This window comes from Megalobrama amblycephala, linkage group LG7, assembly GCF_018812025.1.
Source record: "Megalobrama amblycephala isolate DHTTF-2021 linkage group LG7, ASM1881202v1, whole genome shotgun sequence".
In the NCBI taxonomy this organism is placed as follows: Eukaryota; Metazoa; Chordata; class Actinopteri; order Cypriniformes; family Xenocyprididae; genus Megalobrama; species Megalobrama amblycephala.
In genome coordinates this window covers 56,779,617-56,923,795 of record NC_063050.1, presented here as the reverse complement: position 1 = coordinate 56,923,795, position 144,179 = coordinate 56,779,617, and the positions used below count along the sequence as shown (strand labels likewise).

The following is a 144,179-nucleotide window of genomic DNA, read 5'->3' as shown; positions in this document are numbered from 1 at the left end:
AGATGATGCACAAAAACAGTTTGCTGAAGACAAGCAGACTAAGGAAATGAATTACTGGAACCTCCAAGACGAACCACTGCCTTACTAAAGATGCTGAGGTTAAAGGTGATGGACTGGCCAAGCATGTCTCCAGACCTAAACCCTATTGAGCATCTGTGGGGCATCCTCAAACAGAAGGTGGAGGAGCGCAAGGTCTCTAACATCCACCGGCTCCGTGATGTCGTCATGGAGAAGTGGAAGAGGACTCCAGTGGCAACCTGTGAAGCTCTGGTGAACTCATTGCCCAAGAGGGTTAAGGCAGTGCTGGAAAATAATGGTGGCCACACAAAATATTGACACTTTGGGCCCAATTTGGACTTTTTCACTTAGGGGTGAACTCACTTTTGTGGCCAGTGGTTTAGACATTAATGGCTGTGTGTTGAGTTATTTTGAGTGGATTTACACTGTTATACAAGCTTTACACTAACTACTTTACATTGTAGCAAAGTGTCAATTTCTTCAGTGTTTTCACATGAAAAGATATAATAAAATACTTAGAAAAATGTGAGGGGTGTACTCAATGTATACTGTATATATATGTATATATATAGTTTACATTTAGTTAATTTTGTGTTGGTCTACGTTTTTGTGCGCTGTACAGCTTTATCCTCAGGCTGGGAAGGTCGTAGAGCTCGTTCAGGTGAAAGTGTTTCTCAAAAGTGTCCACGAAAGCTGTTCTCTGGGTCCAGACGGAACCTCATGGCCCATAAGATGATGGTGTCATCTGAACTCAGGTGCATGAAGGTCTCCATGAGCTCGTGCAGGAACGGGTGTGAGTACACCACATCTGCGGCCATGATGTAATCGAAGTGGCAGGTCGCGCGCGGGAATCGCTCCTCCAGCTCTTTCCCCCAGCTGAGCTCTGTCACGTGCGGCTCATGCCTGCAGCGCCCTCTGGTGTTGCGCATCACGTTGTGCCTCAGGTTCCCCAGGATATCCGGCAGGTCTGTGGACGTTACCTTCGCTCCTGAAAACATTATTCATTTAGTTTTAAATGTCATGTTCATAAATGTAAACAACACTCTAAAAAATGCTGGGTTAAAAATGGACAAACCCAGTGATTGGGCTGTTTTCACCCAGCCATTTTTTTCAACCAATTTTGGATTTATTTTTTAGCCAGCAATATAGTAATATAGTGAAAAGCATGTTTTTGCTCACCCTCAAATAGGGGCAAATTTGTGGGTATTTTAAACTGAAACTTGACCAGACCAGAGACTTATATTACATCTTGTGAAAGAGGGCATAATAGGTGTCTTTTAACCCAACCTGCTGGGTTTGTCCATATTTAACCCAGCTTAGGTTGTTTTTAACCCAGCAGTTTTTAGAGTGAAAGTAAAACCAAACCAAAAAGAGATTAAAATGTGTATCAAGACTATTTTCCATATAACAAGAAAGCTATTAAAGGGTATGCTGATTCATAACGCTCTGAAGCTTCCTGAAGCAGTGTTTTGAAATCGGTCATCACTATATAAGTCGTTATTTTGTTTTTTTGGCGCACCAAAAATATTCTCGTGGCTTTATAATATTAATATTGAACCACTGTACTCACATGAACTGATTTAAATATGTTTTTAGTACATTAATGGATCTTGAGAGAGGAAATGTCATTGCTGGCTATGCAGGCCTCACTGAGCCATCGGATTTCATCAAAAATATCTTAATTTGCATACTGAAGATTAACGAAGGTCTTACGGGTGTGGAACGGCATGAGGGTGAGTAATAAATGACAGAATTTTCATTTTTGTGTGAACTAACCCTTTAAGATGCATTGTATATTATGCAAATCTTTAAATTATTAAAGATAACCTATATAGCGTATATATAGCAATTAATGTATTCATATAGCGCTTAGCGAATATAGCAATTAGCGCATTTATATAGCGATTTGTGCATTTATGTAGTGGTTAGCGGATTTATATAGCGATTAGCGAATTTATATAGCGATTCATGTATTTATGTAGCAATTAGCGAATATAACAATTAGCACATATATCGATTAGAGCATTTATATAGCGATTAGCAAATATAATGATTAGAGTATTTACATAGCGAATAGTGTATTTATATAGCGATTAGTGCATTTATATAGCGATTTGCGTATTTATATAGTGATTAGCGCATTTATATAGCGGTTAGCACATTTCTATAGCGATTAGCAAATATTTCGATTAATGTATTTCTATAGCAGTTAGCGAATTTATATAGCGATTAGCAAATTTATATAGCGATTTGTGTATTTATATAGCGATTAGCACAATTATAAAAAAATTAGCAAATTTATATGTCGATTTGCGTATTTAAATAGTGATCACTGAATTAGTATAACGATCAGCGAATTTATATACTGATTAGCATATTTATATAACGATTATTGAATTCATGTAGCGATTAACACATTTATAGTGAGTAGTTTTATATAGTGATTAGCAAATATAGTGAATTACAGCATTTATATGCCGATTAGCAAATATAGCAATTTGCATATTTATATAGTGATCACCAAATTTATATAACAATTACTGAATTTATATAGCGATTTGTGTATTTATATAACGATTAGCATATTTATATGGCAATAGCAATTAGCTTTTTGTGTTGTACTTTATTGGAATTCAATTTAAAAAAACAATACTGTAATATTGCTGTGATTTTTTTTTTTTTGACACAACCTCGATTTTAATACCAAGGTATCTGAAGTATTATTATATTTCACATGGTATCTGGTCTCTCTCACCGAGGAGGCTGGTCACTATGGTAACAAGGCCCGTTCCGGCTCCCAGCTCGATGATGTTCTTGTCCATGAGGTTGTATTCCTCACGGTGAGTGTCGAGGAAATGACACAAGACCATGGCCTTGAAAGAGAAGGTCACAATCAGATAACAGTTAACACTAGTTCTGCTCCTCAGTATGAAGTGTGTGAGAGAGAGTGATGCGTACCGAGGGCCACAGAACGGCCCCGTAGCAGTCCATCGACTCTTTGATCTTAATCTCAATGTCTGCAAACCCGTAGCCTTCCCACGCTTCCGTTCGGATCAATGACGGACGAAAGTGTCGTTTCATAATCGCTGCTGCCAGTTCAGCATCTGGAGCGACACCTGCAGTCACACACACACACACACACACACACACACACACACATCTAAAGCAGCGTTTCTGAAGCTTTTCCATTCAAAGGCCCCATATACTATAATTTAAGCATTTATTAATACATTATTACAGTCAAAACTCACATCTTTTAATGTTATTTAATGGACCTGAACTTAAATGAACAATGAGCTGTACTCAGTACAGGTGCTGCCAGCAAGTAACTTTACCAAAGATTAATAAATACTGTAACAAATGTATTGCACATTGTTAGTTAACGCATTATCTAATGGATCTTATTGTAAAATGTAACCAGTTATTTTAAGAAGAACAGTTTTTTGGTGTCAAACTCACTATCTGCTACTGAGTTTAATTAAATATATTAATTCTGCAACACTGTTACCAATTTTATTACATTTTGTTTAATGTAGCGTTCATAATTTTTTGTGTTAATATTTATTGCTAGAAAATAAATCAGGGGTTTATATGTTAGACATCTCTGATTTTTTAGATATGTTGCAAAAAAATGGCAAACCTCATTAAAATAAACAGAAAATCTTCACACTGTTTAACTATTACCTTTATTATTTTAAAATAAAACCAGCAACATTTAGATCAAAAAAGATCTTTATCGAACCTCATATTAAACAACTAAAATAAAACAGCTCATACAATGTTTAGTTTGACTTTCTGAAGGTTCAGCAACATCTAATTTTTTTAATATATTTTGGAAATAAGTATTCTGATCACTGCAATTATATGTTAAAAAAAATACAGTAAAAATAGTAAAATATTATTAAAATGTAAAACAGATATTTTCTATGTGAATATATAGTAAAGTGTAATTTATATCCAATGATCAAAGCTGAATTTTCATTATCTTCAGTGTCACATGATCCTTCAGAAATCATTCTAATATGATGACTTGCTGCTCAAGAAACATTTATGATTATTATCAATGTTGAAAACATTGCATATATTTGTGGAAACCGTCATATATTTTGATTTTCAGGTTCTTTGATGAATAGAAAATTCAAAAGAACAGCATTTATTTGAAATAGAATCTTTTGTGACATTATAAATGATCAATTTAATGTGTCCTTGCTGAATAAGACTCTTGATCTCTTTCATCTTACTTTTCAATGGTAAAAAAATGACTTATGTACTTATCATTCATGGAAAGTGTCATAAACGCAGATCTGATACAGTAACTACACAAGAGTTTGGTGTCAGTATGGAGCTGTAGATGCTGTACAGTGAGTGTCTCTCGCTCCAGATCTTCTTGATGTGTGTTACACTGTTACATAAGAGACACTGACGGCACTGTGTGATTGATGACAGATGACAGATCAATAATGAGCTCATACACACAACACCGATGCAGTCATTCATTCAAAAATATTCCCTATACACACCAATGCACATTTATCCAAGAGAAAAGGCATTAAGAGAGTCATCTGACTCATTTCACCTGTCGCTCTGGAAGTGTTTGAGTTATTCCAGTGCCGCAGGAACCACATTTCACTTTACTCAGAGTTTGTATTTTTCTATAGCTGTTAAAATTACATATAGAAGACAATATATTCACACCCACCCTCATTGTTTTCATCCTGCTCCATTTGGATCTGACAGCCGAAGGTCCTTATAAGTGCAAATTCACACAAGTGTCTTCAACTTTCCCTCATTGGTCTCTGTGCATGTCTCTGTCCAACATCGGGTTTCAGGTGATTGACAGCAGCAGCTGCAGCTGAATGGAGGTCAGCCAGAGAAAGGGAAGCCTAGAGCACTAGAGAGTAAACAGATCCTCTCTCTCTCTCCGGACTCATTCTGTGGCTCCGGTTCTGGAAGCAGGAATGTAGATGTTGTTTGGCTACGATCACAATAACACTTAAATCAAACGCGATTAGCAGCTGAGCTCATCTGACCTTCATCAAACGCTCCGCTCTCTGACCAGGATTTACCTCAGGCTCATATTGTGACAGTATTGGTTGTGACTCGATTACAAACGCTAGACTAAGACACTCTTCTCCGCTCGTCAAATACATAAAACATTAAATAATTCTCTTCTGCTCACTGCATTTATATGATCAAAAATACAGTAAAAATAGTGAAATATTATTAAAATGTAAATCAGCAGTTTTCTATGTGAATATATAGTAAAGTGTAATTTATATCCAATGATCAAAGCTGAATTTTCAGCATCATTACTCCAGTCTTCAGTGTCACATGATCCTTCAGAAATCATTATAATATGATGATTTGCTGCTCAATAAACATTTATGATTATTATCAATGTTGAAATCAGTGCATATATTTGTGGAAACCGTTGTACAGATATTTAAATAACTTTATATGTAGTGTTTTTGAGTAAAGAAAATGCTGTACTTAATCAAAGAATCAGTTCTTTCTTTACCATTGCATTGCAAACAAGCAGAGATGTTCTTAAAGGATTAGTTCACTTTCAAATGAAAATTAGCCCAAACTTTACTCACCCTCAAGCCATCCTAGGTGTATATGACTCTCTTCTTTCTGATGAACATTATCTGAGATATATTAATAAATATCCTGACGCATCTGAGCTTTATAATGGCAGTGAGTGATACCTCTTCCTACCTGAAGAGTATGAGCTGAAGAAAGTATCTCCATCCATCATAATCATACTCCACACGGCTCTGAGGGGTTAATAAAGGCCTTCTGAAGCGAAGCGATGCATTTGTGTAAGAAAAATATCCATATTTAACAAATTATGAAGTAAAATATCTAGCTTCTGTTCAGACCGCCTTCCATATTCAACTTAGGAAGAAAGTGTAAACTGGCGTCGCATAAGTTTTCCGTAAGTTGAATAGGGAAGGTGTAGATTTTTGAACTGCGAGAGTTTTACACTTTCTGCATACGTAGAATATGGAAGCTAGATATTTTACTAGATATTTAGAAGCTAGAAGCTTACATAACTTGTTAAATATGGATATTTTTCTTACACAAATGCATCGCTTTGCTTCAGAAGGCCTTTATTGACCCTCCGGAGCCGTGTGGAGTATGATTATGATGGATGGATGTGGATGGAAGCACTTTCTTCAGCTAAACTCTTTGATCCTGTTCACTCACATTATAAAGCTTGGATGCGTCAGGATATTTATTAATATATCTCCGATTGTGTTCATCAGAAAGAAGAAAGTCATATACACCTAGAATAGCTTGAGGGTGAGTAAAGCTTGGGCTAATTTTCATTTGAAAGTGAACTAATCCTTAAACTGTGTGCGGCACTTCATTCATGATAGAGGCGGGGTGGAGTTAGAGGTTTGACTGACAGTTTGAGGATCCAATGGAGTTACGAGGTTTATTCACAAGCTCTTTTCATTGGTTAAATATTTGCAAAACCCACAGACAGACGTAAAGAGGGACCGATAGTAATGATTTATGAAAAAAAAGTTAAAATTGACGAAATATCGAGATACAAACTTCTGCCCAATATCAACATTATACTTTTTAAAAACAATTTATAAAGTAATTATCATACAGTTTTAGCAATAGAATGAAATAATAATAATGAAAAAAGCATTATTTCTCCTCATTGTAATTGCCTTTTCTAAATTGTGATTACAGGGTTTTCCACATTGAACGTTGTCCCATTCATAGTAATATAAGAGCAATCCCCTTGGTTTATCTTTCTAAAGTCTTTGTTAATAGCAAAGTCCCTTTAAGACAAGTCATTTCACTCGGCGGCCATCTTAGAAATGCCTCTGGGACATGCAAGTGCAACTCCTATCTCTTTGAATAGGGAAACATCAAATTCTCCAAAGCTGTTCACCAAGCTTTCGATTAAATTTCATATTTGTAATCCTCAATGAAATCTGACAACAACTGTCTCATAAATGTTTTTTTCCAGACGCTGGAATCATGACAAAAAAACTATTTTTCAGGCTGAATCAAGCTAATGCGCATGCGCGTCACTTCGGAGGCGCGCATCTGACTGTTTCTATAGAAACCGGTGCTTCTAACGGCCGCTGCAGTGACGCGATGACTTTACCAGTCGGCGATTGGCTCTTATTTAGAAGGCGGGACTTATTCCGCCATATTGCGCGGTGCGCTTTCTCCCATTCAAAACAATACGAGTGACACGTCTTGTGTACAGCCAATCACCATCGACCACGTCACTGCCTGATGGCTGGCCACACACTTGAAGATTTTAAGCGCGATTTACATCGTCGTCGATTGTCCTCCATTTGTTTTCTTCTCCAGTCACATTGGTCTCGCAGTCCGGTCAATCATCTCGTGTGTGCCTTCAGAGGATTATAAGTCTGGAACTTCGTCGAAACGGTGTCTTTTAAAACCAGTTAAGATTTGAAAATTGTCGAGCGTGTCTCAAGCCAATCACCGTCGGCTATTTCACTTCGTCAGGGCAAGAAGCCATTAAAAATTACTTCACAATCACAGAGAACTGCTTATGTAGCAATAACCTAATTAAAGATAACCTAATTAATCAATATTTGATTTTGCTATTATTATAACAGCGCTACACATTAAGGAAGACGGTTAAGTTGCAAATAGCTGCAGCAATCATATTTATTATTAGAATACTACTGTTTTAACACAGATATTTCAATAGAACATGATGGATTTCTTCATGAAAGGTGAGTGAAATTAATTTATCATTTATCATTGTCTTGCTGTGAAACGGTTAGCTTGATTTGTTGCCTAGCTGGTGTTTAAAAAGTGGTCAAATTCCAATAGACAAGCTGTCCAGGATGGAAGATCTTGTCCTTCACATTGGGGTCAGTGTGTGTTGTTCAGTGAGGTTTGGCAGCCACTAGATGGCGCCCTTTCTTCTTATTATTTCTGAAGCAGTGAGAACATAATAGTGAATATGGATCTGTGTTCTCAAGTTTTGAAATGATAATGGAAACAAGTATATAAAGTGGTCTACAGATTGTTAACTGTTCTAACAGACCAATATTATTATGATGATGTGTATTATGTTTGACTTTTTTTGTTATGTTTTACCTTCACTTTTAACAAACCATGCATTAACATTCATGGCCTGAAAAATTAAGACACTCCCTGATATCACACGTACATCTCAGAGACGTCCATTCACATCTGCGATACGTCTCCTCCTGTCAGATGTCATATAGACATTTAGAAAATGTCTTTAAGTTTATGTTTTAGAATGTATGTATGTAACTGCTTCTTCTAAGACATTTAGCAGATGTTTTCCTAGATCTTTAGAGAAGTGCCTGTGCATTTGTGCATCAAATGATGAAATGACTGGTGGCTTCATCAGCCAGTTTTTGCCTCCAGAAGACACAGCGCTTTATCTCCCCCTTGTGTCTGAACTAACAACAACAAAAACCTGTTCATATGCAAATGTATATTTATTTATATTTTGTGAAACAGTGAGCAACTGAGTCAGTTCTGCACACGAGAGGACAGACATGATTCATGATGGATGACATTATCTTACATGAACATTTATTCATTTAACAAATGCTTTAATACGAATGAGAACAATACAAACAGTACATTTGACATAATGCAATATACAGGGTTCCCACTCTTTCATTTACACCTGATTCAAGGGCTTTTTAAAGCACCTTTTATATTATATCAAGCACAGTAAAGGTGGGTTTGTTACTGCCAATCTGGACAGCATCAAACACATACAGTACCTGTGTCTATTATTACTACAGCAATGTTAAGGCATATACTGACAACAAAAATCAAATTTAAGGAGCATATGTCCTTTTTAAAATCCATGAGAGGGTTGGTACAGTGTGTGTGTGAGAGAGATGGGTTTGAACCAGAGATTTCTTATTCCTGCTTTTAATATTTATTTCACATTAGTTTTTGTCTTTTTATATGAATCATTAGCTTGATTTAAAACATTAAAATATAGAGCGAATATTACATACATGAATTTTGCAATTAAATTAAATATGGATAAGGTAATTGTTGGCATTAAAAATATTGTTACCCACCTGTACAGGATATCTGCAATTTTAAGGCTTTTAAGACTTTAACACCTGCACAAATAATTAGTGTTTATTGTAACATCCTAACCATAAAATGACGATTTCAACAACAGTTCAAATAATGTTTTGAGCAAAAAGATTTTTATACAAATGTATATTAAAGTAATTTATAAAAATTACATTTCAGCCTTTAAACTATTTTTAAGAAAATGGATGAGTCAAAATGATAAATGATTATACATATTCATTTAAAATATGATTATATATAATATTCTAGCTATCTTACTATTTCTACGTTAGCTTCTTATCAACCATTGATTAACATTTACAAAGCAGCGTGTAATCTGTGTGAAAATATGATATTGATCTGCGCATTGGTCTGACGCTCTGAATGAAAATGCAATTTTAATCTCTAACAGTAGATGGCGCTTATGGAACAGCAGGAATATATAGGTTTCCCCTGTTACTTCTGTAAACAAAGCAGTGCTGCACTTATTAAAGGCACAATATGTATGATTTTTGGATTAAAATATCACAAACCACTAGAACGGTGTTATATATTTTGTTGACTTATGTGCTTACATTATCTAAATGTTTCCAAGAATGTTAAAATCTAGAGAAATAAGCAATTTTTAACAAGGACACGGGCTGCCACGGGGAAGCCATTCACACCAAAAGTGGACCGAGCCAAATAATCTCAACAGCGCTGACCAGTTAAAACAGTGCAGCGCGAATCACATTACTACTCTGTAGAAGTTCAGCGGTTTTTCCCTTTACACAAAATAATGAAGATAAAATAATCAAGAATTTCATTCTGGCTTTCACAGCAGATAAAGGCCAATTTTTAAAGGCCAATAGCACCGTGCTGCTCTAACAAAATTGAGTTCAAGTTTAATTCAAGCACTTTCAAAGACCTGTGTTTGTCTTCACAGACTTTCCAGGCCTTTGAGTCTGAAATTCAAGTATTTTCAAGAAGGTGGAGAACCTTGAATATATAAAAGCACATTACTGTAAGTACTACTTAAATACATTCGATCAAAAATAATTCAATTCAGATTTCGGATAACATCATCCCAATCCAATAATAGGCAGTTGCTGATATGAGACTAAAAAAGTGCCAAAATATGCCATAAAATAATCTCTTGTGGAGAGTGGCATATTTTCCAAAATCTCTGAAGGCAAGAAACAAAACATTTTTTCTTTGATTAAAAACTCTGAAATATTAAATAGTGCAAAACAAATGCATTTCTGCTTATAATCAGCACTGGTTGTTGATGATGTCAGAGTGATTGACACTAATGGGCGTGTCTTATCAAACTGAAGTCATCTCCTGCTGCACATTCACCCCATCAGGAACTTCTTCATTCAACAGTGGCATCACTATAGTTGTTGATTCATTCAGTCAGTTTCCAGTGGAATCTGAAAAACAGAGACAATTAGAGAAATAATAATAAAAAAGATCTCAGACATCAAAATTAATGTCTACAATTTTCTGTTAAATTACCAACCACCAGGTTCAGTCTTGTCAGATCATGTCTTACATTTGTGAACTCAGTCACGCACCTTCCAGAACATGTAAACTCAGTTATTAAAGAGGTCATGTAATACCACTTTTACAAGGTGTAAAATAAGTCTCTAATGTTCCCAGAATATGTACAGATCATTTTTATAGCATTTTAAATTTGTCACTTTTTGAGGGTGAACAAACTGTTTTTGTGTGTGTCCCTTTAAATGCAAATGAGCTGCAGCTCCTACGAAATGATGAAAAATGAGCACAGTCCAAATATTTAATCCATCTGGTCGAAGATTGGACTCATCACGCCGGTATGGAGACGGTTTTGCTGAGGATCCGTGCCACTGGCTGTCAAGTCGACGAGGACTTCTTCAGAAATTGTCTAGATCAGCGTTTCCCAACCCTGTTCCTGGAGGCACACAACACATTTTCCAACTCTCCTAATTAAACACACCTGATTCAACTCCAACACCAGAAATGCATGGGTCAGATAAGTGATCTAACATCTAAAATGTGTACTGTTGGTGTGCCTCCAGGAACAGATTTGGGAAACACTTGTCTAGATGACATGATCTCTGCTAGTAAAGATGATATTGTTCTGGAGAGTGGCTGACTTGCTGTAAAATGGCCTGCTTGAGGTCTTCATAGGCCAAGAGTTAATCTGTCATTAATATCAACCATTATTATTTTCCACAACATTTATTGGTTAATATTAATTTATATATTTTTAACATTTGTTCGGGTAGCCATAATTCTATAGATATGACAAGAATTACCATTGAAAAACATATATATTGTTTTAAACAAAGGAACTGACCTCTTTCATATAAATAATAATAAACAAAACTAAATGAATGAATCTGATGTAACTAATTAACAAGGCTACGTTTACACGTGGGCGGCTATTTTCAAAAACGGACATTTCAACCAAAAATAACATCGTGCACACATGTCAGTTTTCAGAAAAGTGTTCATTTACACGTACCCGTGTATATATGCCGTCAAGAGCATGCGAAACCTGTAGGTGGCGGTGTAACGAGAAGCTCAAGCCCACGTAAGCCAATCAGAATCCCGAAAATAGCAACAAATAATACACGAGAAGAGTTTGCACCAACATAAATGCATAAATAGCAATGAATAACAACATAAATAGCAACGAATAACACACGAGAAGACTCGCACCAACATAAATGCGACTGCTACTCTGAACGCTTCCATGATCACATGTAAACATATTTTGACATAGGTGCGAGCTCTGGCGCATACTGTGACGTTGGCTGCCTAAAGACCCGTTTGTCTCAGTTTACATACAAACTTGCAAATGAAGATTTTCAAAATCTCCACTCTGGTCGAAGTTTTTAGAAAGACTCGTTTTCAGAGGCAAATTCTCCGTTTGCGTGTAAACGAAGGGCACAAACGAAGGGAAATGTCTCCGTTTTTCAAAATAACCATGTACGTGTAAATGGGGCCTAAATCAGTCATTATATATCACTAAACATAACATTTTGACTTGTACTGTACTGTCTGTTCTTCTAGACACATAAGGCTTGAGGTTTCTTTCATCTCCATCTTCATTGTTCCATCCAGTGGCAGATTATTATGACCATGTTTATGAAAATCAGAAACTCTCATTAAAAACAGCAGAAAAGTTGTGCGCTAATAAGTATTTCTTCTGAACTCATACTAAAGCTTTATATGAAATTTAAGTAGTTATTTGCTGCAACTCTCAAATCTAAAAATTTTATACTCAAACTCATGAATCATGTCTGGCTGTTAAATTAATTAAACTAATTGATAACTGCGAATCTGGTTATGTGTTTGTAGCTCAAATACCTTTTGGCCCCTATCAAACACCCGGCTCAATGCAACGCCATACACGACACAAGTGTTTTTTGCTAGTTTCAGCCCAACGCAGTTATCATTTTCACGTCCAGCACCACGTTGTTTAAATAGCAAATGCATTTGCACCCATCTGTTCACCCATGGGTGTGCTGGTTTTAAAACGAGGTGTGTTCAGGTGCATTGTTGGCGTGTTGCTATTTTGAGGAACTGAAAACGACTGCGCCATTGACCAACAAAAACCACAGTATTTTTTTTGTTATTTAAAGAGCGCGAACGGAGTCTTTCCGTTTGCAAATTCTGCCATGTAAATATCAATCTGCCATGGCACAAGCCCAACTGGTCTTTTAAAGGGAATCGGAGATGAGACTCTGATTGGTTTAATGCATGTTGCAATAAAATAAATACTAATACACCCATGACTCATTAAGAAACTACCTTACAACCCTTTTAGATCATTTTTCCCATTATTAAACTAGCAAAAGTGTGCTTCAGGCCATGAGCTTAGATTGTTAAACTAGGGCCCAATGTGTTCTTTCAGATCTTCAGTGATCAGTGAATATTGACTCCCTTTTCTCTCTGAACTGTTAAATGCATCTGCATTTTAAACAGAGAAATTCATTAATCAGTATAATAATGTCATGCAGCTCAATAGTGAATAATCACACATTTAATTGTTGTACTCAAACAATCACGAGCAGAACTTGTGAGAAAAAAGTAGAAATCCTGAGTATGAAAAATCATATTAAAATCATATTTTTACACTATATCAGCTGTAATACTCACGGTGTTGCCTTTCTTGTTTAAAGATCTTATGACGATAGTAAAAAACACAGCCAAGAGCAACAGCAAGAGCAACAACAGCAAACACCAGCAGAACGGCAAGAACTATTCCTGTTACAGCACATGGAGACAGACCTGGAACTGTAACAGATGATTCTGTAACACATGATCCTATAAGAATAAAGACAGACAGTCATTAGTATTCACAGACATCTGATAAACAATCATTACATAACTAAAAAGATCTCGGCCACCATTGACTACTATAGTATTTATTTTTCCTACTATGGTACTATGGTAGTCAATGGGGGCTGAGATCTGTTTGGTTACTAACATCATTCCAAATATCTTCCTTTGTGTTCAGCAGAACAAAGAAATTAATTCGGGTTTGGAACAATGAATAAATGATGACAGAATTTACATTTTTGCGTGAACCCTTTAAAATACTTGAGTTACCCACCAATTACAGTAGCAATGAATATCTATCATAAACTACTTTGATTGGCCACGAGGATCTTATTTCATATAACAGCACAGGAACGTTTATCATAAACCTGTCTATGTTCAGTTTCATTTCCTTATTCTACAGAACGACTGATCCTGCTTTCACTTGTTTTGGAGTTATAACTACTGGTGGCATGAAACTAAAAATATCTGCTCATAATGTGTGTGAAATCAAATGTAAGTCAATCACTGTTCATTTTTATAGTACTGTGGTATAAAATCAAAATGGGTTGTTCTGAATATGAGTCATGTGATCACCTGCGGCCCAATCACAGTTGTGATTATATACAGAACAACAGCATGACTGTGATATTGAGAAACTACAACACTGTAAGACTGATGAACACATTATAACTGTATTTGCTGCACTTTAAAACTCAGTTTAATTCAGTTTAAAAACACATGTAAAACTATTTATTCTGAAAAGTAAAAAAATATCCTCACCACAGACAGTAACATTGAATCTCACAGTTGCAGTCCCATCGTTGTGATCGATCCGTAGATGATAAACTCCAGAGTCTGTGATCCTCGTGTTGTTGATGATCAGAGATCCAGTCTGATTGTTCATCTTCAGTCTGTCTTTGAATCTCTCGGTGTCATTGAGGGGATATGAGATCTTATTACTATCAGTTTCAGCAATGATTGAGCCTGAATCCTCCAAACCTCCACTTTATTAGATTAAATCGTTCTCTCTTAAACCAGTGTCCTAGGAGTGACAGAATCTCCCTCCATCACTGACTCTCTCTTCACTCCATCTCCATCAGCTCCAAACACTGCAGAACAAACACAAACATCAATCAGAGATTAAACTCATAAACACTGCTGCTGATGTAACTGTACAGATATTACTCTGATAAACTCAATTTGACTTGATAAAGTAATATGAGATCTGATATGATCTTGTGTTAGTCGAAATCAATTTATTTTTATAGTGATTTATACAATATAAATGATTAAAAGCAGCTTTACTGTGATGAATTCAGAATTCTTAGTTCGGTTCAATAATTGTGTAAAGATCATCAATTATTAATTTCAGTTAATTTCATCTATAAAGCAGCTCTGGAGAAAACAATCAGATCAATAATATTGCTGAATATTCACAATTATTCATTTAACATACAGATTTCGCACAAAGATATTTTCAGATAGGAAATATTTAAATGAGTGAAACTGATTGTTTTTGTTTAATTTCACTAATTTTGGATGAAAAACAACAGAACAGAATTGATTTACTCACTAAAATAAAAGCATCTGTTTCTCTTTGGGTCATTTTGTCTCTTAATTTTATGTGTTTATTTTCATGTGTTATAGATTTACAGTTGAACACGAGCCTGAAATCAAGCTATCATCATCTGGACCTGTTTGATGTGTGAATTTATACACAGATTAATCTCTGAATATCAGTCATGTGATCACCTGCGGCCCAATCACAGCTGAGATGATTTTGAGAACAGCAGGACTGTGATATTGAGAAACTAAAACTGTTGGAGGCTTTTAACAGACTGTGATCATGTTTATTAACATTGTAAATCTAATTTTTCATTTTTTTAATCATTTATTGCACATTTATAACAGGTTGTTTTCTAATCTTGGCATTGCTCTTCATGAAACTGGGTAACGCTGCTGTGAGTGTTTCAGAAAGTCTTTATAATCAAGCTCTCAATGTGTTTTTCCTCTTTGGAAAGTCATCAAAACTTTCACAGAAGCTCAAGATTTTGTTATTTTGCTATTGGAGCAAATGGGAACGCAATATATTATCCATTCACCACTATAGAAGTTTACCAAACTACTTCTGAAAAATGAGGAAAGGCTCCATAAATAATGATTATTTGCTTGTTGAACATTGAATCTGCTTTAATTCCTAAAACAAAACAAATATGAAAATATCTACATTTCTCTAATGAAAAAGCATTCTCACCATAGACAGTAACACTGAATGTCACAGTTGAGGTCCCATTGATCTCATAGATTTATAAACTCCAGAGTCTGTGACTTCTCGTGTTGTTGATGGTCAGAGATCCAGTCTGATGATTCATATTCAGTCTGTCCTTCAAATCTTCTCATTAGGATATATGAGATATTATTTCTATCAGATTTCAGCAATGATTGAGTACTGAATCTACCAAGCCTCCAACCATTATTAGATTAAATCTGCCCCCAAACTAGTTGTCTAGAAGGTGACAGAATCTCCCTCCAATCACTGACACTGTCTTCACTCCATCTCCATCAGCTCCAAACACTGCAGAACAAACACAAACAGATTAAACTCATAAACACTGCTGCTGATGTTACTGTACATATCGGAGATCAGACAAGGTAATGAAAGAAAATCTCATGTTCAGTTCATCTACAATCTACAGGTGTTCTACTATTTTACATGTATGTGTTCAGCAGATGCTTGTTATACAAGCTACTGAAATAAGAGAAATACAGTATGTGTAGAGCTGAGTGAATATGAGTGGATATATTGTCTATACAATGTGTTTTAATCATCTACACTAATCTGCTTCACAGGACACATGATTCTCACAACATATTATTAATCTATTAGTGTGTTCTTACAGAGCCCGGACATGAAATGCAGGAAAAAAATAGTAGGCTAAATCATGTGCATGATTTATAAATCGAGGGAACGAAATAGCAAATCGTGCGCACAATTTAATTTTTTTCTTGCATGTCATGTGCGGGGCTCCGTATGTTCTAACATGTTTTGTCTCATCTGACAGCTTATGAACTGAATATAATTGTGGTGAACTTAATAGAGATATTAATGTACAATCCAGGAACTGTTGCTTAAACAAGCATTGAGGAGAACATGTGCTTCTCCTCTTCTAGATCACCACACATTCACCTTCAGGTTTATGCCCTTTTGCTGTGTATTGCCAACTATTTTCAATGAAAAGCAGCTAAAGCCTGAGGAAAAATCACTAAATGTTGCTAGATGACATCATGCGCCAATTTTTGGCACTTTACATCTGTTTTCTTTTCTAATCTGTGCACACATACTGTATTTTAATATGATATGAAGTCGAATATCCAATAAAGCTGTTCTCGTTTACATATTTTTTATAAGACAACACAACAAGTATAATATTTGTGAAATATACATCCCACCCTCTACGGGAGCACCATCAACACACACCCCAGAAAGAGATTTCAACAGATGGGGACACTGAAGTCCTGCACAGGGGACTCATCTGACCAGTGTCTGCCCTGAGCAATTCTGTTACTTTCTTCTTCTCTTTTTCTACTGCACATTCAGTGTTTCCCACAGGATTTTGTGAGACTGTGGTGGGTGGACATCTGTCCCTCTAGGGGGGTCCGGGGGCATGCCCACCGGAGGAAAATTTTGTACGTTTTAAATTTAAATGCATAAATCTGGTGCATTCTTAGACCAAAATTTAAGTGATTAAGATCAATGAAGAAACTTGTTCTCTTGTAAACAATTTTGTGCTTTAAAAGTAATTTATTTATTGGTGATGGTGGGGCACATTATAAAGTAATGACTCATTCACTTTTAGATAGTTGCTATGTTGCCAAGAATGCACACATTCAACACTCAACCAAAAATGTAGAATGGCTTACTTGTAAGGAAACTGAATTTTTAAAACTATGCATTTCATATTTTTTCTGTTGGTAGAACCGAAACATGACAGTAATGCAGTTTTCATAATGCCATCAACTGTTAGTATTTTGCACTTTGATTGACAATATGTTCATGCTGGATAGAAAACTAGTGCTAGTGTTTGACAGAATGACTCTCTTTTGAATCAGGTTTGCTGTGTTTTGATAGAGTTAGTGTGTGTTGAAAAGATTTTTAGCATTTTGAAATATAGAGTTTGTGTTTATTTAACAAAATATGGTTTTGGGCAGAAAATCTACTATTTGGCTAATTGTGTGATGAAGGTGTGTTGCTGTGTTAAGAGTTTAGAAAAAGTACTTTAAGTATTGGTAAATGCTTGTTAGCAACTAACAAAAACTGTAATATCACTATTAGTAAGGATAGTATGATCACTGTATAATTTGAATGCAAGATATATGAAGTGTACCTAAAGTATACTTGCAATAGTTCCACTTTAGCATAACCAAATATACTTAAGTATATCTTTAGTTGGACCTCAACACAAAAATTCTTGTTCCAGTTTAGCAGACTTTAAAGGTACAGGTTGTAGGACCTGCCACTAGAGGGCGCACTACCAAAACAATAACAATCGCGTGGTTTGATGACGTCATGCTATATTGCAATACAATACAGCAAATATAGTTTGACAGTAAATTATCAAATTAATTGATTACTGTTTAGTCAGATGATATGAAAACGATTACCACTTGTTCAACAAATATATACACTCGTGTACATTCAAACACAATAATTGGGCATACATAGCAAACGCGAGTTCAACGATTTGCGCGAGTAGATTACATACAAAGTCACTATACAAACACGTTTTGATCAGACTATGGATCAGACGCGTCCTCGCACGGGTCTAGAGACACGATGCCCCATAATACTAATCGTGTTGATCGTTATAATGGCATACGTTTTCTGTAAAGATACGAATCAAAACAGCTCACCTGTCGAGTATTTAAACACAAGCGAGATCGGCATCTCTTTCTAGATGAAGTTTGTCGCGAAGCTCTCTCCATCTAGAAAATGCAACACTGATATTGATCCTCGCTCTTTCTCTCCTCTTGTCCCAAACTCTTCTTGGGTCGTTTGGTTGGCCCGTACGCTTACGTTTACGGGAGCTGTCCTTGTCGACAGAACCAGCGGCAGATGGTAAACAGTAATTATGTTCCATAAATAAGTAACACAATCCACCATAAAACGTGCAAGAAGTAAATAAGGAACTGCTTGAAGCAAGCTAGTGGTTTGCTGGACGCTAGACACTACTTCCGCATTTGTCCACGGCACTGTTGTCATGTGGTTTCTACGTCAGTAAAGGCGGTAACAAAGGGTAACTGACGTCAGGCGACTGCACTGCCCCATGTCACTGTTTAGAATGGGAATTTTCTCATGATTTACAAGTAGTTGAGCAACATTAGAGATATTGTTAGTAATCAGCTGGACAAAATATACAACACTAGCCTAGTGGTTTTTGGATATTTTACTGCGAATATCTTACAAATTGTACCTTTAAGTATACCAATTTACTACACTAAAAGTACAATTGCAGGGTATTTATATTAAGCACTTGCAAATGTAAATGCAAATTGTAGTACACTTAGCATTAAAATAAATGTATTTCAAATCGATTTTAGTTATTTTTCACTAGGGTACAGATAAACTTTCTGTCTGCTTCTAAATATTTGTAGTAAAGAGAGGATGTGTTCCAGTTACAGTAATCAGTACTTGTATTTTTGTAGGACACAGAGATGATGGAATGGAAGAAGCCTGACTGGACATTTCAGTTGATGCGTGCCGGGGGTGGATCAGGCACGCAAGAGGATTTTCCCCCTGCTGCCTGGACAGGGCCAGTACAGCCTGTGATGTTGACGAGATTCTCTGGCCTGTCCCAGACCAAAGATGTGATGCTGGGGCAGAATATTTTTTGTTGTTGTTTGGTGTATTGTACTGTACAGTACATTAAGGAATAAAAAAAATGTGCAAATGCACACGTGTTCATCATGTGTAAAGTTCCTTGAGGGGGAGAAACACAAGCAACACAACTTATTACTGGTTTTTGTTTTTGTAGTATTGTTTTGAATTTATCTCAGCAGTGTGTAAGACTATGTTGTAGTGTGTGTGTTTTTGAGGGCTTGTGTCTGAGAGCAAAGTTTGGTTTTTCAGCAAGAGTGAATGATTTTGGGTGTAGAGCTTCATTTCGACCTGAAAATAGGATGTTTGGGGAATTGGGTGAGACGTTATGGATTTGTGTTCACTGTTTTGAGAATATGAGGCATAGTTTCCAGAAATGTGTTAAACATTTAGTTGGTTTACTCTTAACTCAAAACAAAAATAATAATTCCTTTGGAACTTCACATTTCTTTCCCCCTTTAAGAGATAACAACATTACCCATAATACTTTTTACAAGATAACCTTTTTCCATTACATTTTTCTTTCTTTCTTTCTTTCTTTCTTTTCACAACACAAAGTATTCCAAATGTTTCGGCCTTTTAACAGTCCTTTGGAACCTACAGATTCAGGGTTTTCCTGAAAGCCCAAAACCACTGGCTCTGTCATAGTTTCTCACAAACAGAGTCAGTCCTGCTACACACTGACGTGTTCAAGGAAACATCCCCCCACACATTCATTCTTGTTTCTGAACTTTCCACATCCTGAGAAAGAATTTGATCCACACGTGCACAGTTTTGCCATCTCTGAGCATGAACCCAGGAATCCATTTGGGAACAAACTAAAGTTCTGTGTCAAAACTGCATCACCAACTTGAAAACTCATTCCTTGCCATTTGTTGTCATGATACGGCTTTTGTGTGTCTCAAACCTTCTGTTACAGATCAAGAGTGGAACGCAGTTTACATCCCAACAGCATTTCTGCAGGACTTATTCCTGTGGGATGATCCTGTAGAACAGATGGACAGTACATGTGCCACTTTGGTTGCATCACTCCCGTCTCCTGCCTTTTTCATCATAGTTTTGAATGTCTGAATGGCTCGTTGGCCGACACAGGACAAAGATGTCGTCTGAGACCGCAGAGAGCCAGTCAAGCAATGAGGTTCTTCTTACTTCTAATGCTGTGTTCACACCAAACGCGAATAGAGCGTCTGGCGCGAATGATTTCAATGTTAAGTCAATGTAAAGACGCGTTTACGCGCGTCTGGAGGTCTCGCGGCGCGAATGAGGCGTTTAGCGCGGCGCGGAAGACGCGAATTCGCCTCGTTCGCATTTACGCGAATTCGTGTCTGACGCCCGAGTTGAAAAATTTTAACTTTGCCGTAAATTCGCGCCGCGTTAACCAATCAGGAGCCTGCTTGCTGCTGTGGCGGCAGGCCCGCCCGGAGTCACTAATTCAAAATGGAGGAATGACTGATATTATCAGTGAGCAGTCACCCAGAGATTTATGACACAAGTTCATACTTCTATAGAGACAGGAATAAAAAGGACCTCGCTTGGAAGAGTGTCGGTGAGGAGATTGGGCAATCTGGTAAGTTGTAAATACACATTTCACTTTTGCGTCACGTACACGTTTATCGACCCGCGAATACAAAGCGGTAGCTCTCTCGATGAACGCACGATCAACATCAGCCATCTTGCAAACAGACAACCGCCTAGCACTTGCCCCTCCCACAAGAAGCGGATTTCGCCTCGGACGTGCGTCAATTTCGCTTCAAACGCTTGTTTTTTACGCGGGTCTATTTCGCTCTAGACGCGCGAATGCATTCAAAATGTTCAAGCGGCAAACTAGACGCGGTAGACGCGAATTTGACGCTCTATTCGCGTTTGGTGTAAACGCAGCATAACAAAGAACGGTCTCTGCTTCTAATAAACCAGACGACGACTACTACTACTAGTTCTTCTTCTTCTTCATTCGTATTCAATGTAGTGACGATGCAAGCTGCCTCTAAAAACACCAACGAAGAACCATATAGTGACGAAACGCGCTCTGTAGAGCAATTTGTCCATTTAGGGCTACTGTAGAAACATGGTGCCGCAAAATGTTGAATGAACTTCTAAGAGGACCCACGGTGTGTGAAGATAGAAATGGCTCATTCTCAGGTAATAAAAACACGGTTCATTATGTAAGATCTTTATACACCACTGAAAACATAGCTATGTATATTATATTGCATTGCTGTCAATAGATCCTCCTAAATATTACACACTGAACCTTTAAAGGGTTCGGTTAATCACAAGTAATGGTTGTGGAAGTTTCCGTTTAGAAAAACTGGAGCGAGAGAGCGATCCATATCTGGATAATTTCCACATGTGTGGTCTATGATGAACGGAGAAAACAAAATACAACATAAAGTAGCCTATATATTTATATGTTAATATAAACAGTATTATGGATAGCAGAGAGAGAATGAACATTATACAAAGTGGAAGTAACAGTAAATCAGGTTATGTAAATGTTTAATATGAGATATTATCTGTAAACTATCCACTTTATTCTTCATGTAAGATGGATGTGGTCAGTTACACACTGTAGAGGAATGTGTTTAGAATCCGGTGTGATTCACTTCCTGATGGCTTTTGATGTACAAAACTCTCGCTGTGCTGCTTGATACTGCGTTTCTCAGCATATTATTTTAATGTACTGTCTTACAGTTTTTGTCAGTTGCTAACAAGCGTTTACCAATACTTAAAGTACTTTTTCTGACTTTTTCTCAGAACTGTGAGATATAAACTAGGAATTGAGAGGAAAAAGTCAGAATTGTGAGATAAAAAGTTTTTTTTATTTTCTATGCATGGCAGAAACACGCTTTCATAGGTTCAACATGTGTAAGGGGGGAAGTCATAGAGATGCTCAATCCAGCACACATTCTTCCTCCTCTCCTCTACCTCTTCTTTTCTCTTATCCTGATCCAGCTTCTCCTCTCCTCCTTCATCTATTCCTCTCCCTTACCCAGACTTTTTTTTCTTCTCCTATGTGTTGTTCTTCATACACACTGAACAAATCCGATTCTCACCTAAAACAGCTAAGAAGAGCTAGAATTAAGAGCCAAAAAGTGCAGAATAAGAATAAAAGTACTAAATAAAAATAAGAGTTAAAGTAGCAAAGGTTAGAAGTACAGGGAATTTTGTGCTGCTGCTACTAATTATGCACTGAAAAAGAAAAGAATCATTTTTCATGTCTTCAGGTGCTGCACTAACTCTCTTATAACCAGCATTTGTTAATCATTGATGACTCGTTACTGTACTTACAGGCAAATGCATACAGTTTTTATAAACGTATTATAGTGTTTTGCTTTCTATGAGAAATAGCAGTCTGTTCTGTAACAAACAAAAGTGATCAATTCTTCATAAGCACTTTTTTCTCATTTATGTTCATGCAAACTTATTTTTTACACAGACACACAGGCACCCATGTGTTTTAATGTATATTCTGCACTAACCCCACCCCTAAACCTACAAATCACACAAAACTTTCAGCATTTTTACATTGTCAAACATCATTCTGTATTACTGGTATTACTATAGAAAACTGTGAATGTAAAATACTGAACAGAAATCACACACTTACCGCACATTATTAATGAAAACAGCACAGTCTTGACAATGTTCTTCATGTTGTTGCAAAATCTGATTTCGATGGACACTATTAATACTCTTTGAGTTTATGAAACAGCATGAATGAGTTACATCAGACAGTGAAGCTCTTCAGTGCATCTCCAGTTTTCAATGAAGTTTTTTCCGGGGCTAGCTTTTGTTTCACAGAGTCACGTGATCGACGACAAGCATAGTGCCTTCACATGCTATCGGAATTAACATAAAAACGACTTTTCTGCTAAATATTGAACGCCCGTCATGTTTGCCACCAGGAAGTTTGTGGAATAATTGATACCCAAATTCCTGATATGGGCGGGCCATAAACTTTAAACATATGGTGGAGGAAAGAACTATTGTGATAAATATGATTTATTCGTTTTCCCCAAACAACAAAGTTAGATCGTCATTGATGTAGCGCATGTTTATATATGAATAATCATTTTAAGCGTATTGTATTTGTACACCGCGAAAATAGCCTGTATTTGACCGAAATCACAGAATCATCACCAGCAGCGTGAATGTTTATATGATTGTCAGTGAATGGGACACTAAATGTAATTTTGGATTTAATAAGATTTTCAGGAATGTGATCAGCTAGAAACAAAAAGAAGGAAAACCTGACATATATATATATATATATATATATATATATATATATATACAGTACAGTCCAAAAGTTTGGAACCACTCAGATTTTTAATGTTTTTAAAAGAAGTTTCGTCTGCTCACCAAGGCTACATTTATTTAATTAAAAATACAGTAAAAAAACAGTAATATTGTGAAATATTATTACAATTTAAAATAACTGTTTTCTATTTGAATATATTTCACAAAGTAATTTATTCCTGTGATCAAAGCTGAATTTTCAGCATCATTACTCCAGTCTTCAGTGTCACATGATCCTTCAGAAATCATTCTAATATGCTGATCTGCTGCTCAAGAAACATTTATGATTATTTTCAATGTTGAAAACAGTTGTGTACTTTTTTTTTCAGGATTCCTTGATGAATAGAAAGTTCAAAAGAACAGCATTTATCTGAAATACAAAGCTTCTGTAGCATTATACACTACCGTTCAAAAGTTTGGGGTCAGTAAGAATTTTTATTTTTATTTTTTTGAGAAGAATTTAAAGAAATGAATACTTTTATTCAGCAAGGATGCATTAAATCAATCAAAAGTGGCAGTAAAGACATTTATAATGTTAATGATTTAATTTAAATCAAGTGAAGAGTTCAAACGCAAAAACCTTTAAGTCCGTCTGACATCTTTTCCTTTAAATTAGCATTTTTTTTTATCAAGCTTCTATATTTAGATTCAGTAATTTCACTTAATTGGCAATGAAAAGGTTATTAGTCAGTAATTGAAATGCATATTTTCAGTAATGTCACTTTAGTCAATTCATATTTAACAAATTCAATCTGGGGTTTTTTTTGTATTTTGCTGCATGCCTTTTTTTTTTTGCTGGACATCTTGTTCAGACACATGGTATCATGGGTTCTTTTATCTTGGGAAAACAACGTGTCAATAATTGTGGCCAACGTAAACTAGAGAAAAAAAATTATTTCATAGTAAGATTTTCCCCCAACTTTTCATTGTTGTACTTCAACGACAGGTTAGAATTTTGTGATTTTATTTAAAATAAAGATCAAAAGGATAAACAACATAGATTTATTTTCAAAGCCTCCTTTGATCATATTTCCCAGCTGACTGAATCCTGTTAAAAACCGGTTGAAACACCAATGAAATCTAACAACAACCGACTCATACATTTAGTTTCTAAACGCTCGAATCATGACAAAAAACTGTATTTTTTTCAGGCTGGATCAAGCTAATGCGCATGCGCAGACCTAAATGCGCGTCTCTTTGGAGGCGCGCGTCTGACTGTTTCTATAGAAACCGGTGATTCTAACGGCCGCTAAAGTGACGCGATGACTTTACCAGTCGGCGATTGGCTCTTGGCTTTAGAAGGCGGGACTTATTCCGCCATATTGCGCGTTACACTTTCTCCCATTCAAAACAATACGAGTGACATGTCTTGTGTTATTCTAAGATTGAATCTGCCAATGGAATTAAAACATTTTAGAAAACCGCTACGACAGGAACTATGTTGTCAAAAAGAAATAAGCTCTGTGATCAACAAAAGTTAATGATACTTGTACGTTTTGTCCATCAAGATAATGTTCACAGATGTGACACAACTTTTATGAAGCTTAAATGCAGTCGTTGGAAGCAAAGAGCTAAAGGCTATAAATGAACTACACCACATTAGCACGTCAACCAACATCACCACTACTAAACAGACATCTCTTTTATTATTTATCTACAAAACTTTTTCCCTTTAAATTTTGAATTACAATTGTTTGTAAGTGCTCATTTATAAGCATAACAAGGTTGTAAAAGTGGACTGAGCTCTGTTCCACTTGATTACATTTAATGTCAACAGCTTTTAAAAAAAAAAAAAAAAGTAGGCTAATACTTGTTTTTATGAAAGTATCTAGAGCTTGTGTTAACTACGCATCTTATTTCAGAAATTTAACCAAAATCCCATTCAAAAAACAAACATTCACTTCAGGATGATGCAACCTAATGTAGCCCCGCCCCTTTTCAGCGCCGCGGTCGTTGTCTTTTGACTTCCGGTTTGTATTTCCACAGCGATCTTACGTATAGACCACTTTGGAGCAGACGTCACAATTACGTCACTTGCAGCTGCGCGCGCATACTGGTTGCAGAATAATAGTGGTAGCAATTGAAGGAAAATGTGCAAAATCCACAGAAAAAGAGAAAAATGTTTTGTTGTGCCTCTGGATGTTGGAATCGGAATGCAAAAAATATAGTCTTCATTTTTAAAGAAAACCATCGTTAAAAACGTCCTTTGAAGATAAACAGAGACGTTTCACAGACTGGACTGATGACATCTGTAAGGATTAGTCTACTATTAAAGCAGGAATTTGATGTAAACAGTAAGTGTACATAATATTCACATATGCAGTTCAGAGGACATACATACATAGCAGTTACATGATGAAATAATTATAATTAAAATAATTTAAACCTATAGTATTTTACATAGATAACTTTTAAACATAATAATTTTTATTTCACAATTCTGACTTTTTTTTCTTGCATTTGCGTGTTTATTACTCCCAGTTCGGACTTTATAACTCGCAATTTTGAGTTTATTTCACAATTCTGAGGGGGAAAAAGTCAGAATTGCGGGATTTGCAATTGCGGAATTGCAATTCAGAAAAGACAGAATAACGAGTATATCTGACAATTCTGTTTTTCTTTGTAAGAAATGTGAGATGTAAACTCAGATTTGCGAGAAATAAAAGTCAGAATTGTGAGATATAAACTCGAAATTAACTTTTTTTATTCTTTTATTTCGTGGCTTCCATAGACTTATACTGCTCAACTGTCATTTTCTGCAACCAGCTAGGCTCCGCCCACAAAAAACGTCATCGCTGTTTGCAAACACCAAATTGGTCTATTTATGAATGAACTGCTCGTTTTAAAATCTTCACGGTCTACTGACATTTGTTAAGACGTCTGATTTAAACATTACAGTGCTCATGATAACTTTTGTTAACCCTACAATAAGTAAATGCACTTCATCAGCTAATTATCCATTGACAGCGATGACAGAAATGCTACCGCAAAACCGGAAGTTCGAAATTCTAAAGATGGATGCGCGCACGTTTCTTTGGCGCACAAAAATAGCCAATCACCACTGAGTATTTCAAATTTCTCAACAGTTAGAAGCGAATCATCGAGTATTTCACTTTCAATGACTGTAGAGGTGTATGGAGCCCCGCACATTCCTTGCAAGAAAAAAAATTAAATCGTGCACTATTTACTATTTCGTTCCCTCGATTAATAAATCATGCAGCTGATTTAACAAATTTGTGAAGGACAAGCTACAGCAGATGAAGACAGATGAAGACATATGTTGTACAACAATCTTCAAACACGCTATTTTGACACAGAGATTTAAAACGACAGTATGAATTTCTTCAGGTGAGTGAAATTCTTCATTGACACAACTTAGTCATATTAAAATAAAAAAATGTATATTTAATTAGAGTATGTAAAACAACGCTGTATCAGATTCAGTGACAACAGAATCAGTATTTGTACACTAGAACAGTCAAAAGATCAAATACACATTAATATGCACATTTATGTAAACAACTTACTAACAAATCAGAACAATACTAACAGTAGTGAATAATCCAAGGCACAACATCATGTGGTCTCATGAAACATTTAAGTGTTAACAAGCTTTTTTTTCTTTTTACTATATGTGGAATTTATCAGGCAAGTACTTAAGCATGTAAAAAAGTCCATTCAGATTACATTCACAATTTTACATTCAGATTTGATCAGAGGACATTAGCATCAATATGAACATGAGCATTAAGGTTCTGAAGATGAAGAGGTAGTTCAAGCTCATATCATGAATTACAGTATTAGGTGTTAAAGCGTGTAGCGCTGTAATTGTTACATTTTCCAAGCATCAGCATTCTCTCCTAAAAGTGATTATTCCCTAAGGGGTCCCAAAATGTTCAAAGTGGGCGGAGCCACTTTTACTAAAATGGCTATAACTCGTGAACAGAATGAGATATTTTCACCAAACTCAGCACACCTATGTAATAGATTATTCTGTGGTTGTATGCAAAAGAACGTGCAAACTGGCCACTTGGTGGTGCTATAACAGCAAAAAACATGAAAACTGCTATAACTACTTCACCGTTAGTCCAATCGACTTGAAAATTGGTATACAGTCGGTGCGTTCCAAACGGGATATATCGCCCTCCAAAGGGCACTTTGGAGAAAAAATAATCATGGCTGCCATATTGAAGGGTCGTTCCAAACCGAAGTGCTCAAACTGGCCACTTCAAAGGGCCCTTCGGAATGAAGGATTTCGAAGGGTACAACTGATGGACACTTCGGGACCCCATGATCCTTTGCACAAGGAAGTTCTTTGACATCACAGAATGGGTACAGGAGGTTAGGAGTTCGATTTTACCTATAAATGTATGTATAGTTTTTTTCTATACTAGTGTAATATTTATACAAGTTAGATTTGGTACATTATTATGGTCAAAACGACATTGTATACTCCAACAAAAATACAGCTCCCTTTATCAGTCCATTTAAATGTTTCAAATACATAGACACAATATACAATATGGTGCGATAAACCAAAAATAAATAAATATATAAACTAATGTTAAACAAAAGGCACAGCTTTGCACAATCTACTCCTCCTTGATTGTTTCGTTAAGATGACGCAGAAGTGTGTTCCAAAAAAAGAGTTTTTTTGACCCCTACACCCTTCAACTCTTCGAAGCTCTCACTCCGGTGGGTAAACCCTTTGAAGGGATTAGGGCATAGGGACGAGCCTTTCCGAATGGAACGCAGGGAGTGTCTTCACTCGAGGTGCCATGACTGTCTACAAGGACGTTGACGTATTTCAAAAAACATGTCCGCCATCGGCCACCGTCCACCGATTTCTGCGCTTTTTCATGTGCGCAAACAATTGTGTATCGTGCAATTTTTCGCACACGCCCATGAAATTCGTACTTTAGTGAACTAGTTCCTAGGTTTTTGTCTCAATCTTGATAACTGTTAAAAATACTGGGTGAACTATCCGTATTATTATATAAAACAGCATAAATGCACAGTTTGAGAAATACTGCTGTGGTTCACACAAACATATGATATTTCTGACATTCACATGTTTATTTTTCACTTTCAGTGGATGTATTTGAGAAGTGCATGTAAAACTGAACTCAGTTGTTGATGTGATTGACGCTGGTGGGCGTGTCTTATCTTATCAAACTAAACTTGTTGACTGCTGCACATTCAAACAGGATCCTCTCCATTCATCATTATAACTGTTGATTTATTCACTCTGTTTCCTGTGTAATCTGAAATACAAAGAATATGAGAGACAGACATTAAACAGGTCAAGTCTGTAGTAGGGCTGCACGATTTATCGCAATTTTATCGCACGCGATTTGGCAAAAGCTGCAATTATTTTATGCGCAGCTTGTCAGAGCTGTACGGCTCTGTGATCAGTAGTAAATGTTTCTTTATCTGAAAGCCAGAGGGTGCTCTTGTGCAGAAACTGCAAATATGCCCTGCTGCCGAAGTAGAACACGCGTCATTTCAGGAAATCCCATACTATCGCTGTAGCTGAATAAACAGAAGATTGAAATGTTTTGATTGATTAAACATGACTGAAACGTTTTGATAATGAACACACGACTGCCTTATTCTGTGAAGCCACATCATCTCACAGAAGGACGCTCAACTGTCATTATGAAGTGAGTTTGGAGTAAAAACACGTTATTAAATGTTGTCTTTTGTTGGACAAGATGTTAATAAATGCGTCTCATGTCTGGAAAGATGCTTGACGCGTGTTGTTTTTTTATTTTTTGTCACTCTCAGTGCTTTCAGATGGATTAGCATTTGGAGCTATAGTTTATTGATAAGCCGCACATAAAAAAATAATCGCTGCTTTGCGATTTCATAATCGCACTAAGCCAAATCGTTTAAGTGCAATTTCAATGTTTTTTCTAATCGTCCGATTAATCGTGCAGCCCTAGTCTGTAGTCAGACATCAAAATTAATGACAAGAATTTATCACAAATTTTTAGTGAATAATGATCTACGCCTGAGTCTGTTCCTCACAAAAACTAAAACATGATTTTAATACTCTTGAGATTTAGTACACAAGTCACTTAGTCCTTTTTGAAGACTAACACTGAATGGTAGCATCTAATTTTGTTATTTAGAAAAGAACATGAAAGTTAGGTTTGGCACAACATGACAAATGATTATATAAATGATGACATTTTTCAAAGAAATCTCAAAAAGTAAGAGTATCATATTAAAAGAGTTGATATACTCACCACTGACAGTAACGCTAAATTCCCAGCAAATGTTCTCTCCGCTTCTGCTGCAGAACTTTAGTTGATAAACTCCAGTGTCGCTGGTTCTGGTGTTTTTGATGGTGAGAGATCCCGTTTGATGGTGCAGCTCCAGTCTGTCTCTGAATCTCTCATCATCACCGTATGAAGTCTTTTTTGAGTCTCCATTCATTCCAGTTGCTAGAGTTTTGGCTCCAAAGCTCCACTGTACCCTCTCTTCTCTTTCTATGTTAAAATCAGTGATTAGAATTAAACATTCTCCCATCATCACTGACATTGTCTTCGGACCGGATTCACCTGGAGAACAAACAGAGGAAGTTACTTGTACAGAGATAAAACACTGTCAGATTCAACTTGATATAGTCTACATTTACTCTATTTAATGAATAATGTTATTTAAAGGTATCATGTTGTTTCCAAAAATATATTGGCTGAATTGATCCATGGACCCCAATTTGAAAACCCATGTTTTGTAACATATACTATATTGCCGAAAGTATTGGGACACCCCTCCAAATCATTGAATTCAGGTGTTCCAATCACTTCCATGTCCACATTTGTGAAATTTCCTCACTACTAAATATTCCACGGTCAACTGTTAGTGATACCATAAAGCGGAAGCAATTGGGAACGTGTGTTAAACTATTCATTTGTCTGAAATGCTTAAAGCATTCTTATGTTTTGTAATTTGCGAATGATCTGTACTTTGTGTAGACCAGATTAATTGATAATCAGATTCGTTGCACATTACTGATAATTTTTTGGACATATTTACATATTTTATTTTGTTGCAAGAAGGAAACAAATATTGCTAAATTCTTTTGCAATAAAAAAAAATAATAATTAAAGTTTCCTTAAAATGAATGTGAAAGACTCACAACACATGAAAACTCTGAATTTCCTAGACAAGGTCCCTCTGCTGCTGATGATCTGTAGTTTATAAGGTCCATTTGTGATGTTTCTGATGGTCAAAGATCCAGTGTTCTTGTCCAGCTGCAGTTTGTCTCTGAATCTCTCGTCAGCATCAGTGTATGTCGTCTCTTTGGTCTCTCCAGTCAGTTGAGCTATGGGATTGTTTCCAAACCTCCACAGGATCAGATTATCTCTCTGTATTTCAGCATCAGGATTAAGAGTCACACTGTTTCCCTCCTTCCCTAATATCTTCAACACTGACACAGTTGTGACAGCAGCACAAAGAACAAAAGAAATACAGAGAGAAAGTTCCCATTACACAAGCGCGTGTACATGTGAACATCTGAGTGACAGTACCACAGGACTCTGTTTGAAATTAACACTACTGGCTTTCTTCTCACACCCCATCTCGGTTTGCTGCCTCAAAGACCATTCGGACTGGAAGAATGTCACATTTTCCAGGCTTACAGAGTTCTGCTCTAATAATAACTGAATGACGTACTCATGGTGCAATGATGTGATTATACGGTTCAGCAGGAGATTTTGAAACTTTAATCTTAGGGTGTGCTCACACATGGCAGGTTTGATTCAAACTCTGGTGTTAAAGTGGTGCATTTGAAAAAGTGAATGCTGCCATGCGAACCAAACAAGCAGACAGAGGCCCACACTTTCAGGGGTTCTTGGTCTGCTTCCAAATTAACTCTGGTGCAAATGAAATATGAATGCAACATGGACCAAAGGCATCTAAACAAACCAAAGACAGGACTCGATGTCACAAGATGTGACCCTACAGAGTACAGACTGATCAAACATACCTGGTTCTTTTCATCATAGTCACAATGTGGCCCGTTACAATCCAGTATAGATGTCAGAACGCCAGAGAACCAATCTAAAACTGTGAACACACCCTTGAGCTTCTGACGACTGTCTGAATGGAATCTGTACAGTTTGACTTGAGATACTCACCTTTGACAACAACATTGCATCTTCTGACTGTTGTCGCTTTGCTGGTGACGAGCTTCAGTGTATAGACTCCAGCGTGTTCAGTTGTGATATGTCTGATTGTCAGTGATCCAGTCTTCTCATCCAAGCCCAGTCTGTCTTTGAATTTCCCATCGGCAATGTCAAATGTAGAGATCTTTCCAATCCCTCCTTTGATTTCAGCTAGGAGAGAGTTTTCATCTCCAAAGATCCACAGTAACTGATCTTTTCTATGCACTACAGTATTGGTCCTCAGAGTGACAGTGTCTTCCTCCTTAGCTGATATTTTCTTCACTTTATATCATAGAGGCACACAGAAACAGAGAAATGAGGAGGTTATGTGACGTGAGTCAGTAAAGCTCATCCGAGGCTGTGTGTGTGTACTAGTATTGGTAAGAACAAACTGCAAACATACATCTGCACTGATGAGCCAAAACATTATGAACACTCACAGGTGAGGCAACTATCAGTGAACATCACCTAACAAGGCCACGTATTAAGGTCCGGGTTGATTAGGTGGTAAGCAAATAATCAGTTCTCATAATCAACATACTGGATGCAGGAGAAATGGACAGGAATAAAGATTTGAACCAAAATGAGGATTGTCAGAAATGGTGTTCAGCCTTACATTGTTCAAACCGGAGTCGACACTGATGGAGAGACTCAGGAAGAAGTTACAACTTTTAGAATGAAACTGGATGTTTCTGAATGGTTAGTTGCTGTGGAGTTGATTCAACTCATCCACTAGCATGTGCCATCACGTTAATCTTTTGTGTTGAATTGACCCTCGTTTGTGAAGCAGTCCGGCGTAAAATGACGGCATGACAACAACACTCTACTACAACAACTCAGCAGGGCAGATCCTGGTTAGTACCTGGATGGGAGACCTCCTGGGAAAACTAGGTTGCTGCTGGAAGAGGTGTTCGTGAGGCCAGCAGGGGGTGCTCACCCTGTGGTCTGTGTGGGTCCTAACACCCCAGTATAGTGATGGGGACACTATACTGACAAAAAGCACCGTCCTTCGGATGAGACGTTAAACCGAGGTCCTGACTCTCTGTGGTCATTAAAAATCCCAGGATGTCCTTCGAAAAGAGTAGGGGTGTAACCCCGACATCCTGGCCAATCTTGCCCATTGGCCTCTGTCCAGCATGGCCTCCTAATCATCCCCATACACTGATTGGCTTCATCACTCTGTCTCCTCTCTACCAATAAGCTGGTGTGTGGTGGGCGTACTGGCGCAATATGGCTGCCGTCGCATCATCCAGGTGGATGCTGCACATTGGTGGTGGTTGAGGAGATTCCCCCTTCAATATGTAAAGCGCTTTGAGTGCCCAGAAAAGCGCTATATAAATGTAAGGAATTATTATTATTATTAACTCTTCCCCTTCTCTAAAGCAGCCCAACATGGCCCCGCCCCCTTTGTTGTGTGTTCTCGGGGGTGGGGTTTATGTACATTTTTGGGTTAGTGATGTCACCACCAACATGGGAAGCAGGTCATTGTAGTCCCTACCAGCTGTTTGTTGTAGTCCTAAAACAAAGAATTCTTTAGAAGAAAATATCTTCCTTTGCATTGAACTTTAAGCGTTGTAACTTTGCAGATGTTGTTTATACTCAAACAGCAACATTACACACTAACTAAAGTTAAAAAAGTGAAATCATAGTCAGCAACACCCTTTTAACATCCAAGAAGGGACAAACCGCAAACCGGCAACAGGGTGTTGGGTGCCCAAGGCTCTTTGATGCACAAAGGCAATGATGGGTCTATCCCATCTGGTCCAAGCAAACAGAAAGTCTACTGTGGCACAAGTAACAAAATGTTAATGATGGTTATGGGAGGACTGTGTCACAATGCACAGTGCATCACACTCTGTTCTGTATGGGGCTGTGATCACTAATCAGAGTGTCTATGATTACCCTTGTCAAAAGCGCCAACAATGGCCATACAAGTGTCATTACTGGACCTTACACACCGACTTAAAGGGGCGCGTGAGCGAGCAACTGATTCTAGGGACTACAGTCTTTAGCATCCTTGTTAGCGTGCCCGCATCCCATGTCGGTGACCCGGGTTTGAGTCCCACTTGCATTAGGACCATAAGGGGTAACACTGGTGCTGTGACCTGGAAGGGGTGAGGTTTAGGGGAGTGAGTGTAACGGAGGCCAGCCAGTAGAAAGCTGTGCATGTAAACCTTACTCCCTGACCTCAAGAGGCACATTAGTGACTGATGCTAGGGGCTGTGGTCTTTAGCGTCCTTGTTAGCGAGCCTGCCTCCCATGCTGGTGACCCGGGTTTGAGTCCCACTTGGAGTGAGGTGGTTAGGACCAGAAGGGGTAACATTGGTGCTGTGACCTGGATTGGAGTGAGATTTAGTGGAGTGAGTGTAACGGAAGCTAGCTGGTAGAAAGCTGTGTGGGTAAACCTCACTCCCAAGAGGCAGATTAGTGAAAGATTGCTCGGTCCAGTGAGTCCTGTTTTCTTTTAAAGAAACGTGGACGGCAGTGTATGTGTATGCTGTTTATCTGGGGAAGTGATGGCATCAGGATACACTGCACTGAAGGGAGTGTGATGCTTGAGTCTGGACTGTCATGTGGACGGATATTTGACACGTGCCACCTAAACATTGTTGCAGACCAGGTACCACCCCTTCTTGACAATGGTGTTCCAGGTGGAAGCAACCCCTTTCAGCAGGATAATCACCTTGCCACACTGCATGCATTATTCAGGAATGGTCTGAGAAACATGATGAAAAGCTCAAGGTGTTGCCCTGGCCTTCAAATTCCCCAGATCTCAGTGCAACTGAGCATCTTTTGGGATGAGCTAGATCAACAAGTTCGATCCAAGGCAGCTCTACCTCGCAACCTACAGGGCATGAAGGATCAGCAGGGCTCTTGTAGAGTCCATCCCTTGGTGGGTTTTGGCAGCACGCGGTGGACCAAGAGCATAATATGATGCTTTTCCACTGCATGGTACAGTTCAGTACGGCCCACTTTTTGCCGCTTTTCCACTGCATGGTACGACTCGCTTAAATAGTACAACCTCGGTGGATGTTCCAAGCGTGCCGTACCGATACTAAATGTGACAGTAAACACTGCAAATCACTGATAGGTCAGAGAGAATTGTCTCTACCAGTGTCATTGGATTTGAGACACGAGACACCAAACCCGCTAGACTAAGGGTGCATTCACACTTGTCATGTTTGGTTCGATTAAAACGAACCCTGGTGCGATTGCTCGGTTAGTGCGGTTCATTTGAACATATGTGAACGCTGCCATCCGAACCCTGGTGCGCACCAAACAAGCTGACCGAGACCGCTGAAAAGATGGGTCTCTGTCCGCTTCCAAACGAACTCTGGTGCGGTTCGAATGATATATGAACGCAACACGGACCAAAGACATGTAAACGAACCAAAAACAGGAAGACGAGACCCTAAAAAGGACAGAATCCTCACGCATGTCGGTTTTTCTTGTCATAGTCGCGAGTAAGCCTATCACATGTATCAGACGCGCGTCTCCTCACAGCAGATCGTTTGTGTGACGGATGGATCCCTGTCGCTGTTTTGACTACTTTACACATTTTATAAGCTCTTCACTAGTTCCCAGCTGGCCAAAATACCATCACATGCACCGCTACGCAGACACAATGAGCGCATTTACCTCAGCAAACAGCATTGTTTGGGATGTTTGGTAAGTTCTGTCTCAAAATAGGCAATTCGTCATAAAATCCAACCAATAAGGTTGTGAATGTATCCCCATGCCTTAAGGTTCGGTATCTTTTGGTTCGGTGATAAAATTGCTAATCTGAACGCTAATCGGACCAGGACTAAATGTTTTTTTTTCTTCTTTGGTCCGGACCAAATGAACCAAGCGAACCGAACTACAAATGTGAATGCACCCTTAAACAGTCAGTAACGGTCACCGCAGTATTATTTGTTTGCATGACTTTTTTTAAAAGACTTGCTTTAAACGACTGTTGCACGCAACTTGGAAAAATAAATGGCTGTGTTGTGGTCAGTAGACGAGGTGCAGAATCGTTGGTTGCCGAGGAGCAGATCCACGACAGTAATAGACAGTTTACAATCAGTCTATAATCCCACCTACTCTGAAGCAGTACTAAACTGCAGTGGAAAAGCAAATTGGAAGTAAAGCGAGCCAAGCCGTGCTGAAACCACACAGTGGAAAAGCGCCATTAGGCAGGTGCTCATAATGTTTTGGCTCATTGATGGATGTGTGTGCATTATTTACAGTATGAATAACTGGCCAGTGCATTTCAATGCATCATCACATAAAAATAAAGACAAATACTCACAATTCACAGCAACTTTGAATCTCTTGTTTGTGGTTCCTCTGCTGCTGCTGCTCATCTGTAGTTTATAAAGTCCAGAGTGTTCAGTTCTCGCGCTGTTGATGGTCAGTGATCCAGTCCTCTTGTCCAGCTTCAGTCTGTCTCTGAATCTCCCATCAGTACCTTCATACGTTTCTCTGGTCTTTCCAGTCATTTGAGCGATGAGAGTGTCTTCATATCCAAATGTCCACACGATCAGATCATCTTTCTGTACTTCAGTGTCAGGGTATAAAGTGACCGATTCTCCCTCCACCGCTGATCTCATCACGACTTTATTTGTGACAGAAGCACATAGAAAGAGAGAAATACAAAGAAAATGTCATTACAGCAAGTGTGCATGCTGTTTTTATCCGTGATATATAATCTTGGAGGTTATACTGTACTGTATTATGCACATATACTGTATTAACCCTGCTTAATGACACAATGAACATATACAAAAGATGTATTTTCTTTATGATCAATAATACAATTCATGGAAAGATGGCAAAACTAAAATGTATTAAACATACACATAATAACTGAGAAAATATGTCATTAATAGCCATAAAATAAGTAAATTAGCCAATTTTGTTTAAATGAAGGATTGCAGAAATGAGTACCCCCTAGATTTAATTCAACAAATGTATAATATTCTATCACTTAATATGCCCTCTATAATTTTGAATATACTGCTCTGACCCTTCTTGGCACGGAGTGTACAAGTTCATAACAAATTGTCACATTTGTCCTGTTTAACTCCTGGATGATGAGCTCCTTAAATGCCCTGATCTTTAATGGGGAGTGTTGCTCAACCCGTCTCTACAGAATCCCCCACATCCTCATTGTCATGTTAAAAAAATGACCAACAATACAGGGAATGAGGAAAGGGTAACATGTTCTGTTTCAGGTTTGTGTATTACATCACACAGCGGGGTGTGAATTCATGACAGCATTGATAAAGCACAACTCCCTCACACCTTCAGCACTCATACATCCCTATATAAGATCCCTATATAAGAACCAAGCACTTCTCGCTGTACTCCTCCTCTAGCAACACCAGAGCATTTTGGATTCTGTTAGATCCAAAATAATTGATTTGGTCTCATGAGATCAGAGTATTGATTCCCAGAATCTCTTTTTTGTAAATATGGGCTTTGGAAATGGCTAACTGACTTTATTGTGCTTTGGCTACAGTAGGTAGTTCCAGTGAGAACAACAACCATGCTTGTCATTTCTGCAGGCTGGATCTTACTCTGTGAGATAAGTCTCTCTTTTCTTAGCTTTTGCTGGCTCTGAGTCATTCTGGGACACATTTCTCCTGCTCTGTCCATTGTTTTTGAATTTCTGTGTTACTTTTGCTATATTTGCACAATTAAATGAATGATTTGGTATTCCTCTTTTACCACTGTCCTCTTTTGTGCTAAGAAATAAGTCTCCTGACAGTTTGACATGCTTCTTTGGTAACTGATTAAACAGACTTGGTGTACTCATTTATGCTGTGCACTGTATTTTAGTCACATGAGTTTGCAGAAGAACTAGGAAATGGAAACAGGATACTGTGCAAGGAGTGTGCATCCGCTTCACATAAGCAACTTTGACAAACCCTGATATTTTAAACTGAGTGACCTGAGACAGAGATTGACCGATGCATGACTAGATGATTGATAAAGAACAAGTAATTTCTTTACAATACTGAGTGAAGAGGCTGCAGCATTCTCCCCTAAAAGTGATTGGGCACACCAAACGGTAAGTCGTAGAGACTTGAACAAAACTGCCAAAACAACCGATGAGGGCAGAGCCACTTTTACTAAAATGGCTATAACTAAAGAATGAAATGAGACATTTGCACCAAGATTGGGACACGTGTGTAGGGGCTCAATCTTTGGTCATGATAAAAAAATAATTTCGATTGGACAATAGGTGGCACTATAACTCGAAAAAAAAAACATGAAAACAGCTGTAACTATGCAACCGTTTAGCTGATCGACTTGAAATTTGGCATGCAGTGTCTTGGTCCAAGGGGGCATGACGGTACATGAGGACATTGGCGTATCTCAAAAAACATGGCCGCCATCGGCCAATGAATTTTGAGCACCTATCAGACAAGGTTAATGGAGGCCAATTGGGATGAAACTGGGCGGTGGGCATGTTTGACTCATGGTCCTAGAGGTCTGTAAAAATTTTGAAAGAAATCAGCCACTAGTTGGCGCTAATGAGTTTTACGCCTCTGTAATCATGTGGTGTTTCACAGATCCACACAATATGCATATCATTTGAATTAGTCCTAGGTTTTTCATCCGATCGGAACAAAACCAGAACTTTACCCTTTGGGTCGCTATAACAGGGTCATTTAGAAAATGGGCGTGGCAAAATCTACAGAAAAAAAGCCTATAAAGCCTAAATGAAAACTCAGAACTCAATGAAGTGAGCACATGCAACATATGACTCTAAAGAAGCATGCCAATATTTATGGAGATTGGACCATAGGTGGCGCTATAACTGTTAGAAAGCTTTATAAAACATGTTTTTAATGGTTTTGGATGAAAATGTATATAACTTTGGGTGTGGTCAACTTATTTTCACATCCTTAGACTTCTGAAACCTTGCCAAATCCAATGATACCAGACTTGCCAGGTTTGGGCTCATGGTTTGTGCAACGTTGTGATTTAGTGCTAAAAAACTTTTGCGAATATCTTCAAAACCGTTGGTCTGATTGAGATGAAACCAGCATACTAAACACGGAACCCAAGCTGGTTAACTAAGTGTTTCAACACTAATGACAAATTTTGATAGGAAGTGGCATTTTTTATGCTCTCATATATATAAGTATCTATAAGTTCAAAACGAAATGAGATATTTTCACCAAAATTAACATGCATATGTATGGACACACTCTGAGGACACCCCAAAAGTGGTGGAGATTGGGCAATAGGTGGCACTATAACTGTCAAAAAACCTTTAAAAACCATATTTTTCCTCACTAAATTGCCTGTATTGCCTGTAAATGGTCTTTTCCATCTATGATCTAAGTGTTTACATGCTTGCTAAATAAAATATAATACCTTTTTATGTGCTTAAAGGCCTTAAATGCTTGAACCCTAATAAATGCTGCTTGCAGCTTTATAATACTTGAGATACTCACCTCTGACAGTCACAATGAATCTCTGGAACAAGGTTCCTCTGCCGCTGCTGATCTGTAGTTCATAGACTCCAATGTGTTCAGCTGTGATGTTTGAGATGGTGAGAAATCCAGTCGTCTTGTCCAGCCTCAGTCTGTCCCTGAATCTCCTATTAGGACCATCATATGTTGCGATCTCAGTGGTCTCACTTTTAGTTTCAGCTATTAGAGAGTCTTGAGGTCCAAACGTCCACAGGATCTGATCATCTCTCTGTATTTCAGCATCAGTCTTGAGAATGGCAGAATCTCCCTCCTTTACTGATACTGTCCTCTCTTCAACTGTCACAGCAGTGGGTAAAAATACACGATTGTAAGTGAACGAGCAAATGGACACGTCAGTAATGATGAGAAGATATAATCGATAACCATTTACAGTAATATTGTGTCTTTATATTAGTTAAACTCTTGCTATAGAAATTGAAATACTCACATGTTTTACTTGTTAGTTGTTCAGAGGCTGCCTCTTCATCTGTCACAACACCATCTACAAATTCTGATAATTAGAATAATAATCATTAATGTACATTAACAAGCAATATTTATTTCTTGTTTAAAGTTTATGTAAACATTATAAATATTCGCTTAGGCAGTAGAGAAGGATATTTCCACCATACTGTTAATACTTCTTCATTACTTAAAATAAAAAAATAATTTAGTTTACCCAAAAATGAAAATTTAATTTTTTTTTTTTGAAAATTCTTACTTGCCCTCATGTCAAAAAACCTTTTTTGTTCTGTGAAACATTGCAAAAACCAATATACTCATATATCGAGCAAATATATAAAATAGGAGGCAGGAGTGTGTGTGAGTGGCATGAACTGGACCCTGAAAATGAGCAGAACTAACGCTAAAGTCCCTGATATACTTCAAATGAAATCGAAGAGCGAACTGATGTGACGTCATTTCGAACAAATGAAACAGATGAAAGTAACATGAGGGCAAATAACTAATAAATCTATTCAACTATTCATTTAAAGCTGGAGAAAGTGATTTCTCAGAAACACTGTTGATGTTTGAAATCGACATCCAATAGCAAATATTCACAAAATTGTTTGGTCGTGTGTTGATTTCAATTTCCAACAGCATTTCTCAGAAATCACTTTACTGTACCTTTAAATATGAATACCGACAAATAAAGAAGCGATAGTCACCTCTGTCAGTAAAAAACTAAAGCATTGAAGCATAAAAGACATCTTCAGAGTTTCTGTGTTAAAGTCTGAAAAAATAAGCATACGAGCAAATTTTCTCAAGCTTACATTTAGTTCTGTGAGCTTCAATAGCAGACGAACAAACATTACTGTGGGTTAAACATGCTCGACTCCTAAAACATAAATGCAGTTGATTAGTATATTAATGCCATGCATCTCAATACTGGAATAAATGTATAATCACACACTCCATTAATTACTGCACCAAAACAATTACAAGCAGAACTTGTGGTAAAATAAAAAGTAAAAATACTAAATATGGAAACTCAACATTTTCTCTTGCTGCAGTAATACTCACCCGTTTCTGACTGTCGTTCAGAGACCTCGGCTTCTTGTCAGCACAGAAAAACAGGAGATCATTAGCAGATCATTTCATCATTATAAAAACAACCAATGCCAATTATCATCAATCATTATGATACTATTATGGTGCTTTTTTAATTTTTGACAGAAATGGTTTCTATGAACTTTTAATATGGAAACCGCATTATACGTTTAAACTTTTGTAGCACATGCAATAAGGCTTGTTTTTCTCATTATATGAGATGTAATACTTACCCAATAAACGTTTTAGATCACAGATTCTGTGTCGATAGTAAAAAACAGCAGCAACAGCAGAAAACACCAACAGAACAACAACAGCTATTCCTGCTTTAGCACCTGGAGATGGACCTTCTGTCAGAACTGGAGACGGACCTGGATCAGGAACAGATAAAGACAGACAGTCATTAGTGTGAATGAGTCTGATCTATAACAAACTCTATAAACATCAGCTCTATAACCTGACTGTATGACATCACTGTACATTCATTTTTAGTTCATAATTTGAGCCCTATAATGTGACATCATCTGAATTATTCAGTCATTACTTTAAAACTAAAGTTTCTCACCAATGATGGTGAAAATTAACAGGTTTGTAAATATTAACTCTAGTGGAATGAAACCAAACAAGATATCGTACTGTACTGTGTGTGAAATGTTCAGTTTCTGTTCTGAGTTTCAGTCATGTGATCACCTGCGGCCCAATCACAGCTGAGATTACATTCAGATCAACAGCATGAGTGTGATACTGTGATACTGTTATGAAGAACAAACTTGAAAACAACTTATTCAAATAATAAAAGTGTCCTCACCAGAGACAGTCACAGTGAATCTCTTATATGAGAGCCCTTCAGTGCTGTGATCGATCTGTGCTTCATAATCTCCAGAGTCTGTGATTCTCATGTTGTTGATGGTCAGAGATCCAGTCTGATGATCCAGCTTCAGTCTGTCTCCGAATCTCTCAGTGTCTTTGAGGGGATATGAGATCTTCTTGTCATTTTCATACATTACAGCAATGACCTTCTCATCATCTCCAAACATCCACTGTATCCTATTAATTCTATGCATTTCAGTAACACCAGTGTCTAGAGTGACAGAATCTCCCTCCATCACTGACACTCTCTTCACTCCATCTCCATCAGCTCCAAACACTGCAGAACAAACACAAACAGTCAATCTGAGATTAAACTCATAAACACTGCTGGTAATGCAATAGTGAACAAATTGAACGCATAATTTACTCTTGTCCAATAAACACAATCTGAACTCTTCAGCTGTAAATAAAGAACAGACAGACTTACTGAAAGTAAGTCCTGTATCTGATCTAGAATTTACAGATTTACATTTATTCATTTATCAGACACTTTTATTCAAAGTTACTCATTCAGAGACGTGCTGCGATTTAATGATCCACAGATGTTTCAGAAAGAACCAAAAGGGTAGACTGGAGTAGGTTTTGTGCAACTTTGTTTTTATATTTCATTTTTACCACAATCGTTGCCAGTAATTACAGACCGGGAAATAAATTTTGTTCATGCACTGAAAATAAAGTTCATCATCCTTTTATTTGTGTCTTCCTTGTTGTTTCTTTGAAAAAAAATGTAGAAATAAAACCAACTAAATTCCCAGTAGTGATGTACAGTGGCATGAAAAAGTATGTGAACCACTTGCAGAATCTGTGAAAATGTGAATAATTTTAATAAAATAAGAGAGATCATACAAAATGCATGTTATTTTTTATTTAGTACTGTCCTGAGTAAGATACTTTACATAAAATATGTTTGCATTTAGTTCACAAGACAAAACAATAGCTGAATTTATTAAAATAACCCCATTCATAAGCATGTGAACCATTGATTCTCAATACTGTGTGTGGTTACCTGATGATCCACGACTGTTTTTGTGTTTTGTGATGGTTGTTCATGAGTCTCTTGTTTGTCCTGAGCAGTTAAACTGAGCTCTGTTCTTCAGAAAAATCCTCCAGGTCCCAAAATTTCCGTTAAGATGTTATTGTCAGTGTGTGGTGTGGAGAATTGGCCGAAGAAGAGAAGAAAAGGTTTTGAAAAATGTTCGGGAATCAGTCGAATTGTTAATTTTAGTGCGGTAGTATGTGGTTTTAGCATTGGAGACATCAGTAGAGAAAGAAGAAAGGAGTGACTGATATAAGCTAAGGTCAGTAGGATCTTTAGATTTGCACCACTTCCTCTCTGCAGCCCTGAGTCTCGATCGATGCTCACGGAGAACATCAGAGAGCCAGGGGACAGCGGAGGTGGCGCGGGCTGGTCTGGTTAAAAGGGGGCAGAGGTCATCTAAGCAAGATGTTTGAGTGGTGCAGAGAGTGTCAGTAGCAGTGTTAGTGTCCAGTGATGAGAACTGGTTAGGGTGAGGAAGTGTGGATGAGACCAGAGAGGATAGGCGGGATGGTGAGAGGGAGCATAGGTTTTGCCGAAAAGTAACGTGGTGGAGTGAGAGTTGGATTAGGGGTCAGGTTGAGATTAAAAGTGATGAGAAAGTGGTCTGAGGTGTGTAGTGGAGTAACCAGTGCATTGTCAGTGGAGCCACAGCGTGTGTAGATGAGGTCCAATTGGTTGCCTGATTTGTGGGTAGCTGAGGTAGCCACTCGCTTGAGATCAAATGAGGCAAGCAGAGTGTGGAAGTCAGCAGCCTGAGGTTTGTCTAGATTAGGGTGACCACCCGTCCCGGTTTGCGTTGCACTGCACAGCATTTTAACTCCTTGTCCCGCACGTCGCATATTGAGAAAATGTCCCGCATTTTCATCAGTCTGTTCCATAGACTGTGGTCTGTTCCGACGAGCATACAGCAGCCTGCTGGAGCAATTGTGTAGTGATCATGTTCTCCAACAGAGGGGGCTGTGCAGCTACACTTGGTCGCGCGCGCGCCGCTACTTCATGAGGAACGTAATCTGGATCTGGACCAGAGCAAAGCGCCATTATCGTCAAATATCAAAATAAACATCGTTATCAGTTTCAAGGTTAGTAACATACTAACAATTCAAACTGTTTGTATGTTTTATTACTGGGCCTCAACAGGGTGCGAGATTGTTTTGCACAATTTTAAACGTCCACAAAAGTTCCGCAGTCATAACGCAGCAATTTCCACACACACGTCTTAACTACCTTAAGGTACACTCAGATATGAATAAATAAAAAATAAAATAATACACATACTTTTTGCTTAAAATAAGTCTAAAATGCAAAATAATAGTTAAAATTAGCTAAAAGTTGAAACAGTTGTAGCCTAATTTCTGTACAGTAGCTAAAAACAGCATGTGAAAATTAAAATATTAAATTCAATAATGTTAAAACATATTTGTTAAATATTATAATAATATAATATAATAATCTTCTTATAGGCTTATTTATGTTTTATTTTTGAAATGTAATATGTTTTTGTAAATTCATACGAATGTTAGGCTATAACAGTATTGTTTAGAACTGCTTTTACAGTGGTTACTATTAATCGTGTAAAAGTTTTTTTGGTTGTATTTAAACCAGAGCAAAAATCCTAATAATAAAACTAAATCATAATTATTCATGTAATAATAGCCTATAAGGAACCCACAACAATTAAAAACAAAAACATTAAAAAATGTATTGTCCCTGTTTTTTAAATAGATCATAACAAATGAGATTTTTGTTCACCTAAAATAGGAAATGTCCCTAGTTTTCATTTCAGAAATCTGGTCACCTAATTCAAAAATAGTTATCTGCATGATGCCTGCTGCCTTTAGGGTCAGTGATATTTAATTTAAATGACATGTAAAATAAAGACATACATTATGTAATGGTGTTTTTTGGAAGGGACTAAAGAACAACGTATTTTTATCAGCTGAAAGGCAGAATACAAATGTTGTTATTAAGTTAGATAGACATTATATAACAGCTTCAGGTTATGTTTTAGTGTTGGAAACATGTCCCACATTGTCCCACACAAACTTAGTAATCGTCCCACATTTGGTTTGTTTGATGGTGGTCACCCTAGTCTAGATGGATGTTGAAATCTCCAAGTACTAGCAGAGGAGTACCATCCTCAGGGAAGGATGAGAGTAACACATCCAACTCCTCCAAGAAGTTACCTAGCTGACCTGGGGGACGAATAAACAACTACAACATGGATTTTAGCAGGGTAGGTGATGGTAATTGCATGCGATTCAAATGAGCCATTGTCACAGAGAGATGGTAAAGGATTGAACTTCCATTCACTGGACATAAGCAGACCAGTACCACCACCCCTCCCAATCTGGCGTGAGGTGTGAGAGATTAGAGGAGAGGGCTGCTGGTGTGGCAGTGTCCTCTGGTTTGATCCATGTCTCAGTCAGAGCCATAAGATGGAGATCTGAATAAGTAGCAATAGCTGTGATGAAGTCTGCTTTGTTTACAGCAGATTGACAGTTCCACACAAGGGCTGCCGCGGTAGACCTCAGAGTTTATACCAACTTGTTACAACGTTAGTTAGTTCAGCAGGCCACGCCTTACTTGCTCATAAGCGAAACGAGAACAAACGCGATTTGCCACGTGAAGTCAGTAAACAAACAAACTAGCAGTTACACAGCACTAAAATCAAACTAGAAACAACACAAAAACACTTACAGTGCGCAGATCCTCCTGTAGCTTGAATTATTCTCTCGTCAGGTGACCACACACAGTATTGAGAATCAGTGGTTCACATGCTTATGAATGGGGTTATTTTAATAAATTCAGCTATTGTTTTGTCTCGTGAACTAAATGCAAACATCTTTTATGTAAAATATCTTACGCAGGACAGTACTAAAAAAAAATAACATGCATTTTGTATGATCTCTCTTATTTTATTAAAATTATTCACATTTTCACAGATTCTGCAAGTGGTTCACATACTTTTTCATGCCACTGTATGTCCTGATTGCAGTTTGCGGTCTGGAAAGCATTTGGCAGATTTATGGCACCAGGATAGAAAATGTACTTTTCCAGTCCAAATGCAATTTCAATTAATGGGTGGAACAGCCTACGCATGATTTTGAGTTGGAAAATGGAAGAAAAAATGATTGAATGTTAATAAACCCCCCTTGTTTTACACCAGTTTAAGTACTGAGAAAAAAACACATCGCAGAGGAAGATGGCTTCACTTACAGTCATTGTTGAGATGTGATATTTCATCACCGTTTTATGATATAAATTAAAAAGACAGGAAGACCCCAAAGGTCAGAGGTGTAAAGTACTTGAGTAATTTTACTTGATTACTGTACTTAAGTATTATTTTTGGGGATTTTTACTTTACTTGAGTACATTTAAAAATCAATACTTTTACTTTTACTTGATTACATTTTTTGAGAAAAAAAGAGTACTTTTTACTCCTTACAATTTTATTTACAGTCAAAAAGTACTTATTTTTTGGAGATCACTTCATTCTATTTTCTTTTGCTATTACCAAACCAATTGAATTGCGCTGATGACCAGTTTAATTTAAAGGTTATTTATTCAATGAGATTCATTTTCACATTCCATGGAATTGGTCAGACATGTTCATTGGTACTTTGGAAGTGACGTCATGTTGCATCAATTACCACAATGCACAGCACCTTGACCTCAAAGAATATACACTAACAAGAAGCGACACTCAACAGAATGTTCCATTGCAACACCTGCGCCAGCAGCGGCCTTGCATTTCCGCCATTTTGGGGTGAAGGCGACTTGGCAGTACACTAGTTTCTATGGCAATATCAGCTGCTTTGTTTAAAAAAAAAAAAAAAACTTTTTTGCTCTCAGTCAGTTTGGGTTAAAACTCTTTAAAAGATCTAGTATTAGTATTAGACTTATAAACACTGAATTAATACCGACATATGAAATTGAAATTATGACATGCATCAGAAAAATTGGGAATGTTGGACAATAAATATATGAATATAACGGCTTGATTTTGCAGTGTTGTCTAATGTCCATTGAAGCAAAAGTGTCCAAAAGTGGGAATTATGCGATAATGGACACAGCAGATCATAAGATCATTATGTTTGTAGCGTGATCCATTAAAACGTACAATATAGCTTATTTCAGTTCAGATCTAGATATTATTATTATTACTCCACTAGGTCTGAAATATATTGTTCGCTGCAAACATGATGATCTTAAATTAATTAATTATTAATTTACTATTAATAAATGTGTAAAGTTTCATAAAATGAAAATGCTCAATAAAGTAGGCTATCTGCGTTACCTCAGATGGATGAATGGTTGGATTCCACAACTGGTAAAATAAAACATATGTAAGACAATACAATATTTACTGTAGGATCATACAATTTACTGGTGACTTAATTTAAAAAACTGTTCTACTGTGCTTCTGATTTGGCAGTGAAATTCACCGATTTTGGGTGCATAAGATGTGAAGGATTCAATGGTCCAGTTAGTATTTTCACCCCATAATGGTGGCCGCGCTACCGGAGCGCCATCTAGTGACTGTTGCCTAAAAAGTATCAGAGTGTCACCTCTTAGGTTCTAAGCTCTTTGTTGACCAGGAAATTACAGTGGGTACGGAAAGTATTCAGACCCCCTTAAATTTTTCACTCTTTGTTATATTGCAGCCATTTGCTAAAATCATTTAAGTTCATTTTTTTCCTCATTAATGTACACACAGCACCCCATATTGACAGAAAAACACAGAATTGTTGACATTTTTGCAGATTTATTAAAAAAGAAAAATTGAAATATCACATGGTCCTGAGTATTCAGACCCTTTGCTGTGATACTCTTATATTTAACTCAGGTGCTGTCCATTTCTTCTGATCATCCTTGAGATGGTTCTACACCTTCATTTGAGTCCAGCTGTGTTTGATTATACTGATTGGACTTGATTAGGAAAGCCACACACCTGTCTATGTAAGACCTTACAGCTCACAGTGCATGTCAGAGCAAATGAGAATCATGAGGTCAAAGGAACTGCCTGAAGAGCTCAGAGACAGAATTGTGGCAAGGCACAGATCTGGCCAAGGTTACAAAAACATTTCTGCTGCACTTAAGGTTCCTAAGAGCACAGTGGCCTCCATAATCCTTAAATGGAAGACGTATGGGACGACCAGAACCCTTCCTAGAGCTGGCCGTCCGGCCAAACTGAGCTATCGGGGGAGAATAGCCTTGGTGAGAAAGGTAAAGAAGAACCCAAAGATCACTGCGGCTGAGCTCCAGAGATGCAGTCGGGAGATGGGAGAAAGTTGTAGAAAGTCAACATCACTGCAGCCCTCCACCAGTCGGGGCTTTATGGCAGAGTGGCCCGACGGAAGCCTCTCCTCAGTGCAAGACACATGAAAGCCTGCATGGAGTTTGCACCTGAAAAAAACACCTGAAGGACTCAAAGATGGTGAGAAATAAGATTCTCTGGTCTGATGAGACCAAGATAGAACTTTTTGGCCTTAATTCTAAGCGGTATGTGTGGAGAAAACCAGGCACTGCTCATCACCTGTCCAATACAGTCCCAACAGTGAAGCATGGTGGTGGCAGCATCATGCTGTGGGGGTGTTTTTCAGCTGCAGGGACAGGACGACTGGTTGCAATCGAGGGAAAGATGAATGAGGTCAAGTACAGGGATATCCTGGACGAAAACCTTCTCCAGAGTGCTCAGGACCTCAGACTGGGCTGAAGGTTTACCTTCCAACAAGACAATGACCCTAAGCACACAGCTAAAATAACGAAGGAGTGGCTTCACAACAACTCCGTGACTGTTCTTGAATGGCCCAGCCAGAGCCCTGACTTAAACCCAATTGAGCATCTCTGGAGAGACCTAAAAATGGCTGTCCACCAACGTTTACCATCCAACCTGACAGAACTGGAGAGGATCTGCAAGGAGGAATGGCAGAGTATCCCCAAATCCAGGTGTGAAAAACTTGTTGCATCTTTCCCAAAAAGACTCATGGCTGTATTAGATCAAAAGGGTGCTTCTACTAAATACTGAGCAAAGGGTCTGAATACTGTAACATCCTGACTGATACTGTATGTCCTAAAAGTGACACCGTAGCCCTCCGGAAAATCTCGCATCCCGCGAGATTAGAGAGAGTGAGGCTAATAAAAGTAATAATAAATAATATTACTAATAAATAATAATAATTGCAAAGGGGACGCGATTAAAACTCTATAAGTACATAAATGTATCAAATAACCATTCAGAGACGTCCTGCTCCATTCTCAATTGTGTTTCTTCTGCCGGAGTCTCTTCATCATCTGGGTCTGATTCCGGTTCAAACATGTACGGCTGAATGCCATACAAAACAGCGGGTCTCTCACTCTCAGCCATTCTGCTTCTACCCTCTGTTTATTGCCATAGGTATGCAAGTTACACCCTCATCCAAAGGCAGGGCGGGGATATGCAGCTCATTTATATTTAAGGTGGTACACACCAAAACAGCTCTTTTTAAAACAGGCCCCAAAAATGACATTTTCAAATGGTTATAATAAATTAACTGTGGGGTATTTTGTGCTGAAACTTCACAAATACATTCTGGGGACACCCAAGACCAATATTACATCTTGTAAAAAGGGGCATAATAGGTGCCCTTTAAACCAGACACAGGCAGAGAGCTCGCGGTGAAAATTGAGGCGTGTCACGAACACCAACCATACAGGTAAAGGCAAAAGTTTGTAAAAACCAGGAAAACAGTCCAGTAATGTTTATGTTTGATGATTTTGTATCCAAAATGGGGGAAAAAACACAAGAGAAAACGATGATTGATGTTGATAGTGATGGAGGAGACTGAAATAATGGTGATGGATTTGATCAAAACAAATAATCCAGACATATGGGTCAAGACAGCAACATGTTGTAGTTAGTAGAAAAAACGAGTCCAAAACATACAGACAACCAGCAACAAGGACAGGATGGTGATACACAGCTTGCAAATGGTTAGCAAACAGGAAAGAAAAAAAAAACAGTGAACACTGACGATGAGAAGCGGCAGCCACAGTGCGCACGGCGTTCTCTCACCGGAACCGGAGAGAGTTCTGACATTAAGAACACAAATTAAGATATTTTTGATGAAATCCGATGGCTCAGTGAGGCCTGCATTAACAGCAATGGTACTTCCTCTCTCAAGATCCATTAATGTACTAAAAACATATTTAAATCAGTTCATGTGAGTACAGTGGATCTAGCTTAATGTTATGAAGCATCGATAATACTTTTTGTGCACTAAAAAAACAAAATAACTTTTCAAAAAATATAGTGATTGGCGATTTCAAAACACTGCTTCATGAAGATTTACAAATCTTTTCTTTTGAATCAGTGGTTCGGATCGCGTATCAAACTGCTGAAATCATGTGACTTTTGGCGCTCTGAACCACTGATTCAAATCAAAGGATTCATAAAGATTCAAAGCTTCATGAAGCAGTGTTTTGAAATCACCCGTCACTAGATATTGTTGAAAAGTTATTTTGCTTTTTGGTGCACAAAAAGTATTCTCATCGCTTTATTATACGTATTAAGGTTGAACCACTGCAGTCACATGTTTTAACTGTTTTAAATGTGTTTTTAGTAGTTTTCTGTGCACTGAAAAAGGAAGTGCTGTCAACGCAGGCCTCACTGAGCCATCGGATTTCATCAACAATATCTTAATTTGTGTTCTGAAGATGAACGAAGGTCTTACGGGTGTGGAACGACATGAGGGTGAGTAATTAATGATAGAACTTTCATTTTTGGGAGAACTAACCCTTTAAACTAAAGTGAAAGTAAAATTGAAACTAAAACGAAAGGGAATTTTCAAAACAAAGGCTCTATCCTAAAAAGTCAAAATGAAAACTAAAAGAACTAACATTTTCCAGAACACTAAACTTAAAACTATCATGCACAACTAGATTACATTTTCAGTTTTAATTTTCAATACTTTGACTCGCACATCACTTATGCAGCTATTTTTTATTTTAATGTTTCTACATATTGCACATAATCACAGTTATGAAGAAACAATAAACAAGGCTTTATTATTCCATAACAGTTTTAAAATGACTCACACCCGGAGCGGTGGGCAGATATTATACTGTTGCTCAACAACAACTGCTCAGTCATTTCCTGCTGCTACTGGAATCCAACCAGCAACCTCTCGAACCATTAACACATTTACTGGTATTAGATCATTTAATAGAGCACACATTCAATATAACATCTGCAGCTGCGTTGTAAAATATGTTCTATGTATGTTTTGAGATTTAAGAAAAGTGGGGATTAAACTCCATCACCTGACTTGAATGAACATTAGGCTAAAGCGGTTTCATAAAACATAATGGAAGTTTAGACAATCCCACTTGATCCACGTTTACCAGATCTGGTATATATGGGGCTTGAGATCAACACTCACTCTTTTTCCAGCTATGCTCTGCTCCTGCTCCTCGTCCAGCTAAAAATAATCTCTCACCACTAAATGAAAGCTTAAAATGAAGGTCTGATTATTGTCCATTGTTTTTGAATTCCTACGTTACTTTTGCTATATATTCACACTAAAAGAATGCTTTGGTACTTCCCTGTCCTCTTTTGAGCTAAGAATAATTCTCCTGACGGTTCATAGTTTTCGGCATTAATTCTGAATGAGTGATTCAGTGGGCAATAAAACGCTTTTAATTGTCACTTCTCTTTAAATGTTTTGCTTCAATATACTTACTTGTTGATCAAAAATTGCCTTAAATCTACACCAGAAAAACTTTATTTCATTTTGTTTAGTAACTTTCAGGAGATTGTACACATTTTTGCAACACATTTTATTACTTTGATAGGAAAATCTTATTTTCCTGAATAATTTTGATATGCTTATTTGGTAATTAATCAAGAACCCTAGCATGTCTTCTAAGTAAAGAGTAATTGCTGATTTTGTGAAGTTTCAGAGGTGGGTTTACTCATTTATGCTGTGTGTAGGGTACAACGGGGCTAAAGGCGCCTTTGATTTTATTTTCCTCTGAACCACTAGATGGCACAAAAACGTGCCGCAGCACTTTCCTAAACATCCGCTTTTCAAAATGCACGTGCAAATTTGTCTGATCTTTGACGCGATCGCGAGCAGCAACGCAAAGTTGATTCTGAGGTAGTTTGATCTAATATTTGATGTTTTTTAAAATGTTGTTGATTTAAGTAGCAAATAAGAATCCATTAAATTAATGTTTGTATTTTCAGACAAAGGTCTTCTTAATGATTTTCAGTTTTGTTCAAGGTAATTCAAGCAACAGTTTTTCAATAACGGAAGAATATGTAAAAGTATGGTATTTGGGGTAAAAAGCACAATAATTAACATGATAATGAATAGCAGACTGACTTTTCCATTTCTTGACATGGTTAGATTCACATAGCAAATATCATATATCAAATTGGGTATCCATCTTAGAGATAAAGATATATTTATAATGAAACAATCATATTTTAAAATATATTAATCATATCATAATAAAATATCACTTATTGTTACTACTGTAAATAGGCTATTATGGGATCTCCTTCAATGCTTTCAAAAAATAATTTTGTATTTCTGTATTTTTAAAATCTATTTTTATATTGTATATATAAATATATATATATCACATAGGCCTGTTTTAATGACAGTATATTTACTGAACAAAAATGAATTCTTTTATTTATCAAAATAAACAAAAAATAGTACAAACTTTGCTAAAGTTATTCTTTTGAACAAGTATTAACCTAGTCATTATTAAAAACATATTATTTTAGCTAAAATATTTGTATGATTGCTGTGTGCCTTTATCACCACCTCATACATTTATAAGATTTTTAAACAAAATTAACCACTTTATGATTGATCTGTTGCTCCATCAATGTCCAATACAAACATATATTTTTCCTGCAATCATATACTTTGAGAGTAGTGAAAAAGCACAATTTTTCTTAAGATGTGCCTTTAGCCCCATTGTACCCTAAATAGGCCTATATATAGGCTACAATGATAAATGATACAGCATAGACCTACAAACGTCTTCAGTTATATTGTATAATATCAATTATGTTAATACATAGCCTATATAGGCCGGTAACACTTTACAATAACAGTACATGAATAACCATGAATTAATACCTAAATTAATAGTTACTTCAACATGAACTCATGATTAGTTAAGATATGAACTAATGAAGAGTGATCCTTAACTACGACAGGAGTCATAAGGATTCATGCATGAAAACAGCAGCCTTAACTACGCATTAATACATGTTTGATAATTAATGCATTAATTAACATTTAGGGTAAACTAAATAAATCAGCCTCCTTAAGAGTAAACAAGAAGTACTCTGAATTTGAATTAAACGTGATTTAATACTGTCATAATTTACACTGTAATATCATAATCTGCCATCTGCAGCTTTGTGACAAATAATTGCAATGGCACATGATTATTTAGCCATTAATTACATAGATCTGTCTAATCAAATGTGGAAAATAGACTAACTACCACTAATAAATTTAATTTGATCTAAACTGTTTTCTGATTTTTACAGTTCATTTATATTTAGTCATAGCTAAATAGTCATAGATTATTCCCGGAACTAAAGTATGTTGGGTTTGTTTCTGGTGGGACACTCATTAGTGGCGCACGCTAGGTGTTCTCTTGGCGCGTTTGTTGTGTTGCTGGCATTTTAAACTAATAAATGTTGACTGCTTTGGTAAGCCGAATTAATAATTAAAGACATATTTACATGTATGTTTTTTTGGGGATTTCAGGAGGTTATGTGCAGTTATTAACTGTATTTGTATTTTTGTCGTTTAAATGTATATGCTTTGATTAGCATTAGCTTGTGGACGCGCGCTATTTTACATGTAAATGTGCCTTATGTGTGTCTTTACAGGTATGTTTATGGCTTGCTTTCAAGTCCATATATGTTTAATTATATAAATAAAAATAAAATACAAATACTTTTTATTTTAGTTTTTTTGTACCGGGGTGTAAAGGAATAAGGCACTCTATAGTGTTTATTCATATATTAGTTAATGATGTGTGATATGTGCATCATGTCATGACTTTACTTGAGGGGGCACAATCATAATTAACTCATTATTAACTAACCATATACTTATGAGGTTCCATTTGTGCCAAAATTATGTCGACATGCTGTCCGTCTATGCTATGTGTCGTCTCCGCTTACTCCTGTCATCGGTCCTTGTCGTTTGACTTTGTCGTCTTGCGTGTCAATGCTGCATGTGTCATGACTATGTGTCGTCTTCCATGTCGTTACTATGTGTCGTCTTCCATGTCGTTACTATGTGTCGTCTTCCATGTCGTTACTATGCGTCGTTACCGTGTCTTACTATGTGTCGTCTTCCATGTCGTTACTATGTGTCGTCTTCCATGTCGTTACTATGCGTCGTTACCCTGTGTCTTACTATGTGTCGTCTTCCATGTCGTTACTATGTGTCGTCTTCCATGTCGTTACTATGTGTCGTCTTCCATGTCGTTACTATGTGTCGTCTTCCATGTCGTTACTATATGTCGTCTTCCATGTCGTTACTATGCGTCGTTACCCTGTGTCTTACTATGTGTCGTCTTCCATGTCGTTACTATGTGTCGTCTTCCATGTCGTTACTATGCGTCGTTACCCTGTGTCTTACTATGTGTCGTCTTCCATGTCGTTACTATGTGTCGTCTTCCATGTCGTTACTATGCGTCGTCTTCCATGTCGTTACTATGCGTCGTTACCCTGTGTCTTACTATGTGTCGTCTTCCATGTCGTTACTATGTGTCGTCTTCCATGTCGTTACTATGCGTCGTTACCCTGTGTCTTACTATGTGTCGTCTTCCATGTCGTTACTATGTGTCGTCTTCCATGTCGTTACTATGCGTCGTCTTCCATGTCGTTACTATGCGTCGTTACCCTGTGTCTTACTATGTGTCGTCTTCCATGTCGTTACTATGTGTCGTCTTCCACGTCGTTGCTATGCGTCGTTTCCCTCCCTTTTGTAAAATGGTAAGTTTTATTTTATACTGTACACAGGGCCGGCGCAAGCTCAAATGCCGCTCTAGGCAGAGCACGATCGTGCCGCCTCCACCTCACATTCAAAATTAGGGATCCTTAAGATGCATGTAAAAAAAATATATATATCTATGAAATTACACTAAAATAAAAACGTGCAGGCATGTTTTCAGAGGTTTTTTTTCATTCTGCAAAAAGGTGAAAAACGTACACAATGCAACAGCTGCATATACTTTCTGTTTTATAGGCTAATAGATAGTGTACAGAATAAAACTAAACATATGCACACAACGTTTTAGCTCACAAAACTGGAGGTTTCGATTTTTTCTTGACTGATACACATTTACACACCTACATTTCAGAAGCGTGCGCGTCGGGCTTTCGCAGTGACAAACGCTTTGATTGCGTCCTCGAGTTTAACTTGTACTTCGGAGATCATTTTTATCAGTTTAAGCTCTGAGAAACTGCGTTCTCCAGAGCTCACAGTGACGGGGAGAGTGAGAAGCACTCTCAATGCTACAAAAACATTTGGAAAAATTTATTCCATCCCTTTTCACAGATGAATTTAAGCGCATCCAGTGGTTTAGATCCAGCAACCAGGCGTTTGCCCAAAACAGTCAACTCTTCAAACAATTCCGACGCATAGCAACGACATGGAAGACGACACATAGTAACGACGCATAGCAACGACATGGAAGACGACACATAGTAACGACGCATAGCAACGACATGGAAGACGACACATAGTAATGATGCATAGCAACGACATGGAAGACGACACATAGTAACGACAGAGGGTAACGACGCATAGCAACGACACAGTAACGACAGAGGGAAACGATGCATAGCAACGACATGGAAGACGACACATAGTAACGACGCATAGCAACGACATGGAAGACGACACATAGTAACGACGCATAGCAACGACATGGAAGACGACACATAGTAACGACGCATAGCAACGACATGGAAGACGACACATAGTAACGACGCATAGCAACGACATGGAAGACGACACATAGTAACGACGCATAGCAACGACATGGAAGACGACACATAGTAACGACAGAGGGTAACGACGCATAGCAACGACACAGTAACGACACAGAGGGAAACGACGCATAACGACATAGAGGGAACGACATGGAAGACGACACATAGTAACGACGCATAGCAACGACATGGAAGACGACACATAGTAACGACAGAGGGTAACGACGCATAGCAACGACACAGTAACGACAGAGGGAAACGATGCATAGCAACGACATGGAAGACGACGCATAGCAACGACATGGAAGACGACACATAGTAATGACAGAGGGTAACGACGCATAGCAACGACACAGTAACGACAGAGGGAAACGACGCATAGCAACGACATGGAAGACGACACATAGTAACGACATGGAAGACGACACATAGTAACGACAGAGGGTAACGACGCATAGCAACGACACAGTAACGACAGAGGGAAACGATGCATAGCAACGACATGGAAGACGACACATAGTAACGACAGAGGGTAACGACGCATAGCAACGACACAGTAACGACAGAGGGAAACGACGCATAGCAACGACATGGAAGACGACACATAGTAACGACATGGAAGACGACACAGTAATGACAGAGGGTAACGACGCATAGCAACGACATGGAAGACGACACATAGTAACGACATGGAAGACGACACAGTAATGACAGAGGGTAACGACGCATAGCAACGACATGGAAGACGACGCATAGCAACGACATGGAAGACGACACATAGTAATGACAGAGGGTAACGACGCATAGCAACGACACAGTAACGACAGAGGGAAACGACGCATAGCAACGACATGGAAGACGACACATAGTAACGACATGGAAGACGACACATAGTAACGACAGAGGGTAACGACGCATAGCAACGACACAGTAACGACAGAGGGAAACGATGCATAGCAACGACATGGAAGACGACACATAGTAACGACAGAGGGTAACGACGCATAGCAACGACACAGTAACGACAGAGGGAAACGACGCATAGCAACGACATGGAAGACGACACATAGTAACGACATGGAAGACGACACAGTAATGACAGAGGGTAACGACGCATAGCAACGACATGGAAGACGACACATAGTAACGACATGGAAGACGACACAGTAATGACAGAGGGTAACGACGCATAGCAACGACATGGAAGACGACGCATAGCAACGACATGGAAGACGACACATAGTAATGACAGAGGGTAACGACGCATAGCAACGACACAGTAACGACAGAGGGAAACGACGCATAGCAACGACATGGAAGACGACACATAGTAACGACATGGAAGACGACACATAGTAACGACAGAGGGTAACGACGCATAGCAACGACACAGTAACGACAGAGGGAAACGATGCATAGCAACGACATGGAAGACGACACATAGTAACGACAGAGGGTAACGACGCATAGCAACGACACAGTAACGACAGAGGGAAACGACGCATAGCAACGACATGGAAGACGACACATAGTAACGACGCATAGCAACGACATGGAAGACGACACATAGTAACGACGCATAGCAACGACATGGAAGACGACACATAGTAACGACAGAGGGTAACGACGCATAGCAACGACACAGTAACGACAGAGGGAAACGATGCATAGCAACGACATGGAAGACGACGCATAGCAACGACATGGAAGACGACACATAGTAATGACAGAGGGTAACGACGCATAGCAACGACACAGTAACGACAGAGGGAAACGACGCATAGCAACGACATGGAAGACGACACATAGTAACGACATGGAAGACGACACATAGTAACGACAGAGGGTAACGACGCATAGCAACGACACAGTAACGACAGAGGGAAACGATGCATAGCAACGACATGGAAGACGACACATAGTAACGACAGAGGGTAACGACGCATAGCAACGACACAGTAACGACAGAGGGAAACGACGCATAGCAACGACATGGAAGACGACACATAGTAACGACATGGAAGACGACACAGTAATGACAGAGGGTAACGACGCATAGCAACGACATGGAAGACGACACATAGTAACGACATGGAAGACGACACAGTAATGACAGAGGGTAACGACGCATAGCAACGACATGGAAGACGACGCATAGCAACGACATGGAAGACGACACATAGTAATGACAGAGGGTAACGACGCATAGCAACGACACAGTAACGACAGAGGGAAACGACGCATAGCAACGACATGGAAGACGACACATAGTAACGACATGGAAGACGACACATAGTAACGACAGAGGGTAACGACGCATAGCAACGACACAGTAACGACAGAGGGAAACGATGCATAGCAACGACATGGAAGACGACACATAGTAACGACAGAGGGTAACGACGCATAGCAACGACACAGTAACGACAGAGGGAAACGACGCATAGCAACGACATGGAAGACGACACATAGTAACGACGCATAGCAACGACATGGAAGACGACACATAGTAACGACGCATAGCAACGACATGGAAGACGACACATAGTAACGACAGAGGGTAACGACGCATAGCAACGACACAGTAACGACAGAGGGAAACGATGCATAGCAACGACATGGAAGACGACACATAGTAACGACGCATAGCAACGACATGGAAGACGACACATAGTAACGACGCATAGCAACGACATGGAAGACGACACATAGTAACGACGCATAGCAACGACATGGAAGACGACACATAGTAACGACAGAGGGTAACGACGCATAGCAACGACACAGTAACGACACAGTAACGACAGAGGGAAACGATGCATAGCAACGACATGGAAGACGACACATAGTAACGACGCATAGCAACGACATGGAAGACGACACATAGTAACGACGCATAGCAACGACATGGAAGACGACACATAGTAACGACGCATAGCAACGACATGGAAGACGACACATAGTAACGACAGAGGGTAACGACGCATAGCAACGACACAGTAACGACAGAGGGAAACGACGCATAGCAACGACATGGAAGACGACACAGTAATGACAGAGGGTAACGACGCATAGCAACGACATGGAAGACGACACATAGTAACGACGCATAGCAACGACATGGAAGACGACACATAGTAACGACAGAGGGTAACGACGCATAGCAACGACACAGTAACGACAGAGGGAAACGATGCATAGCAACGACATGGAAGACGACGCATAGCAACGACATGGAAGACGACACAGTAATGACAGAGGGTAACGACGCATAGCAACGACACAGTAACGACAGAGGGAAACGACGCATAGCAACGACATGGAAGACGACACATAGTAACGACATGGAAGACGACACATAGTAACGACAGAGGGTAACGACGCATAGCAACGACACAGTAACGACAGAGGGAAACGATGCATAGCAACGACATGGAAGACGACACATAGTAACGACAGAGGGTAACGACGCATAGCAACGACACAGTAACGACAGAGGGAAACGACGCATAGCAACGACATGGAAGACGACACATAGTAACGACATGGAAGACGACACAGTAATGACAGAGGGTAACGACGCATAGCAACGACATGGAAGACGACACATAGTAACGACATGGAAGACGACACAGTAATGACAGAGGGTAACGACGCATAGCAACGACATGGAAGACGACGCATAGCAACGACATGGAAGACGACACATAGTAATGACAGAGGGTAACGACGCATAGCAACGACACAGTAACGACAGAGGGAAACGACGCATAGCAACGACATGGAAGACGACACATAGTAACGACATGGAAGACGACACATAGTAACGACAGAGGGTAACGACGCATAGCAACGACACAGTAACGACAGAGGGAAACGATGCATAGCAACGACATGGAAGACGACACATAGTAACGACAGAGGGTAACGACGCATAGCAACGACACAGTAACGACAGAGGGAAACGACGCATAGCAACGACATGGAAGACGACACATAGTAACGACATGGAAGACGACATAGTAATGACAGAGGGTAACGACGCATAGTAACGACATGGAAGACGACACATAGTAACGACGCATAGCAACGACATGGAAGACGACACATAGTAACGACGCATAGCAACGACATGGAAGACGACACATAGTAACGACAGAGGGTAACGACGCATAGCAACGACACAGTAACGACAGAGGGAAACGACGCATAGCAACGACATGGAAGACGACACATAGTAACGACGCATAGCAACGACATGGAAGACGACACATAGTAACGACAGAGGGTAACGACGCATAGCAACGACACAGTAACGACAGAGGGTAACGACGCATAGCAACGACATGGAAGACGACACATAGTCATGACACATGCAGCATTGACACGCAAGACGACAAAGTCAAACGACAAGGACCGATGACAGGAGTAAGCGGAGACGACACATAGCATAGACGGACAGCATGTCGACATAATTTTGGCACAAATGGAACCTCATATATACTAACATCAACTAATGGTTTGTTAATGTATACTTCATAGACTGTAAAAAAAGATGGACGACGCGACGCCGCTTCCTTCCATTGTATTGAACTGAAGCCAAAATGGGCTGATGAATGGGCGCTGACACGTTACGCAATACGTCAGAAAAAAAAAAGTTTGGAGCCTGGGCATGCGCAGAAGGAATCGTCGTGGAGCCGGAGGCGGAGTCGCGATATCAAACTTCCGCCCAGGCGACTGCGTCATCATTCATGTATTTTAAATAGACTATAAAAATTATACACAATTTAAAAGTCTACCTATAAAATAATAGGCTATTCTGTTTCTAGAGCAATAATATTTTTGAAACAGCAAATTCAGTAGATAAAATCAATATAATATGCCACTAGAAACAACTCTAAATCGCCAGAAACGGTCCTGCCATTTTAAATCAAGTTCAACTAACGTTACAGGAGATCGATTGCTGTAATTAGAGTAAGCTATCATTAGTTTTGTCCTGCTAATTATTATTTTATACCCATAAAAATAATAAGTAACTGCCAGATAACGATCACCTGCTTTTTCCCGACATGGTTAACATTAGGTGTGTTATCTTAACTAATAACATTTATTAATTAGCTTATAACGCCCATATTTAATGTTACAGAAAAAGGTTAAGTGATCCGTCAGATCCTGTAGGTCAGTTAGTACAGTTTACTGCTGAACAACTCATTTTGTTGGTGTTAAATAACAAAGAAATCGAAAATTAACAGTTAGTTAATACATCTTCAATCTCCCCTCGAAGCTCCGACAGTCCTCAGACAAGCTGTCAATCAACTTCGAATCACGACGACACGCCCCGTTTTTATAGCATCAAATTGCTAGCTAAAATCTAAATCATCACAAAAACGAACAATTGAATATATATCAGCGTGATAACAACTACCTTAAATGACCAGAACCATCTTTCAGAAAGTTTTATTTGAAGCAGAATTTATTTTTAAGTTTTCACTGAAGTCTCATTCGACTGCATTGAGAGGGCGGGGTTTATGACCTGTACTGCATCCAGCCACCAGGGGGCGATCAAAGAGCCCGCAGCTTCACTTTTCAGGACGTATGAGACACACCCGGTATACTTACGTCATGACTTTACTTGAGGGGGCACAATCATAATTAATTCACTGTTAACTACTTACCAAATTCAGCTCATGATTATCATTAACTTACTATCAAATACACATGTACTACTACACAACTATATAAGTATTCAGCCCAGTTAAGTGATGTTGTGTGACTTTTCAAAAAGTCAGAGAATGGAGGTACAGTATGATCACAGCCTGCGTCTGGATGGAGAGTGAACTTCTGAATCTGAATCCAGCAAACGCTCCCTGACCTTAGTTCATGTTTCCTGTTTGGTTATTTTTTTTTTTGGGAAACGATTCCTCAGGAACTGATGTAAGTCACAGTAGTTTAGTTTGATAGGAAAGAATATCACAAAACAGATTAAGACCTTTTAAGATAAATAGTGTATTTAGTATTTTATATGTTTGATAGGGAGGGTCAGTGAAAATAATTACAAACTAATCCTGTGCCTTTCAGTAATGTTTATAATGAAGCTGCAGTAGTTTAAATTCTGACAATAATAAATTGTTTACATTTATTTCAAAGTCCAAATATGTATTATTCCTTCTTATAGAGACTGTTTGATTTAGTTTACCCTAAATGTTAATTAATGCATTCATTATCAAACATGTATTAATGCGTAGTTAAGGCTTCTGTTTTCATGCATGAATCCCTATGACTCCTGTCGTAGTTAAGGATCACTCTTCATTAGTTCATATCTTAACTAATCTTGAGTTCATGTTGAAGTAACTATTAACTATTTAGTTCATGGTTATTCATGTACTGTTATTGTAAAGTGTTACCTATAGGCCTAACACCGTTAAAACATTTGATAAGCCTGTCTTTGTATTCTAATCTTGTTTTATGAAACAAGCCTCTGTTTCGGAACAGTTTTGCATACCAACTAATTCAAAGCACAGATCCAAAGCTTCGAAAGCTCTTTCTCCGAGTGAAAATGACATGCTGAAGAATAAACAGAAATCATAAACTTACCGCACATTATTAGTATAAGCAGACCGATACTGAAAGAGATCTTCATAATGTTGCAGATCTCAGCGAAATCTGATTTTTAATTGGTAATGTTAGTTTCTGAATCACTCTCACTCGAAGGACAGCGACAACTGTAATCAAATCCACTAGAGACTGACTGACGAGTTTATATGAAAGCAGCAAATTTCGGTTTCCAAACCAGACGCCCAAAGATCCGAATCCGCTGTTCTTTCATTCCTCTGCTGAAGGCGGATCTCCACAGCTCCATCTGTTGGACCACGATCCTCCTGTTTCAGTCAATAAAGTTTGTTTGTGAAGTTACGAATACATTTGAATTGTTCCGTCAAGTAGGAGAAAGAAATAAAAACTTAACGAAGATTTTAAAAGTAAGGACAAAAATTAAAAGAGAAATAATAGCGACATTTTTCTCCAACCCTGTCCAAAAAAAAAAAAAAAAAAAAAAAAAAAAGTTTTGGCAGAGTTTGCAATGACATCAGATGATAGCTTATGTGATGGGATGAAATTAGACTCAGAATGATTATGCATTAATGAGGTTGATTTGCAGATCCACAACCAAGTGTCGTTCAACGTGTGCAAAATTCAGAATTAAATGAATGGGCATCAGCTTGTACAAATAGAGACATATTTGTGAATACAAATGCTTTCTTTTGTATTAGTGTATCATAATTTGCGCGTGCAACTAAGATGTGCGTTTGTGGATCCGGTGACGCGCGTGCATTCATTGACTCGTTTCTGAGTCGACTCTATTTGATTCACTTGGATTTTAACACTTTCATTTCGCAGGTCTAGCTTTGCACGAAACCTGCTACCACTAGATGAGTGTAACCTGCTAAAACCTATGGCTAAAACAAACAATGACATCGAATAGTTGTAAAACGCTTATATTAAGACAGGATAACATCAAAAGACCAAACTCTGCAAGCCTATATTAATAAAGCATGCTTTGTACAGGCAAGCAGATTAAATCAGGTTATGAACATAACACGAGAAGTTAGGCCTTTTTCTCCCATAGAAAACTATTATAAAAATGCTTGACGTGCAATACTATATGCAATGCATGTTTAATAAGGTGCGAGATTTCACGTTAAGCGTTTTATTTATAATCTTTTATATCCTCCCTTAGAGTTGCGTGCATAGCATCTTTTTATCTGCACATATGCTATATTAATAAGGTGTGTACACCGTCTTAAAGCATTAAGCCACGGGAAACATATGGCCTAATTATAAAAGCGTTGTGTTCATATTCATAATCATCTGCTTTTTTTGCAAATACTACCTATGCTTTATTAATAAAGTGTGCTCAGGGTTTGGTCTTTTAATACCACTGTCTTCTTAATGCATTAAGCCACGTTAAGCGTTTTTCAGGTTAAAAGTAGAATGTTTCTGAGGAAACACTTCATGTGAAACTGTGCGCGTTTGATGCGTGTCCTTCAATATCACTGTCTTAATGCATTAATGCATTCTGGGCTCATCTGTCTGTATGCATGATCAGTAAGGTCAAGGTGAAACTATATACAAAGTTTTAATATCATTGACCTACTGCGAATTTCACGTTAAGCGTTTTCTTTTTAATAGGCTCTTCTACATAGATGTAATAGAAAGTGATATTCAGTGCACACCTTATTAATAAAACACAACACAGATTAACAGAAAAATATGAACTCAAAACACGCAATAGACCAAACTCGGCAAGCCTATAATAAAGCAAGCAGGCAAGCAGTGTATGGGTATGTTAACACGACAACGTTGTACTAAAAACGGAAAAGTTTTTTCTTGGACAGATGACAGTGTTTTCACAATAAATACATTTAACTAAATTTAGAGCCATTGATCAGTTTTAGTTAATGCAAAAAGAATTCTATTAAACAAAAATCACATTGATCAGAACATCACATTTTCATATGTCCCCTCTAATACGTCACAGTTGCAGGGTTGCCAGGTTTTCACAAAAAACCCACCTAATTGCTACTCAAAACTAGCCCAATCGCGCTTCAGGGGGGTCCCATGGTAAAAATCGCGTTTCGGGGGGTAAATATCATGTTATTTGGGGTTACTTCAACCCGCAGACATGAAAAACCACCCGCGGCAACAGTGTAAAAGTAGCCCAAATCCGCTGGAAAACCGTAGACTTGGCAACATTGCACAGTTGGTACATTCTCACTTCCTTTAGAATTCCCATAGAATAGAATGTTTTCCCGCAGAATTGGGCTACTTTTACACTGTTGCCGCGGGTGATTTTTCATGTCCGCGGGTTGAATCATCTCAAAATAAAGTAATATTTAGCCCCTGAAATATTTTTTACTGTGAGAAGCGAATTTTACTGTGGAAAAAACCCCTGTAATCTTAACTAAAAATTGCACAATTTTAGTTATGTTTTTAACATTACATGTTAGCCAAAGATGATTTTTAACTGTTTTTAATGTTTTAAATAACTAAGCCTCTGCCTGACTCAGTCCAATGACAAATAAATATATTAAAATAAACCAATATAGTAAAATCTTTTCATTTATTGATCAATGCAAAGATGAAAGTATAAAAATCATGTGTGGCATAAATGCTGGCCATCACAAAACGTTTTCAGTTTTTAATTGAAAACAGTGTCGTGTAAACAGCCCCTTAATCAGGTTATGAATGCAACACGTTTTTCTCCCATAGAAAACCATTAGCCTATAAAAACGCTTAAAGGTACAATATTTTCTGTCCGCTAGAGGTCTATTCAAAACAAAGGCGTAGCTTGATGATGCGAAGTTTTAGAGCGGAATTTTGGGACATGTGGTCTCCATCTCAATGAACGGTGCAAAAGAATAGGGATTGGAGTCGGGAAGAAATCATGTTCATGGATGTGATTATTAACGTTACTATGAAGCAGAGCAGGAGGGAGTGTTGTGGAGCTGAACGAGGAGCTGGAGCGATTGATCAACACACGCCTCACGAGCAGCGGGACTTTTATTATGACACAGTCGCCGGCGCCGCTTCCGCTTTTCCGGTCATGAGTATGAGGTAACGCAGCTCTGTTTATCATATACATTTGAATGTGTTGAAAATGATGTTATAACGTTACTCTGTGCGTTCGCTCGGCGGCTGCTGTGAGACACTGTTACACACTGCAGTAAGATAGATCGATTTTACAATATCATATTAAATGCTGGATGATTGTGTTGATAAATGGCATGCAATTCATTTTAAAACGTATTGTATGATGGTGAAAATTCTGTATTACTGTTACTAAAAATAAAGCTGCATCTGATTATGCTATGTTAGCTACTTCACAAAATAGTGTTTTTCTCTGAGGCATGGTAAAGCATCGCAAAACATCAAGAAAATTAGATTTAAACAATAAGACTAAACGTGTTGAGCTATATAACAATAATTAGTTTTCTGTCTATAAATATATCAAAACAGTTGTTCCCTTGTCTATTAAAACATGTAAATATTAAAGCGTCTTTGGTGTTTCCATGGTTTCTACAAAATAAACGGGAAACCGAGGGTAACGCGGGTATGACGCCATTGACAGGCGACTCCTCTCACGTCCCGGAGCCTTGGTTAAAATTGAAATTTTCTAACAATTTACAAATAGATGGAAACATTTGGAATATTGTAAGTGAACAAAATATATAACACTGGCCTAGTGGTTTTTGCTGCAAAAATATTACATATTGCACCTTTAACGTTCAATATATAAGCCCCGGACATGACATGCAGGAAAAACGATTTACTATTTCTTTCCCTCGATTTATAAATTATGCGCATGATTTATAAATCGAGGGAATTAAATAGTAAATCGCACACACGTTTTAGTAAATTGTGCGCATTAATTAATTATTTTTCTTGCATGTCATGTGCGAGTTTATGTCTGTATGAAAAGTGTTAAAACTGGACAAGCTGCGGCAAAGAGTCTGCGTTTCAATGCGCATACTATCCATCCTAAATAGTATGTGACATTTCTCAATACTATCTAGGGTGGATATATGCACATTGGGATGCAGGGAGAGAGTTTTCATTCCTCTTTGTAAAAGCAGAACTCATACAGCACCATCTATGGTGGACCATTTATATTATCAGTCAATAAAGTTTGACAAATAAAATTGAATTGTTCAGTAAAGTAGGAGAAAAAAATAATAACTTAATGAAGATATTAAATACAGAATATAAAATAAACAAAAGACAATGTTGGTATGTCGGATGATCAAAAGATATGGAGTGGCAAAAAGGGGAACTCATAATCTCAAAATAACATCAGAACAATATACCGCAGTGTCTTCGAGACTCGTTTCTAAATAAGAAGAAGGAGGAGCACAGAGGTATATTTACTCACAGTGAGCACTTTAACTGACATCACTCTCATCTTCAGCTCAGTCGTATCAGGAGATATTTGATAGACTATAGCATTTCTACTGAGTTTGTTTCAGAATTATTTGAAACTGTTCTAGTGTTCAAACTGCTGAAGAAAATGATTCACCTGATTTTCTTCCATATGTGCCTGTGCTGTGTAGCTGGTAAGTAGTGTTTTATGATGTCTGTTATCAAACAGTGAGATTAACAACTCAAGCTAATTCAATCTTACTCATATGAAAATGTTAACCTAGTTTAATTATGCATTCAATATTTGGTGTCAAATTGTTATCGCAACGATTTTCTTTAAAAAAAAAAAAAAAAAAAAAAAAAAAAAAAATATATATATATATATATATATATATATATATATATATATATAAACATATGTCAAATTTATTTAAAGCAATTATTTTTGCTTGTTTTCCAGGTGTATTTGGTGTTGATGCAGTGACGCCAGTATCAGTGACGGAGGGAGATTCAGTCACTCTGAACATACAGAGAGATGATGAGATCGAATGGAGGTTTGGAGATAAAAACATCCTCATAGCTGAAATCAGACAGGACAATAAAATCACGTGTTATGATGATAGTGCTGATGGGAGATTCAAAGACAGACTGAAGATGGATCAGACTGGATCTCTGACCATCACGAACACCAGAACCACAGACTCTGGACTTTATACAGTCACTAAAACAAGGAAAACAAAGACCCCGCTGAACACATTCAGTGTTACTGTCTATTGTGAGTATACCTGTATCTTCTGTGTGTGCGTCTATTATATATATATATATATATATATAATATACCAATTATGCATAAAATTATGACACTGACAGGTGAAGTGAATAACTCTGATCATCTCTTCATAACGGCACCTGTTAGTGGGTGGATATATTAGGCAGCAAGTGAACATTTTGTATGAACATTTGTGATTCATCAGACAAGGCCACCTTCTTCAATTGCTCTGTGGTCCAATTCTGATGCTCAAGTGTGCACTGTTGGACAAACTGATGCACTGTGTATTCTGACACCTTTCAATCAGAACCAGCATTAACTTCTGGAGCAGTTTGAGCTACAGGAGCTCGTCTGTTGGATCGGACCACATGGGCCAGCCTTCGCTCCCCATGACCCTGTCGCCGGTTCACCACTGTTCCTTTCTTGGAGCACTTTTGATAGATACTGACCACTGCAGACCGGGAACACCCCACAAGAGCTGCAGTTTTGGAGATGCTCTGACCCAGTCGTCTAGCCATCACAATTTGGTCCTTGTCAAACTCACTCAAATCCTTACGCTTGCCCATTTTTCCTGCTTCTAACACATCAAATTTGAGGACAAAATGTTCACTTGCTGCCTAATATATCCACCCACTAACAGGTGCCGTGATGAAGAGATGATCAGTGTTATTCACTTCACCTGTCAGTGCTCATTATGTTATGCCTGATCATGCCTGATAAACAATCAGCAAAAGTTCGCTCTATGAATGCAACAATATGATTTTTAGAAAAGATGGGGTACAATGAAGTGTCATTACTCACGCTGATGCAAAAATTAATATTCTGTCATCATTTACTCACCCCTACATTGTTCTTGGTATATCTTCTGATGAACATAAAGGAAGATATTTTGAAAAATGTTGGTAACTAAACAGTTGCTGGTCCCCATTGACATCGAAAAAATCATCATCAGGAAATAAAAGAAAGAAAATACTGTGGAAGTAATTGGGGAACTGTTTGGCTACATTCTTAAAAATATCTTCCCTCAGCACAAGAAAGAAATGAACAACTTTAGGTTGAGTAAATGATGACAGAATTTTCAATTTTGAATGATTGGATGATGATGATGATTTAGTTTTGGATCTTTTTTAAACTGTAAAAGCCTTAACAAAGTACTTTCAACAAACCATGAATAACGGCAAAAGCTTGATTCTTCTTAAGCAGTAGTATGATGGTTGTGTTAAACATCACTGTAGCAATGGGCTATATGTGATACACTGCCTTAATCAGAAATGTTTAACTTTAGCATTAAGTGATATTGTATTTAAATAATAAATATTCCAGTTTCAATAAGCGCTGCTAACAGGAATTAGAAGTGAAAAGGGAACACAATAACATTTTAAAGCGTCTAAAAACAACCCTAGAAAGAGAAATGAGGATTTGAAGAGAAAAACAAGAGACTCTTAGTGCGCAGTTGGCCTATATGTTGTCTTTTGAATACTGTTACAGTTGAAAACAAAGAAAAAAGAAAATTAGACAGAAAAGTTTATAGACAAACTTTTATGTTGGCTTGGCAAAGCCAAATGAAAGTTTAATAGTTGCATGAAGTGGAAGGAGAATGAAAGAAAGACATTGCTAGCATGAATTAGCATGTTAATGCACACTGAATGAATGAAACTGAATGCACACTGAATGAAACATGCTCCCTCCACCACCCCATCACCTCACTCTAGGCTGATTTCTATCCCACTTAAGGAGGGGAGTACTCTGGGTTTGGGCCAAATTCCGAGCTCGGAGTCCTCCCCTGGACAGCACGCCAAATACGCATAAATTACTATACAAATTACTTTATTTTGATTTCATTTACATGTAAACTCGTGAATTAGCATGTTTTGCTAGCATGTTTTAACAGGTTGCTAGCATGTTTTAACACATTGCTAGCATGATTTGACATTCTGCTAGCATGAATTAACATGTTTTAACACACATTGCTAACATTAATAGCATGTTGCTAACATGTTTTATCACATTGCTAGCATAAATTAGCATGTGGCTAACATGATTTAACACTGCTAACAAGAATTATCATGTTTTAACATATTGTTAAGATGAACAGTGTGTTGCTAACATGTTTTTACCACATAACATGAATTTGCAGCTCGATGGGATGATTTAGCATGTTGTTAGCATGAATTAGCATTTTGCTAGCATGTTTAAAAACATTGCTACCATGAAGTAGCATGTTGCTAGCATGATTTAGCACTGCTAGCATGAATTGTCATGTTTTAACACATAGCATATCACATTTCTAGTATGAATTGTTAGAAATATGTTGACATGACAATTCGTGCTAGCAGTGTGCTAAAACATGTTAGCAACATGGTAACATACTAACAACATTAATCATATCAATGTACTAAAAACATGCTTGCAACATGCTAAGTCATGCTAACAACATGTTAAATCATCCTATTGAGTTTCAAATTCATGTTAGAAGTGGTAAAACATGCTAGCAACACACTGTTCATGTTAATAATATGTTAAAACATAATAAGTCTTGTTAGAAGTGTTAAATCATGTTAGTCACATGCTAATTTATGTTAGCAATTATGCTAAAAAGTGCTAGCAACATGCTAACAGCGTGCTAATACATGCTAGCAGTGTTAAAGTATGCTAGCGATGTCCTAAATAATGCTAGCAATGTGTTAAAACATACTAGCAACATATTAATTCATGGTAGCAAACCTGTTAAAACATGCTAGCAAAATATGCTAATTCATGCTAACAACATGTTAAATCATGCTATTGAGTTTCAAATTCATGTTAGAAGTGTGAAAAACATGTTAACAATGTGGTAAAAACATGCTAGCAACACACCGTTCATGTTAATAATATTATGAAACATAATTCTTGTTAGAAGTGCTAAATCATGTTAGTCACATGCTAATTTATGCTAGCAATGATGCTAAAAAGTGCTAGCAAAATGCTAACAGCATGCTAATACATGCTAGCAGTGTTAAAGTATGCCAGCAATGTGCTAAAACATGTTAGCAATGTGTGTTAAAACGTTTTTTTTCATGTAAGCAGAATGTTAAATCATGCTAGCAATGTTCTAAAACATACTAGCAACATATTGATTCATGGTAGCAACCTGTTAAAACATGCTAGCAAAACATGCTAATTCATGCTAGCAATGTCTTTCATTCATTCTCTTTATACTTCATGCTTATAAAATGTTTTTGCCAAGCTCATGTCATGCTTTAATTTTTCTGCAATGTTCTTCAGCTCGTCTTCCAGTTCCTGTCATCACCAGATACTCTCCACAGTGTTCTTCATCATCATCATCATCATCATCAGAAATGTCTTCCAAATGTTCACTGTTGTGTTCAGTGTTGGATGTGAGTCACGTGACTCTCTCCTGGTACAGAGGAAGCAGTTTATTGTCCAACATCAGTGTGTCTGATCTCAGCGTCAGTCTCGCTCTTCCTCTGGAGGTGGAATATCAGGATAGAAACACCTACAGCTGTGTGATCAACAACCCCTTCGGCAACCAGACCAAACATCTGGACATCAGTGGACTTTGTTCCGGTAAAGCTGTGATATTAGCGATTATTAATGGAGCCAAACTCTCATTTATCGATCCGTCATTATAATAATTCTGTTTTTGCTCACTTGTTCTCTCAGAAGGCTGTTGCTGTTATGGTTTCACTGAAGCAGCGATCCGATTGGCTCTCTCTGCTCTGGTGGGCGTGGCTGGGATGGCCATCCTGGTTTATGAATTCAGAACCAGAAACCTTCATCAGAAGAAGATCGTGAAGAACGCAGCAACAAACACTGATCCACCAGATGTAGCTGCCTCTGAATGATTAGAGCCATTATATCACAAGTAAATATAATTTCTATGATTATTTCATTTTTCTTCTCATAAGGTTGATATGTCACGTCTTCAACACCCTTTGCATCTTATTACATAATGTTAAATGTTCATATCAGTCTCTTGTGTTTTTTCATTAACATCTCTTGCTGTAATATTTGATAGTATAATTTGAACTTCATATTGCTTTTATTACTTTATGCCTCTTTGTTTTATAATATTAAATAAACATGCTTTTAATAATCTTTAAATCCTTTGGTCTTATTCCTGACACACCACCATCATTCAGCTCTTGTTTTTTCATCTTCAGTCTGTTAGTTTCCATAATTACAAGTTCAAATCTCTCCATGTTTTGTATTGTTTGCTGAATTACTAAAACCGTAAAAAACTATTTCAGCATTTGGTGTCATCGTGTCGCTTTCATATGAGCACCTAACAAGACTAATTCAATCATTGAGAATAACACAGGTCTGTCCCATTGGCAATAACATAGAAAATTCATTTTATATTCTATATTAGCAGCCACTTTTATCCAGAAAATACTAGAGACTCTATCAGACCATTGAAAAGATCAACTACAGATGAAAATGTCTGGCAAAAGGTGGCATAGGCCTACCTTAAAGCATCATGGGTTTTACCTTAAACACAGTTCTGAGAAGTTACAGAATAAAACAGAGTGTGAAAGCAGAAGACAAGAAAACAAACAGCAGCACAGATGCAAAAATAAATGTGTGAATGTTAAATAGGTATTCAGTTCCACTCTGCTCTTAGTTTGATCTTTATCTCTCATCTCACTATTTTTGCATTCGGGGCCGTTGAACACATGAGTTTCCTGACATACTGACCTTCAGATGTTTGCCTTGATCAAGTTTCTCATTGTCCTTCGGCTGTTAAAATCATTGTTTGGTGTAGTCAGAGGTTTTCTGCTTCCCACAAACCATAATGAAACCACAGACCAACCCTTATGAAAATTAACCATGGTTTTACCACAAAAAACAACAACAAAAAACATGGTTATGGTAGTTAAAGCAATGGTTTTGCTACAAAAGACAAAAGTTTAATACATATAGTGTTATACTATAACTAAATCAACAGCATCAGCTGCATCAGTTTTTGTTAATGACTGATAACTTATTTACAAATGCATTGTAAGTTGTTGATAAGCAGTTATATCTGCATGAATAACTTTAATATAATACCTGCCAAATAGTGAGCCATTTTTAACTCACATGTTATAAATGCTTAATAAATGTATTTATTCACATATTTTACTCAGAACCAGATTTCCGGTTATTTCATGATGCAGCAAAAATATACTGTTATGGTGAGACTGAAGGGTGATTTATTTGTGGTTTTCTCAATAATATCTCAGACTTTACTTTGTGCATTACCCATGATACTCTGTAAAACGGCCATGATGCCTATGCAGAGGAATGTATAAAAACTGATTTCATGTTTATTAAGATGAAATGATCAAACTTTATTTTGAAAAAACAAATAAACATATAAGCACAACCATAACTTGATGAGATATTAATAATGAAAAATATAATTAGTTACCTGTGAACCCTAATGAAGGGTGAACCATTTATTCATGAGTTATAAATGTTATAAATAAAGACATGATTCAAGTTTCCACTTTACATTAAGGTTCATTTTCAAAAAACCTTTTGTTTTTTAACATTGCTTATGTCTTTGACACAAGACTGATTCATGACCCCTGCAACAAAACTTATTTACAACAATACAATAAATTAATAAACATAAATAGCCTATCACATTTATTTATTGTCAGATATCACAGTGGGTTTGTACGGCACCATTTTTTGCAACCATTTGTTTTGTGAAAAATAAAATACAAACAAATTTGAAGTGAAAATGCTTTAACATTTTAACAAAATAGTTTTTGCAATGGTGCAATTTAACTTACACTTAAATGACATTTTTCATTCAGATGATGATATACAGTTTCCAAACATACTGATGCACAGATGTCTGAGGTGAACAAATCTCTGATAAAATCATTGTTTTGGTTTAATCAGCCTTTCTTTTCTTCCCACAAACCATAACGAAACTCCACAGACCAACTAAACCACCAATATGAATCTTCACCCCATGAAAAGCTTTTCAGCAAGCTCCCCCTTGTGACTGAATATGGAAACACATCTTTATTTCACTAATAATTTTAGGCCTTCAAAAGCTTTGACAATACTGTGCTTATTTGAATATTTGTACACAGACTCCATGAATGTGTTGAATCTGCTGATGCAATTACGACAGTTAAGAAAACTGATGCTACTGCGATAGAGATAATTTATGATTTTTAGTATGATTTCTGGGGCCTGCAGCAGCAACATGACTCTCATAATGCAGATGATGCTTTAGCGCCCCCTGTGACTGAATATGGAAACTCTTCAGGATAAGAAAGAAGCACGGTTTGGAAGATGGATTCATGATGAACTTACTCATTATAGAAATTCTGAATAAAAAAAAGTGCAAAAATAGTGCAACTAATGTTTGACCTCGTCCGATCGTCCAAATGTTGTAAACGAGATTCTTCTTACAACCACTAGATGGACCTAGATCTCTCTAAATGGAGAGACATCTGAATAATTATGGTGTACATCATTAATAGAATATAGTATGATTTCACATGACCTTCTTATGATAGTCTGTGGACAATCTGTATCATGAAAACACATTTAGTTTTTTTTTTGTAGACTTTTATTGTTCTTTTTTCTTCAAAATTCATAATATAAAATAGAAATAGAAAAGTAGCAATAGTCCTCAGATCTAATGTAAATATTGTTGACACTTTACATGATCACACAGAATGTTAGATATTTTTCATCTCTCTGATGCTATCGTTAATAAATACGTTTGTCGTCACGATCTGTTTTTGCTCCTTCCTCTTCCTCCTCGTTTCCCTCTTCCTCTCGTTTTCCCATCGAACACAGAACGAGCTGTAACCATAGCAACGCCCCTCCCACATTCAGCATCATCCTCTGAGCTGGAGCTGCTTGACTCCGCCCTCGATGACATCAGCGTCCTGTGCTGCGTAGCTCCGCCCACCTCTCCACCCCTGGTCTCGTCTTGTATGTCTGCGTGAACCGCTGACCCTATGAATCCTCCTGCTGACGGCCCCACAGCGGCTGACGGCGAGGCCTCGGTCCTGCCCTGTTTAGACGGAGAGGTCTCTTCCTCGTCCTCTTCCTCCTCTCTCTCTTTCCTCTTGAGGCAGGTGACGGCTCTGCGCAGGCGCTGGCTGCGGATCGTCTGCCTCTCCTGCTGCTCCAGACGGAAGAACGAATCGATGCGCAGCTGCGTCTGCACACACACAATAAGAGTGAGTCAACAAATATAATAGACAACAATCATAACAACTGACAAAATATACAGTAACACTCAGATTTTGTTTTTGAACAGTCTCTTCTGCATTTATTTGATCAAAACACTAAACTGTGATGAATTAATATTTCAATATATTCACTGTATTTTTGATCAAATAAATGCAGTCTCTTGTGCTCTTTCAAAAAAGCTTTCAAAAGATAATTTGAGCTTTTATGTTTATTTTGTCATTTTTATTAGTTTTTCTATATAGCTTTAATTTCAATACTTTTTACTGTATTTTAATAATTTTAATAGCATTTTAATAATATTTCAGTATTTTTTAGGATAGCTTTAATTTCAATATTTTTACTGTATTTTGATCAAATAAATGCAGCCTTAGTGAACAGAGAGATTATTTTAAAAACATTTAAAAAAATAGTGATTAATTAATCGTAATCATAATTTATGAGCTTTTAAGTATATATTTTCATTTCATATATTTCCATTTTTAGTTTTTTCTCTGTTGCTTCAATTTCAATATTTTTACTGTATTTTTACTGTACTTAAATAATTTTAATTGTATTTTAATAATTTCAATATTTTTAGAATAGCTTTAATTTCAATATTTTACTGTATTTTTACTGTATTATAGTAATATTTCAATATTTTTAATCATTTATTTATATTTTAATCATTTTAATTGTATTTTAATAATTGTAATATTTTTAGGATAGCTTTAATTTCAATTATTTTCACTGTATTTTAATAATACAATATTTAATAATGTAATAATATTTAATAACTGTATTTTAATAATACAATTTCAATATTTTTACAGTGTTTTTGATCAAATAAATTCCACCTTTGTGAGCAGAAGATACCAAAAACAATTCAAGCAATCATAATTTGAGCTTTTATGTTTTTTTCATTTTAAGTTTTAGTCATTTTGTCATTTTCAGTTTTTTATATATCTTTAATTTCAATATTTTTACTGTATCTTAATAAATGTATTTTAATAATTTTAAATGCATTTTAAAAATATATTTTTTATTATTTGTAGGATAGCTTTAAATTTCAATATTTTACTGTATTTTAATAATATTTCAATATTTTTTACAGTATTTTTGATCAAATAAATTCCACCTTTTTGAGCAGAAGATACTTCTTTCAAAAGAAATTTCAAGCAATCATAATTTGAGCTTTTATGTTTATTTTTCATTTTAAGTTTTAGTCATTTTGACATTCTATATTTTTTTTATATAGCTTTAATTTCAATATTTTTACTGTATCTTAATAATTGTATTTTAATAATATTTTTATTATTTGTAGGATAGCTTTAATTTCAATATTTTTACTGTATTTTCATTTTTATTTCAATATTGTTACTGTATTTTTGATCAAATAAATGCAGCCTTGGTGAGAAGAGACTTCTTTTAAAAACATTTTTTTTTTTTTAAATCGTAATAATTTTAATTTATGAGCCTTATATTTATATTTTAATTAAGTTTTAGTTATTTTATATTAATATTTTTGATCTAATATCTATATTTTATATTCATTAAAGCTGATGTTCAGTAGTGGAGATGACCTGTTGCGTCTGGAGCTGTCTGAGCACCGGCTGTAGCGTTTCTTCAGTCTTCCTGCTGTTCCATCCGAAGCGGTTCAAGCAGAACGTTACACTGGTTAAGAAAATCTCCTGCAGTCATGAATGACGTGTGATAAACAGCAACTATCACACTGTAAATGACATGAAGGATATTCTTTAATGAGCTCCAGGTGTGGGCGGCCCCAGCTGAACGAGGCGTCTGATTGGTCGACGCTGGGCTGCAGGTAAGCATGGGCCACGGCAGGGTTGGGAAAACCAGGATGAAGCTGAAGATTCCTCAGTTTCTTCTTGACTTTTGTGTCTTTGGGATTGGCAGACAGCTTCTTGTTCTCCTGAGCTTCAGCCCACCACGCACTACATCACACACACACAAGTTTAAAAAAAAAATACAAAATTATACAAAAAGCACAATCTTCCTATAAAAAACGTAGTAATTTAAAAGCCTCTGATTAGTTGTTTCGTTCACATGCTCAACAGACATGTCTGTGATTGGCTGAAATGATGCAAAAACATGTTGTAAAAAGAAACCTTTGACACTCTTCACAGATCTTATCAGCTAAACTTCTAACATCATGTCGAAAGATGTTGAATATCAGTAAAACCCAGAGCATCTTTGTCACTGTGAGTGATTTATAAGTGTGTTTCTGACCTGAGCTGAAGGAGCGGCTCTAATCCAGCGCCGGGAAACTCATTGAGGATCTCCATCCCTGTGACGAATCCCACTCCGGGAATCCCCTCGGTGTAATCGCTGCCCAGCAGATACGCCAGATTGATCAGTTTGCTCCGGTCCAGACCTACACACGGATACAAGTAGAGTTTGTGTCTCTTTCCTCATCATCAACATGCGTAATAATTTAAAGGGATCGTTCCGGCAAACCCAGAGCATCAGCTAAGTGAAAATTCTGTCATCAGACAAACAGTTTTTGGTCCCCATTGACCTCCATTGTATAGAAAACAATACTATGAAAGTGAATGGGGACCAAAAACTGTTCGGTTACAAACATTATTCATAATATCTTGTTTTGTGTTCAACAGTATAAAGAAATTAATACAGGTTTGGAACAACATGAGGGAGAGTAAATGAATGCATAACTTACATTTTTGTGTGAACTATCCCTTTAACTACGGAAGAGGATTAGGGCCAAGCAATAATAAAAAAATAAAACCATCTCGAGATTAGAGTTGTTAAATTTCGAGAATAAAGTCGTTAAATTACGAGAAAAAAGTCATTAGATTATGAGAACAAATTCATTAAATTACGAGAAAAAAAAGTCGAGATAAAATGTTGAGAATAAATTCATTAAATTACGAGAAAAAAGTTAATTTAATGAATTTGTTCTGGTAAATTAACGACTTGTTTCTCATATTTTAACGAATTTGTTCTGGTAATTTAATGAATTTGTTCTCGTAATTTAACGACTTTTTTCTCGTGATTTAATGACTTTATTCTCAACATTTTAACAACATTTTTCTCATAATTTACCGAATTTGTTCTCGTAATTTAACAACTTTTTTTCTCGTAATTTAATTACTTTATTCTCAACATTTTATCTCTCGACTTTTTTCTCGAAATTTAACGAAATTTTTCTCATAATTTAACGAATTTGTTCTCGTAATTTAACAACTTTTTTCTTGTAATTTAATGACTTTATTCTCAACATTTTATCTCGACTTTTTTCTCGAAATTTAACTAGTTTTTTTATTGAAATTTAACAACTTTAATCTCGAGATGGTTTTATTTTTTAATTATTCCTTGGCCCTAATCCTCTTCCGTATTTAACACACAGTTAAAAAAAATATGTAATTTTAACAGTAAAAATTGGTACCTTATTATATACTGTGGAAAAACTGTAATAAATCTAACACTAAAACACTATTAAATGTACAGTTTTTGGAAGTGAAAATGAACAATCTTGACATTCCCACAATCACATTTGATGGTGTTTCAGTGAAATAATTTAGTTTTTCTCATCAGTTATGTACATTAGGGTTTTATCTTATGTTGTTAAATGAATGTTTATTTTAATATTTTTAATTTGAGTATTAAAAGGGTAAATAAAAAAGATTTTAGTTCTTCAGTAGGTTGGAATAATAGCATTATCTCAGTTAATGAAATATGTTATTTTACTGTAAATTTAAGTAAAATACATAAAGCTTAAAATGTCTCTACTGTATTTTCAAAGTAAAGGTTTTTACTGTATATTTTTTTCTTTTTTTTTTTTTACAGTACAGTATTGCAGATCAGGGTTATTATAAACTAATGAAAATATAACTAGAAAACATAAAAACTAATTATAAATATTGCAGATTCTGTCATTTCCTCACCCAAAACTTTTTTACTGTAAATTTCACTGATTTAAAAAAACAAAACAAAAAAAATCAGATCAGGGTTATTATAAGCTAATGAAAACACAACCAGAAAATATAAAAATAAAATTCTAAATATTAATAATTATGATAGTACTGAAGTGATTTAGCTCACCTAGCTGGTTCTGCATGTCAGCTGACTGGTAATGCTCCACGTATTTGTTCTGGTTGAAGAAGTTCTTGTAGACGTGCCGGCCGCCGAAGAGCCAGATGTCGCTGTCGTCGGTGATGGTGCCGTGCGTTTGGTCCAGGCGGTCCAGAGCCGCACACTGGGCTTCAGCCTCCATGGGCGCCACGATGAACGGCACACCGAACAAACGCAACAGCTCCTGAGAGAAACAAGCATATAACAATTGTGTTATACACACAATATAATATCAGGATAATATATGAATGTTTTGCCTGTCGATTCAACATTGGCATCATCTGAAATCGTCGCGTTGGTGTGGCGAGGCTGACCTGACTCTCCTGGCACATCTGACCCGTGACGCTGGTGCTGCTGCGCTCCTGCTGCTGCTGCTGCTCTCTCAGACTCGTCTGCTCGTCCTGCAGGTGTCTGTCCAGCTGCAGCAGCTCCTCCTGCAACACACACACACACACACACACACCGCAGACTTTCTTATACCATTGAAGACTTTTTATGGCCTTAAATTTGATGCAGTTGAGTGTAGGAGTTTAAGGATCCTGTGAGATGTACCGTGTCGATGTGATCCCACTCGCTAGCGGCAGCAGGAGCTTCATCTACGGCCTCGCTGACTTCATCACTCTTATCTGAGCTCTGAATGCCAGACTCTTCCTCTCTGCTCTCCTCCTCTTCCTCCTCGCTCTCCTCTGAGGGGCTTTTATCAGCTGCTTCTTCTGCTTTGACGTGAGATTGCTGTGTTTCAGGTGGTTCCTCCACATCAGACACCTCAATAAAACTCTCTGCAGAGACCAAATGAATAAATCACTCCATCACTGTTTTTTTGTTTTCCAGTAAAAACCTCTTTTAAAAACTTCCTTTAAGCCAGGGGTTTGTGAGCTGATGAAAGCTTAAATTACATAATTAATTACATAAAGAATTCTAAAAAAAAAACAATTAAAATAAATCACTTAATAAAAAAATTTGAAAATAGAAATTAACAGAAATTAAGAAATTAGATCATAAAAATGTGAAATTAAAATAAAAATCAAATTAAAAATCATAAAATAAATAAATAAATAAAACATACTAAACATTAAATCACTAAAATTTTATATAAATATGCTAAAACAAAAAATATCACTTGATAAAAAGGAATTAAATCATAATTTAAAATTAAAATAAAAACAATAAAAAATTAAATCATAAAATTAAATAAATAATTCTAAAATACAATCAAAATAAAATGTAGTAAAAATAAAATCATTTAAATTTAAAATAAATATTCTAAAATAAAAACAATTAAAATAAATCACTTAATAAAAAATTAGAAAATAGAAATTAACAGAAATTAAGAAATTAGATCATAAAAATGTGAAATTAAAATAAAAACAATCAACTTAAAAATCATAAAATATATAATTCTAAAGAAAAAATAAAACATACTAAACATTAAATCACTAAAATTTTATAAAAATATGCTAAAAGAAAAAATATAATATCACTTGATAAAAAGGAATTAAATCATAATTTAAAATTAAAATAAAAACAATAAAAAATAATAAAAAATTAAATAAATAATTCTAAAACAAATCAAAATAAAACAGTAAAAATAAAATCATTTAAATTTAAAATTAATATTCTAAAATAACAACAATTAAAATAAATCACTTAATAAAAAATTAGAAAATAGAAATTAACAGAAATTAAGAAATTAGATCATAAAAATGTGAAATTAAAATAAAAACTATCAAATTAAAAATCATAAAATAAATAATTCATTATACAGACTGCAAGTGTTTAAAAATGAAAATAGCAACGACTCTCGTCTCCCTGAATACAGTAAGAAACGATGGTAACTTTAACCACATTTAACAGTACATTAGCAACATGCTAATGAAACATTTAGAAAGACAATTTTCAAATATCACTAAAAATATCATGATATCATGGATCATGTCAGTTATTATTGCTCCATCTGCCATTTTTCACTGTTGTTCTTGCTTGCTTACCTAGTCTGATGATTCAGCTGTGCACAGATCCAGACGTTAATACTGCCTTTCCTTGTCTAATGCGTCGAATGGGCTGGCATATGCAAATATTGGGGTCGTACATATTAATGATCCCGACTGTTATGTAACAGTCTGTGTTATGCTGAGATCCGAGTGTTTTCCGGAAGTCTTTTAAACAAATGAGATTTACATCCTAAGAAGGAGGAAACAATGGAGTTTGAGACTCACTGTATGTCTTTTCCATGTACTGAACTCTTGTTATTTAACTATGCCGAGGTAAATTCAAATTCTGATTCTAGGGCACCTTTAATAAAAAATTAGAAAATAGAAATTAACAGAAATTAAGAAATTAGATAATAAAAATGTGAAATTAAAATAAAAAATATCAAATTAAAAATCATAAAATAAATAATTCTAAAAAAAAAAAAAAACATACTAAACATACTAAACAAAAATAATTTAAATTGAAAATAAATATTCTAAAATAAAAACAATTAAAATAAATCACTTAATAAAAATGAATGAAATTTTAAAAATGTAGAATTAAAATAAAAACAATAAAAAAATTTAATAATTCTAAAACTAAAACAATAAAAATAAACAATAAACAATGAACAATAAATGTAAAATTAAAATAAAAACAATCAAAATAAAAAACAATTCTAAAATTAAAAAACATACTAAAAAAGAATTAAATCATTCATTTAAAATAAATAATTCTAAAAAAAAAATTCATAAAAATGTAAAATTATTATTATTTAAAAAAAAACAATCAAAATAAAACACTAAAAATGATATATGCGCCCCCTGTCTGCCATTGGTTGAACGAACCGATAGTCCCGCCCCAAACTCACATCATTGGTTGAATCGGTGTTGTTGTGTCAGACTCGTCAGGATCAAATAAGCAAATAAATGTTTTGAAACAGCGTTTCACACTAATCAGTGTATTTTGGCTTCTTCCACTATTATTGATTTGACTGCACTGACACGTCAGATTGAACTGAATAATGACTCTATTGTCTGAATTTAAATGTGTCTCACATTTGATGAAGTTTGCATCACTGATTCTGTTTATTACTGAATCAATCTGTGTGAATTTGTACCTTCAGAGCCGCTTTCCTCATCATCTTCACTCTTGAGTTTGTTTTCTTCTGTTCTGTCTGTATTCACAGGTAGATGATCAGAGGAAGTGTTCGGGTGTCTTTGCTTCAGATGCAGATTTACTGTGGCGTCTCGTGGCTCACGTGTCTCTACTGCAGAACCGGGAATAAGAGGCGATTTGGCCTGAGGCTTTGATTCTGAAGACTCTTCCTGTGAGGAAACGATCGCACCCGCTTCATCCTCGTCCTCTGAGCTGCTCGTGATGACGTACGCCCTGCGCTTGTGGACCGTCGGCTCCGTGACGGGGCTCTGGATGGCCTGTAGAGTTCGAGGTGACACGCTTCCATCTGCATCATCTGATCCAGTCGCACTGCATCCTCTGGTTTTGCCGGCTTCCTCCTCAGAGCCACTGTCCATCATGGCGCTCTGGATGGCCTGTAGAGTTTGAGGTGACACACTTCTATCTTCATCATCAGATCCAGTCGTCCTGCGTCCTCTGGTTTTCCTCTGGATTTCCTCCTCAGAGCCGCTGTCCATCATGGCGCTTTGGATGGCCTGTAGAGTTCGAGGCGACGCGCTTCCGTCTTTTCCATCAGATCCAGTCGTCTTGTGTCCTCTGGTATCGATGGCTTCCTCCTCAGAGCTGCTGTCCATCCATGGCGCTCTGGATGGCCTGAAGTGTGCGAGGAGACGCCGGTGCTCCTCCAGACGCCGGCAGATCCTCCTCAGCACAGGAGGACGAGTAGGAAGGCTTGTTCTCCTCCTCCTCTGTCATGGGCCGCCACAAGGGCTCCGGCTTTCCTTTAGGCTTCCCTTTACTTTCCCACGGACAGCTGGACCACAATGCTGGAGCCGACTGACTCTCTGGAGCGCTGGGCTTCTTCTGAGACCCTGAAGATCAGAATAAGAAAGTTTTGTCATATTTTAGTAGGACACTAGCAGATTTTTTTTTTTAAGAAATGTATTATTTTATTCATCAAGGATGCATTAGATTATGTTTTTGCCACTGAATAAAAAATAAAAAAGGTAATTGTGACTTTTTATCTCACAATTCTGAATTATTTTTCTCAGAATTACGTGATATAAACTTACAATTCTGAGGAAAAAAGTCAGTCTTTTTTAACCTCAGAATGGGTAATTTAATACTCAGTTCTCATAAAAGAAGTTAAAATTGCGAGAAAAAAGACAGAATTATGAGAAAAAAGTCAGAATTGCGAGATATCAGAATTGCGACAAAGTCACAGAATTGCGAGATAAAAAGTCAAAATTGCGACAAAGTCAGAATTGCGACAGAGTCAGAATTACGAGATAAGTCAAAATTGTGACAAAGTCAGAATTATGAGATATAAAGTCAGAATTGCGACAAAGTCAGAATTACGAGATATAAAGTCAGAATTATGAGATATAAAGTCAGAATTGCGAGATAAAAAGTCAGAATTGCGAGATAAAAAGTCAGAATTGCGACAGTCAGAATTACGAGATAAAAAGTCAAAATTACGAGATAAAAAGTCAAAATTGTAGAATAAGATATAAAGTCAGAATTGCGACAAAGTCAGAATTACGAGATATAAAGTCAGAATTATGAGATATAAAGTCAGAATTGCGAGATAAAAAGTCAGAATTGCGACAGTCAGAATTACGAGATAAAAAGTCAAAATTGTGACAAAGTCAGAATTGCGACAGAGTCAGAATTACGAGATAAGTAAAAATTGTGACAAATTCAGAATTACGAGATATAAAGTCAGAATTGCGACAAAGTCAGAATTACGAGATATAAAGTCAGAATTATGAGATATAAAGTCAGAATTGCGAGATAAAGTCAGAATTGCGACAGTCAGAATTACGAGATAAAAAGTCAAAATTGTGACAAAGTCAGAATTGCGACAGAGTCAGAATTACGAGATAAAAAAATCTTTTGACAGTCAGAATTGCGAGATAAAAAGTCAAAATTGCGACAAAGTCAGAATTGTGACAGAGTCAGAATTACGAGATATAAAGTCAGAATTACGAGATATAAAGTCAGAATTGCGAGATAAAAAGTCAGAATTACGAGATATAAAGTCAGAATTGCGACAAAGTCAGAATTACGAGATAAAAAGTCAAAATTGTGACAAAGTCAGAATTACGAGATAAAAAAATCTTTTGACAGTCAGAATTGTGAGATAAAAAGTCGAGATTGCGAAGAAAGTCAAAATTGTGACAAAGTCAGAATTACGAGATAAAAAGTCAAAATTGCGACAGTCAGAATTGCGAGATAAAAAGTCAAAATTGCGACAAAGTCAGAATTGCGAGATAAAAGTCAGAATTACGAGATGAGTCAGAATTGCGAGATAAAAAGTCAGAATTGCGACAAAGTCAGAATTGCGACAGAATTACGAGATAAGTCAAAATTGTGACAAGTCAGAATTGAGATTGCGAGTCGAATTTGCGAAAAGTCAGAATTGCGACGAGATAAAAAGTCAAAATTGCGACAAAGTCAGAATTGTGACAAAGTCAGAATTACGAGATAAAAAAATCTTTTGACAGTCAGAATTGTGAGATAAAAAGTCAAAATTGCGGCAAAGTCAGAATTGCGACAGAATTACGAGATAAGTCAAAATTGTGACAAATTCAGAATTACGAGATAAAAAGTCAAAATTGCGACAAAGTCAGAATTGCGAGATAAAAAGTCAAAATTGCGACAAAGTCAGAATTGCGAGATAAAAGTCAGAATTACGAGATGAGTCAGAATTGCGAGATAAAAGTCAGAATTGCGAGATAAAAAGTCAAAATTGCGACAAAGTCAGAATTGCGAGATAAAAGTCAGAATTACGAGATGAGTCAGAATTGCGAGATAAAAAGTCAGAATTGCGACAAAGTCAGAATTACGAGATATAAAGTCAGAATTGCGAGATAAAAAGTCAAAATTGCGACAAAGTCAGAATTGCGAGATAAAAGTCAGAATTACGAGATGAGTCAGAATTGCGAGATAAAAGTCAGAATTGCGAGATAAAAAGTCAGAATTGCGACAAAGTCAGAATTACGAGATATAAAGTCAGAATTGCGACAAAGTCAGAATTGCGAGATAAAAAGTCAAAATTGTGACAAAGTCAGAATTAAGAGATAAAAAGACAGAATTGCGAGATAAGTCAAAATTGCGACAAAGTCAGAATTACGAGATAAGTCAAAATTGTGACAAAGTCAGAATTACGAGATATAAAGTCAGAATTATGAGATATAAAGTCAGAATTACGAGATATAAAGTCAGAATTGCAACAAAGTCAGAATTACGAGATAAGTCAAAATTGTGACAAATTCAGAATTACGAGATATAAAGTCAGAATTGCGAGATATAAAGTCAGAATTGCGAGATATAAAGTCAGAATTGCGAGATATAAAGTCAGAATTGCGAGATAAAAAGTCAGAATTGCGAGATATAAAGTCAGAATTGCGAGATATAAAGTCAGAATTATGAGATATAAAGTCGAGATATAAAGTCAGAATTGCGAGATATAAAGTCAGAATTATGAGATATAAAGTCAGAATTGCGAGATATAAAGTCAGAATTATGAGATAGAAATCTAAATGATTTCTGAAGGGTCATGTGACACTGAAGACTGGAGTAATGATGCTGAAAATTCAGCTTTGATCACAGAAATAAATTATATTTTACTATATATTCACATAGAAAACAGCTGATTTACATTGTAATAATCTCACTTTTTTTTACTGTATTTATGATCAAATAAGTACAGTAAAAACATTTTAAAAATCGTACCAATCCCAAACTTTTGAACACTCAAAGCTACAGATGTGAACTAAAAGCCATTTGACAGGATTTTCCCAGACCTTTGATGAGGATGTAGTGGGACGAGTCCTCAGACACGAGCCGGCGGACCTCCATGTCGTGATCTTTGCTCTCCGCTCCTCCAGAGCTGCGCTGGTTCATCTCCTGCTCCACTCCCTCCAGACGCTGGTTGAGCTTGTTCCTCTGCAGGAGACCGGCCAGCTGATACTGCGAGAACTCACCTGACCTCTGAGAGACCAGCGGCCGCAGTTAAAGACATTGATGAACAAGACAGAAACACTGAGGATGTTTGTGACCGGCGTTACCTCCGGGGGTTTGTGGAACAGAGTGCGTCGCCTCTTGTTGAATTCCTTCAGTTCTTTCAAGATTTCGTGTTTGATCTCCGGAGGCATGAGGGAAAACTCCTCCGAGTTGATGTCTACAGAGTTAGGATTGTCATAGATCTCTTCCTGAAGAAAGAAATCACGCTGTATATAATCATTAACATCTGTGAAGCTGCTTGGAAAGAGCTCGGATGTGATTCCTCTCACCTGAAATCTGTTGAAGGTCGATTCGTCTCCGTCTCTTTCCTCCTCTGAACTACATTCATAAAGATTCAAATGAAGACGTTTTCCTTCATCATCATCATCATCATCATGTGTTGTTTGTCCCTGACCTCACCTGCTCTTGTCTTGGTCCTCGTCCGCAGGAAGCGCGGGAAGAACGTACATATCATCCTGATCATCCCGCCTCACAGACGACAGGCTGGGAATTGGTTCCTGACTGCGGGAAAAGAAAAACAGCACGTTTTTGAACATGTTTTGAGCTGTGAACGTGAATTAAAGCTTGTACCTTTGATCCCCGAGAGCTGCTTTGATGGCCTGTCTCTTCAGAAACGTCCGGAGGAGTTTTTCATTGGTCTGTCGGGACTCACGGCTCAGTTCCTCCCTCCGCTGTCTCCGGATGGCCTGAGCGGGTTCAGATTGTTGTTATTCCTCCGTGAACCTCAGAAGATGTTTCACACACAGATTTAAAGCTCACCAGCGTCTGTTTCTTGAGCAGCGGCGCGTCTCCGTCGTACACAAACACGGGCCGGATGCGGAAGAACAGCAGCTTGCAGAGCCGGTGGAAGAGCGTGAGGAGATGAGCGTTCTGAACCGCGTTCCCGTCTCGATCCCGAACACCTTTGACCGCCTGATTCAGCCAGATACTGATGTCTGTCACCAGTGAGTCACGGACACAAACTGACCAATGATGCTGCTGACCGTTTAATACAATCAGAGTCATTTTCATTATTGCATTACAGTCGAGGGAATTTGCGGTAATGTGTGTGTGTGTGTTTATATATGTGTGTATTTAGGTGTTCAAGCACGAAGATTTTTATTATTTTTCTTCTTCCCTAAAACTGATCATGCAGCCCAAACCGTAAGGCCGAGAGAAACTTTGTCAGATGACAGTAGTCCTGCTCACTACTCAGATACCCGGACTCGCCCAAATCGATCAATAGGTGGCGCTACAGCGATCAAAGGTTGAAAATCGCATATAACTCCTAGAATTTTCCGCCATTTTGAATTTTGTCCAAAACCTACTTTTGCGAACTAGTGCTAGGGTTTCCTTGATGGGCATGATTGACTGATGGGCCTGGAGGTCTGTAAGAATTTTGAAAAATCGGCCACAAGTTGGCGCTAACGAGTTTTATGCCTCAGTAAACATATGGAGTTTCACAGATCCACGCAATATTCATATCAATTGATAGATCTCCTCATGCTGAACATCTTTGCCTCAAGAACCAATGCTGTCAATCAAATCATTCATTAATTATTCGCAAATATGTGAAAAACTTTTGCGAACTAGTCCTAGGTTTTTCGCCTGATCGGAACGAAACCAGTGTAGGACAATCTAGATCAATGGACGCTCTAGATCAATAATTATCAAAAGAAGAGTTGAACTTTACCCTTTGGGTCGCAATAACTGGGTCATTTAGAAAATGGGCATGGCTAAATATACCCAAAAGCCTATAAAGCCTAAATGAAAACTCAGAACTTCACGAAAATAGGTGAGCACATGCAGCATATGACTCTAAAGAAGCACACCAATTTTTATAGAGATCGGACAATAGGTGGTGCTATAACTGTTAAAAAAACTTTAAAAAACATCTGTTTTTAATGGTTTAAGATGAAAATGTATATAACTTTGGGTGTAGTTGACTTATTTTCACGGGAGTCACGTCTTTAGACTCCTGAAACCTTGCCGAGTCCAACGATACCAGACTTGCCAGGTTTGGGCTCATGGTTTGTGCAACGTTGTGATTTAGCGCTTAAAAACGTTTGCGAATATCTTCGAAACCGTTAGTCCGATCGAGACGTAGCAAAAAAATCCAATCAAAGACGTTTTTGGGTCATATTTTATGCTCTCATATATATAAGCATCTATTATTTCAAAACGAAATGAGATATTTTCACCAAAATTAACACACGTGTATGGGCACACTTAGGACACCCAAAAAAGTGGGGAAGATCGGGCAATAGGTGGCGCTATAACTGTCAAAACACCTTTAAAAAACATATTTTTCCTCACTGAATTGCCTGTACTGGCTGTAAATGGTATTTTCCATCTATGATCTAAGTGTTCACATGCTTGCTAAATAAAATATAATGACTTTTTATGTGCTTAAAGGCCTTAAAGTGCTTGAACCCCGGTAAATGCTGCTTGCAGCTTTAATGATGTGTGTAAATGCTGTAGTGTTTGTTTAGGGAAGAAGAGAGTCAATCCTGCAGGAAAGGATACCGACAGCCAAGATCTTCCCCTCCAGTGTTTCGGGATTGACGGGTTTTCCCGTGCTTTCCAAGAGCCTCCACAGTCCATGAACTCCCATCACACCTGACCACAGCAGGAAAACATCTTTATCATCATCATCATCATCATCAACTTTCACACAGTGTAAAGCAGAACCGTGAGAAGCCCTGTCAAAATTATGACATAAATTAAAATTATGAGAGAAAAATAAAAAAATTATGAGGAAAAAAGTAAGAATGAAGGTCAAAATTTTGAGAAAACCATGTAAATTATAAGATTAAACAGTCATAACAGTGAGACAAAAAGTCAAAAACTGTCCGACTTTTTATTTCATAATTATTATGACCTAGTACATAATAATTACCTCATAATTATGACTTTTTATATCATAATTATGATTTGGTGTGTCAGAATTTGGAAATTTTACTCAAACGCTGTAGAAATACAAAACCGCAACAACGACAATAAAGTGGTGATGAATCTATTTTTTGTGATTATAATGGGATTGTTTATTATTTATTGTTCAGATGTTAAAATGATGATATTTTATAAAAATCACACACAGACCTGCTGCTCACAGCGTCTTAACCATAACATCCGGTCCGCTGGAAACACATACTGAGCACTTCCGTTCCGCCGCTCATCAGTTCCGCCGCGATCAGCTGCTTCCGCTTTTAACATGGATTCCGTGTGAGCGACACTGTGAGGTACGTGGCAAAATTTTATATGAAACAAATACAAGATTTTATTACTTAATACGTTCATTAATATCTTCGTGATTTAATGAGATTCGCGGCTTTACCTGACATCATCAGAAGCGAGTTTTTGTTGTCTGACACACTCCTGATAAACACAGATAAACTACACAAAGGTCGAGACTGTTTATCTCTATTTGTTTATCTTTATTTGTTTATCTGCTCGTGTTTATGTTTTGGAGAAACTGATTTTTCTGGTGATTTCTCTGGTGAGTTAACTAGTGTTGAGCTGACTGATGTAAACATCTCTCATTATTATATAATAATGACGAATTAATCAGGTTTGATCAGGTCAAGACAATAAACCAGCTTTACTGGATTAATCCTGACTAACTAATGCTTATTTATTTCTTCTTGTCGTTTGGTTTGTTATAGTTATATTCATATTTAAACCACACACCAGTGAACAATAAAATTGCCAATGTGTTTATCTATCTATCTATCTATCTATCTATCTATCTATCTATCTATCTATCTATCATTGTATTTGTTTATTAAAATGGACTTCCGTCATAAAATGTTAATAAAAATATACATTTCTGTTTTAAAATTAAACAGAAATTATTAAAATATTTTATTGTAAATTGTAAAATATAAAATTTGTTTGTTACAATGTAATTTTATTATAAAACATAAAAAATGATTATTAAAATGTTTTTATTATAAAATGAAAAAATAAAATAAAATGTTTATTAAAATGATATAATATTTAAAATATAAAATTTGCTTTTTACAATGTTATTTTATTATAAAACTATAAAATAAGGGCTTTATATATTATTTTTAATTTAAAATGTAAAAATGTACAATTTATATTTTTTATTTAATAAAATTTGTTTATTAAAATCTTATTTTTATTATAAATTTTAAGATGTAAAATTTGTTTATTACAATGTTATTTTTATTATAAAATGTTTAAAAATGTTTATTAAAATGTTATTTTTATTATAAAATGTAAAAAAATGTTTATTCTTATTTTTATTATAAAATGCAAAAAAAATTATCTTTATTAAAATGATATTATAATATACAATTTATTTTACAATGTTATTATAAAATGTAAAATATAAAGTTTATTTATTAAAATGTTATTTTTTGTTATAAAATGTAAAAAATAAAAGGTTTATATATATTATTAATTTAAAATTTTAAAAAATTATGTATTTTTTATTTTTATTATACAATTAAAAAAAAATTTATTAAAATGTTATTTTTATTATAAAATGTAAAACATTAAATTAGTTTATTAATCTTATTTTTATTATACAATGCAAAATTTGTTTATTATAATGTTATTTATTATACAATTTAAAATATAAAACTTATTTATTACAGTGTTAATTTTGTGCAGGGGTCTGGACTTGCATGCTAATAAAGTACATTTTTGTATAAAATTTGAAGAAAAAAAAGGTTTATTAATATGTTAAAAATGTTATTATTATAAAATATATATATATATTTTTGCTGTGCATGAGTCATCTAAAAATCTAAAACCTAACATTTTAATAAAAAATCTAACATTTGTGTGATTGTGTTTTCAGGCGGTAGATCGTGAAGGACAGTCATGTCGGCTGAAGTGATCATCAAAGGTGAGTCCATCTGTCCATCATCATGTGATGTTCACAGTAAGTCTGATCATCAGCTGATCTTCTGTCGCACGTCTGTCTCAGATGTGGCTGTCCGCGGCCCCGGCGATGGCATGGAGACCTACAAGCCACCGGCGGCCCCTGAGCTGTCCGTGGAGGCTCCGCTCCTGAAGCTGGCCTCTCCGAAGCGCAGTCCGAGAGCCGCGGCGCCGGGAGTCTTACACCTGGGCAAGGTGAGCAGGGACGCCTGCACGGAGCTGGAGGCCGTGAGGATCGTGGTTCCCCGCTCCGCCATCAGCCGAAGCGCTCGCGCGGCGCCTCACGCTGAAGACCGAGGGTCCCCTCAGCACGGGGACGAGCGTCCTCCCTCACCGGAGCCGCTGGACTACAGGAGCGCCCTGGAGAAGCTGCAGAACTCGGAGCGCCGCCTGCTGCAGGATAAAGAGGGCCTGTCCAACCAGCTGCGCGTCCAGACAGAGGTCAGACCAGCTTGATTTGACCATTTCTGTTAGCTTTAATATGATTCAATTCACATTTATATGTATAGCGCTTTTCACAATACATACAAGTTACAAAGCAGCTTCACAGAGAATACATCAACATTACACTGTAGAGTGATGTGGTATCAGAGATGACTGTCAATTTCAGCAATATACAAATGCAGTTAGCTAACAATGTGTTAATTAAGGTAGAACCAATGAGAAGTAATGAAAACATGTTAACAATGATTAAATTTGGAGTGGTTCGTGTTGATCCAGCATGTTGATAATTATATAATATCTTGTTGTTAGCATTTGAATTAAGTTTTAATTTTTAATATAATTATTATTTTGTTTAGCATTTTAGTAGAGCTTTAATTATCTTCATTTATATTTATTTTTGCATGTTAAGAAATTAATTATATTTAATACAGTTAAACAATATGTGTTTTTAACATTTTAAGTTGTAATTGTCTGAAATATAATTAAATAATATTTCGTTTTTTCACATTTTAGTTTAATTATCTTTAATGTATTTTTTGTTAAATGTTTTTGCATTTCAATTTTTAATTATTTATTATTATTTTTTAGCATTTAATTATTTTAATTCATTTTTTTTGTATTTTTAGCATTGTAATCAAGTTTTAATTATTATGCATTTAAATAAGTTTTAATTATTTTTAATATAATTGATATATATTTTTTAACACACCTTGATCTTAATTATCTTTATTATATTTAAATATTGTTTTTGCATTTTAATTATGTTTTAATATAATTATTTTTTGTTTTTTAGCAATATATTTTAATTATTTTTATCAATTAGCATTTTAATTGATATAATGTTTTAAGTTGATATATATATTTAACTATTTTTAAATTTACATTAATTGTTTTTTTTTACCATATTTGTGCTTTTAGCATTTTAATTAAATTTTAATTATTTAATATAATTCAATATTTTTTTATTTTTTTTGCATTTTAATGAAATGTTAATTTTTTATATTATTAAATAGTATTTGTTTTTAGTGTTACATTTTAATTATTTTTAATATTAATAAATAGTATTTTTTTTAATTTTTATTAAGTTACAATTATCAATAATATAGTTAAATTATTTTTTGTGTTTTTAGCATTTAGCAAATTTAATTAAGTTTTAAGTATTTTTAATTGTAAAAACACTTTTGTTATTAAGGTTTTAATGAAAAATTAATTATTTTTTATTGTAATTAAACAATTTTTTGTTTTTAGCATTTTAATGATATTTTGTAAAGTTTTATAATCTTTGTGTCTAGTATGATGCAGTTTTATACGATGCGTTTCTGACTTTATACACAGTAGTGTTGAGAAGTTTTCAAAATATTGTAAAGAAAGAAGTCTCTCCAATCCCTCATCTGTGTGTGTTGATGACGTCCTCAGGTGAACCGAGAGCTGAAGAAGCTGCTGGTGGCGTCGGTGGGCGATGACCTGCAGTATCACTTTGAGCGACTCGCGCGAGAGAAGAACCACCTGATCCTGGAGAACGAGGCTCTGGGGCGGAGCCTGACGCACACGGCCGAGCAGCTGGAGCGCATGAGCATTCAGTGCGACGTCTGGAGGAGCAAGTTCCTCGCCAGCCGGTGAGACTGACGTGACAAACATGTGATGATGATGATGATGATGATGATGATGACTGAAGCTGGAGCTCATCTTATAGGAACGTGAAAGTGTGTCATGTGTATATGCAGTGTTAAAGGCATGCAACACTGGGAAGAGTGTACCAGAGTTTGGGTGCTAAATAGGAAAAGGATGTTCATGTGTGTGTTTGTTCTTGTAGCGTGATGGCGGAGGAACTGACCAATGCCAGAGCAGCTCTGCAGCGGCAGACGCGAGACGCTCAGTGTGCGATTCAGGATCTGCTGCGAGAAAGAGACGAGTTCTCCAGAGACATGCTGCACACGCACAGGTACTGCTTCAGACAGAGCCGTCACCGTCAGCTGAGATCAGTGTGATTGACAGTGTGAGTTTGATTGACAGGTCTCTGGAGCAGCTGCTGGTGTCTCTGCAGTGGGGTCGACAGCAGACGTATTATCCCAGCGCGCAGCCGCTCAGCACCGGAGAACTGGCCGCAGCCAATCACAAGCTCGCAGACGCCATCAACTCACACCTGCTGGGGAACGTGAGCGGCAGCGGCGGCCCGAAGAAGAGCCAGAACCAGAACCGGATCCAGAACCAGAGCCGGAGCTCAGAGCTCTGCAACACGCCGGCCGAGAAGATGGCCGAGAAGGTGCGGTGTTTTCTCAAATAATTACTAGAAATTAATTCATCAGATCTTAATAATTAGAAATAAATGAATAATTCTGTTTGACGGACCATTGCAGAAGCATCTCGCTGTTAGTTTAGATGTTTGAAAGCCTTCATGATCCTGGTTGTCGTTCAGGTGCTGCGGAGTCTCGACCCCATTTCCTGCTCTGAACAGGAAGTGGCCGCGTCCCCGTCTGACCCGTCTCATTCCCCCTTCCTGCCCGGTAAGAAGAGCATCGGCCGCTTCCACCCGTACACGCGCTACGAGAACATCACCTTCAACTGCTGCGAGCGCTGCAGCGGCGAGCTCACGGTGCTCTGATGGACACCAGACAAACCCTCGTATCCTCAGCCATCGCCGTCACTGGGTTTATTTCACACCTGCATGATTGTATTTCTTCACTCAGATGTTCAGCAGTGAAAGTGACAAACTGACAATGACAAAATTCATTTGAGTGGATTATTCTTCTGCAGATTTTAAGATGTAAACGTTGTGTGTGTTTATGGCTCAGCGTGTCTGACGCAGTGCAGGATGTGTTCATGTGATGCTGACTAACCGTGACTGTATTTACACTGTTTCACACTTCATCAATATGAATCCAGGCGCAAGTGTTTCTGGACCAGAGTGGATAAAATCTTTGTTTTTAAAGCATTTCTGTGATATTTTCTATCATTTCCCTTTACCAGAATAAATACTTTGGAGTGAAATGGTTTTCTTTTCTTGTTTTTACCCATCATGCTATTTGAAAATTCTATTCTTCATTCTTTGATATGTTAAAATGAGTAATAAATTAGAATAATAAGGAAATAATAATTAGAAATTAATTGATTTATCATGAGAAATTAATCATTAGAAATGCATTAATTGGTAAGAATTTAGTTAGATAGAAATAAGAAATTAGAATATGAAATTTATTAGAAAATAATTCATAAGAAAAAATTAGATAAATTATAATACAGAATAATTAGACATTCATTAATTCATAAATTAATAATTAGAGTAATAATAATGAATTACAATAATAAGGAATGAATAATTAAAAATGCATTCATTTGTAAGAAAATAATTTGATTAAAAAATATGAAATTAGAATAAGAAATTAATAATTAAAGAAATAACATGAAATCAATGAGAAATTCATTAAACCGTAAGAAAATAAAATTACATTAATAAGAAATTAATAATTAGAAATAATTGAATAATTAAATAATTCATAATAAGAAGTGAACAATAGATTAATAATAAATTAGAATAAGAAATAATCATTAGAAATTTGATTAATTTGTGAGAATTTAATTTAGATTAAAAATATGAATTTATTTCTAATTATTAATTTCTTAAGAACAAATTAATAATTACATAAATAATAAATTATTAGAAATTAATTTGTAGGAATTTAATAGATTAAAAATAAGAAATTAAGAGTAAGAAATTAATAATTAGAAATTCATCAAACCGTAAGAAGAAATTAAAAATGTAATTAATAAGAAATTACATTAGGAATAATTAAAAATTCATTAATTTTTAAGAATTTAATATATTAATAACTAGAAATAAATTCATAAGAAATTAATAATTAGATAAGAATAATAAATAAATCATTAATTAATTTTTTTTCTGCCAATTTGATTTAATCATCATGAAAATAATGTCAAAATGCAAAACATGTTAATGCTCCGAAAAACAGGCTTCATCATCTTTATGTAAATAAAATTTCCTATTTTTATCTTTTGATTTTGGTGTGAAATATGAGCACAGTTCGGTTTTATCAACCATATGAAATAAGAGGCACCTGAAATCATTTTTATTGACTCACAATAACTCAATTAAAGGGAAATAAACAGTATTACATTTTTAACCTTCTTCCTCCCACCACGTCTTTCTTTCCTTTCTTTTGTGTCCGTCTGTTTTATTCTTCTGCCCTCGAGGAGCAGCAGGTTCATCACGGACGGATTGAGTCTTTACAGTTCTCACATGTGCTCCGGTCTTCTGGCGCTGATGAAAGCCGCAGTGTTTCCTCTTCGGCACGAACTCCAGCGCCTCCTTCCAGCTGCCCGTGTCTTTAACCGTGGTCAGGATGCGGATCATCTGATCCAGGGTCAGATTCTTGGCGCCCGAGTCCCAGTCCAGATACTCGTCCAGCGGGAGGCGCGCCGTGGCCAGCTTGAGGCGTTTGGCGTTGGCCAGCGAAACGCCCGAGTGAATGGAGCGGTCCACCATCGCGCCCACGACGTACACCTTCCCGTGGTCGAAGGTGCGCAGGACGTTGTGCGAGTCGGCCGTGAGGTAGACCAGATCCTCGTGGGGAAACACATCCACGGGTCGGCGCGCGGTGGCCGTGATGAGCAGCCGTTCCCAGGTTTCCTCTCCGTAGCGTTTGAGGAGCTCGCGGTGATAGGCGCCCCCCGGCTGCAGGCCGCAGAAGTGCAGGTGAAACGGGTCTGTGGCGCGGCGGTTCCAGCCTTCCGTCTCCAGCAGCTGCGACACGGTGTTCTCCATCTCCCGCCGCGTCATGTGCTGCTCGTAGCTCATGTCGTACACCAGCGGCTGACCGAAGCGCATGGCCTGCGCCGCCCGCCAGTTCTGCAGCCGATCCATGGAGCTGTTCCAGAACTTCATCAGGAAGGTGTTCTTGAGTCCTTCTCGCTCCTCTCGCTCCTCTGTTTCTGCGTCCGTGTCCCTCTCGGACTTCTTCTTATCCTGCTTCTCCTTCTTGGAGATCTTGTGCGCTTCTTTAATAGCGAGAAACTTCAGGAACTTCCTCTTGGCGGATTTGGTGGTCAGCGCGGCGAGATCCTCCAGCTGCTCGTCCGTGATGTTCTTCGGAACAAACTTCCCGGCCTGATGCCACATCTCCACCAGCTCGCGGTTGACGTCCAGCGCTGACGGACTCGGGCTCGGATCCAGCGCCTGAGATTTCATCACGGACTTCCACACATCCAGGTCCAGCTTCTCGGCCGCATCTTTCCTGGCTGTCCAGGTGGTGCTGATGGGTCTGACGGTGAGGAGCGTCTGAGTGCAGCTCCGTCTCACGGCCAGCGAACACGAGCGCAGAAACATCACGCATGCCTGGATCACCTGAAGAAGCGGGAAAAGAGGCGGAGTTACGTTACAAACACTGTCACTATATGAAGTCTTGAGCATAAACAACATCTGCAAAGTTACGATGCTCAAAGTTTAATGCAAAGGGAGATATTTTCTCTGTTAAAGAACTACAACAAACAACGAGCTTCTTCCTGGGTTAGTGACATCACAAACCCCAATATTTGCATAAACCCCGCCCCTGAGAACACACAACAAAGGGGGCGGGGCCATGTTGGGCTGCTTTAGAGAAGAGGAAGAGTTGTTTTTGTAAATGCAGTCATTTTACGCCGGACTGCTTCACAAACGAGGGTCAATTCAACACAAAAGATGAACATGACGGCACATGCTAGTGGATGAGTTGAATCAACTCCACAGCAACTACATCAATTTATCCACTAACCATTCAGAAACGTCTAAAAGTTGTAACTTCTTCCTGAGTCTCTCCATCAGTGTCGACTCCGGTTTGAACAATGTAAGGCTGAACACTTTCGTCATTTTGGCTGCGTGAGATTCTCCAGCTTTGTTGTTGAGCTGTTAAAGCTCCGCCCTCTTCTGGAAAGTGGAGCTCATTTGCATTTAACCCTTTGATGCATAACATGGGTCAAAAATGACCCGGCTGAGTTTTTATTTTCTATATCTTTGCAAGAAATTAATTTCATCATTCAGTATTCCAGGTATTCCTCAATTAACTTCTTTTTGATCATCACAAATCCTCATTTTAATTTTTTTTTTTCTTACTTTTTGAATAAAAATCATTTTTGTATCACTACCCTTCTAATGCGCAACATGGGTCAAAAATGACCCGTATTCATTTCCTATGTAATTTCAATCATGGTTGAGTGTTTCTTTGCTAAATCTATAAAAGAAATATATTTTATCATTCATTTTTTCCAGGTATTCCTTAAATATCTTGTTTTTGATTGTCAAAAATCATTATGTTCATTTTTTCTTTTTTACTTTATAAACAAACACAGTTTTTGTATGTCTACATCAATTTTACACACATGGGTCAAAAATGACCCGTATTCATTTCTTATGTTATTTCAATCAAGACTGAGTGTTTATTCGCTGAATCTTTAAAAGAAATGTATTTTATCATTTATTTATTCCAGGTATTCCTTAAATATCTTGTTTTTGATTTTCTACAAATAATTTAATATTTTTTTTTCTTTCTTACTTTATAAACAAACGCAGTTTCTACATCAATTTTACACACATGGGTCAAAAATGACCCGTATTCATTTCTTATGTTATTTCAATCAAGACTGAGTGTTTATTCGCTGAATCTTTAAAAAGAAATGTATTTTATCATTTATTTATTCCAGGTATTCCTTAAATATCTTGTTTTTGATTTTCTACAAATAATTTAATATTTTTTTTTCTTTCTTACTTTATAAACTAACACAGTTTCTACATCAATTTTACACACATGGGTCAAAAATGACCCATATAGAAATCTTTAATATTTGCACATTTTTGCAAGTAGGAACATATTTACTGCAGACAACTGTTCATCTGCCACACATTTCACATCTTAACAAGGCTACTTTTGTATATTTGATGGATACAAGTCTTATTATATTTAATATATTAGGCTATATATTTCATAATTTTTAATTTTTTGTCATAAATCAATGCAATTGGTCACCCTTTAAGTCTGTCAGTGTTCCTGAAAAGTAAAAGTTTTGGACATATACAACATGGGTCTAAAGTGACCTGAATGAGTTATTTTCTATATTGCATATATTACAATAAATTAATTTCATCATTCATTATTATTACTCAGTAAACAAATCCTTATTTAAATATTTCCTTTCTTTTTGAATGAAATTTTTTTTGTGTCATTACCTTTCTAAAGGCCAAAGTATATTTCACGTTTTATGCGTACGTGAGGGTCAGCATACAGATTTTTGTAACTTTTTATGATTTCCACCAGATTTCTGTAACTGTATGTGCAACCTGCACATAAACATTTAAATTGTGTTCGACTGTTCGCAAAGTATACTTTCAACGTTTTTTTTACAGTGATGTCATCATCCACCTCAGTTCTGTTGAGGACCAGACGCTAACACTCTAGATAAAGAAAATCAAAAGCACAAGAATATTTAAATATTCAAATTTAAATACACTTATTATATATTTTCACTGTTGGACAGAAACCTTGTTCAAAATGTTACTTTTCAGGAACACTGATAGATGTAAAAGGTGACCAGTAGCATTGGTTTATGACAAAAAATAAAGATTATGAAATATAATATATAGCCTATTATATGAAATATAATATGACTTTCATCCATCAAATATACAAAAGCAGCCATGTTGAGACGTGAAATGTGTGGTGAATGAATAGTTGTCTGCAGTAAATATGTTCCTACTTGCGAAAATTTCCTAAGGTTTCTAATATGGGTAATTTTTTACCCATGTGTGTAAAATTGATGTAGAAATACAAACGCTATGATTTGTGAAAATCAAAAACAAGATATTTAATGAATACCTGGAATAAATAAATGACAAAATACATTTCTTTCAAAGATTCAGCAAAGAAACACTCAGTCATGATTGAAATAACATAGGAAATGAATACGGGTCATTTTTGACCCATGTGTGTAAAATTGACGTAGACATACAAAAACTATGTTTGTTTATAAAGTAAAAAAGAAAAAATTAACATAATGATTTTTGACAATCAAAAACAAGATATTTAATGAATACCTGGAATAAATAAATGACAAAATACATTTCTTTCAAAGATTCAGCAAAGAAACACTCAACCATGATTGAAATTACATAGGAAATGAATATGGGTCATTTTTGACCCATGTTGCGCATTAGAAGGGGTTTTCATAGCTTGCGCATCAAAGGGTTAAAGGGACACACACAAAGGGTGTGTTTTTGCTCACAACCAAATAGAGGCAAATTTGACAAGCTATAATAAATGATCTGTGGGGGATTTTGAGCTGAAACTTCACAGACACATTCTGGAGACACCAGAGACTGATATTACATCTTGTGAAAGGAGCATTATAGGTCCACTTTAAGTCTTGACCAGTCTTGGTTTTAGATGACAAACTTGTAAGACTAGTCTAAGCAGTTCATGCAACTAGGTTCTTCCACTAACGTTAATAGAACGTTTGGTCAAAGTAATCTGGTCTTTAATAATGTTCTCTAAATGCGAGCACAAAAACATCATGGAGCGTTCATTGAACGTTTAAATAACGTTTTTTAGGGGGAACATTACAGGCAAAAACATTTTTGAGAATTTGCGCTTTTTGGCTTTTCATAAAGTGTTTTTTCAGATTGGTGGAAAGAAAACACCCAAAATACACTTTTAAGTGTTTATTTTATAGCACTTTATCTATTTCCGTCTATTGATTTAAATTACAGTAAATATCTTTAAAGGCCGTTTTCTCAAAATGAGTTTTTTCTCCACTTCAGCAGAACTTTACAGTTTTATTTCTATCTACAGTACAGTCCAAAAGTTTGGAACCACTAAGATTTTTTATGTTTTTAAAAGAAGTTTCGTCTGCTCACCAAGGCTACATTTATTTAATTAAAAATACAGTAAAAAACAGTAATATTGTGAAATATTATTACAATTTAAAATAACTGTTTTCTATTTGAATATATTTGACAAAGTAATTTATTCCTGTGATCAAAGCTGAATTTTCAGCATCGTTACTCCAGTCTTCAGTGTCACATGATCCTTCAGAAATCATTCTAATATGCTGATTTGCTGCTCAAGAAACATTTATGATTATTTCCAATGTTGAAAACAGTTGTGTACTTTTTTTTTCAGGATTCCTTGATGAATAGAAAGTTCAAAAGAACAGCATTTATCTGAAATACAAAGCTTCTGTAGCATTATACACTACCGTTCAAAAGTTTGGGGTCAGTAAGAATTTTTATTTTTATTTTTTTGAAAAGAAATTAAAGAAATGAATACTTTTATTCAGCAAGGATGCATTAAATCATTCAAAAGTGGCAGTAAAGACATTTATAATGTTACAAAAGATTAGATTTCAGATAAACACTGTTCTTTTGAACTTTCTATTCATCAAATAATCCTGAAAAAAATATTGTACACAAATATTTTGTACAATTGTACACATTAAATGTTTCTTGAGCAGCAGATCAGCATATTAGAATGATTTCTGAAGGATCATGTGACACTGAAGACTGGAGTAATGATGCTGAAAATTCAGCTTTGCATCACAGGAATAAATTACTTTGTCAAATATATTCAAATAGAAAACAGTTATTTTAAATTGTAATAATATTTCACAATATTACTGATTTTACTGTATTTTTAATTAAATAAATGTAGCCTTGGTGAGCAGACGAAACTTCTTTTAAAAACATTAAAAATCTTAGTGGTTTCTAAACTTTTGGACTGTACTGTATATTCTGAAAGTTTTTACAGAGCGATTTGTTTGATATATAATTTGCCTGATTTTATACAACATTTTATTCCTAAAAAATTGTGATTTTTTTTTTCTGGCTGTTGATAATATTTTCTGATTTATGGAGTGATTAAAAGAGATTCCCTCTGTAAAAACCTTTGAATTTAATATATCCAAAAAATTAAATGAGAATTTTGAACCTGACGTCATCCAATATTCAGATTTGTGTTCTAGAAATGTATGCAAATTAGTGCATATTTAATTAGATAACACCTCATTTACATATTTAAACATAACATTTAAAAAAAACTTGTAATACAAAAAAAGTTGCAATTTTTAATGTAATCAATAAGCTGGGGAAGTATAGTGATATCTATTAGTTATTTTTTTGTCTCGCCTTAAATGTTGCTGCTGGTTTCAGAGAACATTCAAAAGTAACAGTTTCCAGAATGTTTGAAGAATGATACAATGTAATGTTCCCTTAACGTTTTTAGAACATTTAAACAACTGGATGTTCGTTTAGTTAAATTGTCACATCAGTAACATGCGATTGGCGCAAAAAATGTATAATAAAGACTTAACAGAAACATTTAAACAGCAAAATGACAATAAAAATAACAATTAATTATAAAACAGCAAGATATCACACAAAAATACTGTTCTGTTTTTGGGTATAATTCACAAAAATATTCCAAGACTCGTTTGAAATCAAGTGAAAATTCAGCATTTACGGCGATATAACAGAACTGTGACAACTAGCCCCGGTCTCCTCTACATCTATTGTAACATGCACACATATCACAAAAGCAAAATCAATTTACCATCAGCAGTATTTCTGTATATTCCCTCAGAAGTCAGTAAGGACACACGCTGCTGCTGTCATGTGGATGTCTGTGTGCAACAATAAAAAATGACCGTGCTGATGTCCTTTCGCTTATTAAATCAGATATCTTTAATAATTTGATATTGTAAAAGATGATTGAATGCCATAATGTGAGGTTATTCGTGTTATTTAAAATAGTAAAATAACTACTATCACTAATAGTAACACAACACATTTAGGTTGCGATATGCAAAGGATGTAGGAACTATTGATGGGGTTTCTAGTCGGCTCATATTTAGTGGTGCACCATCACACACTAGTAAACATCCGCTAGAGTTCACACGCGTTAAACTTGTTAATTTTGTTTATAATTCTAAGTTTAATCGTCATGAGCTATTTCCTTCCTAAACTGTCGTGTAAAAAAGACATCGATGACGCGATTAAAACAGTCGCTGAGAAAGTTTTAGTGCTGCGATTCGGCAGAGATGAAGATTCCGTGTGTTTACAGCTGGACGAGATCGTGAGTCAATATGATCTTTATATTACCTTACTTGCTCTATATATCACCTCATGTAGAGTATTACAGTAAATACAGTGGTGTTCGTGTTGATTGACAGCTGTCAAAGACGGCTCATGATCTGAGTAACATGGCGAGTGTTTATCTGGTGGATGTGGACACGGCGCCGGTTTATACCAGATACTTCGACATCAGCTTCATTCCCTCAACAGTGTTCTTCTTCAACGGGCAGCACATGAAGGTCGACTACGGGTGAGGATTGACAAAACATCATCATCTGCCCTTCGTTTATAAAACATTTTAGCAATGTGTTAATCATGTTAGAAACATGTTAGCAGTTAAATCAGGGTAGAAACTTATTAGCCGTGTGTTAAAACATGTTAGCAATGTGTTACATCATGGTAGAAACATGGTACAAAAACATACTAAATCATGTTAGCAACATGTTAAAACATGTTACATGCTAGAAGCATACTAAATCATGCTAAAACATGTTAAAACATGCTGAAACATGCCGGAAACATGCTAGAAACATACTAAAACATGCTGAGAATGTGTTGAAACATGCCGGAAGCATGCTAGAAACATACTAAATCATGTTAGCAACATGTTAAAACATGCTGAGAATGTGTTGAAACATGCCGGAAACATGCTAGAAACATACTAAATCATGCTAGCAACATGTTAAAACATGCTGAGAATGTGTTGAAACATGCCAGAAACATGCTAGTAACATGTTAAAACATGCCGGAAACATGCTAGAAACATACTAAATTATGCTAAAACATGTTAAAACATGCTGAGAATGTATTGAAACATGTCGGAAACATACTAAATCATGCTAAAACATGTTAAAACATGCTGAGAAAGTGTTGAAACATGCCGGAAACATGCTAGAAACATACTAAATCATGTTAAAACATGTTAAAACATGCTGAGAATGTGTTGAAACATGCCAGAAACATGCTAGAAACTTAATAAATCATGCTAGCAACATGTTAAAACATGCTTGCACCGTATTAAATCATGTTAACAGTTACATCATGGTAGAAACATGCTAGAAACATACTAAATCATTCTAAAACATACTTAAAACATGCCTGCACTGTACTAAATCATGCTAAAACATTTTAGCAATGTGTTAATCATGTTAGAAACATGTTAGCAGTTAAATCATTGTAGAAACTTACTAGCCGTGTGTTAAAACATGTTAGCAATGTTACATCGTGGTAGAAACATGGTACAAAAACATATTAAATCATGTTAGCAACATGTTAAAACATGTTAAATGCTAGAAACATATTAAATCATGCTAACAAGCATGTTATCAATGTGTTAAATCATGGTAGAATTATGTCAACATTTTAAAACATGTTTGCAATATCAATCGTGTTAGAAACATGTTAGCGGTTACATCATGGTAGAAACATACTAGCTGTCTGTTAAAACATGTTAGTAATGCATTACATCATAGTATAAACATGTTAGAAATATACTAAATCATGTTAGCAACATGTTTAAAACATGCTTGTACCGTATTAAATCTTGTTAAAAGTTACATCATGGTAGAAACATGTTAGAAACATACTGAATCATGTTAGCAATGTGTTAAACATGTTACATGCTAGAAACATACTAAATCATGCTAAAACATGTTAAAACATACTGAAACATGTCGGAAACATGCTAGAAACATACTAAAACATGCTGAGAATGTGTTGAAACATGCCGGAAGCATGCTAGAAACATACTAAATCATGTTAGCAACATGTTAAAACATGCTGAGAATGTGTTGAAACATGCCGGAAACATGCTAGAAACATACTAAATCATGCTAGCAACATGTTAAAACATGCTGAGAATGTGTTGAAACATGCCAGAAACATGCTAGTAACATGTTAAAACATGCCGGAAACATGCTAGAAACATACTAAATTATGCTAAAACATGTTAAAACATGCTGAGAATGTATTGAAACATGCCGGAAACATGCTAGAAACATACTAAATCATGCTAAAACATGTTAAAACATGCTGAGAATGTGTTGAAACATGCCAGAAACATGCTAGAAACTTAATAAATCATGCTAGCAACATGTTAAAACATGCTTGCACCGTATTAAATCATGTTAACAGTTACATCATGGTAGAAACATGCTAGAAACATACTAAATCATTCTAAAACATACTTAAAAAATGCTGCACTGTACTAAATCATGCTAAAACATTTTAGCAATGTGTTAATCATGTTAGAAACATGTTAGCAGTTAAATCATTGTAGAAACTTACTAGCCGTGTGTTAAAACATGTTAGCAATGTGTTACATCGTCGTAGAAACATGGTACAAAAACATATTAAATCATGTTAGCAACATGTTAAAACATGTTACATGCTAGAAACATATTAAATCATGCTAACAAGCATGTTAGCAATGTGTTAAATCATGGTAGAATTATGTCAACATTTTAAAACATGTTTGCAATATCAATAGTGTTAGAAACATGTTAGCGGTTACATCATGGTAGAAACATACTAGCTGTCTGTTAAAACATGTTAGTAATGCATTACATCATAGTATAAACATGTTAGAAATATACTAAATCATGTTAGCAACATGTTTAAAACATGCTTGTATCGTATTAAATCTTGTTAACAGTTACATCATGGTAGAAACATGTTAGAAACATACTGAATCATGTTAGCAATGTGTTAAACATGTTAGAAACATGGTAGCAGTTACATCGTGGTAGAAACATAGTAGCAGGGTTAAAACATGTTAACAGTGTGCTACGTCATGGAAGAAACATACTAAATCATGGTAGAAACATGCTTGCAACGTGTTAAATCATGCTGAAACATGTTAGCAATGAGTTCATCATGTTAGAAACATGTTAGCAGTTACATCAGAGTAGAAACAGTAGCACTGTTAAAACATGTTAGCAGTGTGTTACGTCATGGTAGAAACATGCTTGCAATGTGCTAAATCATGCGAGCAACATGGTAAATCATGTTTGTAAAATGGTAAATCATGTTAGCAGTTACATCATGATAGAAACATACTAGCCGCATTTTAAAATGTTAGCAATGTTCTGCATCATGGTAGAAACATGTTAGAAACATACTAAATCATGCTAGCTATGTGGTGCATCATGTTAACAACATGCTAAACATGCTAGCAATGTGTTAAATCATATTAGGAACATGTTATTAACATGTTAAATTATGTTAGCAACGTGTTAAATCATGTTAGAAACATGCTGACAATGTGCTGAAACATGCTAAATCATGTTAGCAACATGTTTAAAACATGCTTGCATCGTATTAAATCATGTTAGAAACATGTTAGCAGTTACTTCAGGGTAGAAACATGTTAAAACATGTTAGCAATGTGCTACATCATGGTAGAAACATGTTAGAAACACATAATAAATCATGCCAGCAACATGTTGAAACATGTTAGCAATGTTAACAATGTGTTAAATCATAATAGGAACATGTAAAATGCTAGTAATCTGCTCATTCATGTCAGAAACATGCCTTCAATGTGTAAAATCGTGATAGCAACATGTTAGCAACTTGGAAAAACACGTTAGCAGTGTTTCAGTATGTTTGCAACTTGCTAAAATATGTCAGAAATGTGCTAGAAAACATAGTAAAATCTTCAAACTTAAAGCTTTTCAAAGTGAATTCAGACTTTCAGAAAAGGCTTTGCCAAGCCAACATCACAGTTTACCTATCTCACTTTCCTCATCTAGTTTCCTCTTCATACATCATATTTGAATTCGGTTATTAATATCACTCCTCTCAGATTGTGATGTATTTCCACACATTCAGATCTCCAGATCACACCAAGTTTGTGGGAAGCTTCAAAACCAAACAGGACTTCATGGATCTGATTGAAGTGATCTATCGCGGCGCCATGAGAGGAAAACTGATCGTCCGAAGCCCGATAGACCCGAGAAACATTCCCAAATATGATCTGCTGTACCACGACATCTAGCAGCAGTAATAGAGTCACTGATGGAGACTAAAGAGAGCTTTCAGATGCGTGTCTGAGTGAGAGGATGGAGAGTTTCCTGTGGAAACGACAGAATGAAGTATTTATTACGCTTGTTTTGTGTCCTGACATTTTTATATGATGTTTAAAATAAAGCACATTGATTCACACTGAGCTGTACAAGATTCATGACCATTTTTTTTCTATTTAAGGTATTTTGTGACACTTTTTGAAATTATCCCTAATTTATTTAAAGCTGTAATAATTATTTTCACAAGTATACAGACGTTATTCATGTACAATATGCTGTTGTTTAATGTTAATGATATGGTAATGTTATGCACAAAAATACCTTGTTATTCCAATTAAATATTTTTAAATGGCATTTATGTTTCTGTATTGTGTTATATTTTGTTAGAAAGTGTTTGTTGTAAGCCACGATTAATGTTTAGCTTATTCAAATTTCCATTTTTAGAATGGGAGTTTGCCAAGTCATCATTTAAAGGTGCCCTAAAATTGAAAATTGAATTTACCTTGGCTTAGTTGAATAACAAGAGTTCAGTACATGAAAATGACATACAGTGAGTCTCAAACTCCATTGTTTCCTCCTTCTTATATAAATCTCATTTGTTTAAAAGACCTCCGAAGAACAGGCGAATCTCAACATAACACCGACTGTAACGTAACAGTCAGGATCATTAATATGTACGCCCCCAATATTTGCATATGCCAGCTCATGTTCAAGGCATTAGACAAGGGCAGCCAGTATTAACGTCTGGATCTGTGCACAGCTGAATCATCAGACTAGGTAAGCAAGCAAGAACAATAGCGAAAAATGGCAGATGGAGCAATAATAACTGACATGATCCATGATAACATGATATTTTTAGTGATATTTGTAAATTGTCTTTTTAAAAGTTTCGTTAGCATGTTGCTAATGTACTGTTAAATGTGGTTAAAGTTACCATTGTTTATTACTGTATTCACGGAGACGGGGGCGGGGAGCGCGAGGATTTAAAGGGGCAGCAGTCTGAATCGGCGCATATTTAATGATGCCCCAAAATAGGCAGTTAAAAAAATTTATTTAAAAAAATCTATGGGGTATTTTGAGCTGAAACTTCACAGACACATTCAGGGGACACCTTAGACTTATATTACATCTTGTGAAAAAACATTCTAGGGCACCTTTAAAGAGTTTATAATTAATGTATTTATTCATTTTTTATTTAATTTCTCTGTGCTTTTTTTGAAAAATTAAGTTTAATTTCTTCTTTTATTCTTTAACCTTATCTTTAAAACACAAATCCCTGTTTTTTTCTCATAGTAATCTTTATCTTTACCTTGACTGACTCTGATTAGGAAAGTGAAAAGGGTCGATGCAAACAGCAGATGGCAGTAAAGCTTTACTAAAGTTTCAGATCCAGTGTGAAGAAGAAGAGGAAGAGGAAGAGGAGGGCCCTGTCCCAAATGGCGCAATTCATGTGGACTTTTGGTCTCGTGGACTTAGATTGCGTGTGCTCGCCGAGTCTACGAGTCCGTAGGCCGTCCCATTCAGCATTTTAGCGCTCTGAAGTGTGCTCAGCAGCGCCCCCTTTGTACCCTTGAAGGTACAAGGTATTCAGGCTCCGCACACTTTAGCTACCCAGGAATCCTTGCGAAATGCCAATCAGACAACGGATGAGAGGAGTTTTCGCTCAAGAGCAATTGATGACATGGCTGAGAAGAGAATATTTAAGTGTAGGTATCATTACGGTTTTTATGACCTAGGTGTACATTTTACCAGTTGCTACAGTTTATACAAACATTATAACACAGTGGTTGATATCTCAAACATAATAATAGCGCGTTGAATAATTCGATCGCATTATAATTCATTAAAGTGCCCTAAAATGTTTTTTTTAAAAGATGTAATATAAGTCTAAGGTGTCCCCTGAATGTGTCTGTTAAGTTTCAGCTCAAAATACCCCATAGATTTTTTTTTAATTAATTTTTTTAACTGCCTATTTTGGGGCATAATTAGAAATGAGCCGATTCAGGGTGTGTGGCCCTTTAAATCACGTGCTCCACGCCCACGGAGCTCGCGCTTGCCTTGAACAGCATAAACAAAGTTCAAACAGCTAATATAACCCTCAAAATGGATCTTTACAAAGTGTTCGTCATGCAGCATGTCTAATCGCATAAGTACAGTGTTTATTTGGATGTTTACATTGATTCTGAATGAGTTTGAGGCTATTCTTCGTGGCTAACGGCTAATGCTACACTGTTGGAGAGATTTATAAAGAATTAAGTTGTGTTTATGAATTATACAGACTGCAAGTGTTTAAAAATGAAAATAGCGACGGCTCTTGTCTCCGTGAATACAGTAAGAAACGATGGTAACTTTAACCACATTTAACAGTACATTAGCAACATGCTAACGAAACATTTAGAAAGAAAATTCACAAATATCACTAAAAATATCATGTTATCATGATCATGTCAGTTATTATTGCTCCATCTGCCATTTTTCGCTATTGTTCTTGTTTGCTTACCTAGTCTGGTGATTCAGCTGTGCACAGATCCAGACGTTACTGGCTTGTCTAATGCCTTGAACATGGGCTGGCATATGCAAATATTGGGGGCGTGCATATTAATGATCCCGACTGTTGCGTCACAGTCGGTGTTATGTTGAGATTCGCCTGTTCTTCGGAGGTCTTTTAAACAAATGAGATTTATATAAGAAGGAGGAAACAATGGTGTTTGAGACTCACTGTATGTCATTTCCATGTACTGAACTCTTGTTATTCAACTATGCCGAGGTAAATTCAATTTTCCATTCTATGGCACCTTTAAATAAATAGAACCGAATGTCAGGGCTTTATGAGTCATATGTAAACCTGTAGATTCATCTGAAACTCACACACATGTTTATTATGTGTTAAAATTGTAATCTTAGTTCAAATGGAACATTATGTATTATTACAACTGTATACATTATTTAAATAAGCATGTATATATTGTCTAATGCCCAGGTGGCATAAGCAAAAGCAGGCTGTGTAGTTGAAATGGAGATAATATTTTGCAAAAGAAAAGAAGCCTGTTCTCGATGCTAAATATTATAATATTTGTATTAGATATTTGTGATATTTATCTAATAAAGGGACTTTTCTACTACGACGTCGGAGCGCAAAAATATGATTTCTCTGCATGGCAAGCCATCTTGCAAACACAATGGTAAAAACAACAACAATAGGCAGCATATTCCCCGAACCTGCAGCTCCTGTCAAAAAACAACCAGAGCGTTATTTCCGGCGTGACGATCGAGTCTGTCCCAAAAATACCTCTCAATGTGCCCTCGTGGACTCGCGCCAAGGGCCCTATAGGTCTGCACTACATGACGTCACCAAAGTGTGGACTCTGAGGAAGTCCACAAGTCCGGAGTGTGCCATTTGGGACAGGGCCAAGGAGGAATCTCCCGTCAGGATTTGTTTCTCTCAGTCTTTCAGGTTTTGGAAGCATAAACTCTCTCTCTCTTCTTCTTCAGCAGTATTTCAGACGTCATGTAACTTCATTATTCAGTCACTGTTAAACTTCTCCGTTTATATTCAGCAGGTTTTGTTTGTAAATGTCGTCAGTCGGATGGGTGTGGCTCAGTATTAATAGAGAAATAGAGATAGAGAAATCAGAATTTAGTTGGAATCTACAACAATATGAAGAACTATTCAAAAATCTCCCTGTTTTTATTTATAATCTGTGGTAAGTGTGTGATTTCTGTTGACTTTGAGTTTAATTTTGAGAACTAAACACTGAACCATGTTTCTTTGTCAAAATATCTCTAATGTTTTTGTCTGTTAGCTCTTTTGTCTTAATTCTTGATGTGAGTTTAATCTCTGATTGATGTTTGGTCCGTGTAACGCTTCACAATTCAATTTTCAGACCATGCAATGCAAATGCAAAAATGAAAAATTTGAAACCAGACGTTAATTTTTCTTGTTTTTCAGTTACATCATCAATGGATATTTGCCATTTCCCCCCCTTTTTTCAATTTCACTTTTGCAAAATGATGACTTAAAAAACAATCATTTGAATAAATGAAATTAACCGATTTTCTTTTTTCCATTTTTTTGTCTTGCAATTTGCGCCGTGGGCTGTACCATTAGCGCGGACTGCTGTCATCTCACTGATGTAACTGCTTTCTTTACACTGCATGCATGTTGAGGAGTAGTTTAAAAGACTGAACACACAGGATCATCTTTTCACTCTATCATTTTTATTATTAATATACTAGTAACTGTTAAATATAAGGTAGTCTGGACTGGCCATCGCGGGCAGCTGGGAAAAGTGAAATCCCGGTGGCTTGGCTGATTTGGCACATATTGTCTAGTTTGTTTGTATTTACTTATTCGTTATTACTTTATTTTATTAATATACATCATGCCCTTGGTAAGGGGGTGCATTTTACTTGGTAGGCTACAGTACCTACAATCACGAGATCCCAGTTTATTTTCAGAGGGATAGGGCAGGCTTGCAGATCCTTCACGTCAATATATGAAAGATAAAAATACTACCAAGCGAAAATATATATTTAAAAAAATTGTTAGGTTTTAGCTCTCGTTTTAATAGCCTAAAATATTTTATATAGGCTAGCTATAGCGCTGTCAAGATAGGCTTATACGATTTATATCGGTTCATTATCAAATGCTGGATTCTCGCAGTAATCCTTTGGGTACACCACAGGCAACAAATAATGCCGAATAAGTCAATAAATAACTACAAACAAGATGGGCAGTGCCAAATCAAAGTATTTGTATTTATTTATTAAAATAATGGAAAATAAATCATAGTGCTCCTGACTTGCAGCATAGATATATTTGATTTGCCTAATCTCCTGCGAACCGCCTGTACTGTAATGAACATAGTTAATAACTGTGCTGGATTTAAGGTTATTTTAAGCGAATAAGAAGCGTGTGAAGTGCGGAAGCTCAAGCGGTTGCCGTGGTAACGAACGATGCCCGCTAAAGAAAACATCTGCATTTTTACTGTACAAATATTGTATTACAAACAAGAGCTAAGAACTTAACAATGTTTTGTATATTTTTTATAAATGTTTTGTATATTTTCGCTTGGTAGTCTTTTTTATCTTTCATATATTGACGTGAAGGATCTTGGCAAGCGCTGCTGCTCGAGCTGCCCTCCGTCAGCCTATCCCTCTGAAAATGAACTGGGATCTCGTGGTACTGTAGCCTACCAAGTAAAATGCACCCCCTGACAAAGGGTATTGTATATTAATAAAATAAAGTAATAACGAATAAGTAATTGTAAATACAAACAAGCTGGGGAACGTGCCAAATCAGCCAACCCACCGCGATTTTACTTTTCCCAGCTCGCGATGGCCTGTCCGGACTGTCTATATTAAGCACAGTTATTATATTAATAATTAAAAATGATAGCACTTCGGGTGAAAAAGGTCATCCTCCATTCTTTTAAACCACTCCTCAACATGCAGTGTAAAGAAAGCAGTTACATCAGTGAGATGACGGCAGTCCGCGGCCACACCCCCGCGCTAATGGTACAGCCCACGGCGCAAATTACAAGACAGAAAAAGGAAAAATAGAAAATCGGTTAATTTCTTTTATTCAAATGATTGTTTCTTAAAGGGGTACTTCACCCCTGGAAAGATGAATGTGTATTTAAAATTGGTCATTTATGTAGTAGAAATGTGAAATTATTTTTGAATTTGGAGCTTTCTAGACTGAGAAAAGGCAGAAAATGTATTTTTGACTAATGTGGATGAAAGACAACAACTCCCAGAATGCACTTGTTTTGCTGCCCTTGCGAGGCCACGCCCAAAACCACGCCTATCGGTTACAGGCGGCATTCAGGAAAATTCAAACAAATAAATCGTGAGTTAACAGCGAAATGGTGCTAAATTGCTTTGTACTGGATGTACACCCAAAACCAGGAAAGGACAAGTAAGTTTCCATCATTTTCCGATTAAGTTAAAGATTTGGAGCGATGTAAACAGTGGCTGCGGGCCATCAAACACCCGAAGTTTGGAGATGACACCGTTATAGAAAACCTAAAAAACCGCAGAATATGTAGTCTCCATTTCAAGCACGAGGACTACGAACCAAATATCCTTGCAATGAAGAGAACCATTCTGAAGGACACCGCGATACCATCGATATTCACTTTCCCAGATGACGAACAGCCTGGGCATCTGGTTCTAAGCGTATTCGCCTAGAGGTAAGACTGCTGATACTAGACTGATAACACAGTAGCCTATATGTAGTGTTGTAGGTAGCAGTAAAACTGCAAACTTAGCAAAGTAACGTTAGATAGACAATTACATATAAGTTGACCGTTATCAAAGTAAAGCCTCTGTTCTGTAAAACTGAGTTTATTTATCTATTTATGCTAACGTTACTACAAAAGCCTGTTGCTGTATTGGTTGAGATGACTGCAGAGACCGATACATTTGCGAGATGAACCACTGATGTAGTGCAGACAAAATAAAGTGAATTATGTTAAGCTTAAAAATATAATTGACACCCACTTTTGATAAAATCTTTGATCTATGTCCGTGAGTAACCTCAAAAGCGCATATGTATGGGCGTGGTGAAAAAATGCGGAACTACCTGCTATTACTGGCTGTAGTTTTAAGCCTCTGGCCAAAAAAGCCTCCGATGACGCAAAATGACGATTTTTGCGTCATCGGAGGCTTTTTTACAGAATAAAAATGCATAAATCTCTCATCTCGGGCTGATATGAAGGGGGAAAGCACGCTAATTCGAAAATACTAGTGGTATTCTACTAATACAAAGCTTAATGCTAAATCCTGAAGTAACCCTTTAAGTCATCATTTTGCACAAGTGAAATTGAAAAAAGGGAGGAAAAATGGCAAATATCCATTTATGATGTAATCGGAAAAAAAGGAAAAATGAACGTCTAGTTTCAATTTTTCATTTTTGCATTTGCATTGTATGGTCTGAAAATTGAATTGTGAAGCGTTACACGGACCAATGTTTGTGTTTGTTCTGCAGTGTTTGGAGCTGATGAAGATGATGTGAAGAGTGTGTCAGTGATGGAGGGAGATTCTGTCACTCTAGACACTGATTTAACAGAATTTAATCATATAAATTGGCTATTTGGAGATTCATACTCATTCATTTCTAAATCTGATGGAAATGAGATCTCATATCCCCTCAATGACACCGAGAGATTCAGAGACAGACTGAAGATGAATAATCAGACTGGATCTCTGACCATCAACAACACGAGAATCACAGACTCTGGAGATTATCATCTACGGATTGATCATGACTATGTGACCTCAAAGAAGAAATACAGAGTTACTGTCAATGGTGAGGACACTTTTTTTTACTTTTCAGAATAAATAGTTTTGAATGTGTTTTTGTTTTATAAATTGAATTAAACAGAGTTTTAAAGTGCAGCAAATACAGTTATAATGTATTCATCAGTCTTACAGTGTTGTAGTTTCTCAATATCACAGTCATGCTGTTGTTCTGTATATAATCACAACTGTGATTGGGCCGCAGGTGATCACATGACTGATATTCAGAACAACCCATTTTGATTTTATACCACAGTACTATAAAAATGAACAGTGATTGACTTACATTTGATTTCACACACATTATGAGCAGATATTTTTAGTTTCATGCCACCAGTAGTTATAACTCCAAAACAAGTCAAAGCAGGATCAGTCGTTCTGTAGAATAAGGAAATGAAATTGAACATAGACAGGTTTATGATAAACGTTCCTGTGCTGTTATATGAAATAAGATCCTCGTGGCCAATCAGAGTAGTTTATGATAGATATTCATTGCTACTGTAAGTATTTTAAAGTAATGATTGTTAATCAGATGTCTGTGAAAACTAATGACTGTCTGTCTTTATCATTACAGGATCATCTGTTTCAGATTCAGCTCTGTCTCCATTTGCTGTAGCAGCAATAGTTGTTGTCATTCTGCTGGTGTTTGCTGTTGTTATCTATTGCTGTAATAACTCTAAACAAGAGGGGCAAAACCGTGAGTATTACAGCTGATACAGCAAGAGAAAAATAATGAGCTTTATTGTGCTGAAGTGGATCATGGTCAAAATCACTTCAGATTTTCTTCTCATTCTGACGTCTGAACAGCAACTGAACCTCTTAAATACCAGATACAACATGCTGCTACAGCCTTAAATATCACACATGCGTCATGTGACAAAACATACATCATCAAATACCTCCATTTTTACTGTCCACAACACAAAAACTGTTTTCAAATTCTTCAATTTTTTTCCAAAACACTAGAGTTTTAAAGTTTTAAAGACTTCTCTCATGTGCCAATTCAGGTTCTTTTTCTTACGTCTCTGTTTCTGTGTGCAGCTGTGACTGATGAAGAGAAGACTGAATCCACCAAAGAGGATGTTACAAACTACCAATCAGCAGCAGCAGAGGATCCAAATACAAGATATTCAGAGTTATTACACATGGTGAGTAGTTGGACATGCTGCCAAAACTCTGAAGATCCAGAAAAGTTGTAAAATTAATTAATTTAATTCAAATCTTGAGAAGAGATATGATTGCTTTGATGATGAACAGATTTAATTTACACTTTTATTCACATATAAATATAAATGAGTACATATCCTTTTAAGATTAAGATTTTTATCTTAATTTAAGATGTTTGAGGTGTTTCAAAAATGAATTCAACTAAATCTAATATTTTGTTTGTCCTCCTTGATTTTTAGGAAATAACTGGACTATATATGACCTCCACATCTTCTCTAATTTCTATGATTTTCCTTTCAGGTTCCAGAGGAAAAAATGCAAATGAATTTGAGAGATTCCACTGTTGAGTGAAGAAGATCCGGGTTCAGTATGTTAAGGCTTGTCCACAAGTGCCCTATCAAAACATTTAGTCATTTTTACACTCATGACAAGAGAAGTTTTCATTTATCAGACTGTATATAAATGTTCATGACCATCAAGTGCCACATTCAGTGAGTCGACGTCAATGTATGTTACACTAATTATATAAACTTCTCGTCTAATTTCAGATTCTTTCAGTATTTTGATATTTTTAATACTTTTTCAATTATTTTTTTGTTTCTTTTATAGACCTTTTTCCAGAGTAAACGATGAGTGTCTCCATTACAAATTCTAACTTCTGATTGGATGCTCTCCTGTTCCGGTCTCCATAGGAACCCGTTCATCTGTTTTCAGTGTAGCTTCATGTCGTCGACACACTCATTAAACTTTGACGGGTGAAACACTGACACAAGGCGGTCATTGAGACACTGTAAAGTGATGGTGCTATGGAGCCATGTGCTTTTTAAACAATTTAAAAGGTTAGTTCACCCATTAATTACTCACCTTCATGTCGTCCCAAACCTCTAAGACCTTCGTTTGTCCTCAGAACACAAATTAAGATATTTTTGATGAGATCCGAGGGTATCTGATCCACACATAGGCAGTACTGGTAAGATTCACAGATTCACATCGGTATAAAAATGTGTGCATCAGATACAAGTCGGCATTTGTATCGTTTCTAACATATTTGCATCAGTAAAAACTGATTTATTTATATATAATTATTAGTAGATGCGCTATACTTTAGAAAGTGACAATAATTTGTGACCAGTATTTTATATGTAGATTGATTTCTCCTCTGTTTCTCAAGCGTGTTCTCTCATCACACAACACTACTGAGACCGAGGCGAGTCCTGAGAGTCACAGAATATAGTCAAGTCAAGTCAAATTTATTTATATAGCGCTTTTACAATTGGTAATTGTTTCAAAGCAGCTTTACATATTAGAAGCACAGAAAAAAGGGAAGTGGTTAAAAATAAGCTGTACAAACAAGCGTGGTAATATGTAACATATACAAGATGGTGCTACATTAAGCCAATGTCGGCTGACTCCCAGGGGTGGAAAAAACCCTAGGAGAAAAACCCAGCGTGCTAACACTGGGAAAAAAGTCCTAGGAGGGATATATAATATAGATTAACATGACACTACAGTGTTTGTGAAAGGGCCATGCGTTAGAAATCAGAGGCACTTAAGTTAATTTACGATTTCTGAACCAAAGAAACTATGTACTACTATTGTATGGTATAATGTATGTCTTAATGTAATACTAATACTATTACTACTACTACTACTACTTATACTACTACTACTACTACTACTACTAATAATAATAATTCTAACAGTAATTTGCGGGGAAAAAAACATTTTGAGAAATATTGAATTGCATAGCATCATATTTTTTTCCATTGTATTGCACTGAATCACGTTGTGTTGAATCGAATCGAAATCGGATTGCACTGCATGTTAATAGAGGTGAATCGAATCGCATCGTTAGCTGCTTCAAATGTATCTTTAATGTATCGCCGGCCAATACTGAAACAGAAGCTCTGCAATGGAAATAATGTAGCAGAATGAAAATAAAAGTTTAAGTCCACATGTTCTTGTTTAAGAAATTACAGTAGTTGTAGCATTTCTGTTGTAAAGAAAGGGTCAAATATTAAAGATTAAATGGACATTAGAAATAAATGTTGGAAGCCAATATTAAAGAAGGATTATATCGCATTGTAAAGTGTAAAAACAATCGTCAGGACACTGTTGTGTAAGCACCTTAAAGGTGGTAAAGAGGATGTTTTGTTTTATACATTTTTGCAATATTACTTGAAACTGTCTTTACTAAGTGATAAAAGACTATTTATTAGGTGCACTGAAAGTAATAATATTAATATACATCATCTGTGCACGAGGTAGGGCCTTAAAAACATCAGCCAATTGTTTACGCGATCATCGCGTAAACGATTGGCCCTCTGGCTTGTCAATCACTGCCATGACGTTCCTTGTGAGAGACGAGCGCGGCTGCGCGCTCTAGTAACTTTCCACACTACATGTGCCGCATGCAATGTTTTTGTCAGGAGACAGGAGTAACAACTGCAGATTATGAGGTGAGTCCGACATAATGAATCCACTAAGTGTGTGCGCGGCTTAACGATTGGCCGATTATGAATGTAAATTGATACTTATGACTGATCGCGCTCAAACGCGTCCAGTCAGAGTCAGTTGCGTTCAGTCTGCGATTACAGTCGGTGTTCAAATTCCATGTGAAAGTATATAAATCTGCTTCAGGAGTAGGAAACAATCGAATGTTTTAGCTAGTCGTAAAATGTGTATCATTTCAAAAACTCAGTCGACGAAAACATCCTCTATACCACCTTTAATAATCGCCTTAGTAGTCATATGCTATGCTATATACGCGATGGGCGCCGCCATGTTTGTTGCCATGTATTGTTACTAGTACTTGTGTATTTAAATGTCTGAAACCTGAAATAAACGTGTGTTGAAAACACTAAATAAGTGTGATAAATGGCAAGCACTGAGTGCATCCGTCTCTGGGTGAATTACTATTGTCACGTCTAGGTTTGGGTTTTGTTCATGTTCTTGTTTTCATGTTCATGTTAATACGGAGCCCCGCACGTCACCCATAGGCAGATTCACCTGTTTAGGCTAGACTACTTTATAGCCTTTGCTTTTTTTTTTTTTTTTTTTTTTTTAGAACTAAACTCAATTGACTATAAAGATAAAAATAAAGCATCAAACTGAAGCCCAAAAATGCAAGCAGAAGATCATAGAAAATAGTGCTAAATTACCACAAAAGGGGGAAAATTCACTGTTGTTTCCATCGCCGTTTGTAAGGTAGCCAAGACAACAGCAAGCCTTGATGCACTGTGTTACTGTAGCGGATGTGTGCCAAGACAAATAAATATGTTCGGTCATTGCTAAGACATTATTTATATTATTATATATTGCCCAAACTATATTTACCCCATCGTCAGCTCTGATAATGGTCAGCTACCGGAATGTCTTAAGTTCTTTTCCAAATGTAGCCTAGCCAATAAGTCTAGTTATTTCTTTATTCTTTTACTGTAACTACATGATTTTAGTTTAGGCCTATACATCATTTGATGCACCGATCGAAATTACTGAAAATTTGCGGACGAAACAGCAATTTACGCGCTTGTCTAGAAGGGAACCTTATATAGCCTAGCCTATACGAAAATTTGTGTCTAACTTAGAATTTAGACCAGCTAAAATATATTGTTAGACCAAAAATATCTTATCAATTAATTAAGTAATAAAGACATGTAATAAAAACAGAAAGACATCTATTGCGTCAGCCTTATTCAAATGCCGACGTTCTTGGTTTTCTTCCTATTTATTAAATATAGGCAATTGGTTGATGAAACATTGATTGAAATTAAGATACAATTTCTACAAAATGAAATTCACTTTAAAGAAAGACTTACTATAAAACAAAACTTAATGAAGTGGTCAAACTTATGTCTAACCCGCTGCATATGTCTCCCGACATTGCGCATCCGTCTTGCCATTCACTTTTCAGAATCAACATTGGTGACATCTTACAAAAAAATATATATTAGGCTATAGCCCAATATTTAAATATAAATATAAAACTAAATTGGCTACATCTTTATCCCTCTGGCCGACGAATGCGCCGGCGCGTTCTGATGGATTTTCTCCTCATGACAGCTGAAACAACTTAAAACAGGCCTTCCGTCATTTTTGGCGATAGCCTACAGATTAGTGCAAGACTACAAATGGTCTACTTTTTTTCTCTCTGCGATAACTCATATAAGCTATAGCTAGGATAATATTATTCGATAATAACATCAAATTAATCAATGCAATGATAATTCACCACATGATTCACTGTTAAATCAGTTTTTGTAAACTGTGGGGGAGATGGACTCAGGTGCACAACAAATTTTAACACATGGGATGACATCACTGCTTGTGGGAGGGGCCCCATCTCATTCTTTGCGGGGGGGCCTCACAGACTTGCGGTACGCCACTGCCCATAGGAGAAAAAAAAACAATCCGTACCCTCGGTTTTTCAATCTGTTCCCACAAATTCATAATCCGTGCGCACGCTTTCCGACCGTCCCGTGTGCTCCCAATGCTCCAGTAACATTACATTATGTAAACTGCAATGCATTTATGACAAAGAACTGCACCGATGCAGATGTAATATCATAGCATTAGCAATCTATCAATAAATGCACGCACACACGACACACACCTTGTGCTCTCTGATGTTCGCTCTGCTCGGCGCCCCTGCAGATTGAAAAATGCGCTAAATCCAAGCAGACTCAGATAAGGGGAGGAGCCGAAACTTGACGCAGCTTGCCGCCGTTTCAAATGAGTTTTTTAAAGGGGACTGAAGCGATCAAAAATTTATTAATCAAATATTTTTTTTAGGGGGCTGGGCAGAAGTTTAGGGGGGCTGAAGCCCCCCTAAAAAGGGCCTAGTGACGCCCCTGATTCACCACATGATTCACTGTTAAATCAGTTTTTGTAAACTGTGGGGGAGATGGACTCAGGTGCACAACAAATTTTAACACATGATGACATCACTGCTTGTGGGAGGGGCCCCATCTCATTCTTTGCGGGGGGGCCTCACAGACTTGCGGTACGCCACTGCCCATAGGAGAAAAAAAACAATCCGTGCCGACGGTTTTGCATCCGTTCCCTCAGTTTATAAACCGTGCTCACGCTTTCACAATCCGTTCCCACGGTTTTGTAAAAACTGCTGGATTTGTGGCCCCGCCTCCAATCTTTGCCGGCAGATTCAACCAGGCCACCTATTTAGGTGCGGGATGCAATAAACTTTATTTTACTTTATTTTACAAAATGAGAATTTCCTGAACTTCCATTCAGAATTCATTTGAGAATTTCCGTTATTTTTATCTTTTAAAGTCCATTTTGGGTAAAAAGCTTAGTATAATAAAACCACCAAAACAAGTCTTCATGTTAAGACTGAATAGTACACAAACATTTCTAAAACTGTAAAAAGTTTTTTTTTTTTTTTTTAAATAAAGCATTCATTAATTATTTTATGATAAACATACTGTCTTAAGTGCACTCATTTATAGTCATAAATAATAAAAATAATGAATGAATAAAAATAATTAATAAAAACATACATTTAAATAATAAATACAATAAATAATAATAATAGTTGTTGTTGTTGTTATTATTAGCCTATTGTTACATTAAGGCTACATGCATTTAGAAGAAAAGAGGAACAAAGAAATTAAAAGTCAGTCATAATACACAATGCCAGGTTTATTGGGCAATAATAATAAAGTGCTAAGATTATCACAAATAAACACAAGATTTTAATTCTTATAAAATCGTTGTATTCCGCTACCCGTTGCTATAGAGAATCACTGCAGTTGATACAATTTGATGAATAATACACAATAAAACAATAAGATTCGTTAACACGTACCTGGCCCAGGTGAAAAAAATACTATAGTAATTTATAGTAAATACTATAGTGTTTTTTAACCATATATAGTAAAGTACCTGAATTAAATTATCGTGGTAATTCTATAGTTGCTGTGATAATATAACAACTATAGTAATATAAACAATTACTTTACCCAATATAAGTTTTCTACAATATACACTACAGTTTACTGTAGTAAAGTAGGCCTATACTATGTTCTTCTTCTAAAATGAATCCGTGAGTACAGTTTTTACAAAACCGTGGGAACGGATTGTGAATTTGTGGGAACGGATTTAAAAACCGTACGGTTTACGTTTTGTTAAACCGAGGGAACATTTTAAGAATTCGTAGGTACGGTTTATAAACTGAGGGAACGGATTGCAAAACCGTCGGCACGGATTGGTTTTTTTTCTCCTATGGGTGACGTGCGGGGCTCCGTATGTTTATGATTTCAAGTCTTTTATTTTGTAGTTTGATTCTTGTTTGTGTTCCCTTGTGTCACTTGCCCATTGGTTGTCTTAGTCATGTGTTCCTTTGTCATGTATTGATAATGTAATGTCGTTGCTCTGGTCTTTGTTAACAGCCGCTTGTGACACCTGCTGGTGAGGATGACTAACAGCAGATGGAGATCATGATGGAGCGAAAAAAACCTGTTGAATATTTTAGGTTGTATTTTTAAACAGACTGAAAATGTTGAAAGTGATATCTGAAAGGTGAATATGAATATTCAAGTTTTGAAAACGTGTGAAATGTTTTGAATTGAAATATTCACAGCTTAAGTATACGGCCACGTTGAATTTCAGCCTATAAAAATACAAGCCCTAAAAATACATTAAAATGCAAGCATGGCTAGTGCAATGCACTTTTTTTTTTTTTTTTTTCAATTAGTGCAATTCAACAAGCTTTTTATTTCAAAAACATTTGGCATTAATAAACTTACATAGTTTTCAAGCGCACTTATCTGAAGCTTTTCTTATCTTGAAGGTTTTGCACCATGCCTGTCATCATAGATATGCATTTCAATTCACTAACTTGCAATTCGATTCGATATCAGTTATTTATGGATATACTGTATATCTGGTACAGTACATGGCAAATTTTCTCAAGAAAAAAAAAAACTCAGCTAATGCTTTAAAATATACATGGGAATCAGTTGGTACTACAGTAATATTGAAGGTTAAAATTAACTGATTTGTATACAAACTTAAATAAAAAAAATAAAAAATTTAAGGATAAACCTTTAAGGACATTTTTATAATAGGCTACAAAAGTTATAATAGGCTTTTGAAAAAGTTATTTTTACTCCAAAAATATAAACATTTAAATGGTGGCTGGCAACTTGACGGATTTATTCAAACATGCATTATAGGCTATTAAAGAACATTAAAAATTATAATATGTAATATACAGTACAGTCCAAAAGTTTGGAACCACTAAGATTTTTAATGTTTTTAAAAGAAGTTTCGTCTGCTCACCAAGGCTACATTTATTTAATTAAAAATACAGTAAAAAACAGTAATATTGTGAAATATTATTACAATTTAAAATAACTGTTTTCTATTTAAATATATTTGACAAAGTAATTTATATCCAGTGATCAAAGCTGAATTTTCAGCATCATTACTCCAGTCTTCAGTGTCACATGATCCTTCAGAAATCATTCTAATATGATGATTTGCTGCTCAATAAACATTTATGATTATTTTCAATGTTGAAAACAGTTGTGTACTTTTTTTTTCAGGATTCCTTGATGAATAGAAAGTTCAAAAGAACAGCATTTATCTGAAATACAAAGCTTCTGTAGCATTATACACTACCGTTCAAAAGTTTGGGGTCAGTAAGAATTTTTATTTTTATTTTTTTGAAAAGAAATTAAAGAAATGAATACTTTTATTCAGCAAGGATGCATTAAATCATTCAAAAGTGGCAGTAAAGACATTTATAATGTTACAAAAGATTAGATTTCAGATAAACACTGTTCTTTTGAACTTTCTATTCATCAAATAATCCTGAAAAAAAATATTGTACACAAATATTTTGTACAATTGTACACATTAAATGTTTATTGAGCAGCAGATCATCATATTAGAATGATTTCTGAAGGATCATGTGACACTGAAGACTGGAGTAATGATGCTGAAAATTCAGCTTTGATCACAGGAATAAATTACTTTGTCAAATATATTCAAATAGTACACAGTTATTTTAAATTGTAATAATATTTCACAATATTACTGTTTTTACTGTATTTTTAATTAAATAAATGTAGCCTTGGTGAGCAGACGAAACTTATTTTAAAAACATTAAAAATCTTAGTGGTTCCAAACTTTTGGACTGTACTGTAAATAATATGTAATATGTTGCATATTTTTAGCTAAATGCTCCTCTCGAGAGTTCATTTTTCTAGCTGACTAATGAGATTATGGTCGCTGAATATGTTTTTCGGAGATAAATGTGATGTTACGTGACATTGTTTACAAGCTGTTATTAACATCTTTCCGCGGTTGAAACACTGAACAAGCCTATGAGACATGATACGGATTTCGTCGAGTTATACTGTATCTTTTAACATACCTTCAGATGTTCATTCATGTTTATTTCACGCTGTAACTGGAGGAGAGGATCGGTTCATGCTGCCGCTTCTCTTCAACTGAAGCACACATTAAAGAGCGCCAAAACAGTATTTATCAAACGCATCTCTTTCAATGGGGCCAAGATTTCGATTAAATTTCATATTTAAATCACCAATGAAATCTTACAACAATCTCCTAATGTGCCATTTCAGCTCCCTCTTGTGACTGAATATGAAAACACATATAATCTTACAACACCCTCGTGTTGTCATGACACTGGGTTGAAATATGGATGATCTAGAAAATATGTTTGTGCAAAATGTACTTAGCCGAGTAGCCTACCTTTTTTCCTTAAAACCAGTCAGTGGCAGATTAACGCACCGGAGGCCAATTTAAGTAGATAAATAAAAAAGAGAAGAGGGGAAACATGCAAAAAATAAAGACATGTATGCAGCTATTACTCATATCGTAATAATAGTAAGCAAATAATAAAATATAGAGCCAATCACTTATGTTATGCAATGTTGCTTGCTATGCTATTACACAATGGGCAACAATTCACATTTCTGTCCAACTAGCTTACATTACCAGACATAAAATGTGATTTTGTAGCAATGTAAGTTTTTTAAACAAACGTAATATTGTAAAGTTGTGCAGTTTTGGGGGATTTATGGTATTTTTGTTATTTATTTGCATCAATTTGTAATAATTTTTTGTTAAATCCACTTTAAAAAACATCTACATTTCACAATTTCATTCGGAGCAAAAGATTCGTAAAGATTGGAAGCGGTATTTTGAAATCGCCCATCACTAGATATGGTTGAATAAAGTCGTTATTTAGGTTTTTTTTTTTTTTTGGCGCACAAAAAGTTTTCTCGTCACTTCATAACATTAAGGATGAACCTGTCACAGAGTCACAGCCAGCACCATCATCACCAGATCTTCACACACGCTCATTCCCTGCACTCAGTGTCTGGTCTCGTCAGACTTACATGGACTCCTTACCTGTTACTTACCTGCGTCTTCCTGTGGCTTCCTCCCTTGTCTTCATGTCTTCACTCTTCAACCCCTCACCAGATATCCAGACTGTATGCCCTCCGTTTCCATACCCTGGCCTGGCAGCCGCTGGCGGTTGGAATGTAATGGCTCTGATAATTGCTTTTCACCAGGGCTTGAATAACGATGTCAAACAACTCATGGTCGTGTACAGTGATACTATGGGCTTGGAGAGCCTGATTCAGAAAACCATCCGTGTTGCCCAGCGCTTCTCTGGTAAAACATTAGTAATGTGCTAGAAAACATCTTCGAGTAAAATCTTCAAACTTCAAGCTTTTCAAAGTGATTTCAGACTTTCAGAAAAGGCTTTGTCAAGCCAACATCACAGTTTACTCATCTAGTTTCCTCTTCATGCATCATATTTGAATCAGGTTATTAATATCACTCCTCTCAGATTGTGATGTATTTCCACACATTCAGATCTCCAGATCACACCAGGTTTGTGAGAAGCTTCAAAACCAAACAGGACTTCATGGATCTGATTGAAGTGATCTATCGCGGCGCCATGAGAGGAAAACTGATCGTCCGAAGCCCGATAGACCCGAGAAACATTCCCAAATATGATCTGCTGTACCACGATGTCACAGACACGCCAGGCTCCAGCACCATCCAATCACAGCGCGCACCATCTCCGGAATACTAATCACCGCCACCTGCACCTCATCACCAGCACTATTTAAGACACTCACGCACACAGTCACATTGTCCGGTCTCGTTTGCATCAAAGGACTTACCTGTATGCTTACCTTAAGGACTCCCTTTGCTACTTACCTGCCTTCCTTGTCTCCAAGTCTCCCTCTTCGTCTCCAGTCTGGTGTGAAGTGTTGCCTGCCGTCATCGACTCCATTCAGCAAGTATCATTCTCCATTGTCACCCTGCAACCGCAAAAGGACAGTATCATTCTCCATACTATTCATCTGTCATGAACTTGCATCTGCTTACTCACCTGTTGTCACCAATATCCTCTGCTTGTGTTCAATAAACTATCTCCTGTCTCCTGGCTGGTCCTATTGTAACACACGACATCTAGCAGCAGTAATAGAGTCACTGACGGAGACTAAAGAGAGCTTTCAGATGTGTGTCTGAGCGAGAGGATGGAGAGTTTCCTGTGGAAACCACAGAATGAAGTATTTATTACTCCAAACTTGACTCACACTGACCTGTAGAAGATTCATGACCATTTCTTTCCATTTTACACTATTTAAGGTATTATGTAACACTTTTTGAATTATCCCTAATTTATTTAAATCTGTAATAATTATTTTCACAATAATACAGACATTATTCATGTACATTATGCAGTTGTTTATTGCTTTTAAGATTTTGGTCATATTTCCAACCCTAATAAGTGATCATGTTATTAAAAATGGACTAGCCTTAGTAAGATACCAAATTAAACTTTGTGCATTCTTTTTGTTTTATTGTCATGTGTGACTAACATAATATGGTAAATGTGATATTCTAATTATATATATGACAGATTTTGGGGTGGTGATTTCCATAAAGTTTCTTTATATAAAAACATTGCAAATTTTTTGCAAATTTATGGAAATCACCACCCCAAAATCTGTAATTTTAATCACAAAATATATAGTGAAATCCTGGAGGGACTGTCTAATAGATCAAGAGTGTTATGGTGTGTATGATGATTGATTTTTGACCCTATGACCTACATTAATTAACTTAGGTAAAGTTGGTTTTATATTCGCACATTCAGACATCCGTATTCAATAGCCTTGTTAAAGGGTTACTTCAGGATTTAGCATTAAGCTTTGTATTAGTAGAGTACCACTAGTATTTTCGAATTACTGTGCTTTCCCCCTTCATATCAGCCCGAGATGAGAGATTTATGCATTTTTATTCTGTAAAAAAGCCTCCGATGACGCAAAAATCGTCATTTTGCGTCATCGGAGGCTTTTTTGGCCAGAGGCTTAAAACTACAGCCAGTAATAGCAGGTAGTTCCGCATTTTTTCACCACGCCTATAGCAGCTACTATATCCTTTCTAAGCCGCTGAGAGACTAAAACAGGGACTGCATTGGTGACGCATAAATGAAATCTCGGTGAGGCAAAGGTACTTCTAATAGACTTTTCTTTTTATTGCACAAACTGGTATTTCTGGATGGTAAAAAAGTTATGGTCAACAAAGAAATACATTGTCCCCGCTCACCCCCTCTCCCTGCCATTAATCAGTGAACAGGTGACTTATATTCCCATTCTTACACGTGACCCTGTGAACCCCAACCATGATCACGTGACAAACAAAAACCCATTAACACTTTCATGTCTATTACATTCCAGCCCCTAATTATTATCAAATAATAATTAAATTTTTATTAATTAGAGACATGAATTTATCAAATTAATAATTCAGTAACATCATATAAATGTCCATTTCTTCTTCCAAAAAAGGCAAAAAAAATCTTGAAAAGTGATGCAAAAATAGTGTTCAGTAAAGTATTCTTTCCATTTTCTCTGTCAAATTCATAGGTCAATGTCAAAGTCAAAGAAAATGTCAACAAGTCATCCATCTTCTGCTTCTAGTAGAAGACAGACCTTGGTTATGGGTCTTTCCAGACAGCTGCTTTTTGTTTTAACTTGCACATGACGCACAAATCCTCTTCTATCTGGAAAGGTTTGTACTATGCGTCCCATAATCCAAGAGTTTCGAGGTGCCGTGTTATCCACTATAAGCACTATGTCTCCTATTTTAAAATTGCGTTTGACTCTTGACCATTTCTGACGTTCTTGAAGCTGCGGTAGGTACTCTTGAACCCATCTCTTCCAGAACAAATCTGACATGTACTGGACCTGTTTCCATCGTTTCCGAGCATAAACATCATCCTTTTTGAATTCTCCAGGTGGTAACGAAGGTGAAGTTTTCAGAAGCAACAAGTGGTTAGGTGTTAATACTTCTAAGTCACTTGGGTCTGTGGATGCCTTGGTGATTGGACGGCCATTAAGGATAGCTTCCACTTCGCAAAGAACGGTGTGTAGCCCTTCTTCATCCAGATTCTGCAACTTTAAGGTAGAATTCAGCACTTTCCGCACAGATCTGATTAACCTCTCCCATGCCCCTCCATAATGTGATCCAGTTGGGGGGTTAAACATCCATTTAATTCCTTTCTGAAGGAGGACATCATTGATTTTACACTGATTCCATTCCTTTATGGCAACTCTTAGTTCACGTTCTGCTCCAACAAAGTTCTTTCCATTATCAGAACGAAGCTCCTTGACTTGTCCACGTCTTGCAGTGAAACGGCGGAGTGCATTTATGAAAGAATCTGTGTCCAAGGAAGGTGCCACTTCAATATGTATGGCTCGTATGGCTAAACAGGTGAAAATTACTCCATACCTTTTCACAATGCTTCTTCTGCTCTTTACCTCAAAAGGTCCAAAATAATCTACCCCAACCCGGGTAAAAGGAGGTTCATTCGGAGTGACTCTTTCTGATGGTAAATCCGCCATCTGTTGGCATCCTGGAAGTGAATTCAGTTTTCGACAGATGATGCACTTGGACAGTACTCTTCTTATTGCTGTACTTACACCAGTAATCCAATACTTCTGTCGTAATTTAGATAATATATAATTACGACCACCATGTCCTACCTCTTGGTGTATGTGTCTCAGGATGATGTCTGAGATGTGAGAATTCTTGGCCAAAATAACTGGATGTTTGGATTCTTCAGGCATTGATGCCCTACTTAATCGTCCACCAACCCTCAAAACATCTTCAAGAACAGGACAAAGTCCATGAATGTGGCTACTTTTCTTTACACTTTCACCTCTTTTCAGGCTAGCAAGCTCATCAGGAAACATCTTTTCTTGTGAGAGTTTAATAATATTCAATTCAGCAGTCTCTAGTTCTTCTGTTGAGAGGTGAGATCGCTCAAGTTGACCTTTGAAAATCTCCATCTCTTTTTCCACAGAACTTTGTTGCTGTCCATTCAAATCAGAATCAGCAAAGGCAAGTCTCAGTTGTTTCCTCTTCTGACTCAAAGACAAAAGCAGATTCTTAAATCTCAAAATCCAAGCCACTGCTTTCTTTAATTGGAACCAAGAAGAATAGTGATTGATAAAACCTGAAAGTACATCATCCTCCTCTTTGAGCTGCACAGAATTAATCTCTATGCCTTTCTTGACCTCAGGGTCATCCACTTCAAACTTTTCAAGTTCATTGAGATTAACAGGCCACTCACTGTCAGGACGAAGAAGAAAGGCTGGACCTGATGCCCATGATTTGTTTTTTAGGAACATGTTGACAGTTGATCCTCTGGAAGCAACATCAGCTGGATTGCTTGCTGTATCTACATATCTCCACTGTATAGCTTGTGAGGCCTTAAGGATTTCTGTCACCTGATTGGCTACAAATGTTCGAAATCGTGAGGTCTCATTCTTGATATATTTGAGAACAGAAGCACTATCTGTCCAAAAGATGGAGTCTTGAAGTGGCAGATGCAGTTCTTTCTTCCATAACACATCCATACGGCTTGCCATTGTAGCAGCAATGAGCTCCATACGAGGGATGGTAACAGATTTCATTGGGGCTACTCTTGATTTTCCCATGATAAAAGCACAATGTACTTGAGAATGCCTATTTTGTAACACTAAGTATGTCACCGTTCCATATCCATCCTTGCACGCATCTGAAAAATGATGCAACTGTGCAGTAGAGATGTCACCAAAGTCTGGAGGTTTTAAACATCTTGTAAGCTCAAAGCTTTCCAGATGGTGAAGTTCTTGCAACCATCTGGTCCATTTTTGAACAACCAATTCAGGTAAGACATCATCCCATCCCAAATCTCCTTTGCAAATATCTTGCAAGATCTTTTTTGCAGACAACACAACAGGACTTACAATTCCCAATGGATCATAGATGGAACTAATCATGGATAGGATTCCTCTTCTTGTCAGAGGTCTATCTCTGATTACAATCTTGAACTTGAATACGTCAGATTGTATGCACCACTGCACTCCCAACACTCTCTCAATTGATGGAGAATCCCGATCCATGCTCAAGTTTGTCACCAACGTTGCTCTTTGGTCCAGAGGTATTACATCCAGAACTTGAGATCTGTTACTCATCCATTTTGTGAGTTTAAATCCACCTTTGGCACATATAGCTACAAGCTCCTTACACAATGTTATCGCTTGTTCAATTGAAGCCACTGAAACCAAACAATCATCAACGTAAAAGGAATGTAGGATTTTATCCACAGTTTCCCTGTTGAACTGCTCCTTATGATCTTGAGCACATTTCCTAAGAGCAAAGTTTGCGCAGCTTGGAGATGATGTTGCTCCAAACAGGTGTACCCGCATCCTAAAGTCAACTAAATCTTGACTCAAGTCCCCATCTGGCCACCAAAGAAACCTTAACAAATCCACATCATCTGTTGGTACTCTTACTTGATGGAACATTGACTCCACATCTGCCATGATTACCACTGGTTCCTTTCTGAATCTTGTCACCACTCCAATGAGTGAGCTGGTAAGGTCTGGTCCTTGCAGGAGTTGAGCATTAAGTGATGTTCGCTGAAAACTTGCTCCACAATCAAATACCACACGGATTTTCTTCTTTGTGGGATGGTAGACACCGTGATGTGGGATGTACCAGATCTTTCCATCATTACGCGTCATATCCTCTGCAGGCACTTGCTCTGCATAACCTTTGGAGACCATATCCTTCATGAAGGTTTTATAGTCAGCAAGAAACAACGAATCTTTTTGAAGTCTTCTCTTCAGATGCAAAGCACGTTGCTCCACGATTTTCCGGTTGTCTGGCATGTGAACTCTCTTTTTCAGAGGTAAGCCAATCTCATAATGCCCATCAACAAGTTTAGCAGAGTTTGTCACCAGTTTCAAGAATTTTTGATCTTCTTTGGAATAACCAATTTGTTCATCTTGACTACATTCTGGGAAGTCCATTTTAAACTGCTGTTGCCACATGTCTTCCAAATTCACAACTGAAATCCTATTGACTGTGACATCTGGCCGAGTACAATCCATTGCGTTCTCACTGTCTCCAAAGAGTGGTCCATTCACAGTCCATCCCAACATTGTCCTGATTGCATAGGGTCCATCATTCCTGCTGCGGATAACCTCCAATGGTTCCAATGCTTTAGGAACATTTGTCCCTATCAGCAGCTCAATCCCTGCCTTAATCTCAGGCAAATGAACTCTCTTTAAATGGGGCCATCTTTGAAGATCCCTTTCTTGAGGTATATTCCCCTGATGAACAGGCATACTTTCCTGTGTATAAACTCGATGTAACTCACAAAAGTAATTTCTATTCAAGCCAGCTACCTCCATTCCAGATTTAACATTACTACTCACAACCTTTTCTTGCCCCATAGTTCTTAGACGAATCCGCACTTTGGTTCCTGTGAGATTGAGTCTTCTCATTAGACTCTCCGTACAAAACACAGCGGTGCTCCCTTGATCCAAAAAGGCATAAGTAGTGACAATTTTACTGCCTTTATTGGCCTTGATCTGTACAGGAACAATCGGGAGTTTACAATCATAATCACCAGCCCCAGTAAGACCACTAGATACTAAAACATCATCCACTGCCATCTTTGATTTCTTCTCAGTTGTATCCGTTCCTTTTTCTTTGGGAAAGATATGCAGCAAAGTTGGATGTCTAAAGCCGCAAACATCACAAGAAAGACGTTTTCTGCACTCTTTGCTGATGTGCCCAATGCACAAACAGCCAAAACAAACTCCACTTTCTTTCAAGAAGCCAATCTTCTCTTTGTGGTGTTGTTTTCCCAACTGAGGACACATACCCAATGTGTGCGCACCTCTACAGAAGAGACATTCTTTCTTATCGAATCCAACCTTTTTCTTTCCTGTATTTTCAAATTCACTTTCTTTGCTTGCAGCGACCACAGTGGTAGCAAAGCTGGTTCCTTTAATTCCAGGACGAGAATGTAATTTAGGTCTTTTCACATCTTTATTTGTTGCTACAGGAACATCCTGTATATTTCCAAACACTGGGTCAGTTATGACTTTAACTTGATGTTCTAGAAAATGGACAATATCAATGAAGGAAACTCTTCGATTGTGTCTTTCTTGTAGTTCACAAGCCACTGTTCTCCATTTATCCCTGAGTCTGTAGGGCAATTTCTTTATAATTGTCATCATATTGGCAGGCACGTCCAAATCAGACATATATTGCACTTCCTCCATGACATTACCGCAGCCTCTAAGAAAAAGACTGTATTCCTGTAAAGCATTCACATCTTCAGCTTTAATTTGAGGCCATGAAAGAGCTTTATTCATATAAGCAGAAGCAACTTTCTGTTCATTGCCAAAATGTTCCTGCAACAAAGTTTTAGCTTTGATGTATCCCCTCTGAGGATCGATTTGCTGACAACTCTGTATCAAATCCCTTGGCTGACCAACAGTATATTGTTCAAGGTAGTACAAGCAATCACTGTAGTTATCAGTCTTACTTTCAACACTGTTTATGAACGCTCTCATGAATGCATGGTACTGTAATGGGTCACCGTCAAACATGTTCAGATCTCTTTTGGGCAAAGATGATAAACATTGCTGTTTTAAGAATAGCGTTGTGATTTCATTTTGCTTTCTCATTATGCCCAACATGTTATTTTGCTCTTCATCATTAGATTCAACATGTGAATTTAATGCAGTTCCTTGTGATCTCCGTTCCACTGGATTGCATCTAGATGGATGTTGTGCTACAGGATGAGGCTGTGAGAATATCCGTTGTTGTACACTTTTCTCTTTAGGCCTTGCTCCTGATTTCAAACGTTCATGAACCAGTTCTTTTTCTCCTGCAGACACTTGAGGAACAAATGATTTCGCACTGGCGTTAAGACTTTGTGTTTTCTTTTGTTCTCTTACTAAATTGCGAGGTCTACCTCCTGAACGGTCAGAATTACTGCTTGACACACTCTGAGATTTCAAAACATTCAGTTTGGCCATTTGAATTGCAATTTCTCCCTCCAAATTAAGTCGTTCTTTTCTTTTTCGCAACTGTTCCTCTTGATCTTCCAGTTCATGTTTATCTTTCAACAATTTTTGTTGTGCCATTAATGCAGCCAACTCAGCCTCTGCTTTAAGACGTACAGAAGAAGTAGATGATGCCACAGATCTTTTTCCCACAGATGAACTGTTATTTTTAGATGTTCTACTCCCCACATTTGATACACTGTCACTTGGATTAATTTCATCTTGTAAATTATCTGATGAAACAATGGATGAGGCATGGACTAGCACTCGAGGATTAGGAACTTCTTCCTGCATAGCACCAGCACCTGACTGAACAGAAATAACATTCTCCAATGATCCCTCTGGTTCACTCAACCACTGTTGAACCGCATCTTTAAATGTGTTACTGTATTTCATAATACTCAAGAACCATTCATTTTGTTTTTCCTGTTCATCTTCAGGAAGTTGAGGAATCACCATGTCATGCAACTTATTAGCATCTTCACAAAGCTGAGCAAGAGTTTTAAACATGATTTGCACTTGAGCAGCATTTTCCTTTCTTTTCATCAAACTTTTCATCTCTGGTATCAGCCCTTTAATTTTATTTACATTTGTTTTTCGTTCTTTTTGCAAACTTTCAATTTTGGTTCGCCAAGGCCTTTGCAGTGAGTTTAGTTTCTCTTTTACCACAATCCATTTCAAAGCCAATGACATCATCAGCACTCATATTTGCGTGTTTTCAAACAAGTCCACAATATTCGCATATGCCATCAAATTCTCTAACAACATCACAGCGACACAAAATCAAACGCGATCAACTCCATAAACATTGCAACATTGTTTTCAACAAACAGATCCGCCAAACAAACTTTAAACACCAGAGCTCTGGACAAAATCAACTAAAGCCAAACAACAAACAATAACACAACCGCGCGATCATCCCCAATAGATAAACAACGTTCACAATTCAAACTGCGCGCAATCCAAAACTACACAGCTGATTAGTACAAAGCCCAGCAGGCTTACCTATGCGGTGATTGTTTGCTTGTGTGACAATACCGAATGGAGAAAGATGTTAGTCACTGTTTAGATTTTATCCGACTATGCCACCCTGGTGGGAGGCCAGGGAAATAACTCCCAATACAAGACACACAGGTAAGTTTTACCAACTGAAGGCAAGGAATTAAGGGAGACGTGGGTAACAATACAAAATAGACTTTATTATAAAATCACATTAATTAAAACTCTCTCGCAAACACACCCACAATAACAGAAATATAATATCCAGGGCCAGGATTTGTGGGAACCAGGCAGGCCGGCTGCAACTCAAGAGGTCATCCAAAACCCACCTCAATTCACACCAGGCAAACACCACACACACACCATCCAAAGAGAAATTGTATCAGCACACAGCACACTGTGAAACACCGCAGAATGGAGCAGCTAGCCTCCCCAGTTCCACACACACGACTTCACTGGCCCTGGAGAGAAAGAAAAAAAAAAAAAAAAAAAAAAGCATTAAAGAAAAACAACAAACAATTAAGACAAATAACAATTAAATGAAAAATAAGCCAAACACCAAAATAATAAAGTTACTGCAACAGTTCTAATGCTCAGGCCTCCAGAAAACACCACATAGGCCTACAAACGAATAGCCAACATCAGAATGGCACTGGAGCAAGGCATCAAAAATAAATAACCCAATACATACAAACCGAAAATGTATAAAGAAAATACAATAATGAAATAAAAAGAAAAAAACAAAATAAACAGAAAACGAAACAAACAAAATCAATCAAATTAAACAAGAAAAATTAAATCCAAACGCTTAACTGATAGGCAGCCTTGCGGACGCGCATCCGAAGCCCGCTTTAACAGCCCCGGCGACGTGCAAGGCAGCAACAGTATACAGTCCAGATGACAGTCAATGACACGATCGAAACCAAAATATATCCGTAAGCAAAACAGCAGCTGCGTCACATGAAATCACTAGCCGAGAACTGGACTCAATGTTCCCCTTTCCCTTTAACCCAGGAGTATGAGAATTAGTCAAAAAAATAATAATTAAACAGAACAAATATGAAAGACAAAAGCGGCATACTTACAATTGATGTTGAATACTGGACGCACAGCTGTATGGTTACTCACTACCGGTGCCGCAGCTCAGTCCAGCGATCAGCCTTCACACACATACGCACCTGCCCTTGCTGCTATTACTAAAAGCAACACGCTATAAATAATACAACTTAAATGGTCGCAAGTTAAGTATCAAAACATACCTGCAAGTGAACTCCGCCACAACTTGCCGCAATGCCAAATGCCACCAGCTCCGCTCTAAATTAAACTATAAATAGCGCATATTAACCTCGCAATATGCGCATCACTACACCACCAACAAAAACTCTACATACCTGAATGGAAAATGGAACGGAAACGGAAATGCCAGGGAGAGAGAGAGAGAGAAGCACCCCAAGTCAGAAAACATACCTACCCGTCAAAATAAGGGTCCTTAAATAATGCAGCTATTATCACTCAATTGGTTTACCAACGACACTCCAACCAACCAACCAATAAGATGACGTAACTCATCCTGCCACACTTGCTTCTCTTCTGAGCTTTTCTGATCAATTTTCGTTGGCTTCGTTTTGCGGCTGTAGAATTCTTTTCCTTTTAGTTGAGCAGAATCCTACTCCTTGATGCGATCCTGTAGGCTTAATCCGTTTGGCGCATCCGCTGAGAATGTTTCTTTGTTGACATAATATAGCGGCTACTATATTCTTTCTAAGCCGCTGAGAGACTAAGACAGGGACTGCATTGGTGACGCATAAATGAAATCTCGGTGAGGCAAAGGTACTTCTGATAGGCTTTTTCTTTTTATTGCACAAACTGGTATTTCTGGATGGTAAAAGAGTTATGGTCAACAAAGAAATACATCATCCCTGCTCACCCCCTCTCCTTGCCATTAATCAGTGAACTGGTGACTTATATTCCCATTCTTACACGTGACCCTGTGAACCCCAACCATGATCACGTGACAAACAAAAACCCATTAACACTTTCATGTCTATTACAACGCCCATACATATGCGCGTTTGAGGTTACTCACGGACATAGATCAAAGATTTTATCAAAAGTGGGTGTCAATTATATTTTTAAGCTTACAGTAATTAACTTTATTTTGTCTGCACTACATCAGTGGTTCATCTCGCAAATGTATCGGTCTCTGCAGTCATCTCAACCAATACAGCAACAGGCTTTTGTGGTAACGTTAGCATAAATAGATAAATAGACTAACTCAGTTTTACAGAACAGTGGCTTTACTTTGATAACAGTCAACTTATATGCAACTTATATGTAATTGTCTATCTAACGTTACTTTGCTAAGTTTGCCGTTTTACTGCTACCTACAACACTACATATAGGCTACTGTGTTATCAGTCTAGTATCAGCGAGTCTTACCTCTAGGCGAATACGCTTAGTACCAGATGCCCAGGCTGTTCGTCCTCTGGGAAAGTGAATATCGATGGTATCGCGGTGTCCTTCAGAATGGTTCTCTTCATTGCAAGGATATTTGGTTCGTAGTCCTCGTGCTTGAAATGGAGACTACATATTCTGCGTTTTTTTAGGTTTTCTATAACGGCGTCATCTCCAAACTTCGGGTGTTTGATGGCCCGCAGCCACTGTTTACATCGCTCCAAATCTTTAATCGGAAAATGATGGAAACTTACTTGTCCTTTCCTGGTTTTGGGTGTACATCCAGGTACAAAGCAATTTAGCACCATTTCGCTGTAAATGTATGAACTAACTCACGATTTATAGAATTAATATATAACAAAGCAAGCCTAGTTGTTTGAATTTTCCTGGTAATGCCGCCTGTAACCGATAGGCGTGGTTTGGGCGTGGCCTCGGAAGGGCAGCAAAACAAGTGCATTCTGGGAGTTGTTGTCTTTCATCCACATTAGTCAAAAATACATTTTCTGCCTTTTCTCAGTCTAGAAAGCTCCAAATTCAAAAATAATTTCACATTTCTACTACATAAATGACCAATTTTAAATACACATTCATCTTTCCAGGGGTGAAGTACCCCTTTAATCACACTACATTGGACATTCAGTGGATATTCACAAGTAAATATGCCATTAAAACAATACTTGCCTATTTTGATCGACTTTGAAAAATGTTGTAAGTTGACAATCGTTGGTTGTCAATATCATGTCGCTGCTTAAAATTCGCAAACATTAATTTATTGCACATTTATTGGAAAGTCTGAATTTATCAGAAGTCCGAATGTGCGAATATAAAACCAACTTTACCCAATTCATTAATTATTTCAACAATCACATGACTGAACAATAATGAAGTTAATGATTGTATTGTTGCACTTTCATATCAGAAATTGCTGATCAAACAAACTATCTGCAAAATCAGATAATATTTTCTAATGTGTTCTGTGTTAAATAATGTCTCGGCTTAATATTGTAAAGCAGTAATTTTATATTTTTATAATATTATTTCCTGTATTATTTTCCAATATTGATATCCCCTGATGGCACAAAAATACCTTGTTATTTTAATTAAATACTTTTAAATAGCATTTATGTTTCTGTATTGTGTTATATTTTGTTAGAAAGTGTTTGTTGTAAGCCATGATTAATGTTTAGTTCATTAAAAATGTCATTGTACATTTTTTTAGCATGGAAAGAATTTGCCAAGTCATCATTTAAAGAGTTTTTAATTAGGGGCCAAGCTCCTATTGTAATTGTACGTTTTCCCTTTTATTATTAGGGGCCAAGCCCCGAAGGGGCTGTAGCCCCTATTGTAATTGTACGTTTTCTTCTTATTATTAGGGGCCAAGCACCGAAGGTGCTGTAGCCCCTATTGTATCCGTTAGTTTTCTTCTTATTAGGGGCTAAGCACCGAAGGTGCTATAGCCCCTATTGTATCTGTTAGTTTTATTATTAGGGGCTAAGCACCGAAGGTGCTGTAGCCCCTCTTGTATCCGTTAGTATTTAGGGGCCAAGCCCCGAAGGGGCTGTAGCCCCTATTGTAATTGTACGTTTTCCCTTTTATTATTATTATTCTTCCTCCCGAATGGGAGTCTATGGCAGCCCTATCAACGGAACATGAGAAAATGATGAAATTTGGCACACTTGTAGTGATGGTCATGTCTAGAAATCTGACCAATTTTGGAGTCTCTAGGACCAACTCTATAGCGCCACCACCAGTTCAAAAATTCAACATTCTAAAGGTTATAACTTTTGAACCATTTGCTCTAGAAAAATACAATTTAGTACATCTGATTTGTCTCTTCATGCTGATTCTATTCAAATTCTTACATTAAGTCTCCACCCATTACAGTAGCGGCCATTTTGAAAAGTACAGTAGTCCGTTTTTTCGCTACTCCTCCTTCAAAATTTGTCCAATTTTGTCCAGACTTTGATCAGGTGATCTTTGGTCTGAGCCGCACAGAAATGACTGAGCAGATTTTTTTATTCATCTTTGTTCAAAAGTTATGATGTCACGAAGTTAATGAGGTTTACCCAAAATTGCTATAGAGGCTGTATCTCAGCCAAACTTTGAGCGATCAAAACAAAAATTCGTACACTTGATCAAGACCATGATCTGAGGTTCCTTGCCGAATTTGGGAACAGCGCCACCTACAGGTCATGAGATCTGTAAAATGGATATTTTGGCCAATAACTTTTGAACACTTTATTAGAAAATCAAGATCTTGGTGTCTATGGATTCCTTGGGCCATGCCGAATCCGGGGATATTGAATTTGTCAACATCGGATGAAAAGCATGTCCGCCATTTTGAATTTTGTCATAAATTTCAATATCTTTTAAACTATTTGACATATCTTCACAAAAATTAGTATGTATGACCTTTAGTAGGTCCCGAAGGTACCTGAGAAGTTTCAACACAGCGCCACCTACTATTCCACAGATATAATGTTTTTTGCAAAAATGCTTATAACTTTTGAAAACACTTTCCAAAACGTGTATACTTTATGTCATTTTATTCCCTGGCTAATGCCAATTCCAACGATGTGTCATTTGTCATTTTCCTTAAATGTACCTGTCTGCCATATTGAAATAAATGAAAAACAGTTTTTTCGCTACTCCTCCCACAAATTTTGTCCTATTTTGTCCACAATCAGCTCAGAAGATCTTTGGACCGAGCCGCATAGAAATGACTGAACGGATTTTTGATATTCGCTACCGTTCCCGAGATATTTGTCTCTGAATGTGACCTTCCTTGTGATTGTTATCTTATGCTAGTTAGCTTAGCATGCTAATTGCTTAGCACGCTAACCAGTTGTCATTCTTTTTAATGTGGCTCTTCAGCTATCAAGTTAACCATGAGCTTCATTAGCATTAAGTTAGCTTGGCATGCTAATATGGTTAGCATGCTAAGAAATGCTTTTTTTGTAAATTCTTTGTTACACTAAAAGTTCTCTTCCACAACATGTTGAACGTGTCATAATGTAGCTCAATGTGTAAAGCCAGGTACCTGATGAGCCCTGTACCTAAAGATAGTGGGTTCGAATCTCGGGTGGAGTGGTTTTATGAAATTGTGTGTTTTGATTCCTTTATTGCCTCTAGATTAGAAATAAATGCTTTTTGTTTCATGCTGTGTTCATTTTCATCTAAGCTTCTGTACTTTCTGAGTTCATTCTCGCCCATAATTCTGAACCAGGTGTTTCATGTTTGTTCATTTTCTGCTGTTTTTCTTCTTCCTGCTCTGTATTGCGCTACAGCATGATGAGCTGCAGAATGATCTAAAGTAAAGTTATTAAATATAACATTCAGTGCAGTTTCATAAAAATTCTTCTTTTTGAGTCCATTTTCACATAAACTAGTGAACTTCGGCAGTTGTGTCAACAGTCACCTGCACAGTGGTGCAATGACATGCGCAATGGACACTGGACCTGGAGGTTGTGGGTTCGAATCCCGTGTTGGGTGGTCATTATGCAATTGTGTGTAATGAGTCATTTTGATTCCTTTTTTATCCAAATAAGCATTGTACTAATCTTTATTCCTCTTGAATTAGATACAAGTGTTTTTAGTTCATTCTGTGTTCATTCTCATCTGAACTTCTATTGATTTTCATTTCATTTCCACCTGTCCTTCTGAACCAGCTGTTTTGCATGTACATTCAATTTCTGCTGTTTTTGCTCTACCTGCTCCGTATTGCGCTACTGCCCCTTCTGGGGCTTGGCCCCGAATTGCTGCTTGCAGCTATATTTATTAGGGGCCAAGCCCCGAAGGGGCTGTAGCCCCTATTGTAATTGTACGTTTTCCCTTTTATTAGGGGCCAAGCCCCAAAGGGGCTGTAGCCCCTATTGTAATTGTACGTTTTTAGGGGCCAAGCCCCAAAGGGGCTGTAGCCCCTATTGTAATTGTACGTTTTCCCTTTTATTAGGGGCCAAGCCCCAAAGGGCTGTAGCCCCTATTGTAATTGTACGTTTTCCCTTTTATTATTATTAGGGGCCAAGCCCCGAAGGGGCTATAGCCCCTATTGTAATTGTACGTTTTCCCTTTTATTATTATTATTCTTCCTCCCGAATGGGAGTCTATGGCAGCCCTATCAACGGAACATGAGAAAATGATGAAATTTGGCACACTTGTAGTGATGGTCATGTCTAGAAATCTGACCAATTTTGGAGTCTCTAGGACCAACTCTATAGCGCCACCACCAGTTCAAAAATTCAACATTCTAAAGTTTATAACTTTTGAACCATTTGCTCTAGAAAAATACAATTTAGTACATCTGATTCGTCTCTTCATGCTGATTCTATTCAAATTCTTACATTAAGTCTCCGCCCATTACAGTAGCGGCCATTTTGAAAAGTACAGTATTCCGTTTTTTCGCTACTCCTCCTTCAAAATTTGTCCAATTTTGTCCAAACTTTGATCAGGTGATCTTTGGTCTGAGCCGCACAGAAATGACTGAACAGATTTTTTTTATTCATCTTTGTTCAAAAGTTATGATGTCACGAAGTTAACGAGGTTGACCCAAAATTGCTATAGAGGCTGTATCTCGGCCAAACTTTGAGCGATCAAAACTAAAATTGGTACACTTGATCAAGACCATGATCTGAGGTTCCATGCCAAATTTGGGAACAGCGCCACCTACAGGTCATGAGATCTGAAAAATGGCTATTTTGGCCAATAACTTTTGAACACTTTATTAGAAAATCAAGATCTTGGTGTCTATGGATTCCCTGTGCCATGCCGAATCCGAGGATATCGAATTCGTCAACATCGGATGAACCACGTGTCCGCCATTTTGAATTTCGTCATAAATTGCAATAACTTTTAAACAATTTGACATATCTTCACACAAATTGGTATGTATGACCTTTAGAAGGTCCTGAAGGTACCTGAGAAGTTTCAACACACCGCCACCTACTGTTCCACAGATGTAATGATTATTGCAAAACCACTTATAACTTTTGAAAACACTTTCCAAAATGTGTATGCTTTATGTCATTTTATTCCCTGGCTTATGCCGATTCCGACGATGTGTCATTTGTCATTTTCCTTAAATGTACCTGTCCGCCATATTGAAATAAATGGAAAACAGTTTTTTCGCTACTCCTCCTACAATTTTTGTCCAATTTTGTCCAAAATCAGCTCAGGTGATCTTTGGACCGAGCCGCACAGAAATGACTGAATGGATTTTTGATATTCGCTACCATTCCCAAGATATTCATCTCTGAATGTGACCTTGCTTGTGTTTGTTGTCTTATGCTAGTTAGCTTAGCATGCTAATTGCTTAGCATGCTAACCAGTTGTCATTCTCTTTAATGTGGCTCTTCAGTTATCAAGTTAACCATGAGCTTCATTAGCATTAAGTTAGCTTAGCATGCTAATATGGTTAGCATGCTAAGTAATGCTTTTTTTGTGAATTCTTTGTTAGACTAAAAGGTTTCTTCCACAGTCTGTTGAATGTGCATCCTCAAGTAGCTCAATGTGTAAAGCCAGTTATCTGAAGAGCCCTGTATCCGAAGTTAGTGGGTTCGAATCCCAGGTGGAGCGGTTTTATAAAATAGTGTGTTTTGATTCCTTTACTGCCTCTTGGATTAGAAATAAATGCTTTTTGTTTCATGCTGTGTTCATTTTCATCTAAGCTTATGTACATTCTGAGTTCATTCTTGCCCGTAATTCTGAACCAGCTGTTTCATGTTTGTTCATTTTCTGCTGTTTTTCCTCTTCCTGCTCTGTATTGCACTACAGCATGATGAGCTGCAGAATGATCTAAAGTGCAGCTTTATAAGAATTCTTCATTTTGAGTTCATTTTCACATGAACTAATAAACTTCGGCAGGTGTGGAAACATTCACTTGCACAGTGGTGCAATGAGATGAGAAATGGACCTTGGACCCGGAGGTCGTGGATTCGAATCTCGTGTGGGGTTCCTTTATACAATTGTGTGTAATGAGTCATTTTGATACCTTTTTTATCCAAATAAGGATTGTGCTAATCTTTATTCCTCTTCAATGAGATACAAGTATTTTAGTTCATTCCGTGTTCGTTCTCTGAACTTCTATTGATTTTCATTTCATTTCCACCTGTCCTTCTGAACCAGATGTTTTGCATGTACATTCAATTTCTGCTGTTTTTGCTCTTCCTGCTCCGTATTGCGCTACTGCCCCTACTGGGGCTTGGCCCCGAATTGCTGCTTGCAGCTATATTTATTCTTCCTCCCGAATGGGAGTCTATGGCAGCCCTATCAACGGAACATGAGAAAATGATGAAATTTGGCACACTTGTAGTGATTGTCATGTCTAGAAATCTGACCAATTTTGGAGTCTCTAGGACCAACTCTATAGCGCCACCACCAGTTCAAAAATTCAACATTCTAAAGGTTATAACTTTTGAACCATTTGGTCTAGAAAAATACAATTTAGTACATCTGATTCGTCTCTTTATGCTGATGCTATTCAACTTCTTACATTAAGTCTCCGCCCATTACAGTAGCGGTCATTTTGAAAAGTACAGTATTCCGTTTTTTCGCTACTCCTCCTTCAAATTCTGTCCAATTTTGTACAAATTTTGATCAGATGATCTTTGGACTGAGCCGCATAGAAATGACTGAACAGATTTTTTTCATTCATCTTTGTTCAAAAGTTATAATGTCACAAAGTTAACGAGGTCGACCCAAAATTAGTATAGGGGCTGTATCTCGGCCAAACTTTGAGCAATCGAAACAAAAATTGGTACGCTTCATCAAGACCATGATCTGAGGGTCCATGCCAAACTTGGGAACAGCGCCACCTACAGGTCATGAGATATGAAAAATGGCTATTTTGGCCAATAACTTTTGAACACTTTGTCAGAAAATCAAGATCTTGGTGTCTATGGATTCCTTGGGCCATGCCGAATACGAGGATATCGATTTTGTCAACATCGGATGAACCACGTGTCCGCCATTTTTAATTTTGTCATAAACTGCAATATCTTTTAAACTATTTGACATATCTTTACAAAAATTGGTATGTATGACCTTTAGAAGGTCCTAAAGGTACCTGAGAAGTTTCAACACAGCGCCACCTATTGTTCCACATATATAATGTTTTTTGCAAAAACACTTATAACTTTTGAAAACATTTTCTAAAATGTGTATGCTTTATGTCATTTTATTCCCAGGCTAATCCCAATTCCAACGATGTGTCATTGATCATTTTCCTTAAATGTACCTGTCCGCCATATTGAAATAAATGAAAAAACTTTTTTCCGCTACTCCTCCCACAAATTTTGTCCAATTTTGTCCAAAATCAGCTCAGATGATCGTTGGACCGAGCCGCATAGAAATGACTGAACGGATTTTTGATATTCGCTACTGTTCCCGAGATATTCGTCTCTGAATGTGACCTTGATTGTGTTTGTTGTCTTATGCTAGTTAGCTTAGCATGCTAATTGCTTAGCATGCCAACCAGTTGTCATTCTTTTTAATGTGGCTCTTCAGCTATCAAGTTAGCCATGAGCTTCATTAGCATTAAGTTAGCTTAGCATGCTAATATGGTTAGCATGCTAAGTAATGCTTTTTTTTGTAAATTCTTTCTTACACTAAAAGTTCTCTTCCACAGCAGGTTGAACATGTGTCATGAAGTAGCTCAATGTGTAAAGCCAGGTACCTGAAGAGCCCTGTACCCAAAGACAGTGGGTTCGAAGTGGTTTTATGAAATAGTGTGTTTTGATTCCTTTATTGCCTCTTGGATTAGAAATAAATGCTTTTTGTTTCATGCTGTGTTCATTTTCATCTAAGCTTCTGTACTTTCTGAGTTCATTCTCGCCCATAATTCTGAACCAGCTGTTTCATGTTTGTTCATTTTCTGCTGTTTTTCCTCTTCCTGCTCCGTATTGCGCTACAGCATGATGAGCTGCAGAATGATCTAAAGTAAAGTTATTAAATATAACATTCAGTGCAGTTTTATTAAAATTCTTCATTTTGAGTTCATTTTCACATGAACTAATGAACTTCAGCAGTTGTGCCAACATTCACCTGCACAGTGGTGCAATGACATGCGCAATGGACACTGGACCTGGAGGTCGTGGTTTCGAATCCCGTGTTGGGTGGTCATTATTCAATTGTGTGTAATGAGTCATTTTGATTCCTTTTTTATCCAAATAAGCATTGTACTAATCATTATTCCTCTTGAATTAGATACAAGTGTTTTTAGTTCATTATGTGTTCATTCTCATCTAAACTTCTGTTGATTTTCATTTCATTTCCACCTGTCCTTCTGAACCAGCTGTTTTGCATGTACATTCAATTTCTGCTGTTTTTGCTCTACCTGCTCCGTATTGCGCTACTGCCCCTTCTGGGGCTTGGCCCCCGAATTGCTGCTTGCAGCTATATTTATTATTATTATTCTTCCTCCCGAATGGGAGTCTATGGCAGCCCTATCAACGGAACATGAGAAAATGATGAAATTTGGCACAATTGTAGAGATGCTCATGAATAGTGATTGGACCAAATTTGGAGTCTCTAGACCCAACTCTATAGCGCC

General features: G+C 36.9%; 8 protein-coding genes and 2 long non-coding RNA genes across 15 annotated transcripts; 4 read left to right on the top strand and 6 right to left on the bottom strand.

Moving 5' to 3' along the window:
• Window positions 1–544: 544 nt before the first annotated feature.
• mettl21e (methyltransferase like 21e) lies at window positions 545–4,872 on the bottom strand. Its single transcript, XM_048198221.1, has 4 exons — window positions 4,718–4,872; window positions 2,977–3,134; window positions 2,774–2,891; window positions 545–1,006 (listed from the first exon to the last, which is right to left on the bottom strand). The coding sequence occupies exons 1-4, from the start codon at window positions 4,740–4,742 to the stop codon at window positions 693–695; spliced, it is 615 nt and encodes a 204-aa protein (XP_048054178.1). The 5' UTR covers window positions 4,743–4,872; the 3' UTR covers window positions 545–692.
• A 3,616-nt stretch (window positions 4,873–8,488) lies between these two features.
• On the bottom strand, window positions 8,489–15,766 carry LOC125272999. The gene is made up of 4 exons (XR_007185986.1): window positions 15,650–15,766; window positions 14,176–14,504; window positions 13,231–13,398; window positions 8,489–10,511 (listed from the first exon to the last, which is right to left on the bottom strand). It is a non-coding gene; the product is annotated as an uncharacterized LOC125272999 (long non-coding RNA).
• A 12,570-nt stretch (window positions 15,767–28,336) lies between these two features.
• Window positions 28,337–62,697, bottom strand: LOC125272997. Of its 2 annotated transcripts, none has more exons than XM_048198212.1 (11): window positions 62,288–62,697; window positions 41,572–41,910; window positions 40,997–41,134; window positions 40,737–40,769; window positions 39,661–39,723; window positions 39,195–39,509; window positions 36,035–36,340; window positions 31,717–32,025; window positions 30,717–31,007; window positions 29,821–30,135; window positions 28,337–28,833 (listed from the first exon to the last, which is right to left on the bottom strand). In XM_048198212.1, the coding sequence occupies exons 1-11, from the start codon at window positions 62,331–62,333 to the stop codon at window positions 28,769–28,771; spliced, it is 2,220 nt and encodes a 739-aa protein (XP_048054169.1). In that variant the 5' UTR covers window positions 62,334–62,697; the 3' UTR covers window positions 28,337–28,768. The 2 variants fall into 2 exon arrangements, with proteins under 2 accessions (XP_048054169.1, XP_048054170.1); XM_048198213.1 differs by having other exon boundaries at window positions 40,737–40,766.
• A 3,421-nt stretch (window positions 62,698–66,118) lies between these two features.
• Window positions 66,119–71,583, top strand: LOC125272998. Of its 2 annotated transcripts, none has more exons than XM_048198217.1 (4): window positions 66,119–66,801; window positions 67,068–67,382; window positions 70,641–70,943; window positions 71,043–71,583. In XM_048198217.1, exons 1-4 carry the CDS (start codon window positions 66,756–66,758, stop codon window positions 71,219–71,221), a joined length of 843 nt encoding a protein of 280 aa, XP_048054174.1. In that variant the 5' UTR covers window positions 66,119–66,755; the 3' UTR covers window positions 71,222–71,583. The 2 variants fall into 2 exon arrangements, with proteins under 2 accessions (XP_048054174.1, XP_048054173.1); XM_048198216.1 differs by having other exon boundaries at window positions 66,125–66,801; window positions 71,040–71,579.
• A 1,170-nt stretch (window positions 71,584–72,753) lies between these two features.
• ercc5 (excision repair cross-complementation group 5) lies at window positions 72,754–89,018 on the bottom strand. The gene is given in 17 exon segments (XM_048198208.1): window positions 72,754–74,556; window positions 76,148–76,232; window positions 76,319–76,519; window positions 76,815–76,959; window positions 78,648–78,861; window positions 78,992–79,111; window positions 79,230–79,456; window positions 81,769–82,420; window positions 82,422–82,657; window positions 85,595–85,781; window positions 85,859–86,002; window positions 86,084–86,132; window positions 86,214–86,315; window positions 86,385–86,500; window positions 86,574–86,749; window positions 88,320–88,412; window positions 88,896–89,018. Coding segments are annotated over 16 exon segments (3,183 nt in total). The 5' UTR covers window positions 88,408–88,412; window positions 88,896–89,018; the 3' UTR covers window positions 72,754–74,115.
• On the top strand, window positions 88,942–94,139 carry blzf1 (basic leucine zipper nuclear factor 1). 2 transcript variants are annotated; one of them, XM_048198210.1, is made up of 7 exons: window positions 88,942–89,035; window positions 90,625–90,672; window positions 90,754–91,148; window positions 92,568–92,767; window positions 92,965–93,093; window positions 93,165–93,414; window positions 93,568–94,139. In XM_048198210.1, exons 2-7 carry the CDS (start codon window positions 90,648–90,650, stop codon window positions 93,751–93,753), a joined length of 1,185 nt encoding a protein of 394 aa, XP_048054167.1. In that variant the 5' UTR covers window positions 88,942–89,035; window positions 90,625–90,647; the 3' UTR covers window positions 93,754–94,139. The 2 variants fall into 2 exon arrangements, with proteins under 2 accessions (XP_048054167.1, XP_048054168.1); XM_048198211.1 differs by lacking the exon at window positions 88,942–89,035 and adding an exon at window positions 89,045–89,199.
• A 1,074-nt stretch (window positions 94,140–95,213) lies between these two features.
• On the bottom strand, window positions 95,214–101,890 carry trmt10c (tRNA methyltransferase 10C, mitochondrial RNase P subunit). Its single transcript, XM_048198206.1, has 2 exons — window positions 101,738–101,890; window positions 95,214–96,510 (listed from the first exon to the last, which is right to left on the bottom strand). The coding sequence occupies exons 1-2, from the start codon at window positions 101,738–101,740 to the stop codon at window positions 95,287–95,289; spliced, it is 1,227 nt and encodes a 408-aa protein (XP_048054163.1). The 5' UTR covers window positions 101,741–101,890; the 3' UTR covers window positions 95,214–95,286.
• Window positions 101,891–102,013: 123 nt separating this feature from the next.
• txnl4b (thioredoxin-like 4B) lies at window positions 102,014–106,637 on the top strand. Its single transcript, XM_048198207.1, has 3 exons — window positions 102,014–102,259; window positions 102,357–102,508; window positions 106,090–106,637. The coding sequence occupies exons 1-3, from the start codon at window positions 102,128–102,130 to the stop codon at window positions 106,253–106,255; spliced, it is 450 nt and encodes a 149-aa protein (XP_048054164.1). The 5' UTR covers window positions 102,014–102,127; the 3' UTR covers window positions 106,256–106,637.
• Window positions 106,638–109,017: 2,380 nt separating this feature from the next.
• LOC125272991 lies at window positions 109,018–121,925 on the top strand. 3 transcript variants are annotated; one of them, XM_048198204.1, is made up of 7 exons: window positions 109,018–109,987; window positions 113,275–113,595; window positions 114,160–114,282; window positions 114,627–114,733; window positions 115,053–115,259; window positions 115,362–115,591; window positions 121,160–121,925. In XM_048198204.1, exons 1-5 carry the CDS (start codon window positions 109,942–109,944, stop codon window positions 115,101–115,103), a joined length of 648 nt encoding a protein of 215 aa, XP_048054161.1. In that variant the 5' UTR covers window positions 109,018–109,941; the 3' UTR covers window positions 115,104–115,259; window positions 115,362–115,591; window positions 121,160–121,925. The 3 variants fall into 3 exon arrangements, with proteins under 3 accessions (XP_048054161.1, XP_048054160.1, XP_048054162.1); XM_048198203.1 differs by lacking the exon at window positions 121,160–121,925 and having other exon boundaries at window positions 109,018–109,737; window positions 109,844–109,987; window positions 115,362–116,107; XM_048198205.1 differs by lacking the exons at window positions 109,018–109,987; window positions 121,160–121,925 and adding an exon at window positions 112,170–112,203 and having other exon boundaries at window positions 115,362–116,107.
• A 12,135-nt stretch (window positions 121,926–134,060) lies between these two features.
• Window positions 134,061–134,634, bottom strand: LOC125272990. Its single transcript, XR_007185985.1, has 3 exons — window positions 134,572–134,634; window positions 134,266–134,504; window positions 134,061–134,183 (listed from the first exon to the last, which is right to left on the bottom strand). It is a non-coding gene; the product is annotated as an uncharacterized LOC125272990 (long non-coding RNA).
• Window positions 134,635–144,179: the final 9,545 nt, after the last annotated feature.

Coding starts and splice junctions, on each gene's coding strand:
- mettl21e (XM_048198221.1), bottom strand. CDS start 4,742: ATGGAGCAGGATGAAAACAATGAGG. Junction 3,135..4,717: donor GCAGGATGAAAACAATGAGG/GTGGGTGTGAAT, acceptor GTGTGACTGCAG/GTGTCGCTCCAGATGCTGAA. Junction 1,007..2,773: donor CATAGTGACCAGCCTCCTCG/GTGAGAGAGACC, acceptor TAATGTTTTCAG/GAGCGAAGGTAACGTCCACA.
- LOC125272997 (XM_048198212.1), bottom strand. CDS start 62,333: ATGAAGATCTCTTTCAGTATCGGTCTGCTTATACTAATAATGTGCG. Junction 36,341..39,194: donor ATTCATTGTGACTGTCAGAG/GTGAGTATCTCA, acceptor TCACAAATAAAG/TCGTGATGAGATCAGCGGTG. Junction 28,834..29,820: donor ATTTAGCGTTACTGTCAGTG/GTGAGTATATCA, acceptor TTTGTATTTCAG/ATTACACAGGAAACAGAGTG.
- LOC125272998 (XM_048198216.1), top strand. CDS start 66,756: ATGATTCACCTGATTTTCTTCCATATGTGCCTGTGCTGTGTAGCTG. Junction 67,383..70,640: donor ATTCAGTGTTACTGTCTATT/GTGAGTATACCT, acceptor AATGTTCTTCAG/CTCGTCTTCCAGTTCCTGTC. Junction 70,944..71,039: donor CATCAGTGGACTTTGTTCCG/GTAAAGCTGTGA, acceptor TTGTTCTCTCAG/AAGGCTGTTGCTGTTATGGT.
- blzf1 (XM_048198210.1), top strand. CDS start 90,648: ATGTCGGCTGAAGTGATCATCAAAG. Junction 90,673..90,753: donor GGCTGAAGTGATCATCAAAG/GTGAGTCCATCT, acceptor CGTCTGTCTCAG/ATGTGGCTGTCCGCGGCCCC. Junction 91,149..92,567: donor AGCTGCGCGTCCAGACAGAG/GTCAGACCAGCT, acceptor TGACGTCCTCAG/GTGAACCGAGAGCTGAAGAA.
- txnl4b (XM_048198207.1), top strand. CDS start 102,128: ATGAGCTATTTCCTTCCTAAACTGTCGTGTAAAAAAGACATCGATGAC. Junction 102,260..102,356: donor GTTTACAGCTGGACGAGATC/GTGAGTCAATAT, acceptor GTTGATTGACAG/CTGTCAAAGACGGCTCATGA. Junction 102,509..106,089: donor CACATGAAGGTCGACTACGG/GTGAGGATTGAC, acceptor CCACACATTCAG/ATCTCCAGATCACACCAAGT.
- LOC125272991 (XM_048198204.1), top strand. CDS start 109,942: ATGAAGAACTATTCAAAAATCTCCCTGTTTTTATTTATAATCTGTG. Junction 113,596..114,159: donor ATACAGAGTTACTGTCAATG/GTGAGGACACTT, acceptor TTATCATTACAG/GATCATCTGTTTCAGATTCA. Junction 114,283..114,626: donor TAAACAAGAGGGGCAAAACC/GTGAGTATTACA, acceptor TTCTGTGTGCAG/CTGTGACTGATGAAGAGAAG.